This window comes from Phasianus colchicus, chromosome 3, assembly GCF_987193195.1.
Source record: "Phasianus colchicus chromosome 3, bPhaCol1.hap1.1, whole genome shotgun sequence".
In the NCBI taxonomy this organism is placed as follows: Eukaryota; Metazoa; Chordata; class Aves; order Galliformes; family Phasianidae; genus Phasianus; species Phasianus colchicus.
In genome coordinates, this window is record NC_143438.1 from 41,745,123 (window position 1) to 41,889,301 (window position 144,179).

Here is a 144,179-nt window from a genome sequence, read left to right on the forward strand (position 1 = left end):
TTGCTTGAATAATTCTGTAGCAGTAGAGAAACCTCTTTTCATATTCTTATTGTTAATTAAACATCTCCAGTTTGTATGCAATTCATAGCACTTTACTCGGGAAATTTTGCACTGTCAAAAATGTTCTTTCTGAATTTCTGTTGTCAAAAAGGAAAATGTGAAAATCAAATTACATATCAGTATGATGTCTGATAACATCTGTAATAAGTGCATAGCATTCTGATCAGCTTGACTGGATGGATCAAATAATTCTTTTTGCTAGTCTCTGAGGGAATTTGCATTATATAGCCAGCGTCCCAGTTATAAAGCTGTCAGTGTTCACTACTTGCTCCTGGTCCAGGAAAAAATGTCTACAGAAAAATCTCTTCTGAATTAATTAATTATTTTTTTAAAGTGCGATTCATAATCTAAATGCTTTATCAAGCTATTTTATTAATGTGTGCAAATCAAGCAAATGCACAGGAAAAGACACCACAAAAAAAGACTTTGTACTAAAGTACTAAAATATAAATCTTAAGTAGTTAGAGTTCATTTTCTACTACTGTTCTGAACAAGGCTTGGCAATACTTAAAAAATGAGGCATCCAATCACAGACTACTCATACGCTGCTGACCATGATAATTACGCTTCACTTCTTTTCCAGCTGTATGCCAGCATGAGCTTCTTTCTACTTTCCAGAAGCTTATTTTGCAGATCAGACACTTCTCATATGTAGACAGAATGAAGCATAATACACATGGGGTGTCCAAATACCAGGAAGCTGGCTCCATGAAGACCTTGATGATCAGTGAGGTGATTCAGAAAACAAGAGTAACAGCATGGCTGGCAGGGCAGGGATCTCATGATTGTGAAATGTGCTATCACAGGAATTTTTTATTCAAAAAGATCAGGAGACTACATTTCAAAAGCTCCTTCCAGAGAAGCCATAACAGCAGCACAGCTGTTGTGACTGGTAATAACTTAGGGTTTTGTTAGTGACAGAATGCTGTCCTAATAGTTCCTGCAACAGACTTCCCCAAATTCCCTCTTCAGAAGAATGTCATGTCATTCTCTCATTATTCTTTGCTGTATTTGAAAGAAGAAAAAAATGTGTAAAAATTTTAAGACCTTTGTGTTTTGTAATCTTCTGAATGACAGCTAATCTTTTTAATTTTTTTTTTCGTACACCCAAATTCAATTTGAATATTTCTGTTTTTCAAAAGCTGATGAAATTAGAACTTGGAGGATCATAGTTAATCCGTAGCTTTACTTCAACTGTAAAAACAGTAAAAAGAGATTCTGGAAAGATTAGTTATCTTTTCATCACCCAAAGTATTTCTTATAACTTTGGAGGCATTAAACTCTTCTGCTTTCCTAACACTTTAAGGAATGTGAGTAATAAGGTGTTTTTTTTCTTTCTTTCTTTTCTTTTTTTTTTTTTTCTTTTTTCCAGAAACTTTGCACTACAGAAGAAAACAGAACTCTCCTGGAGAGAAAAATGAAAATAGTTGTCAGCAATATTTTAAGAAGCAATTAAAAAATTAAGAACTGCTCAGGCCACCACATAAAAATGCAGAGTAAAAACAAAAAAAAATCAGACCTCCTTTTCTTATGACATTCTGTAATTTCAGAGGAAAATGTCCTATTTTATAAGAGGCAATTATTTAATTCCTTCTTAAAAAGATACTGGAAAATAGTAACTAAAAAAAAAAAAAGTTGTTTCATTTTAAAAGATGTTGGCACATGGGTTTTATATATAACTAAATCTCTGATACTCTTCACTCATTTTCTCAAGATTGTTTTCCCCAGATTTTCGGTGCAGACTCAGAAATCTAAATTCTAAAAGCCTCAGTGAAATTAAATATCCACTAGGATCTCAAGGAACCCAGATGTATCAGAATGTCTTACCCTTAGAGAATTCAGGACTGTTTCCTTTTAACTGAGAATGAAAGCTGTGGCAAACCAAATCAAAATCACTGTGGAAGATGGGTTCTGAAGAGGAGTTGACCTCTACTGCATGATGTGTGATCTATAGCACTAAAGAAAGGATTTGGGAGAATAAATAAATAAAGCCTAAAGAGTTTGGTGCAGAGTTGCAAACAAGCACAAACTTTATGTTTATATTTCATGCACAAAACTCACAGGAATCAGAGACAGGAGACTTCCCACCTTCTCTTGACAGAATTCATGCCAAAACTCTCTTCATTATAAGTACTTGTACAATAAGAGTTATTATCATGGCAAATGGGACAGTTTGTTCCAAGTTACCCTAGAAATTTCGTAAGTATCTGCTCAAGCAAAATGAACATAATGCATTTCCTATGTTTTGAGAAAAAAAAAAAAAGCAATGGTCTTTACAAAACTATATCTGAGGTTCCTAGTACCTTCAAACTAGAAATGAACATAATAGAGAAGTTATTAGGTAACTGGGTCATTTCATAGAAGTTAAAATAGATACAGAGCATGGTGTATTTTCAGATTCAATAAAAACTCAAATCTCTAAGTGAAATATCTGTTGGCATAACAGAAGCAATTATGAATCAAATTGAAATAAAATGTAAATTTTCCTAATAGAAGCAAACAATGTGGATGTAAGATGAAAGCTAAATTAAAATATCATCCAGCAACTGCTTTGATAGAATCCTTGTGTACAGATTGGCAAATTTTTTTATTAGACTTGAGTGGCTGAAATAAGATAGTCGTTGTCAGCAAATATATTAGTAAATGATTAAATAGAAAACATATTTTAATAGTATCTCATCCCACTTGGGTTGTAAGGGAGGTGAATCTTTTTTTTGTTTGCTTTGAGTGAGGGATTTCCCGTTAGTGGTGGGGTGACTGTCTCAGCCACTTTAATGACCTGGGGAACATTACAAGATTAATTAAACAATTTATTCAGTATACTATCCTCAATATTCTGTAACAATGAGAGCTTCAGAAAATCACAAGTTGGGAAAATCTGATAACAGTAAAAACCACACAAACAGCAATGAAATCATACAAAACAGGAAAAACAAGGCAAATTTGTTAATAGCAAAAATCATAAATAACAAGGCTTGGTGTATCTAATTAGTAGTAACTATCTTGCTAACTATCCCAAGATAGGGTAGAGAAAGAGAGATGGATAGAGAAGAAAATAAAGAGAAAGAAGTACATACAGTCATCACCCAGGGATCCTGTGATGGAGCCTTCAGTTCTTCGCTCTAAGAGAGGACAGTCAAACTGGAGCCTCTCCAAACAGATGCCAGCCAGTGTTCTTCAGGAGGGCTCATGCACTACTTAGGTCCAAGAAATTCCCCCAGATGAGTAGGGGGAATTCTTTGAGATCTCAGGTGGTTAACCAAGCAGAGCACCTTTATAGGATGCCTGACCTTTATTGGAACTTGTCCCTATGCATTTTTTTTTGGTTGCTTGGGGTTACAGAAGCTACCCCCAGCATTCAATAGTGTCCTCTAAGAGCAGTCACTCCCTCACTGCAGAGCCTGGGTTTTGCGTTTTGAGACAAGTCCCAACATGTTCCACATACCCATCCTTCAACAAGTCACTGATAAATAATCATTTACTTACAGTGTAGATACATGTGCTATAGCATATCCAGGAGGAGAAATATTTCTTCTCTGAGAGACAGGTTTTTTCTGCCTTTTGAGTATTTTTAAATACATTTATAAGATAAAATATTTGTAACTTTAGATGAATATCGTGACACCAATTCTGAACAGAGATCTTAGGATGTCAGTTACTCAGAAAATGTCCAGAAAGCCAATCTCTGGACTATCTAACACAGTTATTAATATATATATATATATATATTCTTTTTCTAAGATCTTCCAAAATTTGGAAATATATGTTGCTGCCTTCATGAAACTAAACACTGTTATAGGAGTGTTCATGAAGGCACTGCTTTTTCAGGCAAACATTTATCACTTTATTATTATTATTATTCTGCTAACAGCAAAAAAAAAAAAAAAGGAAGAAATATATTTAGGCGAATACTGTTTCTCCATGATTTACAAAACAGGTAAAATATATTTAAGAGCAACAAGAACTGGTAAAATTATATTTCAGAAGAATTATACAAATTAGCTTATAATCAGCAAGATTCATATTTGTTGAAGAGTCACTAATTATTAAATGAAACTAAACCTTTTATACTTGAGAAGATGTGGTTCATGTGTCCATCAGAATATTTTAGATGCTGCTTAAAAATATAATGGTTTCCATTGTGAGTGCATAAATGAAGAAAAAAAGATGTTGGAGTTTACTAATTTTACAGCAGTCAATACGTCTGTTTATAAAAATGATTTTATTTGTCTTTTGAAAAACACTTTTCACAAAGAAAACATATAAATCATGGATAAGTACAGTAAATAAATAAATACATACATTTGGTAAGTGTAAATAAAAAAAGAAACAACAATTTATTATAAAGTTGTATTCCTCTTTCCTCTGTGATTCTTTCTTTTCTAACTTGAGCCTAGAAGCAGAATCAGGACATGAAGATTCGTATATAATCTATCCTATTGTCCCTCTCTCACACACACAAATGCATACTTGTTTTATCACATCACTCTCCTTCTCATGATTTTAATGAGTATTGGGCAATATAATACGAACATAGTAGGCCATAACCAACTATGGGATGTCACCATAATATGATCTGTTTATATTTTGTAGCTAAGCTTCATGTGAATGTGCTCTGCAGTACAAAGATATGATTTTATTTAGCATGCTATAAAATATTTATTTTAATTTTTTTAAATGTCTTCTCTAGCCTTCTTGTGCCTTTCACTAAAATAAACAAACAAACAAACATTTTTTTGATACATCAATACAATTCAGGCTTCATATTCGGTGTCTGTGTTGATCTCCCTTATTTTATATTCTGTTGAAGTTAAAATTGTTAACATCATGCTGACTGAGATGCTGAGGTGTTTGAAACAAAACATTTGAAATTGTTAAGTCAAGGAGGATAAATGGAAAGCAGTATAACAGATTTGGAAGATATTGATGAAAAAAAGAGAAAGAATGTGGAAATAGGTAACAGAGACTCCTGGAAACAAACAAACAAAAAAGCATAGAAGAAAAAGTCACTCCCCCAAAAAGTTATATCGCTAACTTGAGAGATAATAAAATGGTCTTGTTGTCTTCCCTGAAGAGGTACTGAGAAGGCTTAATTTTTAAAGTTCTCCCTGTGCAAATATGTCTAGAATAAATGAGGAAGAGAAAACACTCCAATGTCACTTCAAGATTTAAAACCGGGAAGGGTGATATGTGGCAGATCTAGTGGTCTGAATTCAACCACTTGCTTTTCTGTGTATATATGTTATAAAAGTTATAATGCCAATACAATGTCCTCCTACCAACGTAGAACAGTGAAACCACAAGCATCTTAATAGAAGATCCTATCTTCTAGATGATGCTATGAAAGTTTATAACAGTATCAAAATTACAAAGCTAACCACCTAAAATTTCTATTTCTCCTAAAGATCTTTATTATAGTGTCCTGACTTCCACTGGGAGTTTTGTTGAACCTGTGAATTCAGGAGACTTGGAGGATGGAATTTTTCTTTATGGAAGAGGTGGAAAGGAATTGTGACAAATTAGTAAAATGAAAAGTTTTACCTGAGACAAACATTTCTTCCAAAAAATTTGCCTATTACAGGACAGTTGCTGCTCATCCTTCATCAGTAGGCATGTATCCGCACTCAGCATCCCCAGAGGCTTTCACTGCTTAATCACTGACTTCAAAAACTGTCCTATTCTCATGTTGGGTTATTTTCCATCACTTTGGGAGAAGTTTTTAATGTTTGCACCATTTTTTATTCCCTCTGACAATGTTCTGAAAAGGCATTTCTTCTATCTTCTTTTTTTTTTCGTTTCTCTTGATTTATCTTTTGTGCATATTCCCTTTTCCCCTTTTGTTCCATTTTTTTAGTAGTTCTTCAATGTCAGCACAGAAAATTCATCTGGAAAACTCACACTAAACTGTTATGGAAATATGTTCTATTTATTTTCTTGTTGTTTGTTTGTCATTCAGTAATTCCAGCTTTTCTGTCTTCAGAGAATCATAAACTCTTGATTCGTACTATTTTTGTACTTCACAGTCTTACTGGTAGGTTTTAAAATCTTAATTACTTAAAAGAGACAAATAAAATTACATTTTTATAGAGATGTAATTAAGGATTTCAGTTTTTACATGAAGATATTTTCTTGTATGATGTGAAAGAGCAGAAATATAAATAATAAGAAAAAAAGTCCCTGCTATAGCTGTGTGTAACTAAAAGCAACTATGCAATGCATTTAGAAAGGAAAAGAGTAAGCAAAATGCCTACTTTCTATGGTCCTCTCTGCTTTGTGATAAATTTTTTATAGTTTTATTGCACCTGAAATGAGAAGTTACCTGCTCTGTGTTAATGTGTGTATGGAATAATGTAAAATTCCATTAAATTCAATTACTTATTTAACAAAAGATTTTAAAATGTACTTATCTTTCTAAAAACACTGAGTCAGAGCATTTACAATTTCTGACCAGAAACAACTACAAGTTATACATTAAGGGTTAATGTAGAATAAGGAGTGGTTATAAGTCTAGAAGTTGAATAAATGAGAGGGGGAATTCAATCATAACTGTAAATTTAACTTGGCATATAATTATAACCCACTGAATTCAAAATATATATTGAAAATGATTTTGAAAATGAATCTGAACAGTTGTTAAATAGGGGAAAGTCTGCTAAATTCTCAGCTCAAAAACACCTTATATTTATAGTAGGTGATTTTAATCAATAGACATATATATATGTCCCTTGCTGGAATTTATTACAGTATTTAGACAGTGAAAACTTCATTATTATTTTAATTTATATATTACCTGACATTTACTTATTTATCATTTTACAAAACATCAGTGTTTAACGATATGCATGGTTTTCTTTTTACTATATAGGCTGGATATGAGACAGCAGTATGTGCTTACAGCCTGGAAGGTCAACACTATCTTGGGCTGCATCACAAGAGGGGTGGCCAGCAGAGGGAGGGGATTGTCCCACTCTGTCATTTTAAGATCATAGAATCATAGAATCATAGAATGGCTTGGGTTGGAAGGGACCCCAGAGATCATCAAGTTCCAACCCACTTGCCATAGGCAGAGCCACCAACCTTCATATCTGGTACCCAAGTTGCCTAAGACCCCATCCAATCTGGTTGGTCTTGAATACCTCCAGGAATGGAGAATCCGCAACCTCTCTGGGCAGCCTGTTCCAGCACCTCACCACTCTCCATGTGAAGAACTTCTCTGACACCTATTCTAAACCTTCCTTCCTTGAGCTCAAAACCATTCCCCCCTATCATATCACTATCTAACCAAGTAAAAACTTGATTTCCCTCCTTTTTATAAACCCCTCCTAAATACTGGAAGGCTGCAATGAGGTCTGAGGAGACCTTCTCTTCTCTAATCTGAGCAAGCACAGCTGCTTCTACCTGTCTTCACAGGATAAGTGGTCTAGACTTCTGATCATTTTCATGGCCCTCCTCTGGACCCTTTCCAACTTCTTCACATCTCTCCTATATTGGAGGTCCCAGACCTGGACAAGATCTCATTTGGAATCTGGCATTCAGGTCTGGGGGCTCCAACACAAGAAAGAGAACTGTTGGAGTCAAGATGTTCAAAGGGCAGGAACATATCTCATATGAAGAAAGGCTGAGAGAGCTGGGCTTGTTCATCTGGAGAGAAGAGAAGGCTCTGGAGAAACCACATGGTAGCCTTCCAGTAAGCAGGAAGGAGAACAACTTTTTACATGGTCTGATAGTGATAGACAAGAAGGAACAGTTGTAAACTGAAAGAGAAGAGATTTAGATTCAATATTAGGAGGAAGTTTGATATTCAGAGGGCAGTGAGGCACTGGCACAGCTGCCCAGAGAAGTTGTGGATACCTCATCTCTGGAGACGGACAAGATCAGGTTGGATGGGGGACCTGGGCAGCTGTCTCTAGGGCGTGGTAGCCCTGCCCATGGCTGGGAGGTTGGAAATAGATAGTTTTTGATGTCCTTACAAACCCAAGCTATTCTGTGATTCTATGATTCTAAGAACAGTTTTCTGTTTTGTATTAAAAAGATTAATTCATGCTCTTGTTTTGGGAAGTAAATTAATGAACTCTCTTTGGTCTTATATCTCCCTTAAACTATTTCTGTAGTGTATATTCTCCAATTTTTTAAATCTGTGATATTTAAAGTTTCCCAGAAGCAGAAGTCACTAATTTTCTTTCCATATCTGTAGGGCTTTGAAAGGCTAATCCAATCAATAGAGATTTGATTGCTTAGCAAACATAGCATTAAAAAATCTAAATTAATAAAAATAAAATAAAATATTTTTTTTAAAAAAAAAGAGAGAGAGAAAGAAACATAAGAATGAAGTGATAAAAGGAGAAATCCGGTTCAAAAAATACCTACTGCACAGCTGTCCTTGCTATTGTATTATATTGAGAAGTATGAATCTACTATGTCTGATATGGAGAGAAAAGCACAATAAAATCAAAAGCTTGTTAATAAAATTGTTGAGATGTCAGTTTCACAAAGGATAATTCTTTACGAGGAAAAAAAAGTGAATGAATGGTTCTCCTGTCACCAGTAACTGATGAAATTGAGGTAACTGAATACAGAACTGTAATTGCATTGTTAGTGTCAAAGGAAGAAACATGAAAAAATTAGAAGTAATATAACTATTGGAAATCAGAAGAATAAATGATATACATAATAATAATTACAGCTATGACTCTCTCTACGTTTTGGTTATTTTTAAGGGAAAAAAATAGACTATCAAATAAAAAAAAAAAAAAAAAATTGAGCAGCATTTCAGGGAGTAACCTAAAACTTGAGATAAAAGTAAATGAAAAATGACAATACCACAGTGCTTTGAGAAAGAATATTAAATTCACTAGTGAAAAGAGGCCTGTCCTTATCATGTGCATTATAATTCATCAAAGTATAGATAGGTGTAAGTTCAAAGTAAATTCTGAAGCTTACCAAGTCCACTATTCTGCCCAAAGGAGGGTTACATTCAATGTGAGATCAGGTTTTCTAGATGAGTTCTGAAAATTCTTCAGTTACAGTAACAGATAAATTGGAAAAACTTAAAACATGAATTTCAGCAGCTTGAGTTAGAAAGTTAAGATTTTAGCAACTCTGAATATATTCATTTTTCTCTCGAATTGAGTAAAGTGGTATGCTCAGTCCACATTCACCAGTCTGCTATACTTGTAATTCATCTTTTAAAGAGATTAGGTTAGTTCCAGTCTGCACTATGTAATAAAAAGTCTTGTGCCATACACATAGGTCTTGTAATGCTGAGAGTTATGCTGACAAGGACAACTTTAAATACATCCATATCTGGCACTATTTATAGAAGAAACAGAAGCTCACGCAAATACCAGCTGGTGGCAGGAAAACACTCAATTCAGAATGAAGTTTGGGAAATAAATTAAAGGAATTAAAAGACAGTAGGAACTAGTTTACATTTTAAAAATGAGGAAGATCTGATGAGACAGCAAGTATCCAATACAGAAAATTCATTCTGCATTCAAGAAGCAAAACATAAAGTGTAAGCTACTACTGAGGAACACTCCACATTCTCTTGCAGGCACAGAATAGTAGCTGGGGAAAGATACTGGCTACAGAATAAAGCTGAGAAATCTGAAAGAAAAAAAAAAAAAAAAAAAAAAAAACCCAAAAAACAGAAGTAAAACATACTTGAAATGTTAAACCAGAGCCAGGTTTGGAAAAAATAGAGAATTTTAAAGGTATATGTCATCTAAGATTTCAGTGAATTTTTTCCTCTAAAAAAATTTGTCTTTCACTGCCCCCTCAAAAATTAACTATTAAAAATCAAAAGGTAAATTAATTTATTCTTTTTATATATGCATTTTTGCAAACTCTTTCAACAGCGTAGCTGTTAATGTTTCTCAGGTGATAATTACTTTTCCCCATTCTGGCAGTGTATAACACATTTCTTACTCTTCCCAGGTCTATCTTTATATTCTGCTTTACATAAATTGAGTCTGAAAAAATATTAAAACTGGTAATCATAATGAAGTTAAACTCATGGTGTCATCTCATGCAGTTCTTTCTATGTCTGTTTCCTACTTCCTAAGGCTTATAATTATTTTGGACCTCTTGGCTGATCTGGTTTCTATATTTATTCTTATGGTTGAGGTCTGGCCTTGGCCTAGTTCCCTCCAAGGTGTTGGGGCTGCCCTGCTGTCCCCAGCTACCCTGTGGGATGAGCCTGAATGCAAGGACCTGCACTGATAGACCAGGTTTCAGAAAACCAGAGCAGACTGACAGGCTTCTACAATGAATTGGGAATGAAATAGCAGATCACTGGCCCTGACAGCTTTCAACCTGTTTTCAGCCTGTGCTTGAGCTTACTGTAGTACTGATATCAAAATTGAATAAACATTGAAGAAGAACAAGAAGATGGGAGTTACTTAATTATTTTCAATTAATTTTAATCACTGACATTTTAAGCACTAATTTAGTTTCCAGAGTTCTCTCCTCCTCTCTCCCTTGATGACATTGGGACTTCTGCCAGTTTTTTTTATTGCTTTGGATCCTCACTGTGTTTTTAGAAAAGGAGAACATTAGCAGGTGAAAAGTTTAAAATCTATTTTAGTCAAGTGACTACATGGGGGCAGGATAGCATTTGAAAGCTCTGCACTTTATTTGGAGGAGGTAAGAGAGATCAAAGGAGTCAGCTCATCTGCAGTAGACTGAAACTTTGCCAGATTTGTGTATGTATGCTATATATAGACTCTGCAGCCACACAACACACAAATGTGCAAAAAAGCCTTAATTGCAATGTGAAAAATTAATAAATAAATAAAAAGCCTACAGAGCCATTTGGATTAATAAAAAGAGAGATGTTTGTCTGCCAAAAAAAAAGGAGGGCTGGTTATTTTTCTTGCTGTTTTCTTGCTGGTTGTTTTTTCTTGCCTTGAAACAGGATGGAAAAATTAAGGTAAATCTTATTAGACAAGATACAAAAAGGCCAGCAGACAGAAATGACAAGAAAAAACATGTGGAGTTTTAGATACCATAATCCATTTATAGGTACAGGCATTTTCAGATGAGTATTTCTTAAGAAGTCACTTGCAAACATTTGCAGAACTCCCTGCAGTTGTCAGCTAGATTGGTCCAAGGTACTCTCTTACTCTTCACTGCATAAATGCTGACACCTTGCTTTTTTCTTAAATCCACAAGCCTTTAATTACTGACAACTTACCTTCTGCCTTTGCAGTACCTTGGTGAATGAAAGATCTGTTCCAAGTTCAAAATTAGTCATTTAATGTTATGTCAGGGTTTTGCTGCTCCTTTTGTTTGCAAGAATAAAATTTTAAATGTTACAGCTATCTGGTCTGAATCAACAGTTCTGTTTTGCTCAGTCTGTGCAGCCTGAAACCATTGACAGATTTTTCGGTGCCAGTGTTTTCAGCATTATAGTCAGCATAGTCAGAGACTATGCAAATTAGCCATCTCAATCAAAAACTCAGTGTGTTCCTTTCTTGTCATGTCATATGGCTGAAGAAAACAAATAAAAAAACTAATAACAACAAAACAAGAACAACAACACAGCTATATATACAAAAAAACCACCACCACCACCACCAACACAACTCACGGTAAAAGCGGTTGAATGATTTGTGATGAGTTACTGAAAACGGTAGCAATTCATATTGATTTTCCTGGAAGTCAGCATTTTTTTGCATTAAAAATTAATAAAAATTTACTGGACATTCCTGTATCTTAATCCTGCATTCTAACAGTTAAAATGCTTCTACCAAATGTCCATATTAATGGAACATGGGCACATATTGAACTTATATAAAACCACAGCTGTATATTTATGAGACATCAGTTTTCTATAAATAAAGAAATTTGCTAATTATCACTGTTGTGCAGCTGCAATAAGCACAGCTGGGGAATGCTGCTGTGGCTGTTTCATTGGCTGAAAACCTAAACTTCAGACTTACAGGTCTTTGCTTGTTCTCAGCTGCATCTTTATTCTACATGGGGTGGAGGCATGGAGTCAAAACGTCACAGTTAAATCTGTGCAATTTGTGATTGATGTTCTAGGGCCAATGGAGTCAGCTTAACTGCAATCCCAGTCTGTGCCTTGGGATCAAGTCATGGATATTTTTCAGAAGGGAATCACTGAAAAAACTAAGCAAAAATGTTAAAATGAAAATAGTTTTACATCCCCTCCTTTCTTTCTTCCTAACCCCTCCAAACTATGTTTCCTAGCTATTATAATAAAAATTTGGGATTATCACATAGCAATTAAGTACTGCTTGCTTGTTTTATTGCTTCATATCTTTATTTCTTCTTCCTTCCTTCTTTCCTTCCCTGCTTCCTTCTGTCTTTTTACCATTTAATCAGTATAGTATGGAAGAATAGTAACTATAAAGTGATAAACAGCTAACCTGAACTAATATACAGGAAGCTCTAATTACTTTGAAATTAGCTGGCTATATAGGCAGCTGGTGGCTAACATTCGAAATTGTCACCTACTAATTAAATATGAGACATTCATGCTCAAACTTGATTTATAGCTGTGAGAGCTCAGAACCATTTGACTAGACATAAATTGTATTTAGTTTCAAAAAAAAAGAAAGAAAGAGAAAAAGAGAAAGAGAGGAAGGAAGGAAGGAGGGAGAGGGAAGGGGGTGGGGGAGAAAATTGTTTGAAGTATTTCTTTGTAGTTCCTGTCACTTTGGACTCCCTGAACTAACACAAGCCTAGTGTCTTCTGATTACTCCCTCCAGAATGCTGTAATTCTTGAAAGGGTCAGTTAGTCTTGTTTTTCCAGTATCTCCTTCATGATCTGACACAATTATCCTTAAATTCAGAATTGTCTTCAACTACATAACTTCTGTTCAGAAAAGTTGCCTCTATATACTGACTGGAATTGTTGCTGCTTTGCATTTGCCTTTAAAGCTGGCTGACTGCACCAGGAACAGCTAAATATCATACTGTGAAAATAACTGTACATTTATTTCATTTTACTTCCTCTTCCCCTTTTATAATCAAGAGATGTGCTTTTTTAAAATTGTGTAGGCTCATGATCTGTGCCTTTGATCCACTTAAAACATTCTGCAAAATGCATAGGTGGAGAAGACTTGTAACCACCAAGTGAGACCAACCAGTGAGCTTTTTTTCATTTTTGATTACTGGATCCTTTAGTCTGAGCCATGGTCATTCTAATGTTACTATTGTTATTAGCATCTTGATCTGGTGACCTGATATATCTATCAAAATGTTCAAAGCTTCTTTGAATGACTTCATTTTCTTGTTATATAAAATGCCAATTTAGTTTACACTGTCTACACTAAAAATATTGCCACATCTCAAAAATACAGCAAAATGTGGGTACTCTACTTCTGCAATTTCATCTAGTCATCCTTGCCAATTATTTGTTTACAGAAACTTTAGAACAAAAGCGTATGAAAGGAGAGGAAAGTATAATTGGTGGATTTTTTTTTTTTTTTTTTTTTACCAAAAGGTATTAATATCTACCTTGACTAAAGTGCTCTACTTTCAATATGTGAAAAAAAAAAATATAAGAACAAATGAGAATAAAATGGTTAATCACATCTTGTAAAAGATTTTGTAGGACCAAACAGTAAGAATCTAAAAAAAGAAGTTACAATTGAAAATCTGCAGTCCTTCACTTCAAATTGCCCTTAAAGCATGCAACAGATGAACTAAGATCAGCAAGATCATAAAATCATAGAATCAGAGAATCCTTAAAGTTGGAAGGTGTATGAATCCTTCTTTGCTTTCTGGCTCAAAGCTTGCTTTCTGAGGTAGTTCTTGTGATAAGACTCTAGGAGATGAGAGATGGATGTTGCCGTGTGGCAATCAACATCACTGCATGGACAATTTTACATTTGAAAGCATTTCCTTGAAGCTGTTTATCTTTGGAAGAGATTGCTCAGGACTGTTTATTGGTGGAAGATCTAGCTTGTTACCAAATAACTCCCAGGAGACTGGGGGATTGTATCCTGTGAAGGCAAGATACAAGTTGGCACCTCCCTGCTCCCTCTTATCTGCTGGCAAGGCCAGGAAGATAGGGACAAGGGAGTTTCTGCTGAGATCCCAGAGCCAGAAGCTGCCACTCCAAAGAGAGCTGACTCGACCACTTTGGACTTATAAATAAGTTGGTACAACCAATGAAAAGGGGCCATCATCACCATGGTTACCGTCATCGTCAACAGAACAACAATGCCTGATGATCCACCTCTATTGAAGATCAATGACTGAACTACGAACCACGCTGGATCCATGGTGGTGACTATCTCCCTCCTGCTTCCTATAAAGACTCCTTGCTTCTTCTTTCCTATCTTTTCTATCGCCCTCCTTCCTTTCCCCATTACCCTAATTCATAATAGTGTCCGTCCTCCCCTTCCCCATTTTCCTGATTAAGATCTGTAATAAACTGGTCGGATGAACCAGGTATACAGATATTAAAAAGAACCTCCTCTTCCTCCTATAAATTGGAGTGAGACAGAAGGGACCTTTAGAAGGTCATCTATTTCAACTCCCCTGCAATGAACAGGGACACACACAGCTAGACCAGGTTGCACAAGGCCTTATCCAGCCTCACTTTGAAAAACTCCAGGGACAGGGCATCCATTACATCACTGGACAACCTGTTCCAGTGTTTCGACACCCTCACTAGAAAAGATCTTTTCCTTATATCAAAACTAAATGTACCTTCTTTGAACTGAAAACCTTTTCTCCTTGTTCTGTCACCACAGAACCTGCTACAGTCTGCTTTCTGCTTTCCTGCAGCTCCACTTTAGATAGTGAAAGGCCTCTATCAGGTCATCTCGGAACCTTCTCTTCACCAGGCTGGACAGCCCCAGCTCTCTCAGCCTGTCCTCTTAGAAGAGGTGTTCCAACCCTTTGATCATTTTTGTGGCCCTCCTCTGGATGCACTCCAACAGGTCCATGTCTCTCCTGTACTGAGGTCTCCAAATCTGAATGCAGTACTCCAGGTGAGTACCAGTGCAGCGTAGAGGGGCAGTATCACCTCCCTTGATCTGCGTTCAGTACTTTCATTCCTCAGCTTATATTGGTAAGATACACTTAGACATACATTAAAAAATGAAGAAATAGATGTTTTGTATTCATTCTGTGCATTGTTGGATATTTTAGTTCACTAATACTTTCAGCAATAATTAATAGGTACATTAGAGTGCCTCAAAAGTGATACAGGAAGAATCTTTTTCTAAAACTGTACATAAATTTAAAATATATTTTCTGCATAGATTATTACATTACAGTGTTTATAAGCATGTCAAAAATATAATTTTAAACAGTTTTAAATGCAGTGGCAAACTACTGGAAAAATTCATACATTTTGAATATTTTAATACCTGCTTGAATTCATAATTTGAATTTGATTAATGCCATTGCAAACACTGGATAAAAAAGTGATAGCTTATGCAAATGCATGTGCTTGTTATTATTCTATAGTTTCTAACTTCAATATAAAATATCCTTTTCTTTTTTTTTTTCCTAGTCTGAATCCACACTGCCCTAGGTAATAACTATCTTATGTGCAAAGCATGAGTATGATCAGAGTAGCCATATTTTATGCACACTCTGAATAGCTGTAGGAAAGTACACTGCCTTCAGGCAGTAGAGAATTGGATTCCATATCTATTGAGCATTGTACACTATTGGCTAGTGCCCAGTTTTGCAAAGGTAAAAGATGAACAAAAGATTTATTGACAGCTGTTTTATCGAACAATGAAACCTTAATCAAATGCTCTCTCTTGCCTATCCTGACTTTCCTATCTATTTGGTTTTGTTCTTGTTTTTACCGATATACAGAAACAGATCATTCTTAAGGAAGCACAGATGGAGATTGCCAGCAGAGTGTACTTATTTTCCTGGCAAACTTTTGCTTAGTTTGCTTAATCTAACACGCTAAAAACCAACTAAAATAACTAACTGCTGATGTTAGAAATGTCATGGGTCTGAATGACTTTCTGCACTGATTCATCCCTTGAAAGTTACACCTGCTTTTGGGAATTACTATTGAGAAAGGCGCATTGTGTTACCTCAGAAGCAGCTGTGGCTGCATGTGTATATTTAGATAGAAAGTATTTCGCTTCCTTCTCAGTTCTGTTTGATTTGCTTTTTATTTAAGCTGTTAATGCAGTCAGTCCTTTGCTATCACATCTGCTCCCTTATGCTCTTGAGTCTAGACAGCTGCAGAAGTTGGTGCTGTAAGGATGTACATTTGGTGACACAGCACCATTTCTGTTATATCTAAAAGTTCTCCAGAAGAAAGAGAATTATATAATTAACGTATTTAGAAACAGAAAAAAAATTCTATGCACCATCTTTAGAGGATATAATATTTCATTGAGACAGGTCAGCTAATAACATCGCATAAGGTGACTTCATTTCCTTTCATTTCATCTCACAATTGAGACCAAGGTTATTTGTCTATAAGACAGATGCTTGACAGGAATGAGATCTAGCCAGGAAAAAAGGAGACTGAAATTATGGAATCTTATTCTTGTTACTGGAATTGAATTGCTGTGTGGCCTTGGGTAAGTCAGTTTAACTGTCTGTGCTTCGGGTCTCAGCTTCTTCTGTGCAAATCAAGCTGTATTACCTAGCTAGATGCAATTAAGTTTGAAAAATACTTTGAATTCTTCATTCAGAACATCCAATAAAAATGTAAACTTTTATTACAGACTACTATTCTCATTCTACATTAACCTTTCCCCAGTTAAGGGAAATAGTTGTATTACTGATTTAAAGGTAACACGTCAGAAAAATTAATCTGACATTATACGACATTCTGCTTTCTGTAGATGAGTGAAATTTATTTCAAAAATATATACTTTGTAAAGCTATTATGCATAAATTTCTAAATACTGTTTTGAAACAGAAAACAAAAGAACTGAGAACATATGACCTACAATTTCCTGTTCTTCCTTACCAAAATCGATCAGAGAAAGCAGAGGAAGAAACAAGAACTGAGAAATAATATGAAAAAAATAGTCACACAGTTCTGCTTTCATAATGATTTATACTTGCTTCTTTTAGAAAATCAGAAATAGTATAATTGCTCATTGAAAATGTGAAAATTTCAGTTTCTTCTTCAGTATTAAAAGTATGATTTGCCTTTGTTTAATCTCAGTTAATCTTCTCTCCTTCCCTCTCTAAGCTCAGAACATTTGTTCTCCATTTCTTTCCTGAAACACTATAAAGAAAAATAATGGAAATGCCTTCTAAATTTCTTGTTGCCTCCTATGCCTCAAAGCAAAGAATAGCAGCCATTATAACTGAGTGATAAAGTCTGTGCACAAATATCATAAGGCAAGAGCCTGTCAGAGTAAGTTGTCTTTTCCCAGTTAAGTTCTTGGAAAGTGGATTTGAGTAAATATAGTTTGAGTGAAATCATAGGTTAATGGTAACAGGTAGATTCAGATATTCAGACAGAAATGACATAAACTGGAAAACTGAGTATCAGTAATGGGAAATAAGTTGAAATTGTTTGACTAAAACTAATTATTTGGTAGGTAAGTACACAAGCAGTATTCAAGACCTTCTAACAACTAGACTAGTGCTCCTTCCAATATCAGTGTTATATTTTAAAATATTACATGTATTTTGTCTATTCTTAAATACTATTTATACTCTTCAATAATGTTATTTAATGCCTTAAAAAGTGAGAATTATAGTAATTCCAGTATTACGTCTGTCATCAACTTGGGAAAGCAGTCAAGAATATAGTTAAAACACAGATATTGAAACAAATAAAGAAGGAAATAGAACCTATAGGAAAACAATTAAACAAACAAACTTTAGCTATATAGTCCTGTGTTCATTATAGATTATTATTTAGACAACATTTAATTGGATGTTCCCCCAAAAAATCTTTGTCTAAATGTCTCACAACTCACAATACAATCATATTTCAATAAAACAAAGTCTTCATTATTTCTATATAAGATAAAAAGCTACAAAATTATATGGAAATATAACTAAGGTCATCACAGACATTGTAACTTTCTTATGCCAGAAAAAAATGTAGGCATTTGTTAGATGAAATCATTTTAGCTAAGGAAACTGCAAAGCCAATGAAACCAACAATCCAATGTTTTCTGCTACTAAGCCTTGACAATGACTTCTTGAAAATTAGTTTAATGATATGTGATGATGACCTGAGTGTTTGAGCAAGAAATGCCAAGAGAGCACTTGAAAAATTTGTAGTATTGTTGAAGCCTGAGAACCTGTACAGCAGCTTTTGACAAGTCTACAAGAGGATGGAAAATGATGGAAAGAAAAAGGAAAAAAAAAAAAGGAAACAAAAGGTTTCATCTAGGAGGCAGTCTCAGAGATATAAAACTTCTATGTAAATCCAAACAAATAGGGCCTATATTTTTGGTCATTAAAATCTAAGACTTATTACAACAGTCTTTGAAAATTTAAATGAGTTGAATAAGCCTTTCATCATGATAGGAGAGTTTGGTGTACTTTTTTCATATGCATTCCCTTCTTCCGTACTGTTTTCAATCTTTGTGTTAAAAGGAAAAACTTAGAAAAGCTATAACAGGACTTTGTTTACAAACAAACTTCTAATTATGAATTATTAATGACAATGTTCTATGCATATGGACATGTATAGTGTTGTCTTCCATGACAGATCATTCTTGTCCTTTTTTTATATTTGCACATTTACAAAGAAAGTCATGATGTTTTACTATTAATTTTACTATGTTTTCAACATTATTTTCATTCTTATGGTCATGCACAGTCTTTCTCTGCACCTAATGCAGGTTATTTGCACAATTATGAGGTGATTAAGACTGTGTGGAATATTTTGAGTATGATCTTGTAAACATGTTACACAGGGAGGAATGTCTCTGCTGAGAATACTGCAGGGCCATTCAGAATCTCTTAGCCTTTTCACAGGTGTGTCACACATCCTCCCTGTGACTCACTAGTGTATTTAGGTTTCTGCTTTGGTCATATACAATTGATATAATTTCTATTTGTAATTTCTATTTAAACCTAAAGTACATATTTTATGCTTTCCATTATTTATTTTATTTTCATTATTTATTCCAGAAGTTCATCTTATTCTTCTAATTACTGACTTGATTTTCCTGAGTATGGATAATAATTTTTACTTTGTGTTACCTGCAAACCTCAGAGCACAAGTTTACTTCCTAAATGCAGGCCACTAATAAAAATCTTAAACAAATCTACCCCAAAAGTAACCACTGATGAAAATCATTCTCTAATTTACTTCCAGTCTGATCTATTTGATGTAAATGGTGCAGTCTCCTATTACTAGCTATTTGTAATTTTTTATGAGTATTGAACTTTCGAAATATCACCCTCTGTAGAGACTGTATCAACTTCTTTCTCAGAATCATAGAATCATAGAATGGCCTGGGTTGAAAAGGACCACAATGATCATCTAGTTTCAACCCCCCTGCTATGTGCAGGGTCACCAACCAGCAGACCAGGCTGCCCAGAGCCATATCCAGACTGGCCTTGAATGCCTCCAGGGATGGGGCATCCACAACCTCCTTGGGCAACCTGTTCCAGTGTGTCACCACCCTCTGAGTGAAAAACTTCCTCCTAATATCTAACCTAAATCTCTCTTGTTCCACTTTAAAACCAATTCTCCCTTGTCCTATCACTATCAACCCTCATAAACAGCCATCCCCCCTCCTGTTTATATGCTCCATTCCAGTATTGGAAGGTCACAATGAGGTCTCCCCGGAGCCCTCTCTTCTCCAAGCTAAACAATCCCAGTTCCCTCAACCTTTCCTCAACCTTTCCTCTGATCATCTCTGTGGCCCTCCTCTGGACCCACTCCAAGAACTTCACATCCTTCCTGCACTGGGGGCCCCAGGCCTGGATGCAGTACTCCAGATGGGGACTCACGAGAGCCAAGTAGAAGGGGACAATCACCTCCCTCTCCCTGCTAGCCACCCCTCTTTTTACTGCAGCCCAGAACACAGTTGGCCTTTTAGGCTGCAAGCACACACTGTTGGTTCATGTCCAGCTTCTCATCCACCAGGAGATATGCGTATCTATATGTATTTACAAACATATATATGAAGTAAACCAAATGTGATATCTCTTTAATGTAATTCTGTGACTTGTTCAAAGGTCTGGGGATTTCCATGGATTTGGTAACTTTGTCTACAAAATATGTTCAAACATTTTCTACATTCAGAGAGCATTCCTTTGTAATACTTTCAATTTTAACGACTACTTCAAGGAATAAACTTTTCAGGAATAAAGGATAACAGAGTATCCCAACTTCGTTAGACTACACAGTCCAAGATTTTTCTCCATTTTTTTCTCAGATATTCTTATTTCTGTTTTTTCTCAGATATTCTTATTTCTGTTACATCCTCTACGTTTTAATTCCTTTATTTATTTATTCATTATTTATTTTGGTTACCAGTATTTTTTTCTTTAACAGTCACTTTAAAAAAAATAAATCTGAGGCAAAAAATCCCTTTGGCAGCTGCAATAGATTGATCTTGGTCTTTGATCCTTTCTATTACATACTGCCCATCTTTCTACCCTGCCCACCTTTTTCTATTTTTATCATTGTCACTGATAGTTGTACTTTTCCTTCAAAAGATCAACTGAACTAGATTTTGAGTATTTTCACTTTATTTTCAGACCCTTCTTGCAGATTTCTTCTTACATTCTTTGTCTTGTCATCTTAATATTCTTTCAGAAATGTTCTTTCATGCAGTAAATCTCATACTTTTCCCATCTCCATTATTATGTCCTCCTGCTTTGAGTACAAGCTGGTTAAAGTCACATCCTTTTAGGTCTAGCATCATGTCATCTTTCACATGCTTACTCTTCTGTCTGATGGATGCAAATATCATGTTATACAAGAGTCTTGGATAAGAAGAGTAAAAACAATATCATTTTCTCTGTCTTGTAATGTATAGAAAATATTATAGGAAAAATATATATATTAAAAAAATAGGATTATTCATGAGGTATCACTGCTGTATTCTAAGCCAAGATATCTTGTTATGTGTGATTTTATGCCTGAGCATATTCAGTCAAAATGCAAAATTCTTCTTAAAAAAAAAAAAACAAACAAAAACAAACAAAAACAAACAAACAAACAAAAAAAAACACACACAGAAACACAAATAGTAAAGTAATTAAAAAAAAAAAAAAAGCTTTATTACTGACCTACTATATCATTCTTGATGTAGCAGGTAGAGAAAGGAGGCTTTACAATTTAAAAATAATTAGAAATCATAAGATAATTCATTGTGAACTACCAAAGATTAAAGGTTAAGGAAGCTTCATAAATAATGTAGTGTTAATGAGAAATGTACAGCTTAAGTTTCATGTTCTGTTTTGGGCATTTGTAGGTAAATGACTAGTATGATCATTTTCCTTATAGTAACAAAATATGTAAAAAGTTAGTTATGTACGAGCTTTTATTTCCGTTAACTTGATTTCCTAGGGTAGGGAGTCTTGCCACATTTTGTTGCCTAAAAAGTGTTGTGCTCAAATGTCTGTTCTCTAGAGAGTTTAGAATATGTGGGGACAGCCCTTCTAGACTTTAGATGTGTTTAGTTGCTGTACGCTGGATCATGAACCTAAATACCTTTGAAGAGTTAACTGTAGCCTTATTTACTGAGAGATATCCTGTTCTCTGGGTTGATTCACTATCTTTCTAGTAGAAAGTTATTGTCAACATATTGCACCAATTATTGGATGACAAATAAAGTATCCCAATAACTGTTGTAATTAGGAAAAGACATCTTTGAATTCTTTGATCTTATCTTCAATGCCCTTTGTTGACTTTTTTTTTTTCTTTTTAAGCATGTTAAAAGCAAACAGTGAGAAACATGTTCTGTGAGGTTCTAAATAGAGCAAAATAGACTACAAAATTATTTCAGTATCACAGCATTAGCATTTTTTTCAAGTCACTGTTAGCAAAAAAAAATTAACACTTCAGGTTTAGGGGTCCAAATCTTGCAAATTATTTCACATAAACCACTGTCAGAGATTTTGATCAAGTTTAAAATTACCAGTGTACCAATTTTTGTTTTTCATATTAACTTATATCAATTTCATTCACCATCAAATAAAAAAGTGACTGAGCAAAACCTATTTTGGTGCTAGAGCTGATTATAGCTTACCTAAGCTGCCTCCTTTTCACTTACAACAGGACAGTGATTCCTGATGCACGTGGTAGATAAGCTTCAGAGGCATCTCTTCATTAGTGAAGACAAGAAATCTATTCAGGTTTTTGAATTTTTGGGTTTTGTAGAACACAGAGGCCACACCTGAATAAAGCAATTTTTAGCAAATGGTGATAAATGCCAAGATGAGCTTGAGTAAAGTCTGTGTCTCTGAAGGATGCTTCCTCTGTATCTCTCTTGCTTTCAGTTGTTCTGTTGTATTTACATACACATTCACAATAGATGTTAAATGCTAAAAGGTTTCCTTCCTCTCTTTTCTGTCTGTCTGTCTATCTATCTATCTATCTATCTATCTACCCATAAAGACAAAAAATCTGATTTTTTTTGTTATATCTTTTTATTTCCAAGAAACTGTATCTTTTGAATGTTGAAATAGCCCTAGATTTTCATTGTAGTTATTTGAATGGAAATTATTTCATGAAATTTTTTTGTGCATAAGCCAACATGTTCTGTGTTAATGTTAGAGTACTAATAAAGTATATTGACCTGTGTTAAGCCACAGTAAAAAAAAATCTTGATTTCATACATAATATATTAATCTATTTCTCATGATCAGCTGTTTCTAGGTATCAATTTTTCATATTATTTTATTTTGCTATCATGTAATAAGTTACAGTGAAAGACAAATCATAGTTCTACCTTGAAGCAATTTTTCAAGGTCATATAGCAGTAAAGAATAGGAATCTATTAAATCTTTTTCCAAATTCTTGAGCTTTGACTTTGACGCTAGCTTGTTCTCCTTTTACCTTCTATGTGTGACTACTACAAAAGATAATGAATGTGTACCGAAAACAGCAAAATGATATATTAGCAAAAGCTTAAGTGTCATACATTATCTTTGAGGAGACAGAGGACAGAAGAGGAGAAAGGAAGAGAAATGGGGACACAAAATGTTTAACTAAACTGTTTAAAAGAAGTCATTTTTTTTCACTGCTTGAATCTTCACATTGTCCTTGGTAGCAAATATATAGTACTTTCTCATCCCTGTAGTTGTATTCAATATGTCACAATAAAAATCTACTAGAAATCTACTAGAAATTAACATATGAACAGATATTCAGACATAGACTATATCACACATAGAAATGGTAACCACATCAGTAGATTAGATGTCATATGAGATTTCCATTCAGGGGTTCATCACACACAAACACAGAAAAAAACCTTTTGAGGAATGGCAAGCTACATACTAAGCTTGCCACTTACATTTTTAATCTTTCTGATGAGACTAGGCCAAGTACTTTAGAATGTTGGAAGATATTTTTCCACTTTATGGAAACATTATTACCTCGGAGGAAATTATATTTCAGTAGCATCTGGTAAAATGGTATTTTTCACATCATTAGGTCATGTATGAAACAATACAAATACCAGGTGCTCTTAATTTCTGTCTTTTTTATTTCTACCTTTCCTTTCTTGTAAGTAAAATCTCAAGAAACAGCAAAGCAACAGACTGCGGAACAGGAAAATCTTGGTTGTACCTGTAGTTGACATAAATAAAGATACAGATGGTCACAAAGTCATTTTAAAAATGAAGTGTCATAATTTGATTTTGGTAGCATGAAAATTCTATATGTCCTTTTTTATAGGGAGGAAGAGCTATATTTAACATGTGCACAGGTATCAGAAATGAACTTTGTCAGCAAGGGTACTGTTTGCTTCAGGAAGGTTATACCAAGCTGGTAGAAAATAGCTTATACTATTAAAAGATATTTTACCAAGATATTTGTATTACCATACCATAAAAAGAAGGGGATTACAGCTCTTAGAAAAGGAAAGAACAATAAGAGATTGTGCAAAAAGAAAGAGCATCCTGATCAATTTGGCAGTCTTGCTTTGATTCTGTCAGTGGTCGTTTATCAGTCTCTCCTAACAATGTATAAATCTTGATGCCTCTTGAAAGTCATCTTGTTGATACTTCAACATGATCAGGATTTCACATATCATCTAGGTGAATCAGTAAACACTTCATGTAATTTTGACAGTGTGATAATAATAAAGGATGTTTTGATGATTAAGTTACTATGAGGACATTAAAATTCAGACTGATCATTCTTGTCAGACTTAAATGGTCTATAATACCTGGCTAGATGTCATACATGTTCATAAATGAGTAGCTGGTCTTGATGACAGGAAAATATATTATTAAAAGTCAGAGCACATAGAGACATTTTGAATTCATGATGTTTTACTATTTGTAAGTTTTCCTTCTTTTTCCATGCCTCAAGAATATATTATAATTAATTACGCTGAAATTGCTCAGTAAAGAACCTCAACAATTCTAAAATCTAAGCTAAGTGTGTAAACACTACTGAGAGAAGAGGGGAGGCAAGGGAAAGGAGAAGAAGAAAGAAAAAGAAAAAAAGAAGGATGGGAAATATTTTGTTATTGATGTATGCTGATGCATGTAGAGTTAATAGGATAAAATAATAATAAGGACATCTTGAATTTTAAGAGAAATTTCTATGAATGACAGTCACACCTGCCTTTCAAAACAATGTAAAGAACAACATGCAAATAAGAATCAATAACACATTATTTTTGAATACTTTGGAGAATGGGAATTTTCATATAATTATCTTGAAATTTCTCAAATCCTGCAGTGATTGTATCAGCCCAGCCACAGAAATTATTAGACTCAGGAAGACCCTGTGTTATAGATGGATGGGAATATAACTTAATACAGTAAATATACTAAATTTAATAAATTCATTCTTTTAAATAAAAAATATATGTAGATCAGAATGTCCACTGCCTACAACAATGTAGCTCTTTTGGATTTCATAGGTTTTACACAGGTCAAAGCTGTCTTGCCTTAAATCTTCACAGTGTAATATTTTTAGTAGCTCTCTTAAAGACATAAACTTTTAAAGGGGCTTTGAAATCTCAGTTTAAAAAAGACTTTTCAGTTGTTATAAAGGAGAAGGAAACAGATGATGGCATTTCACTATATGTTAGAAGTTGATGCAAAGTTTGAGAGGTTTTTAAGTAGGAATTGTGACCTGTAGGTCATACTGGAATTTTTAGAAAGATCAGGTAATAAATAAAATGGAAATTCTTTTAAAACAGCTTTTCTAATTAATTAGCTCAATAATTCTGAAATTTTTCTTGGATAGAAAATGTATTTCTTATATTTTCCATTATTTGTTCAGTAAAATATAATTTATAACCTCACACTATCTATCACAAATAACAGTAAAAGACGAATTTGAATCAGAATATGATCCATGAAAATCCATATATGAGTTAAGTTACAGAGAGCAGTATGTAGTGAATGTATTTTGTATACCATATGTATGTAGTATAGTAACATCTGTCACCAAATATGTGGAATTTCTCTTTCTCTCTTACTGCAATAATATGTTAATAGGTAAGCATACTTAATGTAAAAAAAAAAAAAAAAAGTAATAAAATGCTGGATTACTTTAGAACTGTGCAACAGTAAACAAATATAATAATGAGTTTGGAAAGTGTTAAATAGACAGAAACATATTTTTTTCCCACAGAAATCACATACATACACAAAAATAAATTAGTTTCATAACAAAGGACCTTTTTCTTTTCATTGTTTATTTTTTGATGTTGTTATTGTTGCTGTTGCTGTTGTTGTTGTTTTTCCCTCTCCAGGCATATAAAGTAGAAAAGTAAGAGAATTGGGTTGCTTACTCTAAACCAGATTTAAGTCTCCTTTGAGTGCTGTATGCTAAAATCATCATTGCTGACTTGCTGACTTCCAGATTAAGGAATTATCTTCCCACAAACAAAAAGAAGAATTAAAATTGTTCTTTTCAAACCTTGCTGAGTTACTGTTTGCTTAACTATATCTCATTCTCATTGAACTACAAACACATGGATCACTCTCCATTTTTTTCTTTTTTTTCTTTTTTTTTTTTTTTGTTTCTTTGTTATTTTTTATTGAAAAATCTTACACATATGACGAAAAGTCATGGGCAATATCTTTCAGTTCCATTACAAAATCTGTCATATATATATACGTATATATATATATATATATATATTTAGTACAACTAAAAGCAAATCTACTGAATTGTGTGAATCAATGATTGTCTACCAAAATGTAATTCAAAATTAAATATCTACGTTGCAGATTATTAAAATTATTTTGCTTTTCTCTGATGAAGCTGAAGGCCATTTTCACATAGTTAACTGATACTGCTGGGATACAAAAATTCCAAAACCTTGATTTCCCTTTTCCCAGCCTTGTGTCACTCATATATCAGAATTTTAGTACAATAATCTTTCTCTCAGAAAGAATTACTTTTAGAGTGAGCATCATTCTTTGAGGAGTACCTCCTGTTCACAAATAAAATTCTACAAACAGTTCTGAATACCTCTCAGTAATTGCTGGCAAGTCAAATCATTGCAAGTTAGGTATAAGCGAAAGATTTTGCAGGAGCAGAGTCTAACTTAGGAATTCATCTACAGATTACCTAAAACAAAACAATCTGAAAGAATACTTAAAAACACTAGTTTACTGGTATATATGCCTTATTATCTAATAATAAATCATGAAAGATGAAGTATAAATAGTCAGAATCATAAAAAAGTTATCTTATTCTAAGAAATCCTACTTAAAATGATACAGTATTTTAACCAACAGCAGTTATTCTTCTGTTTTGGCACTCCTGAAACAGTGTAGAAATTATGTGTACTGAGACAACACTTTTGGGGAAAATACATGTGTGCAGAAAGATCTAAAGGTGGCTTCTGGAGTTAATAGTATTACATTGCTTAACATAAGAAAGAAATTTAAAAGTCTTTTACTGTGATTCATCAGCAGCAAAAGATAAACGGAGGGAGAAAAGCAGTCTTTGAAGCATTTAGGATGTTTGACCTTCAAATTAAATCTTGCTTTAATAACACTCCCAGCAACCTCTGTAGTCTTCTTTCCAAAAATGCAAGATACAAATATTTTATTTAAATGTTTCAGACTTTGTAATGGCTCAGAAGAACAACTGCATGTCCTTGTAGCTGCTCTCCTTTCTGAGAGATGAATGGTGGGCTCAATTTCTTTACTGTAATTTCTCCATTTCCATGCTTCATTTCCTACATTTATCTGAGACTGGAGAAAAATCAGCATGTTCTGACAAGTCTAATACTGTGAGGCAGTCAAATGGACCTGGATTTAGTGGAGATTAGAGCTCCAAAATAAATATAATGCTTTATGTCAAATAATAATAAAAAAGGATAAATTCTCCTGTACAAATCAGAAGAGATAATAAAAAATAACAAATAGATAGCAACACCTTAAATATACCTACATAAGCATCACAAAACTTTTCAACCTTAAGGACATCCCTCCATATTTCTCATTTTATGTGGTTTATAAAATACTCCAGTATGTTGATGACAAATTTGGAATTTCTTAAAATAAATTGCAATTTTATTTTTCATAAATCTACCCCAAAATTTATGGAGATTTCCCACTAAATTGATTCGAAAAAAAAACAGGGACAAACAAAAATGATCAGCATTTTTGTTTCTTTTCATGTCTGTCTTCTGCTTTTAGCTTAGGAAGCTGTATACAACATTGTAATGAAAATTTGCTAGAAAGTTTTCATTTGCAAATCCTGTATATTGTACTGTACTGGAATATGTAATTTAAAAAAACAATTCCTGCTTTTAATACATCTACCATCAACTTTGTGTTCTAGACATAGCAATACTGTGAAGGCATCTGCAGAGTGTAATTGACTCATTGAGGTCACAGTGCATAGACTCTTGAAAGTGAGTTGCCTCTGCAGGTTTGTAAGGGTTGCTATCAATTTGAATGTGTCTGAGCATTTCATTTTATTAAAAATGATATCAAATGCTTATATACTTTGTGGTCAGTGCAGTCTCTAGGACAAGTCTAATGCGGGTATGCTCCACCAAGGCAAAAAAAGAACCTAAAAAATTAAAAATGGAGAAGTATTTACAACTTTCTTCTGTCTGTAAGGTTGAGATATTTTGTTTTAGTATTTCTCAGTGCATTTTCAGAGAAAGATTCCAAGGCTATGAGTATAAACAGTCTGGACCACTTCCATACATATCTGCAAGCCTTTTAAAGCGAGGGCCCCAGTCACTGAGGTAATCATAGTTCTGGTCAGAGTTTGAGCTTATTGAATCTAATGAGCTGAGTGACTCTGCCACCGAGCCATTCCCCTCAAATGCATATGTCTGCAGGGAATCATAGGGTGGTGCACAAGGGTCCACGTCAGCTTCTTTTAGTCTCTCCCAGATAAATTCCCTAAAAATTACATTATCTGGGATGCTTTTAAAAGTCGGTCTGCTCAAGAACTGAATCTCAGGTGTCACATCCCTCCTGGTCTTGGTGTCTCGGATGATGTTGAGGTTTCTTAAGGCAGCCATGTCAAAAGCTTCAGTGTCTTCTTCTCCACCACCCTCATCATCATATCTGACAATATTTTCTCTGATATCTCTCTCTTCATCAAAAATGAGGGGCTCTTTTTTCCGTCGCCTCATGGTGACAATCAGCAAGACAAGAACTGGAATGCAAAAAGATTGAAGCTTTAGAAATGTTAAAGTCTGCTCATATTTTTCATAGGGGTGGAAGCACTCATTAATTTATATGGTAAAGACACAAGGAAATTGCAGACAATTTATGTAGTTAGACTTAAAATCTAGCAGATTCTAAAGTGGCTTTTAAACCATGAGCTTTTCACTTGTTAAAGAATTTATTTCCAAAGCCAATCTGAATTAATGTCTTCATTTCTACTTCTATATCCTACATTATCTGCTAAACATAAATTTCAGGACTGATTCAGTCTCAGTATACAATCTCACAGCCATGACATAAAAAAGGGACCTTTTCTTGTACTCTTAATTGCCTAAGCAGTAAAAGCACATTCATAAAGTAACTGAATAGAATTAAACAACCACACTTTGGGAAGTGCCTGAATTAAAGTATATGGCCAATCTCTTTCTCTTCTGGGAGAAAAAAACAAACAAACAAACAACAAAACACCCCAAAATAAAAGCCATGTTAAGTCATGTGTAACTTAAGACTTTTACAGACATAAATTAAAAGAATCTTTAGGTAAGACTGTACTTTCCTTTTAAGTCCAAAGCACTGTACTTCAGGTATATGAATTATTTCTAACGAGAACTGTCAGCACTGGATTTTACTGGATCAGCTAGCATAAGAAAAGGTGATTATTTTTAATTCTACTCTTTAATATTTCCTTTAGCTCAGAAGTTAATGTTAAACTATGGTGACACCCAAAAATACTGTGAGAAACAAAGTCAAGATTTCCCTTTTTCAAGCACAGATTTGGTAAAGAAGAGTCATTAATGGTACACAAAACCTGGAAGCCAGTATATTTCACCCATATGTAGGACATGAATCATCTTCCTACAAAACAATATTATCTTGTAGCATCAGGATAACATTTGTTGAGATAATGATACTTCTAGAAAAGAGAAGGCATTGCTATGATTGTAAAAATATTAGTAACTCCAACACTAAGCATAATTCCACATTCAATTGATCCATTCAGATTTACTGCTTATTTTTAAACTTAAGAATATATTGCTATATGCATTCACATATCTTAGTTTTTACATCTATTCTTTGAGTACTTTGATATGACTACTAAATGCTTCATAAACTTGTGGAAAATAAAAACCTCGTTTAGATAAAATCAAATATTAATTTCTCTTGGCAGTCTCAAAAGCATCCTCTATAAATTGTACATAGGTTGCTCTGAAAGTAATACCTCTTATTTAGTTCCACGGAAACAACAACAGATGAACCGCACCACCCATCACCTCACTGTGCTCTTATTCACTTTTTAGTCTCCATAAATGTTCAGCAAGCATTTATGAATATCCATGGGTGCTGTTTTTTCCACATGGAGGAATTCAGTGACACATCTTTTCTTTATATGCACTTCCATGTCAGATGCCATTCTATCAGAACGCCCTTCTGCTGCCATCTGTCACATGGCAACAAAATGTAATGAAATATTGGTGGGAAGATTCAACCTTTACTGTCATACAACCAACATCCACTTCTGATGTTGTGGGCCAACATCATAACATAGGAGGCTTTACTTTCAGAGCAACCCTTATATAATATAGGACACTCTTGAAAGCGTTTCTTTTAATGCAAGAATTTTTAAAAGCAGTATCAATCCAGGCTCTTTCACTTTTAGCCTCTTGGCATCTCCCTGAATCCTGTCTTGTCTATTGAATTCATACACCACTGGTTTAGGGCACTTTGTTTCAATAACATTTACATAAGCAGTTTGAAAATGTAGGACTTTGACCTTTAAAGTGCTTTTTATGAAATTTCAAAATATTCTGATATTTGCAAAATAAAAATTGAGTAGTAGATATAACAGATAGCAGTATTATCCTCATATCAAAGTTATCAGAAAACAGTTGCACTGCACTCTTTCAGTTTTTTCCTATTATAAAAGATATTTTTAAGTGAAAGACAAATTAGTTTGCTGACAGCGCTAATACACATTTAAGTCAAAATTGCTATCAACATATTTTTGAGTATTTTTAATATTTACTGCTACAATTATTATTGCCGTGTATGTAAGCAGATAATCATTTTCTTTAATCAAGTGTAAATGTTTTTCGACTACAGTCATCCTTAACAGTGTTCATTTTGAAAGTTAAATAACTGTTAATAAGTGAAAAAATATGAAGCCCTGTAGGCAAGTCCGCCTGAAGGTGCAATAAAAATCAAGATGCAATGAATGTTTTATGCAGTATTCCTTGTACATCACACACTTGCTTGAAGCCAAGAGAAACCTGGAGTCCTTCTAGAGGTTAAATCTTTTAGCATTCAGATGGCTTTATGAGATTATTAATTTCTAGTCCTTCTGACAACTATGAACAATAATGTTTAACCTCTCAATGAACAAAGTTTTTAGTTGTAGCAACTGCAGAGATGAATAGAAATACAAAACAAATTTTACCTATATCTAAATCAGGTGAAAATTATTTTAAAACTGATCAATTTCTCACAAAGTGATGGATTTTTCTCCTATATTTATTGCAAAGCAGAGGTAAGACAGTAATTAGTGACTGGCTGAACATCTAGAAAAAAATGATTTTAGGCTCTTCAGAGAAAAAATAAAACATAGGAGAAATGTTCTAGGGACATGTGTATTGCCTTTCACTCTATACTAACACACTGAATGGATTCTAAAGAGATGCCAGGACTTTGTGTGTGGTTTGACAAATAAATTGATAACCGATATTAGAGGTAACTAAGGATTAAGACTGAATAACTAGAACTAATTGATATACATCTAAACTAACTTTTTTTGTCTGATTTACCTGAACTGGTAAAAAATGTTGATTTTGTTTAACTGGTAAAACAGTCAAGAAAACTTGTCATTTGCCTTTATGTGACCAAATGTAATTTTATTTTTGTGTTTGCACAACTGTAATCATAGCATCGATAGTGTCAGTTAAGCTAGATCAGTTTTTAAAATAATATTGAATGAAGGAAGAGATTTTTGCTTTGACATCTTGCAAGTTGTTTAATGGAACAATTTTGAAGTTTCCAATTTAGTGTGATCTAGTGAAAAATTGGGTTTACGTTACCCATGCATACTTCTCTGTTTCTGTCCTTTGTACTTAAGGAAACTGCAGCATAATTATAAAGAAGATGTAATAGCTCTGATACAACCTGAAGACGCCTACATGCAGAGCTGTACAGAAAGTGATAGACCTAAATCACAAGCATTATAAGGCCCCGTACACACTACACATCTAGTCTGGCATTCACTATAACAATAAGCCACCACAGCTGCAAGTGAACATGCACAGTGTTCACATGCCTTAGCTGTATCATGAGTCGTAAAGCCAAAGACAAAAATATTTTACTCATCTAACCACCACACTAATAACCTATTTAATTATATATTGCAGTTACTAATACAGTCAGATGAGATCTAGGAAAGAAGAGGCCATGGCTTAGGAAATCCGTATTTAATTCCCAGTTAATAAGCTTCATGTATAGCAGTTGCTGAATCAATTTGGATTGCTATTTGCAAAGCAACTGTGGCTCCTGATTGCCCAGACTTGTTGACCTTAGTAAGGTGTATCATCTTCAGAAAACAAGTTCTGCACTGCATATTCAGCCATCTTTTACATGACTTAATTCAAATTACCTCCAGATTGAAACAGTTATTGATTTATCAGTTCTCCAACTGTAAGACAAAGAGACATACATATTAAACTGTTCCATTCTTTACCCATTTTATTCATTTAAAGAGTAAGTTCCTTATGACCTGGACTGTTTCTTCCTGCTTAAGAATTACACAATTAGATATGTGATTTAATTAGGTTCTGTTAAGTGCCATGAGAATAACATATCTGTCTGTCAACTGGAAAAAAATAACAATTTAAATATATATATTTTGAAATTTAATCAATGTATTATTAACTTATAAAGTCTAATGCCAAAAAAACAGGAGATTTTCTTTACTACTTCTAAGGAAAGTCAGAAAATTAAAGGAATGGATTATATTCAGAAGTATGGAAGGTTAAAATCATGAAAGAGAATTATGTCAACCTAGCTTCCTATTGCTTAAATACAAAGAAAATCTTTAACGTCTTGAATACAATTGGGTTATCTACAACTGAACATTATTTGTGTGTGTGTGTATGATTTTATGCATATATTTTATACAAAACACTTTTTAACATAAGCATGATCCTTAGGCATCTCTTACCTGTGAATACTGAAACCTGGCTGGGAACAAAACCTTCAGGATCTAACACCAAATTGCAGGAGTCAAAGCCAGGATTAACATACAAACACAGCGTAAACTGTGCCTGCAACTTTGAACTGTACCCCAAAAGAGTAGCTTAGAATGGAAACAGAGTACGTTGAAATGCCTACTTGGATAAACAATGGTGACACATTCATATAGATAAATTTGAAAGTCCAATTCCTTGACAACTAAACAATGGCAAGGCAGTCATCTGCCATATTCCTCTTCAGTGCACAGCCCATTATTCAAAATCCAGTTCTTTACCAAATGCTTGTTTGACACAATCTAGAGGTGACTGGAATAAAAGCTTAGGTTAATTTACTGGTTGTGTTTAAAGCCTGGTATACTGAGTAGAAAAAGAAAGTTATTATTACCCGATAATGTGCTGTATCTCCAGTGAATACTCTTCTTTAACACATAAGACTCCTATTTCTGAAAAGCACATGCACAGGCCAACCTGACTTTTAGCTGTGATAGTTTCTTATTCATTTTTCAGAAATTCTTTTTTTCATATATATATATTAGCAGAAATAGTGACATTCTAGTTTGCAATTAAATGCATTCCTGTTGTTACAGAATATGTAAGTGCATTTAACTGATGTTTTCAATGGACGATTTTCCACTGATGTCAATGTCATTTGACAGAAGAGTGTAGCACTGTGTATCTATCTTTTAGAATTGTGCCATTAACCTGTATGTGCAAATAAAGTTCATTTGGGAATACAGATGACCTAGAAATACTGTAAGAAAAAACTCATTTTAAAATTGTTGAAAAAATTCAGTTCCATTTCTTCTTAAATTTAGGTCTAACCATATGTTAAGTGAGATTGAACAATCTTATGTTGTTGGCTTTTTCTGTCACAAAGTAATAGAAGGAATATTTATTTGTAGGAGAAGGAATATTCTGTCTAGTGGTTATAGTGAAAAAAAAAACACAAAGTCAATGAGAAATCTCCTACATATGGTTAAAATGCTGCCACAACAAAAGCACCAACAAAAGTCTCTTGATCTGATGCAAGTTACTTGGATAACAGAAACAGATAATTCATCACTGGGACTATATGAATTTGGGAAGACTTTAGTCTTCTTCTTCTTGGGCTGATATGTGAATCCAGCAAATCTCTCCAATGATAGCAACACTCAAGAGAATTCCTGTGCACTGAATTGGGACAGCTGGGACTCTTTTATTACATTTTTCTGACAATAAGTGAAATTACACCTCTGCTCACCTGCATCTCACAGATGCAAGGATGATTCTTCATCTTTATTCCCTGATTTAGGCTTGTAATGCTACCATGAAGGCATGTTGTTTAAGGATTTGGCACAAAATGAGAAATGCTAACTAAACTAGCGCTTAACACTTCTTCACTGTTTGCAAACTGATTGCTCCCCCTGTCTTTTATACGGCTGTAGTTTCACTGCTTAACATAAAATTCAGCTGTGCCTCCAGTTGCAAGCTTAACAAAAGATCATTCTGTAGAAGATATTCAATTAAATATGATGATTCTTATCAGTAAATTATATCAATTGTATTTCCTAAGTGTCTTTTGTTCTCCACAATTCAAGAAATGTTTTAAAAGAGTTATTTCTCTGAAAAGAACACACACTGATCTGAAAATGACCAGCTATTACACTAAACTAGAGAAATACTTCCATAAACTGTATTGTCTACTTCTTAAATAATACATTTGTTGCAAATGATCTTTTTCCATCTAATGTTATTTCATATATGCCTCTGTAGACAGCTTGTAAAAGAAACAAAATATTTGAACTTTTAAGTCCCAGACTGAGGATTTTATGTGGTTCATGATGTAAAATGCTGTTCAGCTTGCAATGTTAGATATTCAAAAATGCAGTGATTAAAAAAAATAATAAGAAGAAAAGAACTGGAGTTATGTATATATATCTATATCTATATATATATACAGTATATATATATATAGTTACTTAAATGAAAAATAATGACAGGAAGAAGGCTTACCCAGCAGTGTTAAAACACAAGCTAATATTGCTATCAGGGCTCCAGTGCTAAGTCCTGCAGGCAAGATGTATGCCTCTGCATTGCATGTCTGAGCATTACCATCTGCATCACAATCACAGACTCTTATGGTGAGAGTATTAGTGCTACTAAGTGAAGGTGATCCACTGTCCACAATGAATATTGGTAAGTAGAAAACAGATTGTTCCTGTCTTCGGAAACCATTTCTTCTCGTTAATACAGTTGCAGTGTTATCTAGGTGAAGGAATAAAAGGATAAAAGTAAAATACTTGATCTTACTAGAATATAAATAATATAGACTTTCACTCAAAAGAATTTAGAAGCACATTCATATTATTTCAACGAGCTTATATTTCCTGGTCATACATTTATTTATCTACAGAGGTAGGATCAGCTGAAAATTCAAGTTCAACTAAACATAAATTTTTCTGTTTTTCATGAAAGACTGTTTCAAAATTGCAGAAGTCTATTTGGTTTTAGTATGCTCACATTTCCATTGTCTTGATGTTTAGTAGAAGATGCGATTGTCATAAAGGAGAAGAAAAAAAGTCACACTTCAATAATTAGATTAAGTGCTTGCATTTATTTCATGTCTAATTTCCAAAGTTCCAAAGTTCTACAACTACTTGCAGTATAGATAGCATGGAAGTCATAAGCATATTCATAGGTGAGTAGATTCTGAAGACCAATGATTGATTTTTTTCAAAATGTAAAAAAGAAATTATCCAATTGGCGCACAAATACAGGTAATGTCACATATAATAAAGACATGCACTTGTTTTCCATGTCAGCCAAAATTCAACAAGTTGATTAATATAATGAATCTGAAATGTGTGCTGCAGTGCTGCTCTGAGCTGGATGACTAAAAAGTCCGTGTGTTCCAGAAAAGATTTGCAAAACTCACTGTGTTCAATACAGGTTGATCGCTCCTGAGAGGTAGGGAGATACATCTCCTAGAAATGTATAGAAAAGGTTGGTCGGTCGGTCTGTCTATCTATCATCTAGCTATCTGTCTTTCTATAGATAGATACATTGATAGTCTGGTAGAGGTAACTCATTGTGTCATCTATTATGACCTTTCTGGAAAACCATACAAACATTTCTTCATATAGAACCATATGTGATATGTATAAAACTAATGTCAGAAGAGGCAACTGCTGCACTGTTTTGTAACTCCACTGATTTTACCTATTTTAGAAGGATCTATTATATATATGTTCTATATATATATATGTTCTCATATATATATGTTGTTTGAAAAAGGGACTGTCTTTTTATTGAATACTTTACAGGACTTGTTACAGTGTCAGATTTCTAGAAATGTATTATTTTGATCATTATTTACAGTTCTTTGTTTCAAACTGTAAGCTTCTCGTATGAAGAACATTATGTATATCAGTAACTACATGCAAGAAAAGGCAATAAACAGCTGCACGAGAGATCTTTTTTAGGTCACATGTACATAGTGAAAATTCTTTGAAGTCTGTACAAACATTGCTCTTTAGTCCACCATCTGTCTCTTTTGTCAATAAAAATGACTTTGCAACTTTGGTTAGTACTGGTACATTAAAGAGCAGTGCAAGTGCTATTCGTGCTATTCATTAGTGTTGGTCCAAAAGTAATACATTCTATTTTATTTTGTTGGCCCACAACATCAGAGGGAAATGTTGGTGGTATGGCAGTAGATGTTGAGCCTTCCCACCAATATTCTGTTACATTTTGTTGCCATACAACATATGGCAACAGAGGGGCAGTGCAACAAAATGCTGTCTGACTTGAAAGCATGTATGAATTGAATTCCTTCATGTGGAAAAAAAAAAGGCACCCACTGACTTGCTGAACATTTATGGAAACCAAACAGAGGATGTGAGCATAGTTGAGAGAGTGTGAGGTGTGTTTCAGCAGTGGCCACAGCAACAGTTGCTCACCACTGCTGGTGCCAATTTTTACAGACGACACACACAGGCTCTTGTTCATCACTGGCAAAAATGCATAGCTAATGGTGGTGACTGTATTGAGAAATAGTTTTCAGTATCTGAAAATATATTCTATCAGATAATTTTATTGTGCTCTTTGTACTGGTTGTATTTTCCGTGGAAATAAATAGGAGGAATTACGTTCAGAGTGACGTGTAGTTCTACTTGCCTCAGCTCATAGCTAAACTGACTCATAACCAGCTGCTATACTATGAAGTGCAATAAGAGCACTAATTAGAAGCATGTTTTCAGATATTTTAACTAATAGAAATGTGATGTCCATGGGAGTCTTTTCATAAGTCTGTGGAGAAATGTTAGTAAGAAGTCTGTGTAAATACTGCAGGCAGCTTCCATTTTCAAAATCATTCCTCAGTAGATGGTATACCTATTGAAAATATGTGTTTTTTTGTTTGTTTGTTTTGTTTTATTATTTATTTATTTATTTAACCAACCCTGTGCACTTATTTTTTATGCCTTGAGTTATTTTAATAAAACATGAATTCCTGGACATTTTTCAGTTAATGCCCCAAGGTAAAGTCTAGACAAAAGCGTATAAATACAGGGGAAAATGTGAAAAGAGTGACTTCTGGAAAAAAAAATGAAGCTCGTTTTTGGCTCAAGGCTTTAAATGATGCAGACAACAGCTTTATTCCCTTGACAGATAGCCTAAATATAGAATTAATTTAGGGGCTGATTCTACTTTAATTTACATTCTTACCAGAATAGAAGTTTATGTAGGCCATAATCAGCACAATATATTCAAAACAGGTGGTGTTAAATGTGAATATTTACTCAAACAAAAAAGGTTCTGTTGCCTTTATATTCTTACCTTTGTTGTCCTGAAGCGTAAAATTATGGTTATTTGCTGCTTCTGCTGTTAAACTGAAGTAGAACTGATGACCATTTGGTGGATCATCTTTATCAATTGCACTGATTTTCTGGATGATCTGTTTTGAGATACATAGGTGTTCAATTGTTTGGCACGTGAAGGAACATAAATACATGCACATTATATAAACTCTCTATTACCTACTGAAGAGTCAAGTCTCTCTTGAATCTTGTTTACATTATGTTTTAGCTTTCTAAACTCCCAAGCAGGTATAGATACTATTATTAACTGAAATATGACTTTTCATTACTTTCCCAGTACTTGAAATTTATTCAATAAAAGTAATGCTGTGCAGGACCTCAAGATAATTAGGTCCTGTCATTCATCGGTGTTTAAAGTATAAACTGTGCAGTAGTGGAAGAAGCGCTTCTCAGTATCCAGAACATAGCCTTCTTGTAGTTATCAGTTGTTGTAATCAATATTGCACTGTAATATTTTGCAAATAAGAGATAATGATTTTGATTATTTCTATGCACTTTTTTATTTTAAAGAGAAAAAAAAAAAAAAATGAAAAGAAAAACAATAAATCCTAAGTATAATAATAGGGCTTTTTTTCCTTTTTTTCACTTTTTAAATTTTGTTTTGTAAAATTCAGTCAAAAACTCTAAGAAAAGATTTTAATATTGCTTACAATCCTTAAAGGAATAAATATTAACATACAAGAGTTCTGACTGGACCACAGGGACAAGAAGCCAATGTGCCAATAGAATATTCTTAATCTATTCCTGTGTTTCTATTGAATGTGAGCTAACAAATGTAGGGTTTTTCTTCTGTTGAGAACTTAAATTTTGCTGTACTTTTGAGATGTATAATAAACAACATCTGCCACAGTAAGGAAAATATTCTGGAAGAAGGCACAGAAGTGTAAAGAATCCCAATGAGTATGTGGGATCTGTGTCAGTGAGACATCTACTAGCACTCTGGGAGAGGGAAAGGAGAATTAGATGTCTTATGAGTTAAAATGGAAAACTTAAAATATGACAGACCAAGGATAAACAGCATCAGAGTCTAGGACTATGAGGAATTTCATAAAGTTAGTTGAATCTAGGACTATTTCGAAGTTATGTTAGGAATTAAAAACACTAGAGATCTTGCTAGGAATATATCTCTCTTCTGAAATTCATACCTTATGGTCCATACCTCCTAAGAAAAATAAAAGTGTATATTCATTTTAGGAAAGATAGGAATTTTACCTTTGAACAAGGTCAGTGCTGAGACCACTTCCCAGTAAAATTATGAGGAAGTAATCATTCCTAACATTATTTAAAACACAATGAGCTTAGCCAAATATGCTAGCTATGCTGTAAGGAAATTAAAACTTTTAAGACTACATAGAATATGTCATTTTTACAACTTCATTTTTCTCTTCAGTCATAGAATAGAATCACAGAATGTCTTGGGTTGGAAGGGACTTCAAGGGTCATTAAGTTACAACCCTCTTACTGCAGGTAGGGTTGCCAACCACTACATCAAGCACTAGCTCATCTTTCCCAGGGCCCCATCCAACCTGGTTTTGAACACCTCCAGGGACAGGTCATCCACAGACTCTCCGGGAAACCTGTTCCAGCACCTCACCGCCCTCTCAGTGAAAAATTTCCCCCTGACATCGAATCAAAATCTTTCCTCCCTTAGTTTAAAAATATTCCTCCTTGTCCTATCACTATCAAGACATGTAAAAAGTTGATTTTGCTCCTGTTTATAATCTTTTTGTAAATATTGAAGGGCCGTAAGCTGCAGGCTGAACAAGTCCAGCTCCTGTCTTCATAGGATAAGTGTTCCAGCCCTCTGATCATCTTCATGGTCCTCCTCTGGACCCTCTGAAAAAGACTTACATCCTTGTACTCCAGATGGGGCCTCATGAGGGCAGAGTAGAGAGGACAATTACCTCCCTCACCCTGTGGCCGACCCTCTTCTGATGCAGCCCAGAATACTGTTGGCTTTTCAGGCTGCAAGTGCACACTACTGGCTAATGTTAAGTTTTTCATCTACCAGGAACTCTATTTCTTTCTCAACAGGTCTGCTCTCAGGGACTTCTTATTCCAGTTTGTGTACATATTTGGGATTACCCCAGCCCAAGTGTAATACATTGCACTTTGCTTTGTTGAACCCAGGGGCCCACCTTTTGGGTTTATCAAGGTCCCTCTGAATGGCATCCATTCCTTCTGCCTTATCAACTACATCACTCAGCTTGATGTCATCAGCAAAATGCTGAGGGTGCACTCAACCCCATCATCTGTGTCACTGATAAAGATGTTAAAGAGTACTAGTTCAAGACTAACCCATGAGGGACACCAGTCGTCACCTGCCTTCACCTGGACATAGAGCTATTGACCACAACATTTTGCTGCGACCTTCCAATTCCTTATCCACCCTTCCTTGTCCACCATTCTACCCCAAGGTAGGGTGAAAATTTTAGGACTTAAGGAAAATAAGCTTGTGTTGTACATCAAAGCATCATTTTTACTGCCATAAGTTGATTCTATTTCATCTTAAAGCTGTCAGGCTTTCAAAATAAATTACTGCCTATCTGATAAAAATAAACATAAAAAGTATCAAGAGCTATACCTGGCCAGGTTGAGCATTTTCACAGACAGTTGTCTCATATTCCATGGCAAACTCAGGGGCATTGTCATTGATGTCAAGGATAGTTATGGCTACATATCCTCTCCCAATCTGTACTGGATTCTCTATTAAAAAAAAAAAAAAAAAAAAAAAGCCAACAATTTAATTAAGTAGAACTCTATGAGAATTTTCTTTGGGTCAGTATGTTTGTCATTTCCATTGTTTTGCATATGCTTGCCAAATCAATTACAAACCCTCTTAGAAAGCTAAGGAAAGATCTTAGCTTAATCTTCCGGACCAAATTAAAATAATGTTTGTGTTTTTCAGTAGTGTCAATGAAATCAAGATTTTATTTTCAAGGATAATTTGAAAATCTAACTCATTAATCAAAGCATTGATTTGTATCATATGGAAGGATAATAGTAAATAATATACAACCATCAGCAAGGGTACACAGTGAGACAAAACAGCACTATTCGTATCAGGAATAGCCCAGTTATTATGCGTGAAGGTAATCTATGTTAAATTCAAATTAAGAAGTCAAAACCAGAATTCTTTCAGCTATGTAAATCAAACCAACAAACAATCAAAAAATAAACAAACGTGGGGGGAGAATTTGTATTTCCAAGCAAATCCCACAGTATGTAATGTGTACATAGAACTATACCTTTCAACAATGTTATTAATTGATGTATACTTCTATCTAAAATGTGATTTTGTGCAAGACCTAATGTCACCATTTAGTCTCAAACAGTAGATAGTTGGTGGATGAACCTCAAACAGTATATATTTAGTACAATAAAGAAAATGAACATTTGTGTACATTGTATCCATTTGTTACACAAAACTTCTGACTTGGAGAGACTACATTACTGTTATTATTTTTACCACTGTTTTTTCTATTAGTGATGTAGCAGGACAGAATAAAACACTGTACAAACATTAAAAGATGTATCTATCCGTTTTAGTGTATTACAGACAGATTTTATTAAACATTAGAAACTTCATAGATTACGTCTTTTTTTTTCTTCTTCTTTTTTTTTCTTTTCTTTTTGTTCCACATGTGAAATATAGAGCAATTTTGACCCCAACTTTCCCCTCTACTGAAATAAAAAGGACCTACTTTGGGACAAACATGAGCCAATGAGTTATACTGGTTGCACTTCTGTGATAACATATTTAAGAAAAGATACACAGATGCACAGTAGCTGGGAAATGAGGGAGAAAATGTGAAAGAAACAGCCCTGCAAACACCAGTGAAAAAGGGGAGTGGGACAAGAGAGTGAGGATGAAAGAGCAACAGAGACATAGTGTTATGGACTGATAGCAAACACCCAAGGCCAAACCAGGTAGCCCAATAGACTAGTAATAAGAACTACATTTAAACAAAGAAATTATTCAAATATAAAGGCACATAAATTTTTTCACAGAATGTATTCAGAGCTGAACACATTTACACTTAACAGTTCTGTTAACAGAATTCTTGTACACATTTAAAGAGTTTGATTCTTCATCACTTTTTTCATTACTCAAAAAAAAAAAAACCCATCAAGTACAAAATATCCTTCAATATCTTACCTAACAGTGAGGATGGCACATAAGTATTCACATGTTCTTCATCCTTTTTAAGAGTGCTGTGGTAGACCAACAGCAATCAATTCTGAGTGTCACAACTAAGAGGGGCTAATTGATATAATGTATTCCATATTACTTTTGTTCTAATGGAATTTAGTGTGAGATTTCTGATAGCTAATTTCATTTTCCTTTGTACTTGTTTGTCTAAAGTTAAAAGTCTGCAGAAGGTGTGGAAAAAGAATTCTTAATCTGTTGTATTTCTGTGGGTTTTTTTATTACAAAAGTGTCTTTTACACTGAGTGAGAAGTGTTATTTTGTCTGTCATGGTTTTAAGCACTGTAAGACTTTCACTTCGCGCAGCTGATCCCAACTAAACCTGAAGTTTTGCACATAAGCAGCTCATACAATCTTTTAATTATTACTTACGACTCTCCATGGCCAAGACTGTAATGTTATGAATGGCATTAGTTTCCCTGTCCAAAGACTTGGCAGTTGTAATGACTCCACTGTTGGCATCAATATTGAAATACCTCTCGAGGTCTGTGTTTCGATCTATTGAGTACCTAGGTAAAGGATGAAAGAAAACTTTTGATTTATGTTCAATTATAGCTTGTAAAAATGTTTCATTGATTTCTCATTAGAAAGACAGAGTTTCCATTGTTTCCTCATATTGAGCTTGGCTTTGTCCATTTTCTCCAAGGTTTTAAAAGAAGCAGAGCTGTAAGTAAACACAAGAGCACGCAGGCTAGTCAATGAATGACCTGTCCTGATCATGGCAGGCTCTGTTACCTCAAGTGAAGTTGTAAGAGTTCCCCCTTTCTTCCTCGCTGTCATAATGGAGATATTCACTTACTCATGGAATATTATCCTCCTGAGGCCAAACTAAAGAGAAAGTGAGTTGGAAGTTTTCTACACAGATGTATCAGCCAGGCTTTCAAAAAAAAAAAAAAAAAAAAAAAAAAGAGGATGGAGAGTAGATCAAGAGATTGTATGTCATCACCATCAGCTCCCAGCACTTTGCTGTCTTTAGACAAACTTAAGTTCATGCCCGATATTCTTTGGCTTAACATATTTTTTGTTTTCAAACTTGTTTTAGGAAGGGGAAATGAGCTTCTTAGTAAACAGAAAACAGCATGAGTGAAAAGGTCAGATTGCCTGTGGGTGTTTTGCTTATATTCTTTCTGAGAGAAAAAGACAGTTGATTAGGCAGTATTAGATTTACAGCTGGAATATTTTTGACATTCAATTTAATATTGGGTCAGAATCTTGCACTGTCATTTAGATCAAGATGAATTAAAATGTCTGAGTAAGACCAAGTGTGTTCATTACAATTACTGTCACACTGACAACATATTAGATTATTGATATAGCATTAATCAAAACCTTTTAACAGTGTGGAAGGAAAGAATTATGGACAATAGTGCAAAACCAGGACTTTCCAGACATAATGATAATTTGGCATGATATGTTTGTTCTGTGTTGAAATACACCAGCTTCTACTCTGTATTGTATTATGGGCTTCTATATAACCATTTTGGCTTCAAAATCTTTATAACAGAGACCTGTTATGAATTTAGCATTGCTTTTCTGTATTATCTCACAGTAAGAGAAAGACATAAAGACTTTAATAAATACAATAATAGAAGTTTTCATGAATTGAGGCTCTCCCTTTTTCACTCTTTTTTTCCTTTTAGAGTCAACTTGAACTGTACTTCAATTTTTATTTTCTTTCATGCCAGTATTGTTGTTTATTTGGTCAGCTGCATTCTTCAGCTGCTTTGTTCTTGTCAAGCTTTCCCTAGAAACTCTCTCTGCCACCTCTGCAAAGTAGCCAGTTGTGGCAGGTTCAATCTCCTGTCAGCGCTTAGGTTTCCTAATTATTAACACTATTACTCTGCAAATTGAAAATTCAAAGGTCTTTTTTACAACATTGTAAGAAATTGTAGAAAGAGAGAGAGAGAGAGAGAGAGAGGAGAAGAAAGAAAAGGAGAGAGAAAAGCGAGAAAGAGAGAAGCATAAAGAAAAAGCACAAAATCGATAAAAGAAAGAAACTAAAAGGAAGGAAGAGAAGAAGGAAGGGAGGAAGGAAGGGAGATGGAAGAAGGGAAAGATTGTGAGAGCCTAAGGAAACATGTTATACAAATTAAACAACAAATTGACAGATTGTTATGAAACAAGAATCAAAAATATTTTTTATACATAAGAACCAAGCAGTTTTGTTTAACCCTTGCTTACAAGTATTGTACCCATACTCAAATTCTGAAAAAATATTTTAAACACTTTCAATACTTTAATTCCTTACAGCCATTAAAACTTGAAAGTCTTTGAACTGCAGGAGTTTTAAACACTTTATTTAATCTAGTTCAAACATCAATAATTCTTGGGTCCATATGAAATAACCTCTCATTTTCAAACTATTTTTCCTTTTCCTCTTCATTTTCCTTTTCCTCTTCATTTTCCTTTTCCTTTTCCTTTCCTTTTTTTTATTTTTTTTTTATTTTTTTTTTTGTATTGTCAAAGTTTTAAGCATATTTGATCCATTATTTGCAACCTTTTTTGAATTGTAACAAATAAAAATTTTTAATCTATCCATATTCCAATATTTGGAATTATGAGTGCTTATTTACAGATTAAAAAAATAAAACTTTTTAAATTGTTCATGAAAAGCTTTATGCTTTAACCCCCTTTAACAGATTCTTGTTTTAGGAGAGTCTGGTCTATTATGTACATCACAACAGATGCAGCACATCTCTATATCGTTTGTCAGTGCATCTGACAACATATATAGCAAGTTCACAAGGATATAGAGAAACACTCACTATTAATCATTTTCATCTCCTTCAAATTCCAAACAGCTTTGAAACAGAAGAAATCTTCCAGATGTCAGTTAAACTGATGATATAACAGCTTTTTATGATTGAATTGTTAAAAAAAAACAAAACAAAACAAAACAAAACAAAACCAAAAATTGTTTAACAGGGTCAATAAATTCATCCTTAGATTTTCACAGGAGTCAAAATCATACAGAGCATGGACTCAATTTATGGAACTGGATTTGATCCTCTCTACACAGTTCTGCAAAACTATATTATATACCACATGCTAACATCCATGGCAAAAAATCATCACAGCAGAGAAAGATCATCACAGATAAATTTCACAAGTAAATCCATGCCAACTCATCCATCTAGGATTTGTTTATTTATGATACGAAGCAGCTATTTTGAATCTGCTGAAAATATATGTAATGAAAGAAAGGAGAGAACTTGTATCACCTCTAGGAGTAAAACATATGCTTTACTTTTACAATTAGAATTCCTGCCTCAAAAATAATGGAACTGTCAGTTTCACAAGGTCATATTCTATACATGAAAGTAAAACTTTAGCATCACCAAAAAAGATGACATCCCGATGTGATGTTTTCTACTCTGCCCTAAACAAACAATAACAAAAACAAAGGAAACTTGGTACTAAATTTCAACTGCATTATGGTCTTCCTGCTACACCTATTTATGTCCTCAGAATTCCTGAGTCACAGTACTACCCTACAGATCCTACAGATCTTTCCTATGTTCCTTTGACAATATTACTACTATGCATAACAGGAGCAACAAGTAACTCATTAGTGTTTTAATTCAGGTGATGAGTCTTTTCCTCTGAGATTTTTTTTCCCCCTCAAATATAGTGAAATATAAAATCAAAGTTTGGTTTTTTTTTAATTATTATTATTATTATTATTTTTTTCCTGAAAGGTTCCTTATGCTCTTTGACATTACGTTATGAAGATCTACAAGTTCTTCATAAGCCAGACAAAAGAAGAACATCTTCAAGATCGTCATGTGTCTATACTGTTCATATATGTTTCTATTTCAATTGAAGATATTTATCTGTAGCACAACTTACAAAAGCCAGAAGACTATTGCCTGACAAGTACAGGATGTTTTACCCTATCCATTTGTCTCACATACAGAGTTTATTGCTATATATTTTTCTTGTGAGTTCTCGGTTGTGCTTTGCCATGTAAAAGAGTCTGAGTGCTACTACATTCTTGTGTATACCGCAATCAGAAAATGAAAAGAGAGAGAGAGAGAGATCTTGGCTGTAACTAAACAAACACAACATAATTGTTTACAGATTATGACACATTCTTCCTAAATTTACAATTTACAGGTAATATAACAAGAATTATTTTTGTTTTAGAATAATGAATTTATATCTTTGCTAATTTATTTATTTATTTTTCTTACTGACTTTCTTTACAGAGACCTAAATATATTATTTTTTAAAATCTTATCAATTCCTGTGTATAAAACTAAAAATATGCAAAGACTATCTCTGTCTTCTTCTGGAAGGAAAAAAAAAATACTGCTTTCAATGTAAGCAAATAATCTCCCACTACAAAAAACAAACAAACAAAAGAACAGCATCAAAACAAAGGCTAAATAAATACGCAATTAAGAAGTCTTCTAAGTTACATCACAAAGGATTTAAATTGGATGTTAGAAAGAACTTCTTCATGGAGAGGGGGAGTCAAGCATTGGAACCGGCTACCCACGGAAGTGATAAGTTCTGAAACCTAGAGGTGATAAGTTCTGAAACCTAGAGGTATTTAAGGGATGTGTGGACGTGACACTAAGGAGCATTAAGGAGGTTTAGTGATGTGAATCAATACATCAGGTTGACGGTTGGACTTGGTAATCTTCAGTCTTTTCCAACCTAAGTAATTATATCATTCTATAATTCTAATTACCTGACTGGACTATTTGAGGCATCTGGATCATGGGCAGCAACAGTTCCAATGATAGTGCCGATTTTTGCTGCTTCAGACACCACCATGGAGTATAAACGTGAAGTAAACACAGGTGGCTCATCAACATCTTCTACGATTATCTTCACTGTTGTCATGTCGCTGAAGGGTCCCAGACTTAGGAAGCGAGGATCAACATTTATATTGGCTGCTTCTATCCTCAGGGTATAGCTTGTTTTAGCTTCAAAATCCAACTCCTATACAGAAAAAATTATTTTAAAATTGTATTACCCCATAACGTTGCAGCAAAACTCACAACAGTCAGAAAGTAAAATGAGTTTTGCCATCTTTACCCAAACAGTACTTTTGATTGACAGAGCATAGTATATGGCTCTTCTTTCAGTTTTCTCCAACCGCTGTGTTTGCAGTGTCTTGCATAATCTGATTAAACATAACTCAAATGACAATGAGGTAATCATAAGATACTAAAGTTATTTTTCATTACTGCATTAGTGTTGTTAAAAAAATGTTTAATTGCCTAAATGTAACAAACAAACAAACAAACAAAGTGGAAGATAATAGATTTGTGAATATTTCCATGTTTCATTTTGTTGTAGAAAAGTAGGATTTTTCAAGAACACCCTTTAGTTCCACTGAAATTCATTCTAGTGAGTGTTCCTCAATGATGTAATGGGAAAGATAAATTTGTAAATTCTACCTTGTGAATGAAACAAGATTTCTCTGAGTTAGTAGTAAAACATTCTGTGACTTCAATGGGAATCAAATATTCCTTCATCATTTCATTGCTGTGAATGAATTATTTTTGTCTTACTAATATTTTCTGATAAGTATCAAATACAATGTGCCATAGTAACCAGACATTAGAAATATATTATTTACTGCTGAAAACACCTCACTGAAAACACCTTATTTTGATTTATTTTGTTTTTGCACATCATTGACATTAATTATTGACTATTTCTTGAAATTCTGTACAAATCTGTAGAGATAATGTAGGAATTTATCAAACTACTTTGTATATATGACAAGATTTTTTACTTAGAAGAAACTTGAAGATTGTTTGTTTTATTTATTAAACAAAATCTTTATAATTTGTTTCCACCTTTATTCCACTTTTACTTTCTTCAATTAATTTAGTTTCCTTTGTAATTAATGCTACATTAGAATTTCAAAACTATCCTCCAGCACTCATGCGATAACTGTGGTCTAGAAAAAAGTATCATTACAAAATTGTTTCAGAAACAAAAAATCTTTTACCTCACGGACACTGGAGGAAATTATTGAAGAAAAGCATCATATTAATATTAAAAGAATTTACTTTGCATCTGGATTCTTAGATTGTCAGTTTGCATCAAATGCCTAGCTTAATATTTCTTTGCAATTCCAAATTAAGAACAGAAACAGAAGATCCAAGCATTTCAAAACTGCAGTTTGACTAGTCTACTGCCTTTTCAAACTAGATTTCCAAGTGTATAAAACAGATTAAAAAAGGGTTTCAACAGTTCTGATCCTGAACAAATCATAAATATCATAAATGGGCCTGAAAAATAATCTGACAGCATCTGCAAATATTCCTGTACTCATTCAGAGGAGCAGCAGAGGTGAAATACACATCTGTTGACCTACAAATGTGAGGGTCTAAGTTTTCCAACAAGTTACAGTAAAATAAATCCCAAATGAGCATCTTAAAGTCTGCGATTAAGTTGGCATTACAATACAGCTATAAACAGCCTGGATTTAGAAATGAAAAATAAATTGCAACACATCACACTTGGAAACTTTTATAAACTTCATGTGGCAGCAAAAATCTTTTCTGAACAGGAATGTATATGATCTTCATCTTCATGTATATGATCTCCTGCACTAAGTATTCAGTTCTCCAAAAAGTGTTATGCCACAAAAGAAGGGCTACCTGAATATTGGGCAATACAGTTGATACAACTGGATACTGGTCAGTCTGTATTGCTACTGACATTGTTTTAAATCTTAATCTTGGCTTTATATTTCAAATTTCAAAATATGAGCCATGGAACACACCTCACAGCCACAATGCAAATATAATATGATGTAGGCACTGGCACAGGCTGCCTGGAGAAATTGTGGATGCCCCATCCCTGAAGGAGTTCAAGTCCAAATTGGACTGGGACTAGGGCAGCCTGATCTGGTGGGTAGCCACCCTGCCTGCAGCAGTAGCTTGGGACTGAGTGGCTTTCAGATCCCTTCCAACTCAAGTATGATTCTATGTTAAGATGAAAAATCTCTCAAAAAACAATGCAAATGATATTGCCAGATGAACAGCAAGGATAGGGAGAAGACAGATACACATGGAAATATATATATACATTTTTTTTTCCTGTAGCGGTGTTGTATGGACTACAGAAATTATGACCTGAAGAGTGTCATTGACAAAAGTCTGATATTTGGTGAATAAAAAAGCAGAATTTTTTAACAAATTATATATTTCCATTCAATTCAGAATTCAGTTTTGGAAACTGATTAATTGGCTGATGGGTCAGTCTCAAGGGATTATAGTAAATGGGGTTATATTAGGTTGACAGTTAGTCTATTTGTTCAAATTAGTATGCATGTTGTACATGAGTCAGTAGTGTGCCCTGTCAGCCGAAAGTCTCAATTATACCCTGGGGCATCAGGCCCAGCACTTCCATCAGGTTAGGGGAAGGATTGTCCTGCTCTGCTCTGTGCTTTGTAGCCTCACATCAAGCACTGTATGCAGTTTGGGTGTCACAATATAAGAAGGGCGTAAAATTATTAGAGACTGTCCAAAGGAAGGCTGAAGAGACAATAAAGGGCCCAGAGGGCAATATGTATGAGGAGTGGCCAAGGTCCTTTGGCTTTTTAAGCCCAGAATAGAAGAGGCGGAGGGGAGGTTGAAGGGAGGCCCACAGCTTCTTAGGAGAGGAGTGAGGAGCAGCGTTGAGCTCTGCTCGTTGATGACAGAGACAAGATGTGAGGGAACTGCATGGAACTGTGACAGAGGAGGGGAAAGGTTCTGCACCTGAGGGTGGTGGGTATGGAACAGACTGCCCAGGGCAGTGGTCATGGTCCCAGGCTGCCAGAGTTCAAGAAGTGTTTAGGTGCTGCCCTCAGACACAGGGTTAGATTTTGGGATGGACTTGTGTATAGCCAAGAGCTGGCTTTGTTGATTCCCAGTTAGGGATACTCTATGATTCTATGATTCCCTCTGACATGGCAGACAGAAAATTCTGTGGCAACTTAATTTTCATTAGAAACCATTGGGCTTTAAAAAAATAAAAAATAGACATACAAGTGATTAGCTCAGTTTATACTGTACACTTTATAATGCTTATTTTCCTATTCAACTTATATTAATATGTACTATTGCACACCTTCTATTTTTAATCTTCCCATGATGCTTTGAGTAGCCCTATATAACTGATTAATACTATAGAAAAGTTGAAACTTTGTCGTGACACCTAAATATTCTAAACTTGGGCACGTTCTCCACTGAATAAAAAGGAGGACCTATTGTTGTTAATTTCTGTTAAAAAGAAAACAAAAAACAAAAAACAAAGAACTATCCAGTGCATGCCAATTTATAAGGCAAAATAAGTAGTGATTTTTCTACTTAAATATTCCTACATACATCACATATCCTGTGATTCCAAGATTCAACACAATAGTATCACAAAACTTTTCCTACTCTGGGGATTATTATATTTTCAAGATGCTATTTTGGCTTTGAAGTTGCAAACACAGTAGAAGGGAAGGCTAACTTGTTTCCATTAATCACTGATATCTGTTAAAATCTGACTGCTTAAATTACAGCAATACTTAATCAAACATGGAATTAATGAAGATGGAGACAAGACAGCTTCTCATGACATGTCAACATCACTGTTATCTTAAGGAAAAGAAAAAATGATGAAAAAATTGAATTTGATACAAAGTATGTGTAGAAGATTATTAAACTAAGCACAATTATGAAGAAATTATTTAAATGAAAATTTTGCACATGTTCTTATGTTTCTGTATTGATTTCAAAAGACTAAATTAGATCTTTAATGTTTTAATTAAAAATAATAAAATCATTTGTTTTCCATGTGGATATTTAACATAAGTTTGACATGCCCATTTAAACCATTATGTTTCATATATTTGAGTGGAATCTCGCATTAGTAGGGAATAAGGAGAATACATTCAATAGAAAAGATGAAAAACTAATGATGTTGATGCTGATTGCTTACTTAGGGCAATTTTTACCTTCTCTAAGTTAGCTATATAAATCTGAGAAAATTATCATATGTTGCTTACTGTAAGCAGAAGTACTTCTAGGGAAGAGATCACTACTTACTGTCTGTTTTTCACCAGACAGTAGAAAGTGAATCTCAATAACTGAAAGATGTAAACATCTGCTTTCAGTAATATGAATCCTACCCTTGAATTCCCCTATATCTGGTACCTAAAGCTGCTGACAGTTTACAAAAGTTGTAAAAGTTCTTTGTTAGTGGAAAACAAAGAAAAAAAATCTCATTTACTCATATGCATATATGTGATATTAAACCATTGCTGCTTAGAAGAGGTAGAAAATGTAAGGGCAAAGCTACACCATCACATGATATAGGGTTATAAATTGCAACACTACTATTTTCTCCTTAGTTCTTTACAGTAGAATTTACTTATAGTTTTTCCTCTGGGATGTGACAATGACCGTAAATCTGAAGTCATCATCCTCAGTCTACTCCAATAAGATACAAAGCTCAGATTCTATGATTCATACAAAAATACCAAGCTTTGATGCATATTCTAGTTTAGGAAAATAAACAAAATTTCTAAGACATGGTGAGTGTGCAAACTTTCTTGATCTGAAGGAAATCTTTCAACAAATCATGCACAATACAATGAAGATATTATGTACTACAGACTAAAAGACTGATCATATGAATTGAGATGTTCTCCATTTTTTTTGCTTTCTCTTAACAAGTTATTACTAATGTTTGTTATTTAGTAAGCAACTTTCAACTAGCCTGTGGACTACATTGTTATAATTCCCTTTTAAAAAAAAAGGATAGATTCCAGTAATGGAGTACCAAGTTAGCAGCTTACAAATCACTACGTCACTGTGGAAAGCTGAAAAGATGATGTATACATCAGTTCTTCAGTACTGTGATTGGATCTGACAGCTTCGTTAATATCTGTGCATTAATGTTATCTGATTAGATCCTGCACAGGACTATTTACTGTTCTCTCAATTGCAGGCTTGTGTTCTTGTGTTTCCTTTCTTTCTGTCTGTCTTTTTCTTCAGAGAGGTAAGATTTTTTTCCTATGTGAAGGAAATTACAAAACAAGCCATCTATATTTCAGAGACTGGATATGAAGTTATCTTTCACAGGAAACCTATTTTTGTAATGCTCACTTTTTACTGTATGGTAACTTTTTAATAATATACTTTACAGAGGTGAAAATCCTATTTTTAAGTCTAGTTGAGGTTTTATATTGAAAACTGCAGTACATCAAACAAATGCACATTATCTCTCAAAGGAACCATGGTAGGCTCAAGTTCTTACACGGTAAACTGATATAGAATTGAAAGCAAATTTTTTAGCTGGAAAAAAAAGAGAAATGTTAACACTAACAGAAAGATAGCTTTTCAGTCAAAAGCTTACACATAAAAAGCCCCATTTTTATAATTGCCATTATTACTCTTAAAATAATGTCAGATTTTAGAATAATACCTTAGCAGCCAATTTCTATGAGAAAGTACTTGCAAAACTTATTTTCATATTTTTCAATATTACATTCAAATGGTTTGGTAATAGTGGCAGTAGAGCCGTGTATTTGGGGAAGAAATGAAGACAAAGTGAGCAATAACAATACGGTGGGAAATCTTTATGCTTGTTATTTGCTACAGTAAGACAAGACAACTCTCAACAGAGCCTTCAGACTTTTTTCAATGAAGTTCTCCATAAAATTTCTCCATAGGCTTCAAACAGCTTGAATCAGATATCATATCCTTCCAAAAAGTTCCACGTGATAGATATAATAAAAAAGTACCATGCAGCTTTATACTTTTAAGTTATCTTTATCATACTTGAAGTACCAAGTAACTGATAAAGGTGCTGGAGTGCATATCATATATCAGATTTTATCTTAAGATATTTTGCAACTCAGCTATTATTATTACTGAAGACTAACTGTAGCCTGCAAATTTGTGAATAAAGTTGAAAACATATGTATATGATGCCTCTCTCAGTACACTATTTTTAGGAGTAAAGCTTTGGAAGTTCTATATGGTCCGTATATTAATTTGCTGAGAAATGAAGCCAAAATTCTCTTTATTTCTCTTACGAATAGGATTCTTTAAACAGTCAACAGGAATTCATTTTGAACTTGTATAAACATAGTTTTACAAGGACACTATAAAATTTGTTACATTATTCATTTCCATAAATGTTTCTTCAGTTCTAAGTGTGTTACTGTAGAGACCAATTAAACCCATTAAAAAAAATAATCTAATATCCACTGAAAAATTCCTTCCAAAAACTCTCATCACTGTAGAATGATATACTATTCACATGCAAAAGATCTGCATCTGTACAAACACAGTATTTATAGCAGAATGAGAATTACAAATGAAATCATAGGAAGGAATTAATCCTACTTTACAGACAGAAAATTGAGTCACATTGTAAATGAGAATAAAATTTTCAAATACTTTTGTAGAATATAAATATCCAGTTCCATTTTAGAAGCTGTGTGAGACTTTTTTTTCTAAAAGATCATCTAATATTGATGTTCTTCTAAATCCTCTTTTATGGTAATTTAGGCACCTAACTGAGCTTTACTTAGGAATTCACTAAAGTGTGCGTGTGTGTACTGAGTTGGAGTTTGAAAAAGAAGAAATAATTTGGAGCTAGAGAATAACCAAGCTGTTGCATTATTTGCAACATCAGAAGTCTAGCATGAGTAGGTGATATATTTAGATTGCTCTGTACAGAAGAAAAGTAAAGTAAGAGCTTATGTTTCCTTTGACAAGTCTGAAACTTTTGTTTATATATTATTTTTATTAATATTATATATTATTATATTTTATATGCCCTCCTAGATACGTTAAATAAATTATTTGCATGTGAAGTCAGTTGAAGTCAGTTAATGAATTTTGTTATGTATTGCAGTGGAAGTTAGACATTATATATTTAGTGCCATTAACACAACTAAAATTGTTCAATACTTTTTTTTTTTTTTAATGAAAGCAGAATAAAATACACATTTCAATGAATATCAGTGTTAGAATAAAAACATATATGCTTGTTTTTCCTGTCTCTTGGTATTTTAAAGTCTCTCTGAGGTACGGAGGAAAAATGTATGCAAATGTACATGAATGAATAAATAGATTTGAACTGCATTCATAAACTTTCCCAACCTTCATACCAAAAACGTATAGTCAATAATTAGTTAAATTAGTCAAATAAGTCAAGCCATTACAGACAAGTAATTTTGGGAAATTCCTAGATATTTGAACTTTTGTATTATCTCTGTCCTTGATACCTGTCTTTTTCAAACCTGTTGAATTTTTCTGACCTTCTATACATAAATGCATACACTGCAGTTTTTGCTGATCGTTGGGTATTTTTCATTTAATATTTCAGCCACTCGGAGCACAAAGAATGCCAATTTTCTCAATGAATTCTTAAATCTTAACATATTTTTAACAAAAACTTTTTTTTTCTTCTTACATGTTAAAACAAAAACTTAATTTGTAGTGTGGGAGTCAACTTTTCAAATAGTTTCAAAATGGTTATCCTCTAGGAACAGAACATAAAATCTTCAGCTTGTGTGTGAAGCTCTGATAACCAATTGCCAAACATCCTCCACAACACCCAGCACTAAAGTGGATGGAGTATTGCCTTTGTATGCTCAGTCATACTTACTGTGTTTTGGATGTGTGGCCTTTGTATGTGTGATTGCAGCAAAAGTATGCAAAGTTAAAGAACACATTTGCTTTTAGAACCAAAGTATACCTTTTCAGAAGTCTTTCTGATTGATGTGAATAAGAAACTATTATCTGAGTGTATCTGACTGTACAAACATGCACAAGCTTAAAATGATGGGCACACATTTGGAGGCTGAGCTGTTTCTCAGTCTCTCAGCTGAATTGAGGGGTATGAAAAGGAAACAAGTTGCTCTCAGAGGTGTTCGGAACTTCATGTGCCAGGCAGTAAAATGTTTAAACAGTTATCATGCTACAGTTTCTTCCCTCATTCTTACTAAAAAGCTCACATCGTCATGCAAGGATCATGTCTGCTTGACTCTGTGGGGCCCTGTCAGGCTAGCCTCTGTAGCTGAAGCCCATTTAACCTATGAACACTCATTAACAGCATTCCATATGCATGTCCTCAAAAGAAGAAGCTGCAGTTTTTTGTGGCTACTGTGCTGTCACTTCTTTCTTCCCTTACAGTGAATTCTCTGTACTATTTTATTTACAAATTTAATAGGAAAGATATTTCATCCTTGAGCAAGGTATTTAAGTTCCCTGGAATACAAATAGAGACATAATAGCATCTAGAGATTTGGGAGGTGCCCTTCAGCATGAGGATTTATGTTTGAATACAACAGAGGAAAGCTATTTAATAATGGTAGGAAAATGAGAGAAAATTTGTAATGTTGCAAAGAAAAATTTTGAATTATTTTGTCAAATTACAGCAGCATTTACTAGGTTTAAAAATTATTTGCAAACCGGAGCATTTCTTTGGGTCAAAAATTGCAGTCAAGTAGCCATTTCATAAGGAGATTCTTGGCACAAACACTCAGTACTGAAACAATCACTTCAGTTCCCTAATGAAAGTGATTATAGAAATAACAAATGACAATTATTTTTCTGCTGGACTATTATTGATGCACTAGAATTAAGAAAGTCCCAGAAAAAGCATTGTGACTACAAGTATAGACTGAAAATTAAAATGTTTTTATAAGCTCCCAAATTAGTCTGTTGACAATCCCAACTGTCTGTGTTGCTTTATGTGATACGATAAACACCCTCCCTCCAGGGTGGCCATAACACTTCCAGATCTTTCCTCAAAAATCTTAAAATGAATAAGTTGAAGTATCCACACTGAATTTGGCTGTTGTACAAAGAATGGATTAATTTTTCATCACTTGTATTTCAAATGTGCTAAGAAGGAATTAGCAGTCTGCAAGAAGACTCAGACAATTGCTTTTCTCTTGAAAAAAAAAAAAAAAAAAAAAAAAAAGATTTACATTACATTTATTAGAGTCTTTCAAAATTTCTGAATGTCCTGCATTTTCACTGACATCTACTGATGCTTACCAGCTCTCAGTTGGTGTTCGGGGCATCACAGAATTAGCCCATTACTTTGCCACATCATGCAGTATTAACTTATTTCAAAGATGTGGTACTGAAATTTTATATTACTTTAGAAAGATATTGGTACATTGGAAGGAAAAAAAAAAAAAGAAAATTGGTGCATGAAATTTGCAAAGATTAAAGAGTACCTTTGTAAGAAAAATAATACAAATAATCAAACAAACTATAAGAATAGGTACTTGTTCAGGAATATACTAATTCTAAAATACTAAATCAGTCTTACATTTTACAGGGTATTAAACTTAGGAGAGATAGGGCCATGTACTGTTAGTGTTGCCAGTAACAAATATGCCCAACATGCTCTTGTGTACAAGATTTTCTTTCTTTGTTTTACCATTCCCCTCAAAACTAAAATTTTCTGCCAAATTATTTCAGTCCACACTTGTTTTAAAAAAGGATACCATTTAAAATGTCTTGCATAAATGCAAAAAAGCTGAGTTTTAATATTTTTATGTAAACATGGTTTTTCATTTTAAATTGTTAGTTACGTAACTGCACATATAGAAAGCTAAAAGGAAAATATTTGTCTTAATATTTTGGGACTGGGGAATAATGTAGAAAATAAAATATAAGCTAGTCTTACCAATAAATAATTTTATTTATAATACGGTATATCTCCCAGACAGAACATGATTCATCAAAGAAAATTTTTGTTTTTTAAAATTATGCTTTGGATTCATTTTTGATTCTGACCTTACATTTCTACTGTAAGACATACGTTTTTCTTTAATATAAAAACAAATGAGAAAAAAATTGAGATTTCTATTTGTGCTGGAGAATTTTTAAAAACAAAGAAACAAACAAACATAAACCCCAATAAAACAAACAAACAAACAAAAAACAGCAGCAAAAAAATCACAACAATTTTCACACATACCTTCACATTTCCTTCCTTTATCTTGCCCAGATTCAAACAGAATCAGACAGAAAATTCAGACTTACCTTCTGAATTGTGATGATTCCCTCCTGGGTGTCTTTGTCTACAGAAATTTTGAATACTCCCAAACCATCACCATCTACAATCTTATACTCCATTGCAGCATTGGGTCCCACATCTGCATCGGCAGCTTTTATTCTGGCCACTACAGATGCCACAGGTAAAGACTCTGGGACATTATACTGATATGATCCTGCGAAATTCAGAAATATAATAAATTCAGAGATTTCTGAGTCTGTAAGCTAAAATGTAATCTATATTCATGCAACTGAATATTTACTCAGGCTACCAGAAAATGTGTTTCAGTTTAAAATATGATTTTTTAAATTTCTTTTCTAGCTTTTCGTTATGGTGGATTTTTATTATTATTATTTTTTTTTTCTTCCACAAGAGAGAAATCCAAGACAAAGATGCATACATTTTATTCAACACTTAGTCATACTAGCCATACAAATGCCTGCAATTTTCCAAGGTAAAAAATACTACTTGTTTTCCACAAATAAAGGAAATAAAGCAAATATATCAAGTAAAATTAGTACAAAGCCTTATCATATTACAAATCTATATCTTGATTAGGGAGTTTACACTCCTAATATGACTAGAAACCAAGATACAGTCATTTCTTTAAAAGTAAAGTCACCACCTGCAACCTTGAATATTCCAGTATTTTCATTCAAGTATAAATCCATATATACACTGTCAAAAAGATATCTGCAGTCAAAAGGCAAGAATATCTTCACTTTCAAAAATGACTTCAGTTATTCTATCATTATTTTAAATTATTAGTGGCAGGAAGTCTGGTTTATATCATTGGAGTTGAGTGGAGTTAATATATTCCGCCATTACTGTAACTTAATTTTGCAAGGACTTTATAAGATAGTGTAAATTAAAAAAATAATAATAAAATAAAAATCATACCAGACATAATGTTACTTATAAACTGGTATGACATTACAGCTGTGTACTCTCTTCTTTGGTTGGGATGATAGCCACCTTGGTTAGAGACAATTAGTTGAGGGAAGATGACTTTACAGACCTACAATTTCTTAGGAAGCACTCCACGCACAAGAAAAATCCTGATAAATTGACAAAGGAAGGCTAAGGACTAACAGTCAAGTTAAGAAATTGTTCATTCTGAAGTCCAGCTGACAAACGATAGAGATGTTTTAAGCTGTTTATTTTTTGTCCTTTTATTTGTAGTGAAGAAGTAAAGGACATCAATTAATGCACCTACTCTAGGAAAAGAAAAAAGATTTTTCCAAAGTAGTTGTAGTAGCTGTAGCAATAATAATAATAATAACAACAATGACAATAATAATAATAATAATAGAATTCTCTGAGAGATTTTCAAAGTATTTAATAACGAAGCCAAGTACTTTTATTCTCTTTAGGTATAACATAAAAAGTAAAGAAAATAGCAATGTTTAGAAATAATGCTACAATTCATGTAACTTACGTCGTGGGAAGCGGGGTGGGTTGTCATTAACATCAGTCAGAGTGACAGTTACTGATGTTGTTCCTGATAATCCACCATTTTGCCCAACCATGTCCTTTGCTTGAATAACTAGTAGGTATTGGTCCTTGGCTTCTCTATCCATATTTGGAAGGGCAGTTTTGATAATGCCTGCAGCAATACAAGCTATGTCAATGGTTGCAGAAGTAAATACATTAATGTGAAAACTGAGTTTGACCCTAAAAGGTAACAGCAGACCAATGATTGCAAAAAGGGAGGAAATAAATTCAACTCTGATATTACAATATTTTACTAGGAAATAAACTGCTATGCTACAAGCTTACTTTAAGTAGTCCAAAACCAGCATGTTTTAGTTTGTAGTACATTCTTTGGGTCTACGACCATGTTTACTTCACCTTGAACTATAGTTACTTGCATGACACTTCTTTTCCTGGAAGATATACTCTTCTGTTTGATTTACTATTGTCTTACAGCTAAGAACAGAATGTTCTGTACTCATTTTAAAGATTCCAAGTTCAAAATTATTTCACAATGTCTTGAATAGTCATTCACCACATTAAGACTTACTAATATTGATATCATTCCACACTTTGCATATATATATGAAATTACCTTATTTCACCAAATATTTGCTTAGTAAGTAACTATTTTGAAAACATTAATGTGATTAAGATGTCCTGAATTTTAAAGGAAATACTGTAGTATCTGAAGTATTTTTTTAAATAGCCATTTGATAATCTGCATATAATTTGTAATTATTTGATTTGAAATGTAAACTTGAAGAAAGCTCCATGCTTCATTCTTTCAGTTCTGTTGATATAGATCAGAAAATAAATATTGCTTTTCAGAACGTGATGACTTTATGAATATTTCATGCCTGGCACATAGTAGAACTGCTAGCTCTGATTTCCAGAGAGGCAGCTACATACTCCAACAGCATTCCGTGTCAGCAGTAAAGGAAACATAAACAATCTAAATAAAGGAGAGGCACACTAGGGCACATAAGTCTTCATCTGATATTTGCTGAATGTTTAGTCACAGTTTTATTTCTTTCTTCCCTTCTGAATTCAGGACTTGCCATGGGCTGAAACATTTACTTCACAGACATTCTGGCATTATTTCACCTATTTGACAAGACTTTTAAAAACACAATTAACATACAATTTCATAAGCTTATTGTCTTTACATTAGTTTACCAAGCCCATTTTTTTTTTTTTTCCATTACATTTAAATTGCCAGGCAATGATAACCTACCATTTGGGAGCTAATTATCATACATAAAGGAAATTTGAGTACAACATCAAAATGAAAATGAATGAAAACATTTCAGTCTCAATTCTTAAAGATTCTTAAAGAAAAAGAGAGACAAAAAAAGCCTACTATACATCATATCTGTTGGAGAAAAAGAAAGTACTATATAATACTGTAGAGGATTAACCTTTTCATGAATATATGAAGGTTTATAAACAAGTGAATGTATAAATATGTTAATATTTTGATACTACTTATTTCTGTGAGTTTAGGTGCTGTTAAACACCTACATAACATTAGGATTCAGGTCTGTTACCCAGAAGTTCTTTTTGTTTCATTGGTTGATTTTTAAATGACAAATAGGGTAAATATTCTGTTTCTCTCTTGCTGTGGCTTATCCATCTCTGAAATACAGATTATAATTTTTCTCAATGTAGAAGACTGAAATTAAGCAAATTGATTGATGGATTGATTGATTTTTTATTGCTGTGCAAAATGATGCTGTAAAATCATCAAGCCACAGAATCATATTATTTGTGTTGGAAAAGACTTTTAGGATCACCAAGTCCAGCTACCAACCTGACCTACTGATTCCTATCAGTAAACCACATTTCACATAGCCACAACTTCTTAAATATCAAAGTCTCTTAAATACCTCAGGGACAGGGACTCTACCACTTCCCCAGGCAGCCCATTCCAATGCTTGATCATCCTCTACATGAAGAAATTCTTCCTGATACCCAACCTAGATCTCCTCTGGTGCAACTTGAATTATTACTGAGAAAAGGGACCAATGCTTTCCTTGCTACAACTTTCTTTTATTTGGTTACAGAGACAGATGAGTTCTCCCCTCAGCCTCTTGTTCTCCAAACAAAACAGCCCCAATTCCCTCAGTTGTTCCTTATATGTCATGTTTTCTAGTCCTTTTGCCAGCTTTGATGCTCTGTCTGCATGTGCTTGAGCATGCAGACATGCAGTCCTTTTTGTAGTGAGGGGTCCAAAACTGAACAAAATATACAACAGAAAGGACAGTGTTTGTTAAAACAGAGGAATAAAGACTGCATTTTCCTGTGGCTAGCAATATTCACAAAAATTATGAAAATAATAATTAAAAAAATGCTTCAAAAAATGATGTTTTGAACGTAGCAGTAAGATGGTGTGTTAAATGAGAATGGGAAGCACTTCGCTTTAATGCTCAAACTGATGAAGAAAAGATACATTTTCCACAACAAAACTCTATTTTAAAAAGAAAAATGAAGAGTTGGTCATGGCATAAATCTATACTGTAGGAAATCTGATGAGAAGGTGATATTTGTATATTTCCAGAATAATCTGAGAATAAAACCTATTCACAGCATCTTCAATTTTTTATTGTTCAGAAATACTGCAATAGACGGTACATCAGCAAGCTAGAAGATTGACAAGGAGATAAAAATTTCCATTCAAAAAATGTAAGCGTATCACATAGCTCAGATGTTTAGCTTTTATAATATACTCAGAAATATAAAAGATCAACAAAGCTCTAATGTATTCAATTAACCAAGAGACTACACTAATAAGTTCCTAGCATGTTTTAATGCACTTTTTCTACTTTCTCAGCATTATAGTAAAGAGAATTTGTAGAAAATTACCTGTCTTTGGTTCCACAGAAAAGTAAGGTTGTCCTTGCAATATGCTGTAAACCACTCGGGCACTATTGCCGTAAGTAGGATCATCAGCATCAGTGGCTGTCACTTGAACCACAGAGGTACCTGCAAATGTTTAAGAAACTACTGTACATATAAGATCCACAGATCCAAACAATATTCAACATATAATGCCAACAACTAGAACAGTGTGAGGAGTGTGAGGTATCTTTTTCATAACTTTTTTTTCTGTAATTCAGCTTACAAAATAAGGTCCTATTTGTAAACCAGTAGTATCAGTTATCACAGAATTTGGACTTCCCAAATGTTCTCAGTCTTTGACTCGCAGCGATAGAGCCCATATCACTCAGTAGTTCACTTCTTTATTTCTGAGTTTAGTTAGTGGAGAATATGTGAGAGCAGTGAAACGTTCTTAATAATGACAATGTCTGAAATATGTCTAAGTATTAAATATTGACTTCCCTTTGAAGTCAACATATTAAAATTTTAAATTATAAGGAGCTAGAGATTAAAATATAAACGTATGTATGCATTATATCTTTTGATATTAGACACACACATATATTAATTTTATCCTACAAAATTACTTACGTACAAGAGAAAGCTAAAGAGTTTATATTTCAGCTAAGACAGACAACAAACATCTGAGAGTTCCCACTAAATTCCATTAAAAATTATTTGCACTGTATCTGTGATGTTTTAGTAGCATTTGTGGTAATTATCTGTAATTTATCTAAAAGAACTGTCTATATGTTAACAGGAATTAGTAAGAAAAGATGTTTGTCTGCTTAGCAAAAGGTGTATATTTCTGAGAATCTTGTTCAAGATCCACCTCCTATGTGTTGTATTTTTCTTATCAGTTCCCATTTTTTTATTTTTCTGCATTGCTTCCATGATGTATGCTGAGAGCAGAATAAGACAACACTTGGGAGCCAAGGCCTTGGCCATGGTCACCACCTTTTGATAGGCAGAAAGGATTATTATTTCTCACTGGCAGATTGTCTGGAACATTGAGACCTTCCACTCAACACCTTAGGGAACCATTTGGAGGTTAAGTTGCAAATTAATATTGTAGCAATTTGGCAGATGCCCCCTTCAGCAGAGGATCAAATTCCCTGTTAAACAGGATTTAGTCAAAAGATTAGAGAACAGTCACAGAGAGCGACCATTTTCCAACTGAACACAATTTTTCACATGAGTATGAGAGCAACAAATCCAGAAATTACTCTTTAACAAGAAACAGTACTAACAAGTGACTAGGGTGAATTTAACCTAAGTTGCACCCTGGTCTGTTTTATTTGGACATATTCTCAGGAAACGTTCAAGAAAAATTCTTAAATCTTTTATGTCTCATATAGTATGTGCATCATCCATTTTCCTCATCTTTTCTGTCCTTAGGTAAGTAGAGAATTGTAAATGGATTTTGGGACAAGGCTGAAGCTTTGGAAAAAGAGAGGAATAAATGAAACTCTTTATAAAATGGTACAGATAACAAAGGATGAGACCTGCTAGGATGAATTCTAACCAAAAGTCATCCTTCATAAGATAAATTTATTCACTTAAGTTGTGACCTAACTAACCCACATGCCTGACCTCTTTTTCTGCAGTATCAGTGACAAAGTATTATGATTGCAATTCTATCTCAAATTCTATTTTTCTTTTTTTGTGGATGATAATATTTTTGGACAGAGAATGTTACTCTCTACCTGAAATTTTACATTCAATAGATGGGAAGTTTAAAAAGAAAACTTAGTTAATCCATCAAGTCATTTATCTGTTATAGGACTTAAAATACATCAGTTTTATGTCCACAAATAACTAAGAGTTTTGATTCAGTACATCAAGCTGATTTTACAGATTGCTCTGTAATTTCATACTGAGATCTATTTTAAACTTTCCAATCTCTCAAGCTTTTGAGTAGAAGGATATCATAATGACTATTTGACACCTTGTACTCTTTGAGAAAGCCAGGCTTAACACATTTGCAAAGTGTCTAAATCCTGCCAGTGAAGCTTATCATGTCTGCAAATATAGGGAAAAGTGCTTATAAACCTCTCAGACAGTTACGCATTTACTCCTTGCTCTTGCCTCTTTCAAGAACTTCAGACCAATACAAGATCAAAATTACAATAACAGGCTCTGCAGTCCCAACACAAAAATTTTGGAAATCCTGTAAGCTTAGAAAGGTTTATTTACTGTAAAAATCTCCTGATGTAGCAAAGACTCTACCATTTGTGAGACACACAAAAGCCAGTATCTGAATCTAATTGGCTCTCTCTTAAACAGAAGATTTGCCCATTCAAACACATATATCCTCTAGAAACAAAAACAAACAAACAATTAAACAAAAAAAAAAAAAAAAAAAGGCAGAAATTCTAATGCCAAATCTTTCTACACTCATCCTACTTGACTGTAATCAACAACTAGAAAATGATGATACTTATCTACTTCCTTTGTGCTAATTACTTTTTCTCAAATCTCATAGAAGAGAAAGATCTTTTAAAACAACTGCTGTTATCATTATTTCTTTACTCTTTTCACTCAAAAAAATTCAGTTTCCAGAAGTTCTATGTTTAGTGGGAGATTTTTGCACAAAATATTTTTTAAAAGAATATGCAGGCTAACACAAGGTTCTTTAACTATGTAAATAAACCTACATGTAGGAAAATAAGTTGCAAGGAAATATAATGAACTGAAAGATCAACAGTAAAGATTTCCAGATTTTCCCAGAGGAAGAAGATGTGTTTTGAAGAACAAGCATTCTTTCAGAGGATCATCATTGCAAAACAGAGATGTCCTAATTTTTCTAGTAATAGACTGATCCTAAATTCAAATCTTTATTTTCCTTAAAGAAAGCGTAACTAAGAAAACTATATGTATACTATTGATAGTCAATAAATTTATGGGTTGAGGAAAAATGATTGGTTGCATCATAGTTCCAAATACAAAATCATTTTTCAAAAGAATAGTTCATGTTCCATCAATTAAATTGTATTTTTCTTTACTCCTGGACATTTTCCCTGACCTTACAACACAGACGGTCATCTATCATATAAGTGTCCAACCTTAAGACTCAGAGGTACCATTTGGCAGTCTACATACAGGACCAAGCCTTCTCTCAATCCAGCAAACTCTCTGATCCAGTAAACCCTGTTCACTGCAGCATTGTTCACAGCCCTGGGCTGAGGTGTAAACAGGACACCAACCCTACCTTGAACTTTCATTAATAAACTGTTATAGCCTGTAGCTTCACAACTTCAACTTAAAATATTTCTCAGAGTTTGCATATCTGACAAAGGCCAAAAAGATAAATAGGGTCCATTCATTGAAAAATAGTTTTTCCTCTCAGCTGTGGATTTCTCTATGATTGTCTTTCTCTACCATTATCTAGGTCTTAGTAGCAAAGTTAGAATTTCAATTCATTAAAATGAATTCTACTTGAAACCATTTCATAAACTTTTTTATCAATGGCAGCAAATATTGAGGAGAAAATCTGTGCTGCTAATCAAAAGATGTTCCATTTATTTGTTTATTGATGATTGCTAATAACAAACTGTCTTTTTGGTGGCTGGCATACATTTCCATTTTTTCAGAATGTTTAAGCTGTCATTTTTAACCTAAACTTTAACACATATAGGTAGACATCAAAGAATCACAATTATCTGACAACTACTTCAGTTATGATATGACAGCAAAAGGAAGGGAAAACTTTTCTGTGGAGAGGACCTTTAATTTAGACTGATATTTGTACTTTAATTTACCTAAGTCAAGATACACAGATGTTTTGGACATGTTGCAGATAGTGACCTTTTCTGTGATGGGGACAAATGAAGGTAAGATAAGAGGGTTGTTCATTTTGAGTTAGCAGTTCTTCAAATGGACCAGCTTTACATCTCTGAGTTTATTGTTTTAGAAACTTCTGCACAGTGCTTTTCAAAAATCTTGTTATTACAGTGCATGATATTTGATCAAAGTTTTAAATAGATCTCTATAAGAAATGTGTGTATCTTCAGTTTTTAACATTTAAGGAAAAATCAGCTTGCCAGTTTTTGAAATACTAATTTTTGAAATTACACACTCCCTTAAAATTGAGTTATAAAATTGAATAATGTAATTAACAAATTACATATAAACCTTTAAATACAGCCAATTAGTAAAGACATTGACTAATAGAAGTTAATGATGTATAGTGCTCAAAACACTTCTATATTGTCTTCACATTTCTTAGTGATATCAGCTATTACTAGAAGTATTAAACACCATTACTATGAAAGTATCCATAATATTTCCTTAATACCTATATGCAATAGTCGACCCATGTTTTAACCTACACCGTCTGGCATTTCTTGCTTCAGCCTCTGGCATTCATTCAGATCTCATGCAATTATACCTATAAAGCATTTCCACTCCAGGAGCACAAACAGGGGACAATGGACTTGGGGAGGCGGGCTTTATGCTCATTCCTTCCTCCCCTTCCCCATAGCCTTTTTAGTCTTCCTTTATTCATGGATAAAGCCAAGATCAGATAAACCGAAACAGATGTTGTTTGTGAATGTAGAGCAACAGTCTCAACTAGCCGCTGGTACCAAGGACTTAAGTATGATGTAGAGATTTTCTTTTTTCTTTCCCTTCCCCTTTCTTTCCTTTTTTTCTTTGTTTTAAATATATATTGTGTTTCAATCCATCTCTATCAAGTGTAATAAATTTAGTAAGAAAGACAGGTATTTCTCTTGCTGAGTAATAAATAAAGCTGCTCATATGTGTGGAGAGTCTTGAAAATGTAATAAAGACAAAGCTATGTTTGGTATTGAATTTTTATTTCCAGCTATTATCAAGACAAACATGTGTGTCTCACATCAGCTATTTTTGTGTGTAACATAACAAGAACTCTCCCCTTTTAAGTATAATTTGCTTTTTTTTTTTTTTTTTTTTTTGAAATATAATAAATACTGCCAGATTTTTTAAGTAAAAGAAATTTTTAAAAATCCACAAAGATCTTCAGAAAAGCTATATCTTTGATGTTCTTGCTATGTACTGTATGAAGTATTTACTCTTTTCTGGATAATCAATATAATTGGACCTGACCCAAAGATAATTTGAACCTGACCTGAAGTCATTTCAAATAATAAAAAAGATTGACCTCAATTAGCCTTAGATAATATCCTAAAATATTTGTGAAATGTAATACAGAATCATTTTACTTCCATAACCGCCTGTTAGGTTAAAGGTTATGATTCTCCAATCTTTATGGTTAATTTGGGTTTATAATCCTGTGATCTTTTTCATTTTGTTAATATACTATTAAAAATCCTTGCGAATGGTATAATTTCATATTAAATAAAGGATAATTTCTCCTTAATATTGCATGAATGCTCTAGGTGATTAATTATTATATTATATTATATTATATTATATTATATTATATTATATTATATTATATTATATTATATTATATTATATTATATTATATTATATTATATTATATTATATTATATATTATATGAATAAACTATGAATCTATGTGACTATGCGAGACAAATGCCACACAGGAACTTCACGGTAATCCCTAATTTAGAAATCAGTAGTTGTGTGATACAAACAGTGAAGTTGTTTAAAATGTAGAGTCACAAAGTTTTTAAGATTAAACTGCCCTTAGTCAACACAGATTTAGACAGTGCATAGTTAGCAATAATTTTTCACAGTGTTCCATCTAAGCTGAATATATATTTGATAATGCAGTCCACATGAGACAGACTTTCTTTCAGTTTATACAGTACAGATTTGGCAAAATGTGCAAAATTAGCTCCCTTTAAAATGACTTAGTCCTTATTTTCTCCGTTGCAGACTACACATGTTACAGCATGGATCTGTGTGTGTAGGTAAACTACAGATATTTATGGGAGTTTTTCATACATCTCTATATGTGTACAGGAGAGAGTTAACTCATCCAAGAAGAATATGTAGAAATATTATTCCTTAGAGAGCTAAACAGAGCTGTAAAATACTAATTATTTATGTATTCTACAGCTCAGTTAATCAAATCCTAAAATAAAACAAATTAATATTTACAACATATTTTTAAAGTGCTGAATATTTATGTTTTAATTTTATATTATCCAATTATTTTTCCCAAGTGCTGAAGGAATTTCTCAGGAATATATCAAAACTTCACTTCATCCCTGATCTTTCTCAAAAACTGTGGTGTCTATCCTACTTTCCAAGGCCACCACTGCTTCTTCAGACATTCACACTCTGTTTCAGTAACAATGAAAACTATCAAGTATCAAATGAGAGAAAGCATCAAATGTTCATTGTTCAGTAATATAAATAAATAGAAAACTCATTAGCACTGTTTTACTTATATTCTATTGGCTCTTAAAGAGATATTCAGATGTAAAATGTAATGATTGCTGCACAGTGCACAGGCAGGAAAGGTCTTTTTGGCTCTCTAGCTCTAATATAGAGTTTAGTATGCAAAAATACAAGGAATTGAGTTGAGTACACCATAGCAAATTCAGTTTTACCTAAGAGTATCAAGTTTGTATAAGGTCTAAAATCAGTCAGATACATTCCTAATTGCAATCACTGTAAAACTTTCTTAACCTGAGGATCAAGAACCTGAGTTTCCATGTACATATTTCCACTGACATAGTGAAAATTTTTATGCTTTTTGATGTTATAAACTTATTTAAAATTTCAAGTTAAACTAAAACTCATCAAAATGTATCTTATCTGGCCTGAATCAGACATCTTTTGATGGAACACTAGCATCTGCCAACAAATAACCATTTGTTCTTTTTAAAATGAAGAGATGGTGGACTTAATGTTGAAATTCTTCCCTAATTTGAATTTAGGAATAAAAGCTTCTGAGAGGGTTTGAAGCTTCTACCAGCCATTTTTCTATGATTCCATTGGAACTTTATCAACCATCTTCATCTGTACCCCAGAGTTTTCCACTTGTATATTCTCTGCAGAGAACTAGATCTTAGAACTGGGAGAGATTCACAGTAAACTAACTGTTAACAATATATGCGAAACTTACAAAAAATGCTATGTACTAGCAGGAATTTGAAGAGTTTGTTAAGAACAAACTTAATCTGAATAAAATGATATATTATCATCTTTGAATACCATACTATAGGTGTGAAATTTATTGCTATTATTGTTAATGAGAATTATAAAACAAAGCCTCTGGGCATTGGAATGAGAAATACAATGTAAAATGCTTAACTGTGTTCCTACATAGCTATTTGAGTTTCACAAAATTTTGAAAGGGATAAATACTTAATCTAGCATGTTATTTCCAGTTAAGTCTTGAAATATCTGACTGTTGCAGGTGGCTCATAGATAATTAAATAGCTTAGTGTGATACAGTAAAAAAATAATAAAATTTTTAAAAGGCAGTAGTAAAAAGTTTCCCACAACACCAACAGTCTATTTTGCACTTACCCACAGGAGACATCTCAGGAACTCCAGCAGTGTAAGGACCATCCAGAAATTTTGGCTCATTGTCATTGATGTCCTGAATCTTAATGACGAACTCAGATTCTGGTTCCACGGGTTTATTAGTCAGCCTATCTAGTGCTTGTGCTCGGAGTGTGTAGTAGGCCTGCTCTTCTCGATCCAGCCTCTTTGTAGCGTGAATATCCCCTGTGTTCTCATCAATAATGAAAATGGAACTTGCCCCTTCGCCTGACAAGATGTATTTGATGGAACCATCTCCTTTATCAACATCAGAGTGAAGCTGGTGAAAAATTGATGAGAGATGAGATTAACTTCCAAGAGAGTCAGTGGCATGGAGATATGTAAAAATAATTATGTCAAGCAGTAGTACATGAAATTTTATTGTTCTTGGAAAGATAAGCTGAATGCTTATTGTGCACAGCCCATGAGGGACTATTTGAATCTGTCAGCTTGCTCTTTTGAGCAAAATGATTTTACTCTTTTCTATAAACATTTTCAAACACATTTTATATTGTCTTATAGGTTTCTTGTATTGGAATTTTACACAACCACGCACATACAAATGCACATACACACATTATATACCTTTACTCTTCCTTAACTGTAATTATTTGTTTTTGTCAATTGCCCTGCTAAAGGTTGTGGCTTCAAATATATGTCACTATAAACTTGATGTTAGTTTGCTCCTGTGTCTGTATGGGAAATTACATGCTCTTTTTTCCCATTGCTTACTGTATAGTTCACTAAAATATTTCAAATGAAGAGAATGGATTGGCCAATGGTTCGGTTTCTTACTACTATGTAGCAGAACAATAACTGTACTTCCATATATTCTTCATTGCCATCTAATTTAAGAATAATACAGAGTACGAGAGAGACTAAGAAATGTCCTAATGCTGTCTGAACTACAACATCAAATGCCATGTGTAGTTTCCCTGGAAAACTTGAAGCAGACTCTGAAGAAATAGGTCAAAATATATCTTCCACTGGAAAAGCAAAACAGGTTTACAGAAAGAAGCTTTCTTCCTCATTCTGCAAGTTCTTTTAAGTCACAAAGATTCCAAATTTTTTGTAGCTCCTTTTTCTCTACTGAGTCACACTTTCCTGTTACAGAATCTAGACTTACACAAACCTCATTCTTCTCAGACTTGTATTAGCAATATAATATCATGTCAAAGTGACACACATGCCCCATGCTACTTTTTAGCTAGCTAAAAAGCTAGCTATATTTGAAAATAAGTGAAGACAACATTCTGTTTCTTTTATATTTTCTACTTGCTCTTCCTCCATATGGTGAGTTTAGTGTTAAATTTGCTATCATCATCATTACAATGTCCTATTTATTTATTTATTCATTTATTTATTTATTTTTCCTCTCAGCTGGAATTGAGAGTAATCACTTCCAAAATACACTTGCAGAAAATTGCTATCTTGAGCATAACTTTGCTCATACTGACAGCTGCAAGGCTTTTTTCTATATTGGAAGGGAAGAATTGGTGACCAATTTTGAATTTTTCAGATGGATAAAAAATTTCCTACATGTTAGCTCAATTACACTGTTAATATATCTCCTAGTTTTGGAATTGCAGGGTACTCCATCTCAGTTTTAAGACAGAAAATGAATCTGAGCTTTGGACTGGATCAAGAAAACAGAAGTAGGGTCCCTCAACTAGGTTGGGGTACATTATTTCAGAATGTAGCTTATCCTCATTTGACTGCTGTGTAACTCCTGAGATACTTAAAGAAGTCTGGGAATGCTTTGGTGCAGTTTCTCAAACCTTTAAATTCTTGTTTCTCAGTACACTCAAGATCAGTCAATGCTGACATTGTGAGCAGATCAAGAGATGATGTATTTCACACCCAGCTTCTTTGAACATCCACAGAACTGCTTATTCCTCAGCCATAATATTGAGTTAACTCAATAAACTATACCACTGTTCCTCTCACAAATCTGGCAGCATTAGCTCTTGTTAGTTTTTCAGACTGGACTGGAAGAAGTACCCATCTTTTTTACATCGGAACAGGAGTGTGTGCAAGTTTAAAATCTGTTCAGCCTGTGTTTCTTTTTTCCCCTATGCTGTACTTCAAGATTATCCTATGACTTACACAGCATCATATAAGTGAAGAACAGAAGCTATGACATACAAAGATTCGATGTTATAATCTCCCTGGAGAGATTCAGTTTTTTTCCATATTTTGTATTCTAGCAGAGCATCGGTCTTTCTGTGATGGCTGAAACTTCCCCATTCTCCCTGTAAAAATAATTCCTCATTTTACGGCATAGCTAAGGATATGCTAGATGAGAGAAAGTGCCAGATGATACCAGCATACTCAGCTGTTTATCAGGTAGAGCAGATGTTTGAGTATTAGAGATGTGCAAGTAGATTCTTCAGGCAGAGATGGGAACTGAATCTACATCTCAGCTTGCAGAGAGTAACATTAGTTCTCTCTCATGAGGATGAAGCCTCATCTATCAGCACACCAGACTTTAGCACTCGCATCTGGATCTCATGCTGTAGGTCTGCACAGCCTCCCTTTCACCTTGTTACTCAGGGCATTTTGATCTAAATACATTCTAGCAGGATTACAAAAGAAAAGAGACCTTCAGAGGAGAGACTAGAACTACAAATCCTCAAAGATGCACCAAGACTTACACAAACTAGAGAAAAAGAAAAATAGTAGCTTCAGCATTTCCCACTTGCTCAGGTAGCAACTGATTAACATATTGTGTTTTAAGATGTTCCATTCTGAAGTCCATGAAACTTCAGGAGGGTTACACTACACTGGCTCATGCTCTAGAGTGACATGCTGAACAAAAGCCACTTTTTGAAACCATGCCTCGACAGAAAAATGCTACTGCACTGATTAGTAAAGGGGTTAGTAATTGCCTTTGTTACTTCAAGTTTGAGGGTCTTGGAGTAAAGATGAAAAAAAAAAAAATGCATCTTTTATTATATATTTTTCTTTATTAAAAAAACACTAGCCCTTGCTTAAGCAAGTAAAGCACCATTCTCTACCTACCTAACTGTAGAAAAGATGATTTATCTAACTATGGTACAAAGAATTCTATATAAAAAAAACCTCTAAAGAATATGACTCAAAATTTTTGTGTGTTCATTAGTAATTGTGTGGGAAAACTTAAAATACAAGAGAACAATGAAATTATAAGCTATTCTGAAAAAATCCAAATATGTTTTATGCCATTTTCATTTCCTTCCAGTATAATCCTCCAAAAAAAAAAGATCTTCAAAGTCATTAATGTAGACGCATCAAAGCTTTACAACTAAAAACAAAAATACTGGACCCAACAGTCCTGCACAGTATTTCCACAAAATACTGTATAGAGTTTCAGGTGTCACAATATAAGAAGAAGATAGAACTACTAGAGAGCATCCAAAAAATATATTTATACTGATTTGGACTCATAGAACCAAGATCGTTCTAGAGAAAACCGAAACCTAAGAAATGTATTTCTTTCCGTATCCATAATATGCAGTAGTTTCTGAGTTTAGTCTATTCGTAGGTACAGATCTTTACATCACATGCCATTAAAGTATGTTAAACATTATTTTCAAGAAGGACTTTTTTTTTTTTTTTTAATCAGTAAGCAGAGGTACTGCACTAAATTAAAAGCACTTTATCTGGCCACCTCTTATCTGAGTTCTGAATGAGAGGTTTGTTATGACTCTGATTTTCACTTTGTGCTCCCTTAAAGCAGGTGCAAAATTTGTATGCTTTTGTCTTCCTTCAAGTTCTAACTTTGTAGATGTTCCTAACTGTGGCAGCATGGCTAACATTTCAGTGCAAATTCTACCCATTCGAGTCTGGGGCCATGAAGAAGAAAAGCTCATATAGAACATGAAGAGTTGATGGGTTTTCAGTAGCAGCAGGATCCCTGAGTAATGACAGTGTAAAAACAGACAGAGAAAACACAACATGTTTCAATGCAGTCCAACTCCATAGCTTCCTGACACAAGAAGAAACACACATATGTCTGCAGAACAACTGAAATGTTTTCTCAAGGTGGAGTTGCCTTGCATGCACCCTTTCCTCTCTTCATATGAAAGTAGCTAGAAAGAGGGGAAAGGAATAACTTATACATCCTTATGACTGCACAGGCACCTATATACCTTTGTCATGTGGAAGTGGTTAAACTGCATCCTTATTCCTGCCTTCTCTCTAAGTATAGAGAAACAAGAAAGAAGAAAAAGGACAAAATGAAGAAAGAACATAGAGACTGAAGTTATTGTCTTGTCTGTTTTGTAGCTTTTTACAACATAACAACAGAAAACTTACTATTTCTAACTATCACAAAGCAATGGAGAATTGACTGTGAAGGAAGGGCACTCTGACCTTCATATAGAATTTGCCTATGCTACCTTTTGGGGAGACTTAGAAAAGGAATTTGTGTGCACATCAAACGTGTAATTGCAAGATAAAGGAAAGGCAGGTAATTGCAAACAAAGGCTTCATTTGGCCTTTTCTTTTAAATCTTGTTCATTACATCAACAAAGTTTTTAAAACTTCTCTTCTTGGATTTAATATTTACTTTAGTTGCAACTAGAAGGTCTTTGAAATCCCTTTTCCTCTTGGATTATCACTATCAATAATAGTATTTTGAACTGTAATAACATCTAAATTGATGGATATTTGTATTTTCAGTATTTTTAACTTGTGGCTTTTTGTTTTTGTTTTTGTTTTTTTAGATAGCACTGTTAACTATCAGAACAACTAAGGACTCAGTATTGCTGGTTTAGAACAATTTCAATACTAATAAAAAATAATATTTAAAGTGTAGCACAGTCATCGGGGTAAACATTAAACTAAAATCCAGTCTGCATGCACACCAAGTTTCTAAAATGTGTAAGGGCATCACAAACATTAGTTACTGATATTATTACTGTTTTCAGAGATAACTATGAAGCTCTCACTTTTGTAAACTATAATCATATTTCTTTATGAATGGCTTTAGCCATCTTTTTGTATTTCCTTATGGATCTCATTGCAAACGTCATGTGGGGCAGAAACAGATTTTCAACATTATCGATGTCAGAAAAACCTTGTGATTCATGATTCACTTCATACCTAGGCAGCAGTGAAGGTACTATTCAGCAGGCTTTTTTTCTTCTTCTTTTTTTTTTTTTTCACTGTGTCATTGAGAAAGTGATAAAGTTCCTGATGGGTTTTTGATTTCGTTTGCTTTTGTTAATATGTATAAAGCTATAGCACAATCCTGGATTCAAAAAGAAATATGTTCATCTAAATTCTGTTTTTTCAGCTCAACAGATTATACTGAGGACAAGAGATCAAGTAAACATAACTGTTTATATCCCAAACTCCTTACATTTGTAATTAAGGGGAAATTAAACGTAAGGAATTTGGGTTATAAATTTGTAATGCTGCTAGAATTTCCTTGTCCCAGCAATGTTAGCAATATGATAGGGAACTGACAGAGACAACAGTGCCATAGTGGCACAGTTTTCCACTTTGACATAGTAGCAACTCCATGTACTGTTTAGTTGCCTCCAGACTTTTTCCTCATCAGGCAGAAGCAAAAATAGACATGTGGGAACACAGCTAGGTCCCATGCTGTACACTACAGCATAACTACATTATTTTTATTTAATACATGGAGCTTGTAGCATTCTACTCAAAAACTTGTTAACATAGGCAAGATTTTTTTCTCTATGTTGTCCTAAAACCCACAGAATTTCATCTAGAGTGCCCAGAACAGACTGAAGACCCAAAAGCTTCTGAAATGACTGAGGTCCAAGACATTCCTAAGAACTGTTCCAGTCTCATCCTTATAGGCTGCCTGAACTCAGACTGTCTCCAAACCCTTTTACCTTACAACTGGTAACGCTAGAGACCTAAGAATGACCACTAGCTAATACATACATATCCAAAAGCACCCAAAAGTAACTGGATATTGAAAGATTAAATAGCCCATAAGTGCATTTCGTGTTCAAAGTGTGAAATAAGTGCATTTCATATTCAAGCTTGTACTCCAGTTTGGAGTACCAGCTGTGACATCCCACAGTTCTTTGTCCTTCTTGCAAGCAAATTTCATGTTCGTGTTTTTGGGCCTCAGAGATCTTCATATTCACATAGGGTGTAATATAGCCAGTAAGTATAATGTTTTATCTTTTATGTATTCACAGATGCCTGATTAGTTCAGAACTGGACAGGAGAGAAAATAAATAAAAAAGGATAAAGATGGAAGAGAAGAAACGTAGATTTAAAAACAATCAAACAAGGAATAAAAATGTTGGCAGTTCTGAGACCAGGAATGAAGCACAGTGGCTAGCAGACTGAGGATAGCCTTCAAAAGGAATGTGCTGGGGTAGAGAAGATGGAGCATGAAAAGGAGGACAGGAGAACACAGAGAAAAAGAGGACAATTTGAAATGGAATGAAAAAGGATGGAAATAAGTCTTAAAGTACAAAAGAAACAAACTCATAAAGTAATGAATAGAACTGATTTGTTCAGTGATCGGAAAGTGTTAAACAAGAACAGTATTTGAGAGTAAAGCTGTATAGTATTACCAGCATTTTCTTTTCATGGTCTATGTAATGCAACAGAAATCAAAGTCACAAATCTTGCCAGGTGTTACTTTACTCAAGGTATATATTAATAGCACTCTAAGAAATTAAAGAAGTAAGAATTTTATGATTTTCCTCAGACATTTTCTCCTGTGATTAAAATTAGAATAAGCAGTTAAACTTCACTGTCCCTTTCTTCATCTATGCTATTTCTTCAGTCAAAGATTCAGTCACATTCATGGGAGAGTTCAGTATGTATGTAGCCCTTATACTCCCCATTGACTGATTGTTCTTCAGGAGGAGAATAACTCTAATGACTCAGCCACAGAAAATGAAATGAATGTTAATTTTGTGAACCCTTTGAAAAAGGAAGGTGATGCAGGAAAGAAAACAGCAAAATTTTTTAAGCCCTTAATGATTGTTATTCAAACAAAATTCAAAATAGAAGTGATCAAAAGTCTAAAATTTATACTTTATAACATTCCAGTTAGTTGCTAAGTAAGCCCTCTAGGCTTCTAAATGAACAATAAAGTTTAGATGGATGAATTCCTTAGGAGTAAGAGGCACTGTCATCTAAGGACTAGTGAACTGAATAATTAATAGGAAATATTGAAAACTGGATGTGCTAAATCAATCACGTCACATTTTTGACATTTTTCTTTCAATAATGCCCAATTGCATCCACAGTATTCTTTCTCTCTGTGCACTACCGTGACAGCTCCTTACAAAGACAAATAGTGATCACGTACATACAGAAATATATGTGCATGTATGCATATATACATGTGCATATTCTTACTGTGTCTTTTCCTACATCTGCAGACACTGAAACACTCGTAAATCTGTGTCTACCCACACCACTCCCAATTTTTATAAGAGCACAAAATGCCCTGTAGCAACAGGGACTTGTGCAGCCACTCATTAAGATCAGCTTAGGAAGCTACAGGAAGAACTCAGAAGCAGTTGCTGCTGTAGATGGAATATATGTAGCTGGCTGAGTATTTTTGAGGAGTTTTAATGGGCAGTCATCATGGCATGTCACTCTCTAAAATGACTATTTGTCATTCACATTCTTAAAAGACTGTTTGGTAGCTTCAGGAGCTAAAACTCATCTGTATACTGTACCTCATCACATACTAATTGCATAGAATCAGCTTGGGGGGAGACACAGCGTTACTGTATTGTAGCACCACCAAGAGCCTGCAGGCAACATAACACATTCAGAAGAGTGGAAAGCAGCCTTTTTTTCCCTCACACACAGTCATATTTGAAGTTTATCAAAATATATCTGTTAGAATTTAGAATGGGTAAAACAGAGCTCACTGAACTAGGCCTGTCCTATGCAAACAATATGCATACTGCAATTCTTTCAAACCATGGCCAGTCCCTAAAGATTTATTCTTCAGTATTTTTATTTTGAGTACAAATCAAGATACATGGTAGTGAATTTGCTCTCTGACTTACGATATAGAAACTTCTTCCTTTTTAGCCTGCATTGATTTTTGATTAAAGAAAACAGTCTCAAAACTCATTTATGTGGGAGCCTAAAACAATTAAGTCACATCAAAACACTACTGGAGTGCAATTCTATTTACAAAATCCTGAAAGACTGCTCCTACTAGTTGTATATGAGACTCCACATTTATTTACAATCAGGAGAGAGAATAAACTCTCCTCCACACATATCACTAGTATTTTCATATGATCTGTTCTACACCATACTACTTACTATTACCTACTAAACCAGCGCATTCAGTGGTTACGTGATTTGAACTGTTACCAAGAATCACTGAAGCCATAAGATAAAATTCTCCTAAAGTCACTCTCTTTCAGCAGAATAATAAAATTGTGTGAGGATGATCTCTTCCCATACTCCTCACATATATCTTTTATGAAAGCGAACAGACTTAAAAAATGCAGCATGACAAATGGATATCAAAGACCCTAGCATACTCCACAGAAGAATGTCTCTGGGTTAGCAGATGTCCATTGAGCTTGAAAAGGTTTATGCATGTGTAGCAGCTTACAGAAATAGCTTTCCAGAAACTTCACTCACTATTCTTCTCAAATTACTTCTCCATTATACATCAAACAATTCCTACTGACACATTAATATATATAAAGAACTATTTACTGAGTACACACTTTCTTTACAAGAAATAAATATGTTTATAAATGCATGTATCTATATATAAATATATATAGATAGAAAGAGAGAACAAGTAATCTCAAAACTTTTTTATAGCATTGCACATTATAAGAAATTCTTGATTTTAAAGTCTTGGATTTTATTTATTTGTTTATTAGGGACCAGAATAGACATGAATGCACTTCAAAACTGCGGTACAGGAAACAAGTAAAGCAGGGAGAAGACAGCAATGGTAGAATTTATATATCCGTTCTAATGCAAGATTAATGCTTTTTGTTTTGTTTTATGTTCTTAGAAACAGAAATAAGGGAAAGAACAACAGGACAACAAGTCATTTTGCCTCTATCAATTGTTCTACTTATCCGTGATAATTCAGGTCTGGCATTTCAGTCACAAAAGATGAGAGCACATTAAAGGATCTACTTTTTCTTCTCTACATCTAAAGAATTAGCTGTAATAGCACTGAATGAGAAAATAATCACACATGCTTCTTGCTGAACTATCCTTATCAATAATACCAACTTTATAAACAAAAATTCATTTGCTATTAAAGTAATTTCTGAGATAAGGTACATACTTATACTGAATGTCTTTATTTTAGAAAAGAAATAACACCTCTCATATTGCCTCTTCTTTATCAAACTACTGATCTATAGTTTAGAGTGATTACTTTATTTCTGTTTCAACTATCCAAAATAGCTTGCAGCACTCCTTGGTTAGTAATGATTTTTTTCATAGAAGCTGGCTTCCAAAGACAATTTGTACCAAGAAACAAAATCCTGGAGGATTTAGAGCTATTTTCTATTCTTCTTTTTCCTTTTTTCCTTTTTTTTTTTTTTTTTTTTTTTAATTTACTTTCATTTCTTGTAAGAGAAAGCAGGGGGATATAGTGGCATTTGATGTTACATTGTATCCAATCTTGAAATTTCATTTTTAAAAATTAATTCTACTAAAACTTCACTTGTAATCTTACCTTCTATGTCAACAGGAAGCATTAAAACCTTTTTGGGACAGAAGACAGTTGTAAAATTTATAGCTGTAAAGCAGTTGAAGAAATTACTTTGACTAATTACGTCTGTGGAATTTTAGAGTGCTGGACTATGGCAGACAGCACAAGTAGAACTTATGAAATTATTAAAACAAAGCAGAAATAGTAGATTGGTATGCACTTACTTATTTTTACTCAAAGAAATGACAACATACATGGCAGAGCAACAGCATCTCTTACTATATTTTGCTTTGTAAAAATTATATTTATATTGCCTTTCATAAGAGCAGTCTAACATTTTAGAAGTTTAGACAAATGCAATCCTTAGTGCTGTATTTAGAAAAGATTTATAGTCAGTTTGAAATGCTGCAGAGCAGTCCTTCATACAATTACATCTGTTACATTCTACAATTCATACTACCTAGATGTTTCTCAAAGCATTACCACAAACTAAATTCTGTGATTATTACCACAGAGATCAGTGGGACCATTCCTAGATTTGAAGTGCAAAGTTAAGAATTTGACATGCTGTCCATATCACATGTAACTAGTCCCTTAGAGTTATGCAGGGAATACAGTAATATCTGCTCAAAGTTGAGAGTGGGTCAAGGAAACAAAGCAATAATACACAATTTTTAATATAAAATTTTACTGTAAAATATTAATGAGTAAATAATTTACATGAAAAAGATAGCAGTAAAAATTAATTTCTTTTTTTCCTCTACTCTTATATATTTCATTTAAGGTGGCTTATCCTATTTGTTTTTACCCCAAATGTTTGTAATATACATATCCATCCATATATGCTGGCTAGTTAATTAACAGCTAATTTTTCAAACTACTCCAAAGAATAAAGAATAATAACCTTATAAGATCAAATTAAATCTGCATTTTATAATTTTCTAGGTTAAGAAAGCATCCTCACTGATGTCATGCTCATGCATTTCAGGGCTTGCTTATTGTTCATGGAAGTTGGTACTGAGCATATGCCTAAGCGCCTTTCTGAACCAAAGCCTTAATCCCCAAGCAAAGAAAGGGTACTTTAATAAACAGCAATGTGTATTACATCAACTAATTGTAAGAAGCAACAATGAAAGCTTAAGTGATTTCATTATATAAATTTACACTGTAGCTGTTCAGTATTCAGAACAAGCTGGAGTAGGGTATGCACAATAAATATGGACCTTTGAAAAATCTGTTTTAAATTGCTCAGATAATTTGAAGTGATCCCTTGTGAATAAACATTTTAAAAGTTTTGGTTTCTTTTGAAGATTTTTTTTTAAACCATTAAAATTTGCAGGCCTAGGAGGGCTGATCTCAAGATAGTAATTCATATTTTGATAGGCATTTTCACTCCACAGGATTAAGGCTGGGAAATAAATGCTTTTAATGCCTATGTTTTATGCTGTTTTTCTGAAAACACTTGAGGGAAAGGATAATGCATTAGTATTTCAAAACCATAATGAACTGCCTTTATATGAACAATGCTAGGTTAATTGTATATAAAACCTTCCAGCTTAGAGGGATTTTAACAGCAGTGTGTAAAGGGCAGTGATCTCCTGATGCCTTTTTCTATTTTGGTGAGGAGTGTATAATAAAGACAATCTAAACAAATTCCTATGCAGTCATTACTGTTTTTTTCTCCCCCTTAAATCATATTTTGACATTAAAATGATGACGAGTTATTTATGGGTTAAAACTGAATTTCACTCATTGCTTTTTCAGAAAAAAAAATCCATGGATATGAATTTTGCCCTATTCAATGCTAATGCCAACCCAGGATTTATTTTCCTGTTCTTTGTATTCTTACCATAAAAGATTCTTGCTGTATATCTTTGTCACTTCCATTAAATGCTGGCAACACAATCAATTTATGTGCTATTGATGAATAAATGAAGCACATCATTTTTATTTTTTATGTTGGTCATGTGCACTTGCTGTCTCTACACTAAAATTCAAACTATGCAGAACTGTTTTTAATTTGGAAAACCATCTGTATTTTACAGAAAATGTTTAAAGTCTTCCTTCAAAAACCCATTTCTGAAGGTTCCCGTATTTCACATATATTAAGAAATTTTTGATTTACATAAAGACTCCTCTAATTATCTAATCTTTTAGCACTCTGCAAGATTTTACATTGCGTACATAATTCACATTCTCACCTGGTCACTGACAAAATTAAAACATTTTTATCTAATGATCATTTGCACTTTGTTTCCCTTCTAAGAGTAGTCTAGTTTAACAAAAATCAAACAGGCAATGAGTTCTTTACAAGAATGCTCCCTGCATCTGAAGAACTTTGGTCAACATAAAGGTGTATGAACTGTTAGCATTATTTATTCTATTAACTGCAAACAACATCAATCATCTGAATTTATTCTCATCCACCTCAGTCGTTTGAAATAAGATTATTGTTACTAATTTTCCTGTACCACCAAGTACCTCTTAAAGGAGTCCTTTATTATGCTATCTAATTATTTTCTTTATATAAAGATATCTGAAAGCAATGAATTATTCTTGGAGATTAGAGTTTAAAATCATTATAATAAATGCCTCCAGCATCCAGGACTGATCTTTGCTAAGTTTCAGTTGACGCAGCATGTAAACTTCTCCACCAGATTGTCTGAGCACTCTCAAAGCTTAATTGATCCAATTTGCATGTCTTATCCTGGAAGAATAGTGCCTCACTTCTATCTTCTCGGACTAAGTGATCATAATTTAATCATTTTTGTATACAAAGCAGATGGAAAGTTTCCAGCTCCTTTGCTGTCCCCTTGCATCCACATTAAAAGAATTCCAATTCTATAAAAAAAAATCTGATCTTTCTGTATTTTTATAGGATTGTTGTCTCATTGATTGCCCTTCTGTAATCAGTTGTAGTGTGCAGAACTTCATACTCAAAGCGTTTCTAATTTTCGACTTACACCTTCTGCATGGCCCACCCAAAGAAAACAAAAACAAACAATAGAACCTTAATTTAACAAACTATGCAAAACGTTCGTCCTAAGGGAAGTTCTGCAAGGTGCTTTCATTGTTGTAAATCAGAACAGCTCAGTTGATTGCAAGGAAAGAGTAATTTCAATTTGTTGAGGATCTGTTTCTACATTGTTAAAGAAAGACAAATTAATTTTAACTCTACTCCTAAAATTGTGAGCCTTGTACATTAATACATACTGATATTTTGACAAAATGTTACAACTTTCAGAAAGAAAATGTTATTTTTTTTTAATTAAGTGAATAATTTTCAAAAAAGCAACTTTCTGCAAAGGAGAAAGAAATCTTATTTATAGTGCTTCTTCTATACTTTTTCTCTTCAAGAATCTGCAAGTTGTAGTTTAAGCACAAAAGTAATTTAGTAAAAACTTATATTACTTATCAATGATTGAGACCTAGCTTTTGAAAATAATCCACGTAAATAAAAGCTACCACAAACAAATAGTCACAAGCAGATCAGTCAAACTAATGAAGATTAAGGATGTATAAGCTTCAAATATAATTAACATGAAGCATTGTGAAGTAAATAGAAAGTTCAGCTTAATCACTTCACTTGCAGTTCACAGCTTGAATTTGTATTCCCTTCCTTTCTCTAATTTATATACATTTTCAAACATTGTTGTGTTTCTGCAGCCTTACTCTATTCCTCGCATTGCTAACTGGTGAGCCCTAAAGTCCTCCTAATGGTTCCACAGTTCCCCTGCCCTTCAGGAAGTTACTGGTTGGCTAGCTGCCTGATTGGCTTTTAATTTTTCTGCATATATTCTTTGTATTTCTTCTTCCTGTTTTGTTTTCTCTATTCATCTCCAATCATATGTTATCAGTAAATTGAGAGGACATAAAAAGATTGCTTTATTTGTTTTCAGTGAAGAATACATGAGAAACTCCAGTGCAAATTGTCTACAGAAATGATCAAACACTGGTAGTCACTGACAAAACTAGATATGGAGTATCTTCCAATCTTCTCCGCAGCTACTTTTATAGAAGGTGGAATACTCAAAAGACAAAAACAATAGTTGTATAATAGGAACTAGAATTCACTATCAGCTGCTCCAATATTCTCAAAGGGAAAGCATGCAAGTTGAGTAAGAGCTCTGTTCTATCTATATGTATATATATAAAAAATGGTAGTTCAAGATAAAGGAAAATTTTTTTAAGAGCAACAAACAGTTCAGCTGAGAGACTAAAAGAGAAAAGCAGTAAGGCTTTAAGATCCACAGTGTAGAAGTAGACATGAGCTTCCAAAGAAAGAAACAAATTTGAACTATGCAATATGAATCATATAATTATAGAGCAAATAATAGTTTCACTCTGCTTATTTCCTATTTAGCTGAAAGTATAGTAAAGTACTTTTGTACCTGTGCTTTTCATCATCAGGAAGAACAGAAGAGCCATAAGGATTAACAAAAGACTGGAAAGCTTTCCAATAAGGAAAACTTCTAAGAAAGTGAAATGCGCTTTTCTAAGCAATAGTTAGAGTGCTTATAGGAAAGAGATGCTGGAGAGGACAAAAGCCTAAACATATATGAAGACTACAAACATCAAAGAAGATGAATTGTTTCAAAGATTTGATATAAACAGTATGTAAGAAGCTAAAAAAATCTAACAAACAAAGTATAAAATATGCCAAGCTTTTTCCCAAATGCTTATTCTACAAAGATGTATGTGCAAATTGTGTAAGAAAGAGAAGTTAAATATTCAATTTATTTCTAGTATTGCTATTATACCATAATTACAGAAAATTTAGAAACTACCATCTGTTTTTCACAGCTGTATTTGAAAACTTTTCATTGTTAAGATATAGCAAAATAAATATTTCCTAACATAGTACCTATATTCCTCTGCAGGAAAAAATAAAACAGTGAGTTTCTTGATTGCCAAGTCGGGAGATTTATAATTTGATACCTCAGTATGAAATTTTTAAGTAGCTTATCTTCCTTACATTGTTATCCAAGTTCTAGATTTTCTATATTTTGGAAATATTTCAGAAGGAAAATAATTTAATGGGCTTAGTTCTTCTCCATGCACTCCACAGCAAGAAAATTGTATGTCTCTCTGGTACTCAGTGCAATTTCTCATGATTGACTGAAATAGGAAGAGTAATTGGGATAGTATGACTATGGTAACAATTAATGGAATTCACACAGAAAAATCTTCTCATGTTACCTGAAAAATTACATTATGTTTCGTTCTTTCTATTCAGGAAAGACCAAAGGGTCTCTTGTGATATAGGTAGAACATTATGATTGACTATTCTTAGGTTTTTGCAACATATATCCTATTAATCCCTATGAAACATCATAAAATAGGCTTTCAGTGCTCAAAAAACACTATATCATTATACAAAAGGAATGCACTATCTTTTTATCATCAAAATGTGGAAAATGTTGTAAAATCTTGCTGATCGATCCTCAATATTCCTCCTTTATTAAATGGAATAAAATATCAGCTCAAAACCAAATTTGGAATAGTCAAATGACTGAATTCAAAAATTGATAATCTTAGATGATTGGTTGATAAAATTGATCTTCTCAACATTCTGAATTAAATCTTTAATTACTCAATGACAGACCGTACACATTAAAAACAAAACAAAACAAAATTTGCCTTATTCCCAACAGTTTTGAACTACCATACCCCAGAGGAGCATCCTGAAAGAGAGAGTGTGAGATAGTAAAGCATATTTTGTATTTTCTAGTACATTAAGAGCTTCACATGAACTATTAAGTACAAAAGAGCTATATCAACAACAACTTCCCATCGTGTGTTTCTCTTTTGTCATCAGTAGAGCTCCTTCATTATCTGTTTGCATCAGCAAGTAGTACAATAAAATGGAGAGTGAAATAGTTGGTGCTGAGGGACTAATGTCCACGTTGTGTGTTCTAGGTTTTTTCTTTGGACTACCAAAGAAAATAGTCTGGTCCTGTTAGAAGCTCAGCAAGTATATTTATGAGTCTTGTAATTCTGATTTAATTTTGACTAACTGGAGTCAAGCTTTATCTGTTCAAATCCCACTCCACAATACAAACTGAAATATTGTAAACAGAAACAACAGGGAGATTCGCTGCAGAAGTGTACTGTTGATTCAAGCAAAGTGTTAATGCAGATGCATCACTACCTTTTTTAGTTTATCCAAATGAATTTATCTTAGTAATGAATAGGAGAAACACACAGTAATAAAACCTGTGTTATTTTTTTTTACGCAAATAAAATACATATTAAACAAAGTAGATATTTTCTATACGCTTTAAATTATAAAGTTGAACATACAGACTGTAATGACTAACGAAATAAGAGTTAATACCGTGGAAATATTTAAATTTGAATTTCAGTCTTGTAGCTAGGATGCAAGAGCAATGGCTAGTTTCTATACTTTCATTATTTGAAAACATATAAATAAAATCTCATAAATAATATGCATTCATCAGCTCTTTTACATTTATCATAGTCTCAGGTTACAGCGAAATATGTGCTTGCTGCTACATCATCCCAACTCTCAGAATATAGCATAGCAACGGCATATTTATGCAGTATATTTTTGTTCAAAATGGAAAGCTCCGCAAAAAACATTGTTGTTAACTTATCCATATGTCTTTTTTCTTTCAAATTAAGTCACTACAAAATGTTGGCAATAGCATACAATCTAACTGTAACAAAATCTGATCTTTTATATTTGACAAAGTACAGGTAGATTTCCAGTTGCTGATAATCCAAATTCAGTGTGTCATAATCCACTATAGTGAATCACACACAAAGAGAGAGAAAAAAAAAAAACAACAAATGAACAATCAAAAAAAGCAGAACACCACATATACAGCAAAGATTCATTGGTAGGGAATAAAGGCCACTGATTTTCCTGAGCTCTAACATGACTTCTTGTACTAAGAAATCATAAGGATGTCCCTTTTCTCTTGAACTACCATTTTTTTAAAATTAAAACACTGAATTAAAAACAATTGTTATACTGTTCTACATTTAATAAAAATCAGTCTATTTAAAGCTCTGAACGTAAAATTTGTTTAAATCAATATTAAAAATGCTAAAAAGAGAAATGTAGTTTCCACTCTTGAACTGACAGAATTCTACTATAAATGTCCTGGAATAAAGTTAGCTAAATAAATAATAATAAAAAAATCTTCTTTCTTATAGCTTCAAAGTTACTAGGCTATAAGTGTTAGGACCTCCTCAAACTTCTACTCACAGTTTGCGCTGGTAATCATACTGCGGGCATACTGACCACTTCGACAGTTGAAACAGAATTAGAGTTCTCTTAGCAGCATAAACTCCACTGATTTTTCTGAGAGTAACTTATCTCTAATTGACTTCACAATAGGTGTTCCTTCCAGAGCAAAAAGTAACAGAGAAGATGCTGGTAGTATAAGGTATCTAAGAGTTACTGTGACTGAAACCTATTGTATTCACTTACTTCTCTCAACTGCTCCAGCCTCAAAACTTAGTTGAGACACTCCTACCAGGGAAATGCGTACTGTTTAGATAAAGATCTGTATTACAGTGAAGAGATTTTCCAGCACTCAATCATCACTATATTTAAGAGCCAACATGCTGGGTCATCATTCCCAGTATTTTAAGATCTCTGAGTACTGAGATATCAGATATGTTCCCTGGCCAGTAAAAACAAGCACCAAAAAAAACCATACATGGGTACTGTTTTATTAAGTGATTATTCAAAAAAAGACAAGGAAGTTGAGAAGTGCGGGGTGATATTAAATAAAAATAAAATGGTGTGGAGCAAAGAATAACTGTGACAAGGCAGCAGTAGACCTGAATTAACTTTTAGACTGTGATATGAAAAATACTAAATACATGGTATAAGAAAGAAACAGCACAGAAAATACAAAGCAGACTACAAGATGTAAAATTTTATACACACTTTTATCTTTTGAAAGCAGTGGAAAGATTTCCTTTATTTTCACCGGTCTGAAAGAACTTTTTTTTTTTTTTTTTTTTTGAGACTAGTAGCCTTGTACAAATGTAAGTATCAAATGGATCTGCACTTAAAAATTTCCATCAAGTTGTCACCCATAAAAGATGGAACACAAAGGCAAGAAAACACCCCTGTTATCTGTTCATGTTATTTAAAACATAGTGTTGATACTCAATCACATTCAGAATAGCAATACTCTTCATAGCAATGGACAACAGTGAACTATTGCTCTCAAGCTATTTTGCAGACTGATATCTCCATATTTCACTGGATTCTATTGTTGCTTAAATTTTGTCTTAAAAGACTCCTATCTGAGGACACAGGGTTGTGTCTGCTTGCACTGTGCCTAGTACAGCGGGGATCTGATTCATGACTGGACTTCATTAGTACTAGAATAATGCAAATATTGACAATTCACGGTAGCCCGTTTTATGGACATGTTTTTCCAACAGGTTATAAGACTAGAAAACTCAAGAAAAACAGGACAGTCAATAGCGCAGACAGTATGACTAAAAGCAAGCTTGACATATGATAAGAAGAAATGTAAGAATATGACTTAAAAAAAAAAAAAAACAGGTGAAACAGCATGAGCTTGAATGATATCAAAACTCTAGATCTTCTCAAGCTCTCATGAAAATAAGGCCTTTTGTGATAACCAGAACACAAGAGTCTTCTATCTACATATTGTTGCAAAATAAGCTTTTACTCTTGCTTTTCATCAGAGAAACCTATAAAACATTGTTTTAAATAACGCCCCATAAAATTCAGAGTAGAGCACTGTCGATAAAGTCTCAGTCTAATGAAATACAGAACTGGTATTACAAGTTTATATAACTAGCATAGATCTGCCACTGAATAATAACTGCAATGAGTGGCACTTAATTTACAGATGTTGTCATCACCTTCACTAACCTTCCTCTTTTGTAATGCCACATATTAAGGATCAATGTTCTATATTATAGTAAAAGATCAGAAAGCTTCATATCCTAGTTCAATATCCAACCATAAGACTCTCAACTCTATTATCACCTCTAATAATGAAGTTACATATAAATTGTCTTAGTGCTTGAGCATGTGAAATTGTCATCACTTTAAATCCCCTGCATAAAAACCATTTCTGTATCCATTCAACTATGTGAGCAAGACAATGACTTCTTATAGCAGGGGAAAGAGGAAATTATACTATAGCTGTGCAGCCTAATGAAATAAATCAGGAAAAAAAGGAGTAGATTTGGGGTTATCCCTTTGGATAATTCTTGCTGTGTGCCTTAATCTCACTGTTCTCCCCAGAGACACTTTAGCCCAGCATGCTAAGTAGAAACATTCAGATTGTCAGTGAACTCTTATTTGGGGTAATCCAAATGAAATAAAGCACGGAGTAACACAGAGACCACAGTGACTCTTCAATGAAGAAAAATCCTTGTCACTTGTGACTTTATTTTACAAGCTGAGCCAATAAATTCATACCACTTCTGTGTGAATGGGGCACCCCTTTGCCAAGACCTATTCAATCCAGTAAGCAAGCAGTACTCAAGTATTTTGTTTGTTCACTTGTAGCACTTGTGGTGGAATAATATTGACAGAAGTGGCAAGTCCCATTTTACTTAAAAGGTCAACTATTATCAATTTTCACAGCACAGAACAACAAAGAGGCCCTGAGATGGATAAATATCAGAAACACAGTAGATTTGCTTTTTCAGTTTTAAGAATGGACTTTTGGGAATATATAAAACAGTGCTTTAAAGATTTTTCTGAAAGTAAATATAACATAAACAGAAAAGGAAAAAAATATTTATATATAACAAAGACAAAGGAAGTTTCTCTGAATTATTATGCTTTGTTTTCTATGTACTGCACAGAAAAAAGAGATGAGGAACTTTTTTTGCCCCAGAATTACTTGGTCAAAAATACAAATTAGTTCCATCAGAGCTGTAGCCACTTTCAGCCGGGTGTTCACCTGCAGTTTTTCAGAGAAGGCATAAACATTTTACTATTTGGAGGGTTGAAAACCCGAGGCTGAGCAAGATCTCAGGTCTCTGTGGATTGCCTCCACAGTCAATAAGAGGAAAAGAGTTCTACAGGAAACTGCACCCAGCCCACCTCCTTCTCCCTTATACAGAAATGCGGTAGTGTAACCCTTCTGTCTACATTTAGCCTTTGTAATTCCTCCCTTCTCTCCACTTCCAAAAGAGTGGGTTTCTAGAGATTACTTCTACTGGGGAGGTCTTCACCCATTTCATTCATTGATGAAATTCCTTCTGTTTCAGCGGTTGGTATTCAGCACATTGCTCTGAGTTTGACTGAGGCCAGTGCTTCCACAGTACTCACTGCCTTAAAGTATCTTAGCAAAGATGGATATTATCCAACGTAATAAAAAAAAGTTACCAGATATTTGAAAAAGGCTAGCTATAAATGAGAAAAAAAGCTCTATTTCCTCACTGTGCCTGTATGGCTTGATATAGTGACATGCAAGAGAAAAATATAATATGTGAATAAGTCTCACCTTACTAACATATACCCTGACACCTTAAATGAAAACAAAACAAAAACCCAACAAACAAAAATAGTGTTGTCCTCTGCTCAGCCATCGTCTCTCCAAACTTCTGAGAGTGAGACATTCCATCCTATAAGTCAAATGATAAAATACACTTTTGGTTATCGTGCCCTTTCCCTTCTCTGTCTCAGTCTGGCATGAAAATTCTGTTTCAAGATGTCTTAGGAAATCAGTGATATATCAAGTTCACTACTTTTTGTTGTTGTTGTTGTTAATGTTTCACTTATTCTGTATTACTCCTGGAAATAATAATGCAAATGATAGCATTTTTGCACTTTGATCCAAGTTTAAAAATTAAATGCAACAGACCTGGTTAGAACACTTAGAAGGGAGGTAAAGAGACAGATAAAATATAGTTGGAAGACAATAAATGTGAGCTCTAACAAGTTATATGGTCTTTACTCATTCATTTAACCTTCCTTTTTTTTTTTTTTCCACCCCTCTTTCCTTTATAGATCTCCCCATCTATGAAACATGGGTTAGGATTTAAGTTATCTTTTGCAACATACTATAGAACACAATTACATGCAGGGCACCACAGAATTTCTAAGTATTGTTTTTGAGAATTACCACTGAGCCTCTGAAAGCTGAATATCAAGCTTTTGTCTTCACGCTCAGTCAACACCATTTCCTTCTTCTCTTTTCATATCTTTGAGATGTCAAGGGGAATAATAGCAATAATAATAAAAACAGTTATAAGGGAGCCTTAGAGATCACCTAGCCCAACTTCCCTGCAAAGAATAGAGACAGCTACAGATAGGTCAAGTTGCTTAGAGTCCTGTCTAGCCTGACCTTGAATGTCTCCAGAGATGGGATGTGCACTACCCCTCTCTGGGAAATCTGCTCTAGTGCTTCATCACTTCTTATAAAAAAATCCTTCCTTATACCCAGTCTAAATCTCCCCTCTTTTAGTTAAGAACCACCTCGTCTTGTCATATCACAATAGACCCTGCAAGGAAGTCTATCCCCTTCTTTCTTACAGCCCTCCTTTAGATACTGAAATGCCAATATCTGTTCTCCTCTTCTCATGGCTGAACTGTTCCAGCTCTCTCAGACTGAAAGTTGAGTTTAGAGACCTATTTACTTGAAACTTTCCCCATCTTATCTATCCTTAAATCTATTACCATTGAAAAAAGAGAGTTAGTCTGCATTCAAAAGAAAAAAGTGAGATTATCTGCCAACCTTCACACTAAGTTCATGGAATGAAACAAGGCTGTGAACACTAAGTTTATCTGTGAGCTTCTTTTAATTTGTTGTTTCTTGTTTGTTTTTTCTAAAAAGACCAAAGTATTACTAAGTTTTTGTGTCATTCCAGTGCTTTCCAGGAAGCTAACACACTAGGAGCGAAACACTGATGAAACTAAAAAAGACCAAACAAACCAAAATAAATGCACAAAAACACACTCTTTGGATGTTTGCTTAGTTGTGTAACAAAAAAAAAAAATATGACTAAACATCTAAAAAGGATATTAACAGACTCATAAAGTTATACTTCAGTTGCACCTCTTTTTGCCTGTGCATAGCTATATATACTTTAATCACATGGTTACATACAGATTTTAAAAAACTTCAATACTGTAGCATATACTCCCCAGTTTTAAGTATTTACATATTTAGTAATTTAAAACTATTCTGGACTATTATTTTGATTATCTAAATACATTCCTTTGAAGTTCTTCATATGGAAAATACAGAATAAGAGCATTTTATAAAAAGAATAGGCATTTTACAAAACATATTAAAGAGAAATAGTAAACAGTTTTTGGAAAACAGAAGACTCTTATGTTTCCAGCTAGATTAATATCATAGTTAACTGTCTCACCTCCTACATGGTTCATCTGAGAGATAAAAGGGCCTATTTAAACAGGTAAATGAGCTGAACAGTTAAATGCTTCAGCCCTTTCAGAATATAACATATGCTCTGTTGACAGATCAAGAGAAATTGTGTATGAATCAGATGACAATCTGGTTATATGCTAAGCACCTCCCAAAAGACACTCAGATTTACTCAAGTTTCAACCCAGAATGATTAAAATTTATACTATGGATAGAAAAAAACGAACTTGGAAAAAAAGAGAAAAAAAAACAAAAAAAAAAACAAAAAATCTCCATCATCTCTCATTCCTACAGGTCCTCCTCAAGAGGTTTCTCCAGAGAAACTGAAGAAACAGGCCTTTGCTCCCTCAAGAAAATGAATATTTTTTACAAAACCAAACAAAGCTCCCACCACTTACAATAAATAGTTTTCAATATATGCCCTGCAGTATATGCTCTGCAACAGGTATCAACAAGAAGTCTTAGCATGAAAACACTAAAAAAAATATTTTAGGGCTGAAAAATATTTTAAGCATCTCACCTACCTGAAGCAAATAGGAATCCTATTATAATTTAAGAGGAATAGGATTTTAACCCGCATATGAAAGTGATTGAAGTGTCAAAATGTATGTACCCAGGAGGACAGAATTAATGCCAAACATGGAAATAACACTGGTATTTCATTACCAAGGTTCCACCTTCCTGGGTATGCAGTCAGAAGGGCATTCCGCAAAGCATCCTGAACTTCTGTTCAGGGAGTGCAGGACTGACCTCCCCAGGAACAGAGCACTCTACAGAACACAAGGCAGTCTGACTGCTGTCTCCACTTCACTTGATCAGAGAAATATTATGCCAGCTCTTCACTTTCCTCACCAAGGGGAAAAAAAAAAAAAAAAAGAACCTTTCCTATCCAAATCTCAGTCTCGTCAGTCCCTAACCTGAAAGGTTTGAAACAAGGACAGCAATATTTTTAGGAGGGGAAAGTGACTGCTGCTCACTTCAGAGCAGTGCTACACATAATATGTTAACACAGAAAGAAAATCACTTCTTCACCTCTTTGCTCCCCTGCATGGGAATGCAGCTTTGGTCATGATTGCACCTCAGGAATCACATAGTAAAAAGCCTCTCTAGTGTGAAGGTTAGGAACTGGGCATGTCTTATCTCATAAGATGCTCAGCAAGGGCTCTGTTTCCAGGAAGAAGGGTTTCCTTTTGCAAGTGCAGATTTATGTCTGCTTTTCCTATAAAATGAACTGCTGGTACAAATGCAAGTTCTTGAGCCAACAATTCATACTGCTGATACAAAAAAAAAAAAAAAAAAAAAAAAAGAACGCTGGGTACAGGCTGTTACAAAAAAAAAAAACCTGCTTGTTTTTTCAGAAAATATCTGCTCATAAACGTTAGGACATCTGTAAAGGACAGGAAAGAGCAGAATGTGAGGCTAAAAATAAGCACATGCATGAAAATATCGTGTACTCTAGCACTACCACTGTACATTTGGCCAAAATACAATAATCATATGAATATAAGAATTGCTATAAAACCAGATTTCTTTCAAATACTTAGACATTTCCTTTCCAGGAGAGAAATTCTAATTTGTAAGGCACATATACTTTTCTATCACCAGGAGGGAATGCCAAAATGTGTCATTTTCCAGAAGCAGAAGTTCCAACCTGAGAATGGTTTTGCCTGAAAGGCAAAGCTTACAAAGCCAAGTAGTGGCTGCATGTCATAAAAATGCAGACTGCTATATACTCTCCAAATTAACAGAAATATTCGTGAGCCTTGCAAGGGGAGATGATTTTTGATTCTAGCACTTATTTCTTAAGGTCTCTTTAAGTACTATTAAGTAGTAGCCATAGTTCACAAAAGCACCTAAACACAACCATAGTTCTAATCATGACAGCAGATCCCCATTCAGCTTGATTATTCAGATGGCATGATTAAATTCTAAGTGCTTAACTGCATTAACACAAACATCAAGGTTTTTTCTCAGTACGATGAAACAAGTATGCTGAAATTCCCAGCACTCATACGTTTGACGCATTTGAATTCAGATTACTTCAACTATTTTTCTGTAAGCATGCCATTTTGCCAAAAACTGTCACTCCTGTGTTTTCTATGCTTTTGCTCTATGTTAGTGAGAAACTCTGTTTATTGATTCTGATATCACATAGAGAAATAAGTTTTTCTTTCTCTAAGATCATTACACAGAAACCTTACATAGAAACACGAGAGGTGAGGTGTTTTTTTTTTTCTTTTTTTTTTTCTCCATAATTGCTGAAGGAAGCACACTGCTCATCAACACAGCAGAGTGAATGAGCTAAGTCTCGGGTACACAGCTGTGCTCAGTGTGCTCCACATGCAGCTACAGATGCTGACAACAAGCCATTTGGGATGCCCTGACACAAGGGCTTGTTCTGTGCTGGTCTGGTGCCCATCAGAGGGTGAGCAAAGCCACAGGGCTGTACTGTCCATGGAGGGCAGCAGGCCCCTGAGGTACTATTCTGCCAGACAAGCAGAGCTGCAGATGTGCCCTCCTTTCCACTGTCACACCCCCAGATGCCTGAATCTTTCTCTGTCAACCACAATGCTGCTGGTCTTTGCTCAAATAGCAAAACAGAGAGCAGCTGTTTTCTGTGAATAGCTTTTAGTCTATATGAAAGAATATTTTTATATTTCTCTATTCCCACACAACAAAATGTAACTAATATTATTAATAAAATACTGTCATTGTATCAGTGATGTTTAATTATTATCATCACTGTACTCCTTTAAACAAGCATAGACAACACATAAAGCTCTTAGAAAATTACAAAGAGTTAGAAACGCATTGCTATTTGGAAGTGGTAAAATGTTTTTGTCTTTGTTTTTCCCCAAATCATATAACTTTGACCCATCCCAGTGTATTTCAACCACACTGACTAAGTTGCAATTTTCAGGTTACACCTTATTATTTCATTGAAAAGCAGGCACCTGTACCTTCCAAAGTTTGCTTAAATCCCCTACCTTTCCTACATAGAGTGGGTCTGAGCCCATGTATTCTTCCAGCACAAAGAACTGATTCCACACCCAGCTGCGTTTAGTTCTCGTCCTCCCAGATTGAAAGTAGGGCTTTGACCTGGACCTCGAGGGTTCAGCTTGATTCATCCCAGAAAGACACAGGAAAAGAGCTATTATCTGCAACAAATGGCAGAACTCCACTTTGCCCAACTTCATCTTTTTTTTTTCTCCCGTGTAAGAAAAAACCTTGATGAGAATGGGCACAATTCCAGTTGTCTCTGCAGCTCTCGCCTCCGGCAGGGTGTCAGCTGGGAGTCCAGAGATAATAATTTGTGGAGTAGTTGATTGGGAGAGGTCACCACTGCTGAGCAGCCTTCACCAAATAAATAGCATAATAGGTACCTATTGGGGAAAAAAAGCAAGAACTGTTGTCAGAACTTTATTTTATTTAAGAAAGCAAATTCTTTGCCACATTCATTTAATGCAGGAATGTTAATTTATGATTTTTCTTATCATCAGCACAGTTGAGTTTACTACTAAGACTCACAGAGTTTAGACTGTGTTCCTTGGATTGCATTACTATTGCTGATAAATCTGTATTTGTAGCTATAAAATTTCCTTATGGATGCTCTTTCTGTATATCTGTTCCCCCAGGACAAAGGCTGAATTTTCTTCTATTTAAAATAAGCAAAACAAGTGTAATTATTTTGCAGTTATTTGTTTTGGTTTTTTCCTCCTCTGCCTACTATACTCAGCTTTACTTGCCATTACTACCACAATTATAAACCAGCTACAGGCAGGAAGCTATATTAATGGAAAGGACATATGCTAGCTTAACTCTCATACTGAAAAGTAAAATAACAGAGTATAAAACGAAACAGAACAATCTAATTGATTCTTAGTCACAGTAGACCAGATGTTTGGATTTGTAGAGATCTGAATGCGACCAGCTCAAAAGCTCTGAGAGCTCCCCAGTAATTTTTTTTCTACGTGCATTCCTAAAACATAAGAGGCATATTAGACTAGATTATGTACTTATGCACATATATGATCAGAAAACAATTTGATTTTATGTTTTCACTGCTAACTTACTTTAATGACTAATGATTTTTCAGCAATAACACGCGGAAGTTTTATCCTTCTGTGCATCATCCTGATCATTTAGTAACTGGTGGAATTCAGTATAGACTTAAAAACCCTCTAACACATTAAATCAGTTTTTACTTCTTCCTTTTACAGTTAAGAACATTATCCAGCCAACTAATGATATATTAATATAAGGCTTATGAAAGCACATGTTACGTTAGTCAGAACGAAAATGCAGCTTTGCATTTTAGGGAATCCACCTGCATTAAGGCAAGTAAGCAATGCTCTCTGAAACAGGCATTCTTCTTGTCTGAGCAAGCAGTGAGGCAGATGAGAAGTATTTAAGAAGTGCCAAACACAAGGTAAAATGAGGATGAAATTAAAACGCATAACAAGGCTTTCAGTTAGAGTGAACCGCTGCCACTTAGGAAGTCATGGAAGAATGAAGACTGCATCCTTTGTTATATTGTATTTATCTAGAAAGAGGAGAGATTAAATCATGTATGCATTAAATGTTCTTAGATAATTATATTCCTAGCCATTACTATTAAAACTGACTGGAATGCGATCTCTGATATCTGTTTTCAGTATGTCAGGCTCTTTAGCTGCAAAACTATGTGCTGCCAAAGCACCTAGAGGGCACAAACATGAAACAAATACAAAGCTCTTCTGATTATAGACTGTATTTAAAGCCTTTTTATAATAATCCCTTCTGTGGTACTGCCCTGCACCAGGAAGGCTTTGCTTAGAGACTAGTGGGATAAACCACAAACCCACGGAGCACGTATGCTAAGCAGCAGCAGCAATTTGAAAGCTTCCATATGTGAAAAATCTAGTGTCTCCCCACAGGCAAAACAAAGAGGAAATACCTTACCAAAAGATCCTAATTTCCAAAACGTGATGCTACAGTTAAAAAAAAGACTCCGCTCCAACACACAGCAAGATTATTTTCTCAGCAAGATTAACATGCAAGTGTAGCAGAGTCCAGTTTAAAATGATTTATCACAAATAGTCATAGTTCAGTTTTGATGTGGGCCATTGGGTAAATCGTAACCACATGACATTGTAATTACTAGAAGGACTACCATAGGTATCAAGGAGAACATCTCTGCAGTCCTAGTGCTACTTGCAGTTCCTTCCACCCCACTCAGGTAAGAAAAGCATTGTCTGTAACAAGGGCTGTTTGCCCACCTCTTCATTTTCCCTCTCTGCATCTAAGTTACATTAGGTTTAATACATCTGATATTGATAAGCTGTCAGTTTATTTCAAAGAGGCAGCAGATTGTTACTTAACAGAGATAAAAATATGAAATGGATTTTCTTAAGAAATGTCAGTAAAACATTTACAATATGTTAAAGTCTTTCCACTAAGCAGTTTGAAATGTCTTGTTCTTGCTCTGAACAGACATTTCAAACCTAGAACTGCTCTAACCTTTATCTTGAACAGTCTTCTCTTATATCCTTTCCTTTACACCTGCAGGGAAGTATGAAAGCCACCATATGGAGTGCCATGGTCCCTAGCCACACACCACAGCACGGAACTGAAAAATGCACCCAAAATACCAACTGAAAAACAGTCCATATGCTAGACAGCACAATATGATGAAAAGCAGAAAACTCACACCCCCTGGAAAAAAATATATATACATTGTCATTTACTCATTCTCAAATCCTTTCATCACACAGTCTCCAGAATCCCAGTTATTTTTGTTTGGCTATCTGGCAGCACACTTCTCTGAAGCTCTCCTCCCTCTACTCATTCATTCTTCAGAATAAATCTTCCAATTTTCCTATACTTCTTAGAGCTTTTATTTATTTATTTATTTTTTAAAGGAGGGTGGCACAAAATCTTTCTCTATTTGGGAAAAAATACTGATGAAATTCAATTTAATAATTTTTCATATTGATAGATATTTTAGATATTTTCATACTGTATACATTTATATGAAGTGCAGATGGTTATAGGTAAACAAAAGAAAATATGTTTGTTCAAGCATAGCTAGCACTTCAACATCACCTTCTCTGTGAAGTTCACAAGTATAAATATGTAATTCACAAGAAACATCACAGCATTCATGCAACTGAAAGGAAAGCTAAAATGTTAGTGTTTCTCTCCTCATCAAGGTATAAATTTAAATCAAGGAGCACTTGAAGTAACAGATATGACTAATAATGACAGCAGTAGAGGGGATGGAATTCTCTGATTTAGGTCCCTTCTCTATTACCTCTATTTACAAGCTTGAGTATGAAGTAAACACAAAACTGACCTGCAATTACTTTGTGTTTAAACATTCTCTGTTATTAAATGGTATCCTGTTCTGCACAAATGAACTAAAGATATTTGTACTTGTAATTAATATCATTCATTAGTCTAGTATGTTATTTCACATTTATATAAAGTTACTTCTCTCCTCAAACGAGCCAAAATGCAAACGTCTCCTCAAGATTTACCTTCTTAAAGAGCTATTTAAGTTTTAAAACTTAGATGAATTTCACTAAGCTCTACTTTCCACATATAAGCTTGTGTTCCCTATTTACTTTGCATATAGCCCTGACATTCACAAATATGAAAAAAATAAATGAAAACTAACATGTATAGTCCAGATCACAAAACATACTTTTTGAATTATACATGTAGTGTCTTTTACTCTAACAGTAACTTGCTAAGTGAACAGCTACAAAAATCCCACCTCATTCCACACCCTCTATCAAAAAAAAAAAAAAACACCAAACAAACAAAAAAACCCTCCATTAAAAATATTCACCAAACACCTACTCGTTCATGCTCTTCAATAGCTGCTTGTTCTATAAGACATTAAACTGAAGAATATATATCTGAAAAAGCAATAAACTCTTAATTCGATATAAACCATAAAATTTACATTTTCTCCCATCTGTTGTATAGAAGTTGGGCTGCATTTGACCCATAACCTTGTTGCAGTAGTTCTTTGGTGAACATTGCTACTCTGAAAAATGTTACTACTCCACCTAAACAATCTGCTAGTGTCAAAAAGTCAGCATTATGCATGGTCTCCATGGGGCAATCTTGATTTGATGAAAGCATTCAGATCATGAATAAAATCCCCTTGTTGCTAGCACTTAAGGATCATTTACACCCACTGAAAATCTCTCGGAATATTTTGTTTGATCCCATAAATTCTAAAACAACACACCAAGACGAGTTCTGGTTATCTGCATGTAGCCGTGAGCCTCAGTAGATATGGACAAAACAAGTCTTCAGTCTCCTAGATGTCCTTGTGGAATTCCACTGAAATTCCTGCAGCCCTGAAGGGCCTTTGGTGAAGGTTCATGATGCCATTCCTTTCTTTTTCTTTTTTACTACCTAATATTTGCAGCCAAAGTACAAATTCCTACAGAGTTTCACTCACATACTGCTACTGGTGTCACAGTGCCAGTTGAACATATGAGCCATATTATTTCCTTGTCAACCTAACATAGAATTTTGTCCATCACTTTATATTGTTCTAAAGTCTTTTCAACAAAATTCTTCAAGCAGAAGTAGAAATCCCAAATCTTTTCCATTACTAAACTCCATTGGGCTGGACTACATTTGTCTGTTTTGAAAACTCGCCTTCAGATCAAAGCATCCATTTAAGGTCTAACTGGAGAGTTTTTCAAACCTCTTGCCTCCCCCACCCTTACTCTCCTCTTGTAAGATTGCTTCAATCTTTGATACCACAGCAAAATTTTCTGGTTAAACTTAGCTCTCACCATCTCTGGAACTGCAGCCCAGAAAACATCTGCCAGTAAATTTTGTTTAAGCTTGGCCAAGAGCACATAGTTATCCTCTCCCCCACACACACTCACTTTAGACATTCAAGAAAACAAGATCCAGTGTGTTGACATAATTATGAGAGTAACTGTTGACACTGGATCTTGAACCAGGATCACTTGAACAAATTTGAATGAGCTGGTGAGCCCCCTGACAGACCAAGTAATCTCACCAAAATATGTATGGTTTGAGATACAGTTTTACAGTGCCCACTGGAAAGGGTTCCAATTTCTGTGGAAGAGAAAATTTCCCTTTAAGGAACTCATAGCAGGTCTCATAGTAATGCAACATATCTAAATATCACAAGAGACTCCTGCAGGCATAGGAACTCTGTGATCCTTGAAACAAAGGGTTTGGAGATGAGAACACGTCTAATTATGGTGTAGGTTGCACTGTCTGGTCACTACATTTTTTCCACAGAAATACATATAAATAAATAAATAGTTTTTTCCTTTTATAGGAGGGTACCTTGGAGCAAGTGAGGTGGGTACCATTCCATGAAATTAAGGCCTGGGAGCCAAAGCGGTACAATCAGACCTGTTAAATCCCTATGCCAGATGATATTACATGTACAGACCACAACCTCCTGCAGCTAGCTGGCCTAAATGTTCACATGGGAGATCTGTAAATGAAGTGCACATTCTGCAGTCTGCATCTGGTTATCAAGCAAGAAACTACCACTGCTCCAAACATATGGCACTGTTATACTAAGTTGGCTCTAGTACCCTCTGACTCAGGTGGAACAACCTGGTGAGACAACAGGAAAACACTAGGCACACTTTGATAAATGATATGGCTTCACAAATGTGCAGAGAGAAAACCAAACTGGTTTTGGTTTTTCACAGTGCTCTGCAGTTGATCATTACACTGTATGTGACTGTAAAGTTCAGTTGTTTAAGCTTCTTTCTCCCCCCTCCCCTCCTTTCTCTCTAGATATATTGACTAAATAAATAAATATTTATATTATTTTCTCCAAATGAAAATCTTTGTTGGTTTTTTCTTCCACCTTGCTACAGTATACTTTATAGATCTAAGTTGCTGGAAAGGATTATGCTAATTTGATTCGTTATTGAAAAGAAACAGCAGCAGTATTTGTAATTCTGTAACCAATCAAGTCAAATATTTAAATTTCCTCAAGCTCAATTTCTGCAGCTTCATTTAATTTGAGGAATTTCACATAATACCTAGGGGAAGAAATGACTTAGTGACATTTCCTTGCAGAACTACTGAATTCCCAGAGGAGGCACTCCTGCATTACTGCTCAGAGTTAAGCCTGATTTGACAGGCAGGACAGAAGTAATCGTCATGGATTTTTTTTTTTCACCCTTCGTCAGCTAGAATTTAATGATTTTTATTGCTACAAGAAAACAATGCCCAGTAGTACCATGAAAGAAAAGGGTAGTAGTACCATGAAAGGGGAAAAAAAAAAAGTGTACTTCATAAGCACTAAACTGGGTGGTTCAGGAAAGGCATTTTTTGAAGAACCACTGAGCTGACCAGACACTGAAGCCAACAGCCAAAAAAATACAGTGAAATTTGCTAACAAGCCCGTCACTAAAACAGTCTTATGCTTGTATTCAGAGCATTTGAAATTGAAAATATTTTCTATTTTCATTGACACTGGAGTTTGTTTGTGTGTCGAATACCTTTGAGGAAAGGCTTAGCCAAGTTTACAACAAAGTAAAACTTTAACTTGGAGTAAAACAACCTTAGGTTTTGCATTAATAATTACTCTGAGTCAAGTGTCTGACTGCTGGGAAAAAAAAAAAGAAACAAACAGAAAAACATGGACAGAGCACTCAAAGTTATACATGAAAAGGATCTGTTCTTCTCATCAGATAATTCATGGGTAATCTGCAGCTAAATAAATGATTTACTGTTATCCTTTTATATGGAAGGATAGGAGTTCTTTGCTATTAAATCAAAGACAAATAATCAAGAGCGCTTTGCTATTATATCAATAAAAGTAGACTTAAAAGAGCTGTAAGGCTGTCATCTGACATTGTTAACACATTTCTAATGACCTGCAGCAGACTTTAATTACAATAAAGTCTCCCATTATTAGGGTGAAATGCCCTCTGATTAAAAATCCAATCTTCAGTGGCTTTTGCGAGGAAACAGTCCACATTACCAATGATTGTCGTTTTGTTTTTTTTTTGTTTTTTTTTTTCCTTCACATTAGCTCAGACACATTTCTAACAACGCAGTGGGAATCCAAATTACTAACTTGGATATTTTCCTAAAATACCAGGCCATTCTACATCTCTATTAACTTCTCAAACCCAGAATTTTTCAGATACTTAACATTAAAAATTGTCAGAGTCAGCTTTCAGATTCTTTGCTCTGCTCTACTTCCTGTGGATTTTACTGTAATTATTTTAAAAATCTTACTTAGGCTTTTCCGCACCCTTAAAAAAAAGAAGCATGTCTAGATGAGATCCCCTGGTAAATGCAGGCTGGGAGAGACAGAGAGGTGTGTTCAAGAACTTTAAACAGGATGTCACATTTGGTCCTTGGGGAGTTGAGTTAGATTTACTTGGTGTTTTTACTATTATTTTTCTCCCAAAGATGCTAACACCACTGTCACACTGAACTAGTTTTAATGAGGTGCACAGATTATTTCTAAATGCTCTGACTTCACTTTTACATTTTTAAAACTGCTTTGATATTGCTAAGAGCAAACCAGCATCATTTTGCAACTCATCTGCTGACCTGTTGTACCTTTGGAAGCTATAATCAAAGAAAACTTCATTTACTTACACAATTGTCATGCTGTTAATGTAATTTGTCCTTTCATCTGAATAACTCTTCATATGAGGTTATATGGACCTACCTTCTCCAGAAACTGGATAGGATCTACCTACGCCAGTCGTAAACCCTTGCAAACTTCCCATGAGCAATTAGTAGACATGATAAAGAAAAGTCACACAAGACCTTCTTGTCTCACTGACAAGGTGAGACTGCTACAAAAATAGACATGTAGGAGTTTTGTTCCTTTTTCTATTGATTTTCTTATTCCTCCCAGAAAGTAATTTATTTTCTGCAAAACATAATGATCACCAATGCTTTTGCTGAAAAATGGTGTGGCACTATATCTTGTTAGAGAAACTACTAAGTATACGCTGCCCTTTGAAGTCTCTGCTTTGACTTGAGAAGTTACCTATCAGAACATGAGATTTTTTTTCCTTCCAATAGGAAAGATTTAAGTATCTTCATTTCAAGTCCCAGAATCAAGTGTCTCACTATTCTCTGCCCCTCCTTCCCTAAATCTCCTGGTTTGCTGGGAAAGCCATCATTCACAGAATCTTTGCTCACCTGAAATATCTCACCTTTGGAAAGCACAGGTATAAAGGCTAAATCCTCTACCAGAGAAGGTTATTTCCTTCTGTTTACCAACTACAAGTTGGATCCAGATCACAAAATGCTTACTGCTAGTACACACAATCTGTTTTTTGTACTTTCTGTATGTGGATGCATGGATAGATGGGGGCCGGGGCAGGGGGAAGGGTCAGTACCAACCAGCCAAGCACTGCAGAGCCAGCTCTACCAACTGAATACTAATCAAAGAAACAAGCTCCCACCATTTCCACGTTTTCAAACTCCAGAATATCCTTGACATAAGAGGAGGAAAGCTCTAGGAAATAACTCTGGAGATTTCCCGGCCTCCTCAATCTCTTGCTCTGTAGCATCAGCGCTGAACTCAGAGCTCCAGCAAGACAACGGCTTCGGCAAAGGACCGAGGACTTGGTGGCTGGTGCTGTCTATGCTGTGCAGAAGTCTACAGTCCTCCCTTCCCCCACTCCATCTCTCCCCTGTCCGTCAGACTTCTCCAAAGAGTCAGGAGATGTCATTGTTCCCTTATTCTTTTCAGGAGGCACGCACACACCGGCAGAACATCGGCGCTCACACTTCCCGACCGCAGCCCGTTCCCGATGTTCCCGCTGCCCCTTCCCCGCCGTCCCCGCGCACCGCGGAGTGGAAACTTGCCGCGGAAAGCCGCGTAGGGGCACGGGGAGAGGAACCTCGCTCAGCCCTTCCCGCAACTCCTCTGATCTCCTTCTGCCTGCACGGGGGTGGGGAAAAGGAGCAGGTACGGGCGGCACTTACCTGCAGCCCCTCTCCTTTGGCTGCCCGGCGCACTGAGTGCTTTAATCCCAAGGGCCGGCGGTGCCCGAGCAGCGGTGCGCTGCCGGGGTTCTCCCAGGCGGGGGCTGGGCTGCGGGCGGCGAGCGCCCGCCTGGCATGGGGACTGTGCGCCCGCCCGCGCACTGCCCGCACCCGCGCAGGCACGAGCGCTTCCGCTGCCCCGTTCCACCACCTCCTCCTCCTCTTCTCCCTCCTCCACTCACTGCACGGCGCAGACAGCCGCTGTGCGCACGGAGCGAGAAGTGGGTGCCGGTGCCAAGCCCAGCTCCGACTGGGTGCGGATCCTGGTTGCGGGAGGAGGAGGGAGAGGAGGGAGGGAGGAGACAGTGGAGGTGGGGATGCTGCTCTGGGCAGGGGATATCACCGCTCAGCGGCCGGTGCCGGCTGCCAGCTCCCTTCGTGGGCGCGGAGGAGGCAGCGCGACTTTTTGTACCTCCCGGAGACCCAGTGGTCGCTATTGAAAAGGGATCCAGAGAGTGAGCAGCCTGCCCGACCCCTCTCCCCCCGCCTCTCCTCCTCCTTGACAGGATATACAGATGGAGCCCTTTGGATAAAAATCAGGAGCAGGGCTAGGGGGTGGGGCGCGAGCCAATCTATCTCCCGATTTGCATTTGAAAGCATGGAGCTGGGGCAGAGAGTTTAAGATATTTTTTAATCCCCCCTGCCCCATCCCCCCAACCCCAACACACAAGCTTGTCAACCGAGCGCCCAGGGCGCGAAGGAGAAGTAGCAAAACTAAACCGAAGTATCCGGGGTCCCTACTTTACAATTCTGCTCTTTCTGTCTCCCCAGGCTGCCCCTGTTCCCACATGCAAAGCCTCCCATTCGCATCCATATCTCCCTGGCAGGCACTGAGGAGCTGGGAGTTGCGAGCCGGCGAGCGGGTGAGGGGCAAGGACCCCTTCTGCGGGTCCCTTCCCCGTGTGCCCTCTGCGGGTCCCGGGCCGCTGGGCGCGGTGCGACTCCCCCGGTGAGCGGCACGGATCTGTCACCGCGGACGGCAGCCCACTCACTTCTGCTGCCCTCAGTGCCGCCGTCCCTCCTCCCTGGCTCTGTTTAAACGGGTGGGAGGGGGATAGTGATAATAAAAAAGTATTTCTGAAGAGATGGAATAAATAAAGCAGGTGCTCCCATAGAACAAACGGCGCGAGAGGCGGCCGAGGCACGGCTGTGTGCCCGTGCCGGATGGAGCGCTGCGCACCGGGAAGGAGAAGGCTCCGTGTTAGCTGGTGCCTGAAGCAGCCACGCACAGCCCCACAGCCACCCGGGGAAGCCGGTCTGGGAGATGAATCTGTGCTTTGTTGGGGATTGGTTCGGCTAGGACAGTGACAGCACAAACTTTCTACCTCGTTTCAGCACTGCTGAAGCCTTTTTGGGTCTGCAGCATGAAGGAGGTCCTCCACTGAAAGGTGATCGCCCAGGAGTCAGGACTATTCCTGCAAAAGGCAGAGAGGTTCCAAGTGCTGGCAGAGCTGCTGAACTGACATTTTCCACGGGCAAAAATATTTTTAACACCTACTGTTTTTAGAACAATGGATCATACCAAGGGCAACCTTGGTCAATGTCTTTTGATTTATAGCTTTATGAGAAAAGCATTCTCAGCCTACTATGAACCAACTAATAATCTGTGTTTATAACGGAATTCAATTCCTCATATATATATATATATATATATATATATATACACACACTATGAAGTGTAGTATCAACATTAATAATGTGAAGACAAAGTCATTTCTTACAATAAAAAAAATAGAAAATTATATATATCTTTCTTTCTTCCTTCCTTTCTTCCTTTCATATCTTCTTCTATCATTTTACTTTCTGGATGTGTTTCTATCCTTCAAATTCAGAAGTATCTACATGTATGCAAATTTTATAGATTGAATAAGTAAAAGGACTGTGTTTCTTGTCTTATAGCTTCATTCTCAGATATGTGATTTCTAATATCACCCTTATAGACAAGAAGAGAAATTCAGTATATGGCATTTGTGGACAGAGGAAGTAGTTTAAAGAGGGCAACTAGAAGCAATCTTCATTCTGAAAGTTATGTAGCATCTGAGCATGGGTTACAATGTAATAGGATGTATTCAGGCAAGAAAATCCTGAAACATGATTGCACACAGTTGCTTAAGATTGTAATTAAGGACTCTGCTTTCTTTTGTCCTCTTTCTCTCAATCCCTAATTCATCGTTCACAAATTAATCAAAATAAGACTCTTTGCACTGATCCTTGAAGGACGAATTTCAAGGACAAATTATCTTCTTGCTCACTAAATAACACAAATACCCTTCCTTCATCTTCTTTCAAATTCATTTTGTCATGCAAACTGTATTTTGGAACCTTATATCTTCATATTTATTTTAGCAGCTTTAACCTCAGTCATGAAAATAAATAAATAAGAGTATGTCATTGTTTGAGAGTGGGATGAAATAAAAGAAAAAATATACAGGGATAGTAACCTTCATAGATGTTACCCACCACCTTCCAGCTCTTTCTTTGTTCTTCAGATTCAAAATCAGAACAAAGTAATCTTACAATCACTTGAAATGTTTAGGTTAGAAGGATTATTTCTCATTAGTTTTGTTTCTGATATTACTAATCAGAATTGGAATGGTCAATTATCACCCAGTTAAAAAGCTTTCATGTGTAGACCCTCATGGAGTATATCATGATGTTCTTACTGACTTAGTTGACCATTCTCAAGGATGTAGTTTGTTTTCCAAAAATCTATATTCTCTCAAGCAAAACCCGTCATTAAACTGTATGCCTAAGAAAACATTTGAGCTTATTTTTACTGTGTTGAAAATAGGATAGATATTTTTGTATCATTATTATTTATTTTTTTTTTTTCCTAAATGCTTACCCTGTCACATCAAAATAAAATGTATTAAACCCTTTGACTTTTACTGGAGAAAAACAGTCCAGTAACTCCAAAGAGAAAGTGTGACTAAGCAGGCCAATTTAATTTCATTGCCCAGGCAGAATCAAATATAAAGAAGCAATTATTCTTAGTAACTTTTGGCAATCTACCACTTTTAGTAACATAAGCAAATGTATAAATATATTTTTTTAATACAATTTGTTCTAGACTGTCTTCTTGGTGGGTTTTTGCCAGTGAGTTAGTGCATTCCAGTACACTGACTGGAAGATTTTGGCTGTAATCCACACTTACAGTGCTGTTGTATTTCTTTCTAATATGTTTTATAGTGCATTTAGTCATCCTGAGAGGTATGCGTGTACCGTTTCCAGAGGAAAGCCTACTGTTCGTCAAAAGAAGAACTAGATCTATGTCTTAGCTAGGCCCTTTCAAGACCAACCACAGGTGTCAAAGATCCTATTGTTCCTGGCACCTTTCCTTTGACTTCTGAAAGTGTTGTGGGTGTCACTGCAAAATCTGAGTTGTAATACTGTACTGTATACATGATCCATAGGCAAATCTAGGACTGACCAGGAAGCATTCTCATACACTCTCAAATACTTCCTAGACCATGTGGGCTTTGGTGGCCACTGCTTTGGGAACATTTTTACTTGAGGCAGAAAACAAAAGAGTTTTATGGTTCTCCTCAGTTCCTTAAGCCAGTGTCAGTCTCTCAATATTAACATTTCTGTTTTCGTGATCAAAATATGCATTCAAAAAAACACAGTGTCTGGTTACCTGGATGCTGATAACTCATTGACTGTGTAGAAATAACTTCTATCATGCACTCAGCAACCACTTGCAGAGTTTGATACTGGAATATATCATGTTCAGAGGCAAAATGCTGACTTTTTGTTGCTTTACCTGAAACCTCATATGGCTTTCATGAAGCAAATAGGAGAGCTGTAGAAGAGCTTGCACTTCAAGGTCTTTTTTTAAAGGAAAACATTACTAACAACCATTAGCACATGGTTGCCCTCTATGAACATTAATCAATTATACAAGACTTTCAGGTAAGGACTTCTGCTGTATAGAGATATTATTTACAGGTGGCTCTAATTCTGATGTAAACTTCTCATCTTCATATCACATGGGAGATCACTGTCCATTTTGTGGTTACATTGTCTCTGTTTCAAATCTAGCAACCAGCATTTCTTGTTTGATTTTTAGTCATCTTTTTTACTCATTTCTATTATTAGCAGGAGGAAAAAACAAGAGGCCTATTGAAATCTAAGAACTGGGCTTTAACTCAACAAAGGAATGTCTCTGCTTTTCACTGTCCACCCAGTTATGACTTAATTCTTTGTTTAAATTGAGCTTTTGAGTCAAGTATATTGTTGTCTATATTGCAGGAGTGTTTTCCAACCCATGTGGATCCATAGTAAATTTGGAACATATCTAACAGTCCCAAAAGTTCAGCAGCCTTCTCTATAGAAGACTTTATGCAGAAGATTTGAGAGGCCAAATTAGATAATAATACAAATTAACTGTAGCAAATAAAAATAACAATGACTCAGTTCGTTTATTAGATCTTCACAATGGCCTATGACATATAGGAAGACATTTTACCAATTCAGCATTCCCATCATGGCTCTAGCTGTTCTTCTCTTGTTCCTCTGTATTTTGTCTTGAATTTTCACAGTCTTTTGGTGATGTGTTGGGCACACACACACTGGCACATGTGGTCAGCAGGTATAATCTTAAGAATTATATTCCCCTTCAGAAATAAATCTGGTTAATCTAAGGGACTATAACTGTAAAAATAGTAAGTTGCTGTTGTCTTAAGTCAATAAATGTGGATGCAGGTTAAAATGGAGTTTCTATCATCAGGAAGATCAGATAAAGGAAGCAGAGAAAATTTTAGGTAAGAAATCTTTATGTTAATGAATTTAATCCTAGGAATGGCCAAAAATTGAAAGAAAGAGATTCTGCTAGTGAGGATAACTTATTAGTCATATTGCAGTAAGAGCAACCAAAAAGAAAATCTCTCAAGAAGATGGTGGCAAATGGTAAGTAAGTTGTCAGAAGGCTGTAAAGAGAAATGGAGAATTTCATCATGACCCCATAGGGATGGGTAATTTGTGCAAGCAAGGATAGATGGTTTAAAAGAAATCTAAGACCAGAATGTAGTCTGTGTGGCCAGACTCTGAATATCATTCATTATTGTAAGTGGATGTACCAAGTTGGTCAACAGTGAGACAAATAGAATACAACAGGACAAAGCTGACAGTGTGGTGCACTGCACTGAGCATTCTGCAAGAAATGTGGGTTACCAATAGCCAAAAAAAAAAAAAAAAAAAAAAAAAAAAAAAAAATCAACAGCCAAAGGAAGCTGCTGTGAATAGAAGTGTGAAAATTATTTTTAAAACTTTAGAATTCACAAAGCAAGAGCTTGGACTAAGAGATAGGAAATGAAACATTGTAATCAAAATTGAAAAGGGGGCAGAATGCAGAAGATATTGTTCCTGTGCCATTTATTAGTGTTTCCTTGGACCACACGATAAAGAGTGGTACAGAGTATGTTAAAACGTTTCTCTAACAGACCTCTCAAGCTGTGTTTATGACTATCTCTAAAACACCGATGAACATAATAGTTCAGATTGTAAACAAATACATCCATAAACACTGGAGTCTCAGACTGACGTTTCATGCTAGCAATATCCTGCTGATGGAGAAGAGGCATCAACATTTTTATAATCAGCACTTCTCTCTTTTCTGATGTATGCAGGAAAAAAAAAAATAGGTTAGATAAGTTTCTGCTGGATATTAAGCTCAGTTCTGCAGGGCATTTACACTGTGGCAACACTGAGGTCAATTTTTCAGAGGAATTGCACTCTAGACTGAGAGCATTTGTCTGATCCTATGAAAAGTTAAACACAGGAAGTCCAATTGACTTCAGGGAGTTCCGCACTCTTCAGGGAGCTGCTTCTGTGTAACAGTCTTCTGAAAATCTAAAGCTAAGTTACTCCTGGAAAAAAAAAATCCTATCAGTACACAAATATATCAGTAAATGTTCATACGCTGCAATATGTATCACTTTAGGTCAGAGTCTATATTTTTCATCATCTATACAAAATTAGTGTAAATAACTTCTCCACTGACATCTAAGCCCAAACCAGATTTTTTGTTCCAGTGTAACATCACTACAAACTTGAATATTTTCTAGAATAATATAGGACTTTATATCTACAATTTTAGAAAACTTTTCTGAATAATTGGACCAAGCTATGGACAGTGTTTCATCACAACTGATATTCAAGATGCTTATAACTTCCTCTGTGTGTATGAACACATCAAATATGTAAGCAAATTTTATTTGTACATTTTTCACTTGGCCACAGCAATAATTGGACACACTCTCTCTCAGAAAATAAAAATAAAATATAACAATACCAATATTTACAAAATATACAGAATAAGTATTATAAGCATTGGAAACATGGTGAGCAAGGAGCATGCTTGTGACCCTTTCAGACAGTCAAACTTTTCATGTCTGAATGTTAACCTAAACACTGAACTTTAATACCTGAATATTTATGGAGACAGAATTCTAAAGTGACATGAAAGCTGTTGTATAGAAAGCAGATATAAACATTCTGTAGGTGAGCTAGATAAAAGAATTGACTACCTTCATCCTATTGAACTGTTCACTGTAGTAACTAATTGGCTTGAATGCCAAAGGAGACATGATTATATATATCAATTTTCTACCAAACTAATATATTCATCTTTTTTTTCCTTTTGTTAAAAGTGACAAGACCTCATTTTTGTGCTTAAAATGTTTAAAACTTTCTAAATCCCTTAATCCTACATAATTTCTACCTGTTCTTGCATTCATTAAAACTAGTGGGGGGAAAAAAAATTGTTTGATTCAGTAAGAGAAGAATAATTTTATGAAAGATCCAAGTTTTGTAAATTAGAAAAGAAGTTCAGGTCATGGAATACAGCACTTTGCCCCTAAAATAAGGTGGTAGAAATCCCTTCTTGTTCTGAAAATGCACATGCCAGGGCAGAATGTTAATGGTTATGCTGCAAGAATCAAAACCTTGTGTTACCAGTTCTACTTCCTCCTTCATCTACTGATGCTTATGCAAGGAGAAAGAAAAGGGCTTGAGGTCAGGTGAAAGAAAATGATAGTTCTCTAGAATCTTCTTGCTCCCACGTTTAGGAGGTTAATAGTGTACTGCCCTGGCATCAGAATCAAGAGCCACTCAGCCCCCTTCATTCTTTCAGTGTATTTCCTCCACAGTATGGCCTTTGGAAACATTAGACACTGGTCACTAGGACACCATGTTTGATCATTCAGCAGTACTGACCTTAGTGCTACCAGTTCTACATGCTTTGTTTTCTCAATAGCAGTACTGCATTTGCTCTTCTGAGTCACTGTAGTTTATGTCCTGTGTATTTCTGCTGTGAACTTTCTGAGACAAGACTTTTTTAGATAAAAAATTTCTGCAAATCACAGAGCACAGATAGAACATAAGAACATAAGTACATAATCTCTTAATGAGAAGTACCACCATATAGGTAAATGTTAATAATACACAATACACATGTAAGTCCATCCCTTTAGGTCTTTTGATGTCATAGAGTGTTCATCCAATGCACATTCATCCACATATCCAGTATGTGTTCACCCACACATATTCATGTTTCTTTAAGCTTGGTCTGATCAATCCAAAGTTCATTACAATTGGAGACACTGAAGGATGTCTTCTTGAGAATTCTAGCACTACCTTCGGTACCTAAAATTTTGTACTTACATAAAGCTTTGTTGCTAAATTATGCATTTGAATAGCTCTACTAGACTTCTTTTGAGAAGCTTTTACTTAATTTACTGTGATTATCTTCAAAAAAGTGGAAATCTGATAAGAATGGCTTCATGTATGAGGTAAGGTATACACCCTCCGGCCCGAGGCTAACAAAAGAATAGGTATATTTTCAGAGGCAGATGCTTGCAAGAGGATAATATATCCACCAGTTACTCAGCTGCTTCATCTGTCATTTTTATGAAGGCATGTCATGTTTGGACAGAGCAAAATTGCCTGTGAAAAGATATGTGAAGAAAAAAGGGAGAAAGAACCAGGTAACGGCCTTTTCCTAAGTGCAGAATGAAATCAATGTTTAGGGAGTGAGAGTGTAGGGAAGAGAGGGGAACATATGGGAAAACAAACATAACAAAAACCTTACAGAATATGTGTAAATGATATCAGTTGTAGCTATAACACTAAAATACTGCAGTTGCTCCAGCATTATTCTTTGCTGTTTTAAAAGAGAAAATAAACTAAATGGTAACAGACGGGAAACAACCTTAAGCATAAATTCCTTCAGTCCTGTTATTAAGCATAGTTAAGATTTCAGTTTTCAAAGACCCTCTAGTTCCTAGAATAAAATCAAACAAAGGAAAATTTAACTGTTCTTCAGCATTGTAAGTCTACTGAGCTCTGTAATTTGAAGATTTGTTTTCTGACAATTTCACTGGAAAAGAGAGAAAGGGAAGAAAATTATTTCTCCAAAGGCATTCTGACCCATAAAAAGCCCCAACTGTGTGTGTTGGGAAACATGTCCAATCTCTCCTCTATTTAAGGCTTTTTTTCTCTTTCAATAAAATGCCAGTACCTCTTTGAATACATATTGTCCTTGACCAAGACCCTAGTGAAAGGCAACAGATGTTGCTAAGATTGTGCCCAGGCTATCCTCTATCTTTTCATTTCTGAAAGGAAGAAAGGGAGAAAGGGAGAAAGGGAGAAGAAAACTTGCTTTAAATCACTGGACCATTTTGTACTTCAGTAAATCTGTTTGCACATGCTCGACTGGCCTCAAAGAAAGGGCTGAGCCTTTTGCTTTCAGCCTAAGGTCAGTCCTAATGCTCTGTTCACTGGTCCACACTCCTTTCACATGGAGCAGCTGCCTCTGATTGCTAGAACAAATTGAGGTGATTCAGGCCACCAGCAGGGCCGTGGTACAGGCACTTTTCACCAGAAAGGGAGGGAAAGCCTTAGAACAGGACCAACTGGGGCTGCCCACAATAAACCGTAGGATTAGATTTGATACACTCAATATTAAGACATGCTCTTGCTGAAAAGTAGGCTATAGTAACATAAACTACAAGACAGTTGGATTGAGAAAAGAGGGGAGAAAATGGTGTTCAAACATTTATTAAGTTACACCTAATTATTTAATTAGGGAATATTTAAAACAGTAACACTGTCAGGTCAGGCTGGGGAGCAACTTGATGTTTAACTCCTAGCAGAATACTCTCAAGTAAATGTGATTCCAGATAAGCTTCTCCCCAATATAATATTCTTAGAAATGTCATCTGCAAGTTCTTTAAACCATTTCTGCCATCCATTTTCAGAGAAGAATAATCACCATTTCAAACTATTTTCAATCTGTTTCAGCAACTGAAAACTGCTATAGAGCTGTTATCCAAGGAGAGCAGGAGAGAAGAAAAAAATACAAATGAAGAAAATTTAGTATTTACCTCTTTTTAAATTCTTTCTAATCTAGCAAATGAGATAAGAGCACACAGCAGGCATTAGCAGTGAAAGACGAAGGCATAACCCCCCCTTCTGTTGGTGCAGTCAATCTCCTGCATTTATTTGGTTCAGTCCTAGATATCAGATCACAGTATTTTCTGTATCAGACCAATGTCTCTCTGAGGCTGAGACCAAACAAAACTATACAGTACTGCATTAAACCATGATATCAAGAATTTACCACTTCAAAAGGATTCACTCTTTGCTTTTGACAGGAAAGCAAAATCTTTATATATAGGTAATTCCACAAGATTGGCAAAAATAAATATATATACATATATTTATGTTAATTCATAAAACTGCGGACTTAAGATCAGGGGAAATTAGGAATTACAACATTTACTGCATTCATATGAATGGCTGAATCACACACACGGCCTTTGAAGTACAGTTATCTGTGAGGTAATTTAATAAACTGAAGAAGAAAGGAAAAAGATGTATTTACTCAATTAGCAGTTATAGAAATTGAAACTAGGGGAAAAGATATGTAAAACTCTGCCTATTGACTTAAAATTTTTCAGCTGTAGAACAGAAAGTACAAATAATAATCTTAATAAATAATTAACAAGGAGAACAAAACAAAACAAAACAAAACAAAAGAATACTAATTATGGTCACAAAATTATCTCAATCTTCTTTTATTAGTATTTCATCCTATTATTTGCAACTGTTTTCGCACTGAAATCAGGGGGAAAAAAGGTTGGATATTCAAAGAATAATTTTAACATAAAGTCCAGAAAGAGTTTATATCTTCATCAGAAAATCCACTTATTTTGCTGTTAAAAACAATAAGTAGATAAATAATATGTATCTTCATAGTGCTTGTTAAACCTTTGTTTTCTATAAGACAATGAAAATTATAAGTATATGGAGTTTTGAAGAACTATATCTGAAAACTCACTTTCTTTTGTAAGATGATATACAAGACAACATAAACTGTCCACGATCTACTAAATAGGGTTCATTTCAGCTATGCAAGATGTGGAATTGTGTGTTTCAGTGTCACTGGCAATAAAGCAAGCTGAGACATTCCTCTTCTCCTCCTCTTGCCATTTCTTACCGTAATGTTACCCAGAGTGACATCGCGTAAGTAAAGCTACACTGTAAAATACACTACTCAATGATTCAAGTTAAATCAAAGCTTTAAAAAAAAAAGAGGAAAATCTTCTTATTTATTTTCTTCTTTCCAAATCAATTTTTAGAGCAAGTCCATCTCAGTACAATTGGGCAGAATAAAAAATATGGATGGTAGGGCCGAAATAACCATTAATAACACTTTCACTGTAAGTTTTCTTAAAAAAACTTCTTACGTACATTTTGGGAAACCTCAATACAAAGACTCTTTTAGCTTATCTGATGGTATATTATTTTATTTTATTTTATTTTGTTAATCTCATTTTGCTACTGGGTTATATATTCTTTTTTTTTTTTCCCTATCTTCTGCAGTTATAATTACATGAAGTATAGCTACTGAATGAGAAAGGGGAAGGAACAGAATCTTACTAAATTTTCTTCAATGGCAAGTTTTGGAGATGGAAATGGGGCCTTCTGGGAATAATCTGACAGAAAAGATCAGTCACTTCAGCATGCTTCTGCCTACACTTGCCAGATTTGTACAGCATGTAAGCAGTAATGTATGACTGACAATGTCAAACTCTACTGAGAACACCAGCAGAAAGGGTATGGGTATTTGCCAGTTGTCAGTCCAAAGCAATGTGCACTTTAATAAGCTAGGCACCAGGGAATTCATGTTCTGAAGGAAAAAAATAATCACATGAACTTCTGCACAGTTTCTTTCTGTGCATAAACCAAACTAAGCCAAACCAAGCAACCAAAGAAAGAAAAATTAAAAAAACACCACCATTTAATGTGTAAAACGTGAGTTTTCCTTTTCTTAGAAATGAAATTAAGTCACTTTAAGCTTTTGAATATTGATATCCAATATGTGTACAAAATTATTTGATGATATCTAAATAATTTGATAATATCTAGTCGTATACATAAAGACTTCAGCATAAAGTAGATTAAAAGCCAAATACTCTAACTCTAGTTCTTAAGAACTTCACCATTAAAAAAACTCATGTATGGTTATTGCTATCTCATGTTTTAATAGAAGTGCAATCCATATCACATGTATTATATTTCAGACACTTTCAGTACTGACAGGACAAGAAAGACCTCTGAGGAGCTAAGTCTGACCTCCTGCATGTGCATGGTCTTAACTGGTATTATTCACAAAGAGTCCATAAGAATCTCTGACAATGTGAAAAGACTCTACAAAGCTAATTGTTACAGAAAGTTTTACATTTAACCCAAAATTTATTACCTCTTGGGATAGTTAACAAAATACATAATAGAAACAGGCAATATAACTGATTTAGAATTTCAAGAACTTTTGAAAAATTCCTTCCTTTGAAGCTATTAAGTGATGAAAGGCGATGATGCTCAGTCATGTTATAGATGAAAAGCTAATTAGGAATCATAAAACAGAGTAGTACTCCATCTCACAACCCAGAAGTTAGTACTGTTTGAAATAAATAATTTTTATGGAAATAAAAAGCATTCACATCATATTTCTTTTTCTACCTGAAACAAGCTAATGTTAACCAAAGGAGATTGTTCAGCTTTGAAATGGCTTCATTCTCAATGGAGGCTGCAGTTTTCATTGTCCGCTGTTGGCATGCAGCTTTCTCACCTTGTTAATTTAGTGCGTACATTAGATACCTTCATTTGGTTGGTTGACAATCTTGGGTTAATCAAAGACCATTCAGAAGACTGGACAGCAATTCAGAGATTTTGCCCACTAACAGGAATTCTTCAGGTCAAACTGTGCTCATTCTATCCATTCACAGCCATTCATGGGGTTCCCTTCAGTAATGATTATTCAAGAACCAGCATCCATGGCCAATTGCATATGGCCATTCTGAAGGGATAGGTAGTTCTCATAATACCATGGCAACTATATATCATAGCCCCATGAGAACTCATTTATCCCGGTTTTGTTCAGAAGTTTCATTCTTTTGGCCACTTGAGGCCATTAACTGCAGTTATTCTCTTCATAATGAAGTTGCAAGCCTTAAGTAACTTTACTACAAAGTAAAAAGTCATCTACTGCACTGGAATCTGTTGTCCTCTACCTTGATTAATTTGAATAGAGCCTGATAACAGATATAATGAAAATATGAACTGAAATGCCAATAAATTAGGAATAAAACTCAAGCTGAACATGAACTCTATTTTTATGGTGAAAGAACTTCTCTCATTCCCTGTTGTTTAGAATCCTTTTAGTCTCTGGACAGAGTACATAGGATCTATCAACAAAATTATTTAAATCAAACAAAAATTGAATTATTTTGAAGGCTTATGATCTAGATTTAGTTTTAAGCCCAGAATAAGAAAAGATTATGAGTAAAGTATTAATACCTACTGGTTCTTACAAGGCACTATAGTCCCCAGATAGTACAATAATAACTCAGAGAAGTAAAATTAGAACATGGACTCAAATTAGTTGACTGAAAATGAGATTATGGTTGTAAAGATGCTTTTAGGGAACTGAAATTAGATAATGGTTGGAGTTTGTGCACACCATTCATGCTCTTTCAGTATCCCTGATTATGACTTTTATTATGACAGCCATGATAGCCTACTGGTTCACTTTGTGTATAAATGCCTTTTTTTTTTTTTCCTCCATCCACCTCTACGTAGAGAATTTATTTATTTATTTATTTATTTTGCACAAGAGATAGAAAGAATTTATATATTGAAACATACTGAAATACTCTCTACTTTGGAACTCAAATAAATCTTTATTTGCAACAGCAAAAAAAAAAAAAAAAAAAAAAATCAAAATTCTGAATAGACTGTATGACGTGAATTTACTGGGGAGAGGTCTCCAGATATTTAAACTATCTGAAGCCAGCTGCTTTCTTAGGGAGGGGGCTGAGGATAGACTTTGAATCCCACTGTAGTTTCGCTCTGATGGGTAGATAAACTCCAACACATTACTCTATCACTTCCTCTCCTCAAATAAACTAGGGGAGAAAATGCTACAAAAAAAAGGGCTCAAAGGTTGACTAAGGACTGTGAGATCACTCACCAATTACCCACTCAGGCAAAATAGACCAACATTGAGAAATTAGGATAAATTATTGAATGTACTAACAGACTAAAGCAGTGAAAAACCAACAACAAACTAAAAATGCCTTCCCTCTATCAACCCTCTTCTACCTCCTTTTCCCAAGCAGTGCAGAGGAGCTGGGAGTGGGGACTGCATTCAATATGTAAAGCTTAATCTCTGAATCTCTTTCATCTTTACGTCCTTCCTCTGCTCCGACATGAATTTCTTCCTCTGGGATGCCGTCCTGCCTGAACTAGTCACATGTAGACTTCCCACATGATGCAGCTCTTCAAGAACTGCTATAACATGGATCCATACTACAGGGCCCATCCTTCAGGAGGAGATTACTCCAACACAGGTCCCCATGGGTAGCACCTCCCCCAGTCCTCCTGCCCCACCATGGGCTGCTCTCCATGGGCTGCAGCTCCAGACCAGGGTGCTCCTGTGGGGCTATCCATGGGCTGTGCCTCCTTCAGGCCCCACTCACTGCTGCACTGGTGGCTTCTGCATGGTTGCAGGGGAAGGTCTGCTCCTCTGTGGGCCTCTCCTGGGCTGCAGTGGATTTCCATTTTTCCATTCTCTTCCGGGAACACCTTCTGCCCTCCTTCTGCATTGATCTTGGTGTCTTCAGGTCTGTTCCCTCACATTTCCTCACTCCTTTCTTGAAGTTACTTTTGCACCTTTTTTTTTTTTTTTTTTTTTCTTTCTTAAATCTGCTCTCCAAGAACATATCCAGCAGTGGGTCCATTTTGGAGCAGCTGAAGCTGACTCTGATCTGACAAGGAGCAGTGCCTGGCTCTATTCACAAAGGCCACCTCTGCAACCTCTCTGCTTCAAAAACATTGCCACATAAGACTGGACATGCAGAGATGAGATCAGAAAATCCAAAGCACATATGGAATTGAACTTGGTGAGGGATGTGAAAAATAATAAGTAGGGATTCTACAGGTACATTGGTCAGAAGTGAAAGGCCAAGGAGAGTATACCCCTCTGATACGTGAGAAGGGAGAAATGACAACAATGTATATGGAGAAGCGTGAGGTACTCAGTAAGAGTTTTGTATCAGTCTTCACTGTCAGTCAGGCTTCTCACATCCCTCATGTCCTTGAATATCTAGGCAAGGGTTCTAGATGCAAAATCTCTTCCAGTGTAAAAGAGCCAGTCAGAGATTGTCTCATGAAACTGAATGTATAAAAGTATATGAGGCCAGACTACAAGTATACTCGGATCCTGAAGGAATTTGCTGATGTGACAGCCAGGATGCTCTCATATTTGAAAAACTATGGCTGTCAGGTGAAGTCTCTGGTGGCTGGAGAAAGGGAAACATCACTCCCATATTTAAGTAAAGGATAAGGGAAGACCCAGAGAAATACAGGCTCGTAAGCCTCACATCTGTTCCTGGGAAAATCACGGACTTCTTCAAGACATTTGATGTGCTCCTGCAGCACATGTTTGTCTCTAAATTTGAGAGTTATGGGTATGAAGACTGGACTATTTGATGGATGATGAATTGTTTAGATAATTACAGCCAGAGTGTTGTGATCAATATCTCAATGTCCAGATGGAGACTAGTTACACATGGTGTCCTCAAGGGGTCTGTTTTTGGACTGGTGCTCTTTAACATCTTTATCAGTGACATAGATGGTGGGATTGATTGCACCCTCATCTAGTTTGTGGACAACATCTAACTGAGTGGTGCAATTGATACAACAAAAGGAAGAAATGCCATCCAGAGGGAACTGAAGAGTCTTGAGAAGTGGGCCCATAAGAACCTAATGAAGTTCAACAAGGCCAAGTACAACTGTGAAAGTGGGAAATAAAAAGAGGAGTTCTGTAATATTATTATGAAATTGTCTCCTTCTATTTAATGAAGTGATTCCTCAAAGCACTTTATAAACATGAACTACTTAACTTTTTACCACAAGGTATATTTTTACACTATATTTCCTATGTGGATTATCCTTAACTCTTTTATTTCAATCGACAATACATATAAATTCTAAAATATCCTTATAAAACATAATTTAATGACTTTAACTTTTCTATTGATGCAGTAACATCAAAATAGAAAGATTTTACTTTTGTTGAATTTAAGTAATGGTACTTTCAGCATTTCTAAAATATAACATTCATTATTTTTACCTTTATCCTTCTTACCAGTTTTCATTTATTGTATTTTGAAATTTGCTTATTTCATATTTATATATGCACATTTATGCATCTAAATGTGTGTGTGTATATATATATTTATGTGAATAGGTCCTTCAGTATTAATTTCTATGAAATTCTCACTGAAGACAGGAAGAGTTGTACAAGACATAAAGATTTAGTATACAATTGTCTCCACAAGATAGTGTTCCATAAGGTAATACTCCCCAAGACTTTCAGGCTTCTTGAGCTTGCAGAAATGGCGCTAGGTTGCATAACATGATAAACAAGAGGAAGCTCCCTTCTAGTCCAGAGGCTTTCATATTATAATATATAATAATATAAATATATTAATTTATTCACTGTATATTTTCCCTCCCTACATTTTCTGGTACTGTTTTGGATGCTATAGAGGTTAAAAATATATAACAGATTGGGAGTAACACAACCTGTTGGATAGCTGTATGGATAAGCCATACTGATATCACATGCTTTAAAAAAAATAATTGAAATGCAATTACAGACTACAGATATTTCCAGTTCAGAATGAACTCTGATATCACTTTGATTAGACTTCAAGTATAATTGTAATGCTTTTCCATTAGGAGACATTTATAAAAGTGATAGAACTACCTAACTTTGAAGCCTCCAACACATATTATGCTTTTACTTAGGATGTTCAAAGTATTTTGTCTGTTTTTTTTTTTAACTCAGAGATCTAAAAAGGTAATTCCCACAAATAACTACAATATAATAAATAATGGTATATACTTTATTAGGTTCTCTGATGTAACACAATAAATTTGATAAAGTTTTTTGCCATTATAGGATACTTAGTGGATACACTGGTTACCTCACTTTACAGTCAGACACAATAAGAACACTCACACAATTTCTGCTGAAGAACTCTGCTATAGATTTAAACCTAAAATTACTTGTCCCAGTTAGACTAATTATTTGGTCTAAACAGAATAATTGTTTGGTCCATAAGCAGTTCATGTCTTTTGATTAAAAAAGAAAAAAAGTAGAAGAACTTAAGTGAAAAGTGCATGAAAGTGTATGTAAGGTGTTAGTCAAAGTCTGTCAAAAAAGAAAAGGAATAAACCATAGTTTAGGCATATTACAATCACTTGAAATTATTTTTGAATGTAAAATACAAGCTTCACATAGGAAACTTTGAGTATCAAAATAAATACATTTAAATATATTCATTTATTTATTCTTTTTTTTTTTTTTTTTTTCCATGAAATTGAATTCTCAGTTTGGTTTGTGTTAGTAAGAAGCATTTCTGACATCCTGAATCATTTTATGTATACAGAGATCTAGAAGATTTCTTCGTAAGAAGTTTTTTAAAAAATTCAATGCTTTTTTTTCCATTGGTAGAAAATTCAGTCTTGAGGAACCCGAACAGTATATTTTCCAGTATAAGCTACTTTATGTTCAGTAGATACAAAAATGTCAACTCAGAAATGTTCCCAAATAACACACAAAATAAATTTATTCTTTAGAAGTATAGTGGATACACAGAGTTGCTTTGTCCTAAGCATGATCTCTAATTAGAGAGATTATGGCAAAGGTCATTCCACTACTGCTTGTTACAAGACCCTTCAAAAGAAAATGCATTTTAAAAGAATGTTTCTTCTCAAATGAAAAGAAGAAACAGCCTTCAAAACTGATGTCTGGTGAGGTTACTACTTTCCTAGAGACATGAAGGAATTGAACTGGATATCAAATGCCCTCTATACTTTTGAAAATAATAGTCATCTATCAGGCCCGGAAATCTATAAAAAGCAATTCAGTGCACTCATCTATTTTGCTGTAATATGAAATGAAGAAATCATGAGTAAAAACACAAGGCTAAGAAAAAAGATTTTAATGCAGAATAGGAATAGCCAACAGATTAAAAAAAAAAAGAGAGAGAGAGAAATAGAGAGAGAGGAGAGAGAGAGAGAATCTGAATTTATGTTTCCTTGTTTACTATACATTTATTAAAAAAAAAAAAAAAAGTTACAATGATACCTATTATGAATTTTTATGTCTATGGTTATAAAGAAATAATCAGTGCAAACAAGGAAGACTATGTCTCATAGGTCTTAGCTTATGTGAAGAACATTACAGCATGCACTTGAAATTGCATTCAGATATGACCATTATTGAAACTAATTTGAATTATGTGGATATGTAATACAGCAGACTGATTTGATAAACCTAAATCTCTGTCCTTAGCAAAGCATCTCTATTCAGAGAAGTTGACAGCAAGAATCCCAATATTATAAGATTTTAAAAACCGTGAATGTGCAGATGGTTCTTTATTTATCGAAATGAAATACCAAGATCATTCTACCCTTCATTCTTAAAATACATCTATGTATCTGGGTCAAATATTGATGGATGTTTGCATCAAATCTGAGAAAGTAAATATGATCTGAAAATAAGTAGTGCAAGAATATGACAAATTCAGTTTGCTGCTTGGTTCATCTAGTATTTACCAGTGGTTCTGAGACATAATCAGACACCAAGATGTAAATCCACTTTCCAAGTCAGTTCACTTGGTTTTGAGGAAAAATGCATGAAACTGATCAGCTGGGACACTGCAAGTTAAATCAATAAAAACACACTATTTAAAATTATTGTGAATGCTGGATCAGTGTAAGCTCTATTAAGATGAATGTTGAAAGATTAAATTAAAATGCATTTTATACAGTGAAGTGGATTGTCTGGTCTGTATATATAGATTCTCAAAAGATTTTGAATTTCATATAATTTGTATACTGAAATAACTGAAAATTAATCAAGCACTCTGAATTTATGCCATTTAATTGTGAAACATGTAAACTTAGACTAGACTTAGACATTTGTAAAGGACCATTGAAAAACACTTTTTGACTTTCTCTGGTATGTGAATGTTTTACTTTTAGTTGTATTTTGGCACATAAATATCTCTTGCTTGTCTAGAGAGTGTCTCTGCTTTTCTCTGAATAGTTCTTCTTAAAACTGATGAACAATCTCTCAAAACATAAAATGTGCTGCTGGGCACAGATCCCAGGTAAGGAATCACAGCAAATGAAAGATTCAGTGACTGATAGTACTTGTGTTGCAAGCCATCTACAGGGTCAATTGTCTTTGTCACAACAGCTAAGATTGATATGAATAAAATGTATTCTTCACTCAGCTCTCATTTGCTTGCATTTGAGAGTCAGGATTGTAGCTCCATAAATATATTGAATCTCTCCTTTAGAAAGGACTGCATAAACTGCACTTAACATGGCCTTGCTGTTTTTCAGAGATTGCTCAATAATTTATTTGTCTTCCACTTTTGTTCTAACCTCTAGTTTTGTGTTGATTTTGGGGCATTCTATTGAAAAATTCATTGTGACTCTCTACAACAGCATATGCTGTATCTGAACTTGATGAAGAGAGTGTACGATGTATAGGTCCAGGTCTGATACTCTTGCTCTGTTTCAGATCATATGATTATGCTTTGAAATAGTCTTAAAATCCTTACATAATTTCTTGGATGCCTTAATCAGCATCATCCTTGTTTATGGGAAATATCAATGGTCAGGCAACAAAAGTTTCCTAGATCGTATTTTCTTCACAAGTATGTTATTTCCTCTAGCTCTCCTCTCTGAGTCACCAAATAAGACTCTATTTAAACAAGTGACATTGCAGCCTTGGGTACAACACAGAGGAAGTCCATGTCAATACTTATTTTATATTACATTTCCATAGTTAATTTTACAGTTTGTGATATACATCTGGCTTGTGATGTCTTGGTTTGGGAACGCAGCAGGACTCTTTCTTTTGGAAAGTTTTATCAAACAAAAGTTGTTGGAAGTTAGATCTGAAGAAGCCTGACTATCTTTTCTCCACATCCTCAAAATCAAATCAGTTTTACAGGGTGGGTCTGTTGGTGAGATATTGATGCACAGTTGTTGATTCCTAAGAAAGCATTTGAAACTGTAAATGTCAGTCATCAAAAGCTTGCATCTCAGTAACCTAACTTTAAATCAAACATGTACCTGAGAGTTTCTTGACTTCCTGACTTTTAACTGTCAGATACGTTGTTCTCTTTCTGTTTAAAAAAATCTTTCCGGATTAACTCCAGAAGTTTTCATGCAGTGACTCTTCAAGTCAAAAAAAAAAAAAAAAAAAAAAAAAAGAAAGAAAATGGTTATTCAGTATTTCATTCAATTCAGTATGAATATTTGCATTATTTCATTCAATAATTGCTGCAACATGACAGTTTCTAGAATTCAATTAGTTGTACATAATCCACACAAATTCCACAACAGAAATTGCCTGCTTGACTTAGACAAGACGATGTGAAGTGTTTTGCCTCTGAGAACTGCCTTTTGCAAGCTTGCTCTGAGCTGCGGATTCATTTATAGACTTCAGAAAATAAAAAGACACGTTGCACTTATGTGAAACTTTCTACCTGAGGCTCAAAATGCACTTCCTAACCTTTTTACTAAATCTTACAATCTTTGTGGTACAAACTAGTACTATTACAATAGCACAGATAGGGAAAATAAGGAAGGAAAATTCAGACAACTTACACGATAATACAATTGCTTAGCAGAAATTTAAGAATAGAGTAGGTTACTGATATGTATACAAAACAGTGCAAGCAGATTTCCAGTAACAAAACAGCAACAAAAAGTCTTGATTTTTTTTTTTTTCTTTCTTTCTTTCTTTTTTTTTTTTTTTGTTATAACATCTGTCTGGGACACTTGGACATATCTTTACAAAAAAAAAAAAAAAAAAAAAAAAAAAAAAAAAAAGCCTGTTTGTTACAACCTAGATCCAGTGCCTTATACAGTGTTACATAATATTTCTGTCTCTAACTTCCCAGGCAGAGACATAACAGCCAGGACAAGGTTCCAGGACATCAATGGACATCTGCTTGGAGCTCAGCCTGCTCACTTTAAATCTAAAACATGGCCAATTACTGTACTGATCGCTTAGCTGCTTACTCTGTCAAACAACAGCATTCCTAGGTATACAGTGTTCCACTAGTGAAACTGTGGGATGGCTTTTATCATGGTGCTTTTATCATGTTGTTACCAAGTTCTTCCGAACTTTAGTGAGAAACTGGAGGGAGAACATCTCACGCTGCATTTTCATTCACTACATTCATGGTCAACAGAGGAATGCATGATGAAGCACAACAGATCAGTCAGGGCAGGTTAATGCATAATGTAACAGAATCTGGATAATTTATCTAGTTTTGATTATTTTTAAGTATGAATTTGTATGCTATTTTGAATTATGTGTGTCTTGAATTGATGATTTAACAGATTGTTAAAAGAATCTTTGTTTAGTCTCAGGAGTGAAGGCATTCCTAGCACTGTATTTCAAACAAGTTGGTATATATTATTATTATTGTATAAGAAAAATTCCAATGAAGTCAGTAACATTATTCGGTTTTTATAAAGATAAATTAAGTCTAAAAGCCTTGAATTTCTCTGGTATCACCTTAAACAAAAGAAAGTTGAAAGTATTTGAGAGTGCTTTATAAGAAAAAAAAATAAAGTATCACAGTGTATTTTTTCCTACTACAGAAAAAGATTAATTCACATGCAATATACCAGCATGCTACATTTTACATTCCTTCTCAGAAATATACACATGTACTCACTCTCACAAGAGTATACAGTAGCTACAATCAGATTTATGTCTCTGTGGAGCAATTTGAAAGAGTGTGATCCAGAAACTAAGCTGAACATTAAGCCTGGAGGAGCTGTTAAGCAACAAGGCTTTACTGATTAAAACATGAACTTTATTTTAGTTTATTTAATTCATTTTGCATTTGGATGTTTTATGTTAATTAACTCTTATGCAATTTTTATTAAATTTACTTTAGGCCTTAAATGAATATTTCAAGTTGCTATTGACAGTAGTATATTGAATGTCAAATCCAGGTTGAACATACTGCCACAAATAATTCCCAACACAATTATGAAAAAGAAGAAGAGTATTAAAGTGGCATAAGCCAAGGATGATAAGTCAGGAGATATACATCTGGTTGGAAATCTACACTGTACTCACTGCATAGGCTGGAAATGTCTCAGCTATTTTGAACTGGGATCATGGCTGATTTTTGGGAGATGAACAACCCACAGACCAATAATGCTTTGAAGAAGGATATACTAGTTACAGTATGCTCAATCCAACTGTGAGTTCCTGAACTGAATAAATTTGAAAGACTGCCTTTTGCTGTACAAGTGTTGGACAGAGAAAGCTACCGAACAGAGTTCCAAACTTTTATTTCAATATCCTCATTTGTATAGATTCATAGCTACCTACATTTGTAAAGTACTACGGAGTTTATAATGCTTTATAAAGAAGATTCAGCTCTCATATAAATAGATACAGTTTGAATGGCAGTTGTATTACAACAGTCTGTAATCTTTCAAGTTATAAGTATGATTAGTGATGACTTTATTAAGAAGAACTATTATCTTCGCTTTGCATTGCAAGACAATTTCTTGAAGTGAGAAGATGTTCTTGTTACAGGACAGAAGTTATGAGTTTTATATCTAACATCTAGCTTTATTACACAATTATTGGGTGAATCTATCACAAAAAAAAAAAAAAAAAAAAAAAAAAAAGTCCCCATATTTGAGTCATTCCTCTTCCTGTAATCTACATATATGGTTAACTTTTTGCATTTCTTTATTTCTCATTAACACAGCAATAAAATTAAAAGACAGTTAGGGTTCCATCGTCCTGGAATCTTTTGAAACACTACTCGCAGTACTGTACTCTATCCAGTTCTATGGGCAAATTCACAGTTATTTGCAATTTTGTTTGCTTTTCTTCGCTTTACTTTTTAACATTTTGAAAAAATGCAAAGCTGACAACAATGTAGAATTAAGTTCATTTATCAGTCTGGGATCATTAATAATGTGATGTGCATAAGACTATTTGACATATGCAAATAGTTCAGCTTTCCAAGATCTCATATTTTAAAGTCACTAACAGATAGCAACATCTCTTCTAATGATTTTTGCTGATTGCCTGACTAGCAGGAAACAGACTGAAATCAGCAGTTCATTTTGTCGGCCAAACACTGCAAGTAGAAACACATGCAGGTGGTCAGTTCCTCTAAAAAGAGTTAGATGAAACAGTCCTCTCTAAGACAAGAATGACTGGTAATGTTGGCAGGTATCTACTTTAGCTGTAGGAGGTTGATCTGATCGAGAAGTCTGTTAAAGGAAGAAAGCTTTGAGGGCAGCAAAAAATGGTGCCAGTATGGAGTTAAGTAGCTGAGGAAATACAATGGTTTTTACTATCAGAAAATAAGATGCAGTGCTGTTTTCTCTCTCCAAAATATATTAATGTATTATAGACGGTCCTGTCCACTGACGTCATGACTTCTGTAAAAACAGAAAAAGACTTTATGAACAAGGGAGATGTTCTGGAGTTACAGGTAGATGTAGTCAAGAAATGAGAAAATAATGAGGAAAAATAAAATATATATCCATGTGTATTAAAGGCTATATCTGAAGAGAATAATATTATATGTTTGATTCAGCACTTGGGCAACTTAATGTGGATCAGTTTGGCTAATTTAGAAAACTGCTGTTGTGTTATAAACAAACTGGGCTATTTATTTATTTATTTATTTATTTATTTATTTATTTATTTATTGCACTTTAGGAATACGACTGGAAGATATTAAATATACCGGAAATATCTGTTCCGTTATTCCTTATGAATTCTTTTATAAGGGCTTGAAGAATTCAGGCCAAATATTCACCTTTCCACAGAAAAGTACCAAAAGAAAAGTAGTTCTTGGGTAAGAGGTCTTTTTTCAAGGACCTCATACAGAATAGTCAAGTTATCACTCGAAATAGACTGTAGATCTGAGTATTGGTAAGGCTATCTATAAGAAGATAAAGTCATGCTGACTGTAAGAGTACAGCATGCTATTTTGAACTAAAATCATGCTCATAACTAAAAATATGTACATATTCTTTTAGCATCTGAGGATTTTAAACTGAGAAACAGGAAAAATGTAATTTGTTAAAATATTACTCTCAATAAGAACTGTGATAAAATTAAATTCTTACTTAATATTATGGTCTGGTCAAACTTTTCTCAGTGAACTATGCTGCAAAAAGATGAGAAATAAACTATGCATCCATTTAAATGTTTACAGTATTTGAAGGAAAAGTCTTCAGCCATTTTTTTTTTCCAGTGTGTTTTAAAGTCCTTCTTTTATATATGTGTGAATTCTGGAACAATGGAAAATTATACAGTGTGATGTACTTATGTTCATAGTCTGATCGGATTCTTTGAATAATCCCATCTGATTCCCCTGTCCTGTTGTTCCTAACAAATCGTCACCTCGCATATACATTTCTTAATGATGTGCACTTTTGCCCCACCCAGTGGCCGCTACCTAAATTGACAGCTTTGCTTGTTTGCAGGGGAATTTTCCCCACTTCATTCCAATCTGCAGTGTGGATTGACAGTGAAAATTAAAGAAAAGCAGCAGCTGTCCCTTGGTGATATCACAAGTATTGGGTTACCACTACCTGCAATGACGCTATCATATGTAACGTTCTGGGGCAAACGTGGGCACTTTCTAGTAGCCGCAGTGTCACCAGCAGGTACTTCATCATACAAGAACATGCATGAAATATGTTCTACATTAATCCAAGTGTAAGAAACGAGAGGAGAGGAGAGGAGAGGAGAGGAGAGGAGAGGAGAGGAGAGGAGAGGAGAGGAGAGGAGAGGAGAGGAGAGGAGAGGAGAGGAGAGGAGAGGAGAGGAGAGGAGAGGAGAGGAGAGGAGAGGAGAGGAGAGGAGAGGAGAGGAGAGGAGAGGAGAGGAGAAAGTTAGCCAGAGATAAAGGCTTTTCAAATGTCTCATAAACAAGGATGAAAGCAAGAAAGCAGAGGCTAGTTCAGATGCATTGCTCAATCTTAAGAAATAACAGATATAAAAAGAGACTAATTTTCTTGCACTAAGAAATCTGAAAGTCCATAACATTTTATGGACTTTAATATCTTCTTTTTCTTTTTCTTTCTTTCTTTTTTCTTTTTCTTTTTTTTTTTTTTTTTCACAAGCACCTTACAAAACCTGATTTCAAATTAAAGTAATAAATAGAAGCTTTTTTCTTCAAAATTCCTACCTTCACTCATTTGGAACAGAAAACAAAATGCATATACAAAAAGGTGAGAAATAGAAACAGAGAAAAGCCATTTTTCCCCTTTTATTTTTCTTGCAATAATTTCAATATCTGTAGATCAGAGAACTTTTAAATAGAACCCTTTCTCTGAACCATTTTCTCTGTCATTAAGATCTCAAGGAAACAAAGCTCTCTTCCTGGACCTCATTGCACTTGACTCAAGTGCAAAACAGAGAAACAGAGAAAAATAAACATTTTCAGAAATCAAAGGTATCTTGAGAATGTGTTTTTATTTATTTATTTTTTAATTACTTTTTACATTCTCTTGAGAGACAGAAATGCAAAATCACATATTTCATCTCCTGATTTTTCTACTTGCAAGACACACATGCAAAGAACACAGTTCTGTTCTTGTTATAAAGTAGAAACTTACAGAGTTTGTATATTATATTATATGTCTCTTATGATATTAGCTAGGCATCTCAACCATAACTGAGGCTTCAGCATCATATATTTTGTATTCATGCAGCAAAAGAGAGCCACTATCAATAAAACTGTGCTTTCCTTCCAGAATAAAATGTCTCTACAAAAGCTATTTCAGTACATTCTCTGCAAGGATGATGATAACATCAATTTCCAGAAGTTGACTAACATATAGGTAGCTGCAGATCGACATTTGGTGTAATTTCTTCCCCACTCTTTCTGTCCCTTCCCCCATGCATAGTCTTGGGAATTTACTCAGTATCTTCAAAAAATGGACTGCATTGCTGCAGGCAAAATCTAGCTCCTGAAATATGTAAAATGCACACTCTCTGATGCAACTGTATACAGCATATGTGTATATTAGTAAATTTTTTTGCACTGTTTCATTTCCTTTATGAAAAATATTTGCCACTAAGACCTGCAGCATTTTCGCAGAAGATATTTTTTTCTATAAACATGTAGAATTACTCAACTAGCTTTAATTACAATGTAGTATAGAATGGAAGAATGTCATAACTGTGTCACAATATACAAATAAAGACACGATTCTGGTGGCTTCCTGATCCACAAATTGCTGTACATCATTCTAGAGTAATCTTTTGTTCCACTACAAGGATGCTGTCTTTTTGCTGGAAAAGAAAAGTTTTCAAGTGATGCTCTTCTACTAAGTGGTCCAGTGCTGCCTCTATCAAGATTAATTAAACCATTTGTAAGAGTCCTAGCACACACAGTATTTTGCAGTAGGAGTCCAAAATTTAACAGTCAAGCGGTTATGCAGACAGGAGCTCAGATCATATTCTAGATAATACTATATTTTTGTCAGACATTCCCCATCTAAGCATGTGGTATCTTTAACGCATCTGAAGAGAATGTTGCTTTCTCATATGGTAAAGCTTAGGCAGGAAGTCTATGATGATTATCTGGCTATTAGTCTTGGCCTTTTACATTTTTCTACAAAACGTTATTTTTTTTCTGAAATGTCTCTATTTAAAATTGCAGTCTCAAAGAGTTAAAATAGTTCAAGCTATTCTAAACTTGCTGTATTTGTCTAGGGGAAGTTTCAGGGGGTTTGTCAATTTTAATTAGAAATGACATGATGATTGTGCACAATGTAGCAGATTATCAGGCTACTTGTTAAATTATAAAAGGCTGGCTAAGCTTCAGAGTGAAGCTACTATCCAAATTAGAAAATTTGATAGTTCATAGTTTAGGCTCCTAGAAATAATTGCTTTTTCTCCTTCCTTTTACAGATTGAGTTCTTCTTCTGAGAAAAAAAAAACAAAACAAAAAAAAACAAAAAAAAAAACCAAAAAACAACAACAAAAAACTAAGTTTATATATCTCTAGGTTAATTTCTGTGTATTAAACCTTGTTTTAGCAAGGAAAATACCATGCGTTTTTATATACCTTACATATTTTGAACATTTCTTATTTTTATGTTAAATTCATGGTATACTCTGTTTTAGAATAGCGTATTTTCACCTCAGAAGATCATTTATAATGAATTCTAAGAATGCATTTTTTAACTGCAAGAGAAGATAGATATCTGAAAAAAATAGCTGTGATTCTGTGATTCAGTGAGATACACATGGATAGAAAAGGGGGAAGGAATAGTTCACCCAATACCTTTTCCACTAGGATGGTCTGGAATGAAAAATAACTAGTTGCCTTTGATTTTTCTGCTTCAGCTCTGAGGCGAAAGCCATGTCTCTCTCTGCCAATATGGTCTTCAGAAAACTAACCTGATACTGGACTCACATGAAGTTGACGTATGGGCTCCTGTATTGTATTCCATCTTCTCTGGATGATTTGCAGTGTCAACTAATTTAGACTTACTGGACAGCTCAGTGGTTTCATGCCTAAGGTAAAGTGTTAACTTCCTTGCCCATAGAGTTAGCTCTGGAAGCAATACAAAATATTTATGGAAGTTAAAGAAAAGAAACACAAGGACCAAAAACTACAGTTGTTCACTTCTCAAATAATGATAAAGCATAAGCCATTTCTAATCATCACTTGGAAGTTACAACACATTCCCTCTTTTTAGCTTACTCAAAAACAGTCAAGAAGACTCCAGATAAGAAGCAAAATATAAAAAAGGGAACTATGAAAGTTTGAGGTGGCAATCCTGAATATGTCACAGATTTCTTTTATGATGGCTGTCAAGTCATTTATCCTCCCTATAATTTAATTTCTCACTATTTGTAAATGGGGATAATAAATTCCTTCCTTCTCAACAAGAGTGCTGAGAATAACTGTGAGATGTAAATACTGTAACAACAGAAGCAAACTAAATATTCTTATATTTTAATTAATATTTTTCTAATATATTTATAGGCATCAAGGTTCAAAAACAGTATATGCCATAAATGCGATATGTGGAAGGGAAGAGGGAAAAGAAGGGAAGAGAAAGGAAGGGAAGGAAAAAAAAGTGAAAAGTTCTAGTCCTACAACCTGAAGATGACAAGAGTGAAAAAATGAGCCCACCAAAGAAAAAAAAAAAGAAAAAAAAAAGCAGCTAAAATACTTCTGCATAGTAACACCAGCCTGAAAACTTCTAAGGGATAAAATAGGAGCAGTAGTCAAAATCCAGCTTATGCATATAAAGTCCAGCCTCTCTATTTAAATTATCTGATTGTGTTCACATCTGTGAGACACAATAAAGACTTTTAGAGAATATACCAAACCTAATACACTGTAGGATATACCTTTAATCTTTGCAGACGTGTAGTCATCTGCCAGCTTTCACTTGGTCAATGATGAGATGGTTTACTGAGGTCAAATAATTCCCAGTACATGTCATGGGAGTGAAAGAAAAGGACTGTAAAGAGGCTCTTTCTTCTCCTTCCTCTTTTCTCTCTCTTTTTCTTTCTTCCCCCATCCCCACCCTCCCTCCTTCTTCTATTCTGCTGTCTCTGCAACGATGGCATATCTGTGCTAATATACTACATCTAGAAATAATATGTTATAAAGTAAACTGGCTTATTAAAGAATAAAGAATAAACTTGCATAATAATTAATTTCATTAAGCAACATTCTTCCATGAAGGATGTAATTTGTAATGAAATCTTCAGACAGTCTCTACCAAGGGAAGCAGTATGTCTTCTAGGAGAATCACAAAATAATTATAAAATGACAGATATGTTATACCAGCTTTTTAGATGATTGAGTAATAATACTTTAAAAAATCAACTCCCCCCTCCCTTTTTTTTTTGTACACTCATGTTGGTGCAAAATATTCTTTAACTTAACTAAAGCTTTACAGTTACTAGAGCACGTGTGACAACATATAGAACAGAGTGACCTAAAGAAACATTAATTTTTAAAGGTTGCAATACATTGTATATTCCAGGAAGGAGAATTTTCAGTGGTTATATTTAATATCTATATGCCACATTAATTTGATGAAATACTGTTTTCTTTATAAATTTTATCAAATGTAAATACTGTAGAAATTGTTTAATAAACATGCAAAAAAAAAAAAAAAAAAGTATTTCTGTAATTCTTTTACTGAAAATTCCAAGAATTTATTTGTATGTATTTATTGCCTGAAAATATATTGATTCCATGACTCAAAAAAGACTTATTTCAAATTAGAGTAAACTTCATTTTGGAACAAGGGCTTAAGCTTACAGTGGACAATGTTGTCTTTTTTTTTTTCTTTTCCATACACAGAAAGCTATCTTGTACTGACAATGAGCTGTAGTGAAGAAGCCTTGTGCTGAAGGAGTGATTTCTCTATTGTGCACACATTCTTGAACAGAAGATTTATATTTGCCTACAGGAATGTAGACTCCAGTAAATAGGGATTATGCAGCGGATCTGCCCTCACAAAGGTTTGGCTACTGTGTAAAAAAGCTAGCTTTATTACTGCTGCCTTTATTGTTGAATTTCTTTTCACCTCTCAAGAATTCAGAGATAAAACATGCTTTGAACTCTTTTTAGATAAAGTTTCCTCATGCCCACAATTCATCCTCTATCTCAACTTCTGGAATTTGCTAGCTTGCTCTAATTTATTTAAATGTAAGCATTTTTCAGCATTGTTTTGCTCTGCTCTATATTAAAATGATTGCAAAGATATTCAGTTTTCAGAATAGGGCTTTAGATTCCAGAGTGGGCATTACAAGAAAAAAAAAAAAAATCTGAATATTCAGGAATGCAACTTACAGTGAGTGTTGTACACAGGTCATACTATGTCATTTCAATTGTCCTATTATTCCATCTGAACAAGATGTTCAGGAAAAGGTAGAAGATAAGCAGAAGGAAAGCATGCCTGTCATATGATTTTTTTATTTTTTTTTAACTCCACTTATTTGTTTCTTGTTTGAATAAAATTGCTATTTAGTCCAGGAGAGCACTGGATTCCTTTGATTTTTGCATGCTTTTGAGAAAACAGGATTCTTTTTTCTTATCCGATTGCTATTTTATTTTCAGCATTTGAAAAGTTGAAAAGTACTTGCAAGTGTACTAATGTATGCAGCATAACTTATTCAGTAATTAAAATGCAATGATTGTCATTACAGGTTCAATATTTGCTCACAGTTGTTGCATGTAGATATCAGAGACAATTTAAAATTACACTTTCCTTACCATGGGAAGGTAAGTCCTGATTCATTTTCCATGCAGAGCATTACATTAACCAACACTGACACTCTCATTAACTCATTGATCTCCAGTTTAGAGCTATATTTTGTCCGCTCTATTGGATCATCTTTCATGTATACTTGCATAAGTTTATGTAGATACATTTGTCTCTTACTTTTAATTCACGTCTGTTTATCATCTTGACAACAACAATGGGGCTAAATGGTAACCTTTTCAATGAAGAGTGCAGTTATCATTTGTCAACATTTACAGGCTAGGTCAGCCCAGTTCCGTGACCAGTGGGGCAGAGGGTTTCACAAAATTCGTGCCTCTGAAAAGGGGAAACAGGGGACCCCAAAATAATTAAAAACAGCAGCAATGATTTACTAAATACAGTATCAGAATGCAAGATAACACACTATAATACAATATAATTAGAATTAAAGCTAATAAATCAAATATAATGAGGGAATGTTGAGTGTCCGAAAGATGGATAGGCCTCACCGTAACACTGAGGTGAGATGCGCAGTCTGGTTGAGCAGCAGAGAGGAGAGCCTGACAAAGAAGAGTAGGTCAGATGACCTTGCCAGGGGTTATATATCCTCTCTGACCACAAAGCCACCTGGGGTAAGTAGTTCTTCTCTTTCAGACAGGTACCCAGAACTTGACATTAACTTTAATTCCCAGCAATACATGATGTTATGATGTGTAATACTGATAACCAAAAATCATAAAACCATGACATCATTCCTTAGTTCTGTCTCAAGATTATTTCTGTAGTATTTGGGTAGACACAGAGGTAATTTGTTTCTAGGTTCAGACAAGCTCAGTTTTGCTCCTGTCATTATGGTAGATGTGGTGTTTAAGCTCTATAGTAAATTTTTTTTCCAAATTGTTTTAGTGTATAACAAAGCATTCTGATCAAATGATTAGTACCAAAACAAAATGCCCTCCATAATCTATTTCAGACCCTGTTTTCCACTCATTCCTCTCCTTTGAATACTTCTAAGTGCATCTTCTAATGTATCTTCTCAGGGTGTCAGAGTGCTGCCAGCACCTGGACATGACACATCTCATGCGTGAAACAGACCTCAGGAACTGGAGAAGCTTAGAACAGCCTGGACTTGCCAACCTTGTAGTGGCAGCAGGTTATTCATGAGTTGATGGTCCTTTTGGGGTTTCTAATCACAGCTGTGACATGGCAGCACAGGGAAGGAGTAAAGGTGACCTTTCAAGTAGATCTTTTCCCTAACTTTTTAAGGAAACTGGCAGTTAAAATGAATTTTTCTGAAACAGTACTTTAAGCTGACTCAAGTGAATTCTACTGTATAAAAGACAACTGGTTGTGCTGTGCACTGATTTAGATACTGCATCCTGAATATTAAATGTACTGCAGCAGGGTGCCCCAAGCATAGAAAAGGAAATCCAAAATGTCAGAATATGAGTCCTACTGAACACTGCCACGCTGTGCACCCCATATCCACAGTTCTCGCGTTTCCCCAAGGCAGATGTCTTCCTCTCTGACTTTCAGTTTATTAGGCTCAAGACTCAAACAAAAGAGGTTTAAAGAAAGCTGCATACTATTATTTTGAATGCCAAAGCATTTCATTTAAGGGAAAAAAATCAATAATGGTAAGAGGTCCAATATTTTACTTATTAAATGCTAGGTGAATAATGAAAATACATCAGCACCTTATTCTGAAAAATTGTAAAATCTATCAAATTATTTGTTTAGCAAATATATCTGTAGAATTTTCTGCTCAATCCCCCTGTAAAAAAATTAATGTATCCAATTTATTTTTAAAGTGGGCCCATGAGAACAAGGCCAAGTGCAATGTGCTGCACTTGGGCCAGAGCAATCCCAGGTATTTATGCCTGGGGGAAGATCTCCATGAGAGTAGCCCTGTGGAGAAGAACTTGGGGGTCCTGGTGAATGAGATGCAGGGTTTGAGCCAGCAGTGTGCACTTGCAGCCCAGAAAGCCAATTGTGTTCTGGACTGCATTAAAAAAGGGGTGGCTAACAGGGAGAGGGAGATTCAAGATTGTCCCCCTTGGCTCTTGTGGGGCCCCATCTGGAGTACTGCATCTAGGCCTGGGGTCCCCAGTACAGGAAGGATGTGGAGCTCTTGTAATGGGTCCAGAGGAGGGCCACTAAGATGACCAGAGGGCTAGAACACTTCTGTGAATAATGGTTGAGGGAGCTGGTCTTATTCAGTTTGGAGAAGAGAAGGCTCTGGTGAGACCTTATTGTGACCTTCCAGTAATTGAAGGGAGCATATAGACAAGAAAGGGAACAACTATTTACGTGGGTGGACAGTGATAGGACAAGTGGAATGGTTTTAACTAAGACAAGGCAGGTTTAGGTTGGATATTAGAAGGACGTTTTTCACACAGAGGCTGGTGACACACTGGAACAGGTTGCCCAAGGAGGTTGTGGATGTTCCATCGCTGGAGGCATTCAAGGCCAGGATAGATGTGGCTCCGGGTAGCCTGGTCTGGTGGTTGGTGACCCTGCCTGTGGCAGGGGGGTTGAAACTAGGTGATCTTTGGGGTCCTTTTCAACCCAGGCCATTCTATGATTCTATGATTCCATATTAAATGTGGGAAAATGTATTAAATTTATGATTTGATGAGTAATATAATGAGATATCAACAAAAGCTATTATTTTGAATGCACACTGGGTTATGATGTATGAATGGCTTGTTAATAATTAGATTTTGGTGGCTCGTGTAGAGTTCAACTCTTGCTCTGGACATTACTAAATGAACTTTAACATCTGTTTCTTGTTCAATATATTCAGAAAACAAACTTTTTGCTTATTTACTTTTTTTTTTTTTCAAATTTGATGAATTCTGACTTTTAAAAAATCTTGTAGTAAACACTATATATGGATTAAAATTTGCCCTATAAAAATGAATGAAAGCTATTCTTGCTGCGGTAATTTTTGTAAATGAAAACTTAATCCCAAGAATATTCATAAAATTATGAGATATACTACTATACATGTTCAGGATTGGGTGGATTTCCCAATGATTGATATTGAGGTTCTAAGGGTCCTCTCCATGTTGAATATTATTATTTGATAAGGTTAACATCTGGAAAGTCAAATCACTATACACATCTGTGAGAAACTTATTAGTTAAGTTCCCCACTCAAGTACCATCATCAGGAGCAGTGGCATAACACTCCCACATGTACAAAAGTTGATCCTATCAAGCACCAGTAATCAGGACATGGTGCAGCATTTTGTGTGAGGATGTTCAGGAAGGGTGCAAAGCAACTCTCTTTCCTCTCATCTGGGAACAGCAGAGATCTGTACTTCATTTAAACAAAAAATGGTGGCCACAAACTGCAACTGCCAAGCTGAGGTAGAGCACCAGACTGGAGGGCACAAGTTTCCCAGGGTGATGCATGCACCAGACAGACCTCCTGAGGAGTAAAAGAGCTGCTCAGACCTCACACTGTGGGGAAATACAAAATTTGGAAGTCCCCCTAGGGTCAGAGGGAAGAAGAGGGTTTCATGAGTGCAAGTGTGCCCAGGTTGATAAACTTTTTGTGCAGTGGCCAGGTTGCAAGAGGAAATCACCAGTCTGAGAAGTATCCAGCAATCGGTGACTGGGATTGACACATATTGTTGTGTTGTGACACGCAGATCAACAACCCTGTCTTATCATCTAATCATAGAATCCTTAGAGTTGGAAAGGACCTCTAGAGGTCCTCTAGTCCAACTCTCCTGTAATGAACAGGAACATCGCAGCTAGATTAGGTTGCTCAGAGCCTGATCCAGAAGTCCAGAAGAAGACTTGAAAGTCTCCTGGGATGAGGCATCCACTACATCTCTGGGCAACCTGTTCCAGTATCTCACCACCCTCACGGTAGAAGATTTTTTCCTTATATCCAACCTAAATCTACCCTCTCTAAGCTTGAAACCATTTCCCCTTGTCCTGTAGCTCCCCTTTAGCTACTGAAAAGTCACTGCCAGGCCACCACAGAGCCTTCTCTTCTCCATGATGGACAGCCCCAGTTCTCTCAGTCTGTCCTCAGAGAAGAGGTATTCTACATCTGCATGCAGTACTCCAGGTTAGGCCTCATCAGCACAGAGTAGAAGGGCAGGATCACCTCCCTTGACCTGCTGGCCACATTTCTTTTGATGCTGCCCAGGATATAGTTGGTTTTCTGGGCTGTAAAGGCACATTGCTGGCTCATGTATGGCTTGCTATCTACCAGTACCACAGGTCCTTTTCAGCAAGGCTGTGCTCAACCCTTTCAACCCTCCAGCTCATAGTGGGATTGCCTCAACACAAGTACAAGACCTTGCACTTGGATTTGTTGAACCTCGTGAGATTATCCTGGACACACTGCTTGAGCCTGTCTGGGTCCCCCTGGATGGCATCCCATCCCTCAGGTGTGTTGATCTCACCCCATAACTTGGTGTCATCAGCAAACTTGCTGAAGGTGTACTTGAACCCACTGTCAATGTCACAGATGAAGATATTAAAGAGTATCGGTTTGCAAGGGGAGGAAGCTAAGGCTTGAAAAGACAGACCATTACAACACACAAGATGAGGGGGACTGGACCTTTGCCTCTGCTCAAAGCAGAAGTATTCTTCCCCCTTGCCCCTAAGTGCATCTAAGAAACTGAGATGGCTCTGGGACTGGAAAGAGGAGAGGCTATGGAAAAGGTTCAGATCCTAGAAGGGACAATCATATTTACTTGGTCTAATCAAGGACTTACATTAGAATCACTGCTAAAAATAAAGCAGTCTTAGTAATTGCAGTCTCCTTGCTGAGAAGCAATGAGGCCCCCATTTGCTGCCCAGATAGTCTCTCCAGAGAAGTTTGCTGTCAGTTGCAGGCCTGCATTTGAGACGTCAAGAAAAGGCTTCCAGGTCTGATAAAGGAGAGTGTATTTCTGAGTGACATAGAAGAACCAGGAAACAGTTGCTTTAAGAAGCAGCAGAAGAAAGCTCCAGATTTGTCCCAGAGGAAGCAGTCATGATCAGATTTAGAGCTCATGGATAAAAATCAGGGTTTGGACCAACAAAGGACATCTAATGGTTAATGTCCAAGACGAATTTGTTGAAAAGGACTTCTTGCCTCAGCTGCAAGAAGCATCATTCTCTCTGACTCTCATCTTGATTGATGTCTTCTGGGAGAACAACTAATGTCATCTACCTGGACTTCTGGAAGTTCTTTGACATAGTCCCAATCACATCCATATCTCTAAATTTGAGAGAGATGGATTTGAAGGATAGAGTATTCAGTGCATAAAGAATTGGTTGAATAGTCACAGCCAAAGGGTTGTGGTCAGTGGATCTATGTCCAAGAGGAGGCCAGATGTGTGTGGTATCCTCCAGTGAGGAACCAGTGCCCTTTAGTAGCTTAATCATTGGCTTAGACAGTGGGATTGAGTGAATTCTCAGCAAGTTTGCAGATGACATCAAGCTGAGTGGTGCAGTTGATATAACACAATGAAAGAATGTCATTCAAAGGGACCTGGCTCCAAAATTAGGCCCACAAGAATCAAATGAGCTTCAACAAGGTCAAGTGCAAGATTTTGCACCTGAATCAGAACAATCCTAGATATGCGTACATAGTGGGAGAAGAGAAGCCCTGCAGAGAAGGACTTGGAATAGTGGACAAAAAGCTGGACATGAACCAAGAGTGTCCGCTTGAAGATCAGAAGGGCTTTGGAGGGGATTGTCCCCCTCTACTCTGCCCCCATGAGGCCCCATCTAGAATACTGGAACCATGTTCGGGACCCCCAGGACACCCCCAAGACATGAAAACATAGAGCTGTTAGAATGGGAACAGAAGAGGGTCGAAAAGATGACAGGAGGGCTGGAGCATCTCTCCTACAAAGACAGGCTGAGAAAGGTTGTTTATCTTGGAGAAGAGAAGGCTCTGGAGAGAACTCATTACTGCCTTCCAGTACTTCAAGAGAGCTTAGAAACAGAAGAGAGATTGATTTTTAACATGGGCAGAAAGTGATAGGATAGGATAAGGGGAAATGGTTTTTAACCCCCATAAAGAGGAGAGATTTAGATTAGATGTTAGGGGATTTTTTTTTTTTACTCAGAGGGCAGTGAGACACTGGCGCAGGCTGCCCAGAGAAGCTCTGGGTGCCCCATTCATTGATGTGTTAAAGGTCAATTTGCATGGGGCTCTGGGAAGTCTGATCTAGTGGCTGGCAAACCTGCCCATAACAGGGGTTTAAACTTTTGGTTAATTGATTGGCTGGTACCTTACTCGAAACTTATGAGTTACGAGAAAACCTATTTGAAAAAAGTTTGATTTTATGTAAAATATTTCAATTACATAAATCACTGATTTTTATTTATTTTTTTAATAATAGTTCAAATTTTTAGCAAGTAGGTGTTATTTTCTCCTACAAGCTGAAAACTCAGTATAGTTAAAAAAAAATAGTAGTGTTATATGATGGCAAAAGTGCATCAACGAGAAAAATCTTTGCTAATGAATCAAACTTACTGAGAGTAGTAGCATGAGACTTTTGAATGCCCATGGGGCATTGTTATCAGCAGATGTGAATAAAAATATTTCAGCTGAGTATTTTTGACGTTCAGGTGCTTTGTTTTTGTTCAGTATATATAATTTTCTATGGGGAGCAGACATGTTCTCCTAATTCATTTATTTTTAGTCAAAAACTATAACAAATGTTTTGATAGAATATTTTTGATGAAGTGCTTGTTAATGTGCATTTTTTTTCTTTTTCTATGCTGTACTGTCAAAACCCAGACTTATATCATCACCATTAGATCCTATTTTGTTTCTACATTCTCACAGAAAGAGAGTGTGCTTGAGAGAACACCTTTTCATATATAGCATGCACTTTGATATTAACAGAAATAGTAAGAAAATAGGATAAAAACAAAAATGTAATTGCTTTTGCTGCATGACTGATTGCTTCCACAATACAATTAAGCAGAAGCAAAATATTATTGCATCTTTGGCAGTTAATTCAGGGTGTAGCACACCACTAATCCTCAGAGGACTTAATTTTCTACCAAAACTAAAGAAAATATATTAAACACATATCTGATCACCAGAAGAGAAAAAGACAGTCCAAACAGAAAAAAGATAAATAAGTTGCACCTCATAAATCAGTGTCAAACCATAAACAGATTGTTTTAACTAAAGCCACTCCTGCCTCGAATTGAAGTGCTTTACTTACAGAAAACATTTTTTTACCTTCAACTGAGAGCTGTTGTTTTTTGTTTGCTTGACTGTTTGTTTCTGTTAACAAAATTGTCATTAAATTATGCTGCAGCACATTATTTATTTATTTTTATGGAAGAATAGCTTCAGTGGATCCAAGCATTTAATTTTGTTGCAAGACAGGACGAATGGTATTAGTTTTACAATTTACATAAACTCATATTTGTGGTGAATATATCTGTAAATTTTCATATATTTGTATGTATAAATACATACTTATATATATTTTAACTCACTTGAATTATCTCAATCTACTGTTACTCTTTAGGTGGCAACAGTTTGATTATCTATGAAGGCAATATCACCCAGATGCACTCTGTATTCACTCTCTAGCCAAATGATGTCTATTAGAGTTTTTGAGGCACAGCAAACTAGCATTTTCCTTATGAAGAATCATCATGTTATTATCACACCATAAAAATGATCAAATACAAGCACCCCGGAATCTCACAGAGTTGACTGTTATTCATGCTTTGTAATAAGAGAAAACAGCATCATAGTGCTATTTCAATGAGTCTAACCACTGACATTTTAACTTCAGTTAGTTTTCTTATCTTTAAATCAGGTGGTCTGTTTCAGTACCACATGATTAAAGTTTCTTTCATCCATTAAGGTGGAAATTTTCCATTTTAAAATTATTTTTGTAATTGTTTACAAACCTGTGTAAAGCAAGATTCCTAAATTTAACAACTCTATGTAATAGTTGTAGCAGTAACAGTAGTAATAACAGATCCTTGCAAGAACCTTGACATTTTATCAAGATATTGGAATTCTCTTGAAAAGTTAATTCTTTTTCATAAATTATTATTAATAGTATTAGTAATAATGAAAAAGATAAACTCAATTTAAAAACAAATAAATGAACAAAATTGACAGAAATGAGATAAAGAACTTCTTTACTAGGCACCTGCCTCAATCATGCCACATTTCTCTGTGCCATTCTATCGTCATGTACTAAAGAAATGTAGGTATTAAGATGAGAAACTGATCTCTGCTTCCTCCAGGTGGCAGAGGTGAAATCAAATTGGCATTTCAGTATGCTCCGAGCAATAAAACTTCTGTGAGTGTTCCAGTATTCCTTTAATATCTTACCCTCTTTCTTTGTTAAACAAGAAACATTTTAAACTTACTGGTAATTACATCCAAGGAAAACATCCTGCGATTCTGCAGGGAAAGACAGCACTGAAAATAAGAGAACAACGAGAGAAGCCCCAGATTGTGAGTGAAACAAGTACGGAATTATTGGCTGGGTTCAACCTCAGGGTTTTTTGTTTGTTTGTTTGTTTTTGTTTTGAAGATTTTATTCTTTTTTGTTTGTTGGTTGGTTGGGTTTGTGTGTGTGTGTGTATGAAGACAAACTTTGGAAGAAAATGCTTTGTGTGTTCATTTATTTAACTAATTGGAAGTTACTCACAGAGGTCAGGCAGCAGATATTTGAACAATTTATAAAGTCATCAAAATCACTTCACCTGCTTTGTCCTGTATTTCTCCCATAAAAGAGAAAATACTATTTCAGTCTGAACAACAAACATTTAACACATTTAATTTTTCTTGATAACGTGTGATCTACTACCCAAATTATTCAAAAAAAAAAAAAAAAAAAAAAAAAAGTCTTTTACATTCTCTAATATAGTTTTTGCATGCATAGTTCCAGTAAATGTGTCAAGTCCCAAGACTTTTCTTCTTAAGAATATTACTGATATCTCAAAGTTATCATTCATGCCAAATAAAATAACCTCATTTTCCCAGTTGTGATCTTTTTAAAACCAATGTTATTGTTAAGACATTTAATTGATATGCAATATGCTTTATGTCAAGGACACACACAAAGACATAAGTGGATTCTCTCAGAAGATTCAACATTAGATTTCAGATAATCGTGTTCTACACACCACTGCTAATGATGTGTTACTGTGATATAGTAAGCTGATGAAACACATAAAAGAGGAGGTGGTTACAGATAACAAAGAATGGTAGATATTTTTAGCAAAAGACATGGGTTGGGAAGTCAGCAAATAAGCCCAGTTCATCCGCATTCATAATTATATGCAGATGGCTGAATATAGGGATGAACTACAACACATAGAAATATATGCACATAGGGTCATAGAGAAATAAATTTATCTTAAAGAGATGCAGATAAAGAAGATATTGGACAAAATATAAATAGGCCGGATGAATAAGGAATCAAACTTCTTGTTGTAAATATCACTGAAAAGCTATCATGAGATTATGATTTTATCTTTGCATCATTATTTTTTCTTCTTTGCCACATAAAACACACATGGAAATTTATAAATGATATTTATTTAAGAGAATAGCTACAGAAAATAACAAACCTTTTAAAAATGCCAGAGGGATGTGACTTGCTGAATATATATTTTCAATGTAAAAAGTATAAATTAATGTCAGAGGAAAAAGAAAAAAACAAAAACAATGAATATATGCATTTTTAACATCAAATTAAGTGTTTCTCTAAAAATACATAAGTAAATAAATAAAAGTTAAGAAAAAAATAAAGGTTATAAATAAGACTTCAATTTACATTTATTTCTCTCTCTCGTTGTCTCTCTCTCTCTCTCTCTCTTTTTTTTTTTATTCGTAAGTAATATAATTATATTAGCATCTCCAGTAAAATCTCAAATAGCCAAAACACCCCATGGAAGTCATATGGAAACATTAGAAAGCTGCAAATAGCATCGCAATTTTCAGACTGGGTTCATTTTGTATATCTCAGCACCTACACACAGTTATCTTTAGACATTTACATGCTAAAATATCACTAGATAATGATGGAAACAGCCAAATATGTACACATCAATAGTTGAGACTGACTTTCTGCAGGATAAAGAAAGGACAGGTAAGGACAGGAGGATATTTATATCAATACATCACACTGGTACTCCATTTCCAGACCATTTTCAATAAACACAAACACACAGTGAGACTCAGCAGGCATAGTGAGATTCAGATCCAAATTTTATCTACTACCTTTTGGTCAAGCATTTCGGTGGGGATCTGTCACAAAGAGTTTAAAACAGGATTCTGCTTTGAAATATTTTTCTAGCAATGAAGCATAGGGGAATTAAATGAATTGTGTACGTGTATGTGTTGATATTCATTCTGATTTTGCAAGAACTGTCACACAAAACACAAAACTATTTGCATAACATCTGCACTGCTTGAAGGGCTGGAACACTATAGCAATTAGATCTGAGCTCTGTAATATTCACTTGCAATTCAGGCAACTACAACAGTTGAGTTAATTTAATGTTTAGTTAAAAGAAAAGCTCTCTTTTTTTTTTCTTTTGTTATTAATGCTGCTTGAAGAACCATTTCATAAATAAGGTATTTTATTTTTAAGCATATAGTTATAAACATATTTGTTATATATAATTTTTAATTGAAAATCTTTGAAAGACACTCAATCTGTTTAATATGTGACTGTTTATATCTGCAGTGTATTCTAATATGACTGATTTTACACAGCTGCTGCTCTACATCCTATAATCTGTATGCATGTGATATAAGCATAACCTTTAATGAACAATATTCACATGCAAAAGTTGCTAATATAATGCTAGCATAGCAGCACCTGCCAACACCTCTACAATTAGATGTCTGTGTCAGCATTTCAATTATAAAGCAGCTCCTAATATAAAGGATTATAACTTGACAGTAAAAATTCATTCTGTGTTGCAACTTGACATATAAGTTCTCAGTTCAAAGCATTTTTATTAATATGGGTTTAAATTGGTTTAGATATTGGGAAGCTCTAGAAGACTAAAGTGTAAAAAGTAAAAAGAAGACGGATGTTTTTTCATCACTACTGTAGCTCAAGTGCTTTGAAAGGGAAATTCACCAATGTTACAGCTGTTTGTATATAATTGGTATCAGTGAGTGATTTATTTATACTTTATTTTTTTTTTATTAATGCAGCACTAATTTCTAACCTTAAAACTTCCTGGTGCTATTGTTTCTAGGATACATATTTTTAATCAAGTATAATACATTGCATTGTGTATTGATTTTAAATGCACCAGTTTGCTGCTAAAACCAGCT

At 34.8% G+C, this 144,179-nt stretch overlaps 1 protein-coding gene across 1 annotated transcript; it reads right to left on the reverse strand.

The window, feature by feature from the left end:
* Window positions 1–26,332: 26,332 nt before the first annotated feature.
* CDH7 (cadherin 7) lies at window positions 26,333–103,363 on the reverse strand. The gene is made up of 12 exons (XM_031589013.2): window positions 102,912–103,363; window positions 93,932–94,327; window positions 68,922–69,216; window positions 61,458–61,577; window positions 58,558–58,725; window positions 57,107–57,294; window positions 46,783–47,036; window positions 42,459–42,595; window positions 40,461–40,582; window positions 37,836–37,953; window positions 35,013–35,264; window positions 26,333–28,777 (listed from the first exon to the last, which is right to left on the reverse strand). The coding sequence occupies exons 2-12, from the start codon at window positions 94,139–94,141 to the stop codon at window positions 28,284–28,286; spliced, it is 2,358 nt and encodes a 785-aa protein (XP_031444873.1). The 5' UTR covers window positions 94,142–94,327; window positions 102,912–103,363; the 3' UTR covers window positions 26,333–28,283.
* Window positions 103,364–144,179: the final 40,816 nt, after the last annotated feature.

Excerpts from the sequence above, each read along its gene's own strand:
- CDH7 (XM_031589013.2), bottom strand. The coding sequence starts at position 94,141 with ATGAAGTTGGGCAAAGTGGAGTTCTGCCATTTGTTGCAGATAATAGCT. Across the intron at positions 58,726-61,457 it reads TTCTGTGGAACCAAAGACAG|GCATTATCAAAACTGCCCTT; the intron begins GTAATTTTCTAC and ends GTATTGCTGCAG. Across the intron at positions 47,037-57,106 it reads GAATCATCACAATTCAGAAG|GAGTTGGATTTTGAAGCTAA; the intron begins GTAAGTCTGAAT and ends TTTTCTGTATAG.